At 42.7% G+C, this 144,179-nt stretch overlaps 2 protein-coding genes and 2 long non-coding RNA genes across 5 annotated transcripts; 2 read left to right on the forward strand and 2 right to left on the reverse strand.

Annotated features, from left to right (window-relative positions):
- Positions 1–1,644: 1,644 nt before the first annotated feature.
- LOC144340154 (uncharacterized) lies at positions 1,645–6,630 on the reverse strand. The gene is made up of 2 exons (XR_013415906.1): positions 5,177–6,630; positions 1,645–4,826 (listed from the first exon to the last, which is right to left on the reverse strand). It is a non-coding gene; the product is annotated as an uncharacterized LOC144340154 (long non-coding RNA).
- Positions 6,631–8,005: 1,375 nt separating this feature from the next.
- LOC100430023 (uncharacterized) lies at positions 8,006–20,007 on the reverse strand. The gene is made up of 4 exons (XR_013415905.1): positions 19,259–20,007; positions 14,715–14,820; positions 12,329–12,487; positions 8,006–8,759 (listed from the first exon to the last, which is right to left on the reverse strand). It is a non-coding gene; the product is annotated as an uncharacterized LOC100430023 (long non-coding RNA).
- A 141-nt stretch (positions 20,008–20,148) lies between these two features.
- SPMIP4 (sperm microtubule inner protein 4) lies at positions 20,149–66,387 on the forward strand. Its single transcript, XM_015133839.3, has 10 exons — positions 20,149–20,533; positions 21,164–21,321; positions 32,253–32,429; positions 39,826–39,897; positions 42,881–42,910; positions 46,530–46,711; positions 50,052–50,140; positions 59,777–59,951; positions 60,258–60,349; positions 64,276–66,387. Exons 2-10 carry the CDS (start codon positions 21,188–21,190, stop codon positions 65,095–65,097), a joined length of 1,773 nt encoding a protein of 590 aa, XP_014989325.3. The 5' UTR covers positions 20,149–20,533; positions 21,164–21,187; the 3' UTR covers positions 65,098–66,387.
- A 20,058-nt stretch (positions 66,388–86,445) lies between these two features.
- On the forward strand, positions 86,446–88,877 carry CYCS (cytochrome c, somatic). 2 transcript variants are annotated; one of them, XM_028845949.2, is made up of 3 exons: positions 86,446–86,708; positions 87,579–87,755; positions 87,861–88,877. In XM_028845949.2, the coding sequence occupies exons 2-3, from the start codon at positions 87,587–87,589 to the stop codon at positions 88,007–88,009; spliced, it is 318 nt and encodes a 105-aa protein (XP_028701782.1). In that variant the 5' UTR covers positions 86,446–86,708; positions 87,579–87,586; the 3' UTR covers positions 88,010–88,877. The 2 variants fall into 2 exon arrangements, with proteins under 2 accessions (XP_028701782.1, XP_028701781.1); XM_028845948.2 differs by having other exon boundaries at positions 86,446–86,506.
- The last annotated feature ends 55,302 nt before the right edge of the window (positions 88,878–144,179 follow it).

Here is a 144,179-nt window from a genome sequence, read left to right on the forward strand (position 1 = left end):
GACAAGAGAATCAGTGATCCTGGCCCAGAGAGGATATGGGCAGAGGGCATGGGAAGATCCCCCGGCCCGGAGCCAGAAACAAGAGTTCAGCCAGGTGTGGGACGGGTCCAGCCCCGGCATGGAGCGGACAGCCTGGAGGGCAGAGGGGGCCCCGTGCCCAGGGCCTTCTCACCCACTGTGGAGACAGGCCCCCATGTGAGGTGGCAAGCGGGCTGGGTGACAGTGAAGGCCTCTTCCATCTGAGATATGAATCAGGGCTGCCGAACCAGGAGTGACCTGAGGCTCCCCCACTCCAAAAAGCTCCCCAACCCCAGACTGCACACAGCACTCCCTCTGGGATCAGCAGCCTGCAGGGGTGTCCTCAGTCACAGACCAGGGGGCCACACAGGGACCCCGAGGACGCCAGAGGCCCAGGCCTGTGGGGCTCATCCCTAAGGGGCCCCGGTGGGCTCGGTGAAGATGCTGACCATGTCTGTTTCTTTTATTCTCAGCCAAATTGGAGCGAGGGTCCTCAAGGGCATCCCCTGGCATTGGGCCATCTGTGAGGGAGACAGACCGGCCCTCCCCGGCCCAGCAGCTCAGCTCCAGAAGCCCATGTCATCAGCCCTCCTGGGACAGAAGCCTTGTCCTGTCCGGCCTGTATTGTACCAAATGTCTCAGTCACAAAGTTTTCCTATTTCTGTCCTGGAGAAATGGAGCTTTACTGGTTTGAAGGTCTTAGGGCCCATGTAGAGTGAAGCCTCCCAGAGGGCACACAAAAAATGGTTGCATTTAACATGGAGACCGCATTAAGTCTGGAACCTGGGACATTCTCTGGTGCCCCTTAGTGTTTCCATGTAAAGGAAGTCAAATAACTTGCCATAGAGGTTTGCAACAGAGGCACCTGAACATGGAGGGGGAGGGCTATTTAACTCTCAGAGGCTGACTGAAGATGAGGCCAAGCAGGAGAGTCCTGACTCACTGAGGGCAGGGGAAATGTGTGGGGGCAGGTAGGAGAGCACTTCATAGACATACACCATGGCCTTGTGACCTGTCACAGAACCGTGCACTTAACTAGCTGTGCACATTTTCTCTCCACTCCATTTGCTACTCTCCAATCATGCAGGGAGCTTGCTACAAAATGCACATTGCTATACCACAGCCCAGGTCTTGCAATCCAAGTCTGGCAAGGATTCCTGCACATCAATGGCCCCAGTGACTTTCATGCACACCCAAGTCTGAAGGTCCATGGCTGTCCTGACTCCTGGATGTCATCACGTGACCATGAAAAAAGGAACAAGGGTCAGCAGCAGCAGGCCAGTCACAGAAAGGGAAGAAATGTGAGTGCATGGCCTTCTCGACACCCAAACCAGTCTTTGGGCACAAATTGAGACTGCAGCTCTGGCCACTGACTCAGACCAGGGACATCCCCATCCAGGTCAGTCTGCACTGGCTCTTCTTCCTCCTGCCACCCTCTCTTTGACTGCTTGTGTCAATAAAAGGAGAAGCAGCCAGTTTTCAGAATAAAGTGTAGCTTAATTATGACATAGGAAAGACTGCAAGCCACTAGGGGAGGAGGAGGAGGAGTTAAAAGGCTCCTGAAAATGAGAGGGGAAAGAAGGGGCAAACATCTTGGTAAATAAAGTCTCCAACCACAGCACAGTCACTGGAATTTTTTTCTTAATTTTTATTTTCAAACTTACAGTAAACAAAGCAGTCAAACTGTCAAAAGAACAGCAATTTTACACAATGAAAAGCATACACAACAAGCCAAAATACAACAGCTCTCGGGTCTATATGTTGCAGTGGTGCTGGCACCAGAGGGAACATCCAGGAAGGTTCCAGTGCCTGCCAGGGAGCCCAGCCCCACGGAGGGCCCCGGGGCTGGAGGGAAGCCACTCACACTCCCAACACATCACCCACCTCAAAGCATTCCCTTCAGGCATCTGAAGCAGGAAAGCCCATTTGACTTCCTGTGAAGCACTGAAAGGACAGCCAGCATCTCAGACATGCAGGTGATTTTTAATACACTGGTGGGAATGTGTTGGGGGGTCACCCAGGGGGTCCCTAAGTGGTCAGATACACTTTGTCACAATTTACACCTACATGAGGTGATTACTGGGCAACAGGAGAACAGGTTTCCTGAATTTCATAGCCAGATCGGGAGCTAAAAGGAGAGATTTCCTGAACCTAGAAACGGCAATGTCACAGTGAATAGGGGATTAACTTGGATACAAAAGTTTAGAATAATGCCCACCAGGAATGCATGTAGCTCCATCTCTCTTCCCAGTTCCAGTGTTCTCAGAGCAACAGCCACCCTTGAATCCATAAGGAGACAGGAAGGGGCCCAGGGGGACGTGGGGAGGCAAGGTTTGGCCAAACCACAGCAGCTACCAGAAAGGCCCAAGGCCCTCACACCTGCCTTCCACACTCTTCAGAGGACACCCCTGTAAACCGGGGTGACCCGAGGTGGCAAGCCTTCAAGAAAGGCACTACCCGGCTTCCAATCCTGCAGGCCAACTTCAGTCAACTCTCTTTTTCATTAGATTTGTTCCTGATTAAAAGACAGCTCTTGCCCCCAAAAGAGATCTTTATAGCACTGTCACACAAACAGCAGAACTTGGTCATGTAGAGCCTCTTCTGAAAATCTGGGCCCATCCTATTTCTCTGATAATTCTTGTTTTAAAGCATGCTTCCTCTTGAATTCTTTAAATGCAGAAAAACAACAGAAAATGAACTGATGTCATGAGTACCCTAAGGCTTCTACCGCACGTGATGGTTCTGCCGGGTATGGTCGTCGTGTCCTGTGTTCTGGTGTTCTCTCCACTGAGCAGTGAGTTCTGTCACTGCCCCCTCCCCAGCCTAACCAGCTAAAGAGCTGGACGTGGTCCCCACCAGCTTCCCTGTGCCTGTGAGCTAAGAATAATTTTCACATTGTTAAATAGTTTTTAAAAATCGAAGTTTCTTGACACTGAACATTATATGCAATTCAGATTTCTGTGTCTAAGAGTTGTACCAGATACAGCCATACTTCTGTAGTTTATGGCAGAGACCATACAGCCCACAGAGCTGACAGTGTTCGCTACCTGGCTGTCTATGAAAACATCTGCCCACCCCCGAAACAGGGGATCCCATTCTCTGCAGGACTGAAGAGCCCTCAGTTCAGATGCAGACAGGGCTCCCAGACAAGCACAGCTTGAGACACGGTTGTTTCATAAATTATATTAAGTATTTTTCCTCCTCCTTGTCCCTAGTTTGCAATTTCACAGTGGACAAATGGACAAACCACCATGTTTGAATTTGAATACATAGATACACGCAAGATATCTTACAAAGAACAACGCACATCCTTCTGCTTCCTCTTTCGGCTCTGCTGACAAGTTTGGTCATGATGTCATTGTACCCCCACTATGCCTGAAAGTACACCAAATGTAAAGCAGAGGCAGACACCACAAGACGCAGGCTCCACCCGAGGCCACTCCAGCTCTGCAACCAACACACTGGCCACCAGGCAGCGGCAGCCAGGCAGTGGGACAGAAAGCCGAGAAGGAAAATACGAGAGGAGGATCGCTCAGACACCAGCAATGCTGCATTTTCTCCAGACTGAGATGACAGAGACACGTTGTGAGTTGCAGCCCGACTCCTTCACTGCACCCACTGCCAGCCACCAGCAGACACCAACGTGGCCAGAGGGGAGCCAGGTGCACAGGGCAGAGGAAACATAAGCAGCACCGATTTAAAAGCAAGACTCGCTCTCAGGACTAAAGGAGAAGCTATCTAAATTTCACTATCAACAGTAATTCACTCACTTCGCTAGTGTTACATGTATGAAGTTCACCTCTGTGGAAAAAGAGAGGAAAGGGGCAGTGATGAGAAAATGCCTTTTTAGGCCGGGAGCGATGGCTCACACTTGTAATCCCAGCACTTTGGGAGGCCGAGGTGCACCTGAGGTCAGGAGCTCGAGACCAGCCTGGCCAACGTGGTGAAACACCGTCTCTACTAAAAATACAAAAATTGGCCAGGTACCTGTGATCCCAGCTACTCAGGAGGCTGAGGCAGGAGAGAATCACTTGAACCCAGGAGGCGGAGGTTACACTGAGCCAAGATCGTGCCACTGCACTCCACCCTGGGCAACAAGAATGAAACTCCATCTCAAAAAACAAAAAAAGAAAGAAAGAAAATGCCTGTTTCTAGAAATCTGTGAGAAGCTTCCACCTGCAGCTTGACGCTAAGTTATCTGCAGAGCAGACACACTTGGAAACCCAATGTAGTGTCCTCAGTTGCAGAGCTCTGGGGGCTGCTTCACAGTCGCTGAGAAAACCGAGGCGAAGAGTTCCATACTCTCCGTATTTAACACTAAAAGTCATGAACAAGGTCTTCTGTCCCGCACACTGCATCTCTGTCTTCAACTTACTTCTTAAAGAACCCATAATCTTACAGCAGACAGGGGCCTTTCCATACCCAGTGCTAGGGAATGCCAGGCAGAGGTCACTCCATGCTGTGAGGCTCCCATCGCCCACCCCCGCTCCTCCGCCATATTATGAAGAGCACAGAAGATGTCCTGGTGATGGGTGCACATTGCTCCTCCCACCCAGAGCACAACCCTCACCTGATCCATCTTCAATGCAGTTCCTGGAGCCTCCCCATCCGTGCGGTCTATCCTGACCCCACGGGTCCCAGGTGCAGAGGGGCCACATCTGCATGGGAGACAGCGTCACCAGGCCGGGAGGTGGGGGGTGGATGGGGGTATCACTTGGTGAGGCTTGCCAATGCATTGCCTTCATTTTTTCTGACCAGCTGCAGATAAGTCTACTCTATTCCAGGAACTGTGATCGAACAGCAAGTACCTACAGAGGCAGAGAGAGGGAGGATGTTCGCATCTAATTCCTAAGACGGGAAAGCCAGAACAACCTGCCCTACACAAGAGCACGCATGCTCTGCACTCTGCACAGGTCTGCCAGGCCTGATTTCATGGCCAGAAGGTTTTGGCTTTTCAGTCCCCAAGGAGGAACAAGTGTGTAGCTGGCTGGTGGCACTGGCCCTTCCCATCACCACAGCTTGACCACCACCCCCACCTGCCACAACGTCACCCATTGCCTCACCCGACCTCACACAGCCTCTCCCCTACCCGTGACAGCCCTGCCCTTGTGTGGGGCCTGCTGTTGTCAAGGATCACGGGGGTCCAGTCCACATCCACCTTGTTGCCCTGAAGGCTGTCCAGTATACCACAGAGCCTTCCAGATGAAACCTCTCAAGAGGGCATCCATGTTGCTCTGAAGGTGAAGTGCAAAGGCCTCAGGGAGTTCCTGACGGCTGGGGTCCCCTTGATCCCTGGAGGGTCAACGGGTTTCTGTGCCATGAAAGAATGAAACTGGGAAAGAAGAGAGGAGCTGATAAAAAAAACTGATGTGTCCAGGTCATGCGGTTAAAAACACAACTGCCCAGGTGTTCTCTGCATTAAGGGAACCCCTCCAGAGAGGGCCTTCAGTCAGGCACCTTCTCTCCCTCCTGCGAGCTCGTCAGGGCTGGCATCCTATCCAGAGCAGGCCCTCATACTTCAGCAAATGAAGGTCAACACCTTCGAGCAGTTCTACGCTCACATGTGGGTTGGTCTCAGCTATACCAGAGGGGAAGCAGCACTGCCACCACGGGGCCTCCCCTGCCCCAGGGCCTTCCTCCCGCCCCACAGGACACATCCTTCGCTGTCCTGCAAGTCCTTGATGCTGGCCTTGGTGATAATGGCATCGTCACACTTGAACCACTGGTCTTTGTGCTGCGGGATAAAGCTGGTGTGGTGGCCGCTCTCCAAGGTCCTTTGATGGTTAATGTCAGCAAATAAGGAAAACGTAGTGCAGGAGAAAGGAGAGGGAGTGCAGCGGACTCAATGCTGTCACTCACCACCGCCAGAAACCAGGCAGCCTGGGAGAGGGAGCGCAGCGCACTCAATGCTGTCACTCATCACTGTCAGCAACCAGGCAGCCTGGGCAGGGAGGGGAGGCCTGTCAATCCCCAGGGACTCAGGCTGATGCACAGGAGGCTACAGGGACAAGGAGAGCCTGGTCACCCCACTTGGCTCTCACCCAGGTCCAGCTGCTTCCTGGAACCGCATCTAGCGGGAGTGGTGACTGCAGTCAGCAGCGGGGATCCTGGAACATCCCAGCCTTTCATTCTTTCTACAACCCCAAGGCAAGAAGAATGGACACTGAGCTTTCCAGATGGAACCTCCCTTCTCCCATAGGCCAGGAGTTGAGATGGGCTCCTCCAATAGGAGGCAGCATCTGTGGCCCCGCATGGAGCAGCCTCTCCTAGCACAGCCACGGGCAGCCAGGCGAGAAGCTGGTCAGTGGCAGGAGCTCTGCTGGGCGCCCTGCAGGGCAGACAGGAGCCCATCGCTGGCTCTCCGCCAGAGGCCCCCGACACCCACATCGCTGAGCACCTCTTACTTGTTGTTATTGAGACTGTCCGTGGGCTGCTGGGACTGTCCATTCATCCTGCTCTCTTTGCTATAACAAACGACAGCAGAATTCAGCATCATTCAAAATCATCAGACACAGAGACACAAGGCTCTCGTGATACCAACACTTATCCAGGCCCGACCACGCAGACACTGTACTGGGGTGCACTTTATGTTTCAGGTAGAAATCACCCCACATTTTGTGAGGATACCAAGGCAGAGCACACCTGGGTCCCCGAGTCACCTGGCCCTCCAAAGGTGGGTCCTGAATGGGCTTGGTGATGGGAGTTGGATCTGGGACAAACGTGAGTTTGGTTTGTGACACAGAGATGGTGAGGGCACTCTTCCTCACACATGTAAAGGGTTTGTTTGAAAAGCGTAAGTCAAATCCATTCCACAACCTAGACAGCTGCTTCCTCAAAAGGGGCAAAGATTGCTGCTCATTATTTCATGACCAGCACCTCTCCTGGTGAGATGGTGGAGACACGGGTACTGGGAACAGGAAGTCCCAGGCGTTATTTACTGTGTTTTCCCATGGTTGTGGTTGGCTGAAAACACAAGATCTTTGTGACCCTGACCTTAGCAACAGTACTATCACCTCCCTCGGTACATGACATCGTGGTCAGGCTAACAACACGGAGCTCTGACTCTGGTGATCTTGTTTTATTCAAGAGGTCATCTGTGTGCCACAAGACAGGTGGGACAGCCATGAGAAAGGACACCAGGAAGAGGCCGATAACTAACCAAAGGCAACATGCTTTCCACAGTGCTGGCACTGGGACGGTGGCCCTCTGAAAAACAACATCCTCCAAATCATAACATCCACGTCTCAACCCTCAGAACCTGAGACTGGGACCTCATTTGTGAAAAGTCTTTGCAGCTGGAATCAAGGTAAGGATGTCGAGATGAGATACTCCTGGAATGATCTGCCTGGGCCCCAAATCCAATGACCACTGTTTCTGACAGCAGAGGGAGATTGGACACACACTCAGAGGAGCCGGCCGTGTGACCAGGAAGTCAGGGAAGGGACATGGCCACAGAAGTTACATATGGAACCACCGGCAGCTGGAGGCTGTCTAGGGTCAGACAAAGGGTCTAGGGAGGAATGGAATCCCCCTAGACCCTTTGTAGGAAGTGGGGCCCTGCCAACCCCTTGATTTCAGATTTCCGACCTCTAGAACTGTGAGAAAATTAATTTCTGTGGTTCTAAGCTTCCAAGTTTTTGGTCGTTTGTCACAGATCTGTAGGAAACTCATATGTGTCTCACACATTAGTGAGCAGCATGATATTCTGGAGGCTTAAATTCCAAGGGCCCCACGATATTACAGATCTGAAAAGGAAAATACAATCTACAACTGCAAAAGCAACGATGTCTATCTGTACTTCAACACCTGTTCCACCAATTAAAGTGCTGACTTCTCGCTGTGATCCCACCTGACTTTGCCAGTTTGAAAGTGGATCAAAAATTGTTAGAGAAACATTCAAAGCAAAATCAGTATATCTGGCAAAAACAACTCATTAAAGTGTGTCTTATCTTAAGATCAGGATAAATAGGTTTTTGGAAGGTGGGGTTTATATTAATATCAACAGTTATCTTATCACAGGAGCTCCGAGCGGGGTTCCTGTCCTGACCACAGCCCCTCCAGACACAGAACAGGCCAACACCCCCACCTAGACCTGGAGGCCATGAAAGGGGCCATGTCCAGCTCCAGGGGAAAGAACATGTATGTGGCGATCTTCCGTCACAGCTTGGCTGAGTGTTCAAATCACTGCAGAAACAGGAAAAAGGCAGAGAAGAGGAAAGAAGAACAGAAATGTCACTGGAGACTTCAGGGGCTTCCTTCAATAACATGTGTCTGTGTATCTCATTGTATTTTATGGAATTGCCTTTTAGCTACATCTAGAATTACAGATTCCATAACAATGATAACCCACACAAGTCCTCTTTTACAGGGTTCCAGTCAAGGCTTCAAATGATGGAATTGTTCCGTGATAACACCAAGGGTACAAAAAGTAATTTCACAGCAAACCCAGCAAAGCATAGACAAGCAAAGATCCACGACCCGTAGCAGAATAAATAAACAATTTGTTTCTTTCACCAGACAGAAGACAGTCTTTTGCCTAGATCAGGAGTCACGCATTCCAGGCAGTGAGCTAGGAATGGGTGCTTTCCACATTTAAAGAGTTGTAAAATGAAACAAAGAACATGCAACAGAGATTGTGTGATCGCATGTGGCCCGTGGAGCCTGGTATCTTCACAGTCTGGGCCTTTAGACAAAGAGCTTGCCAACTCCTGGACTGGATCTGAATGCTGAGGGCCTTCGTTCTAAAATAAAAGAACAACGTAAAATCTGAGGTGGGAGTAGCTGGAGGAATTTGGGTAGAAGTAATAAAAACGTCACAACCACTCCCTCACAACCACTCCCCTCCCCTAGAAGAGTAGCTCACATCCTACTTTCACTGTAAGACCACTGCTTTTGTTTACCACAGCACAGAGAGAAGGACAATTCACTCACACCCTCTTGTTTCCTCTGTGTTCTTGCTGACTTGCTGCAATTATAAAAAATGTTGGCCAGGCGTGGTGGCTCACGCCTGTAATCCCAGCACTTTGGGAGGCCGAGGCGGGCAGATCACCGGAAGTCAGGAGTTCAAGACCAGCCTGGCCAACATGGCGAAACCCCATCTCTAATAAAACAAAAATTAGCCAGGCATGGTGGTGCACGTCTGCAATTCCAGCTACTCAGGAGGCTGAGGCAGAAAAATCGCTTGAACCCAGGAGGCAAAGGTTGCAGTGAGCCGGATCGCGCCACTGTACTCCAGCATGGGTGAAAGAGTGAGACTGTGTCTCAAAAAACAACAACAACAAACAAACAAAAAAACTCTGCACATCAAACCAAACCAAGAGGCTGCAAGTTGTACTATGGGCTAAAAATCGAGTCTGCCACTAGAGTTGGCTTTCTGGAAAACCAACTATTTTGAGATAGGAACAGGCTACGATGGGCAGTTTCTTCATGTTGAGCTGATCCGTGGACTCCTGGTAGTTATGGCAATCACTGTGCTTGATCTTGGCACTGCTGCCCTAGTACTCTGGTCTGGTGAATCTACAAGGTGTTTTAAAAAGATAGGAGTGGTAAGGGAGATGTGAGAGACAGGAAAAAGTGAGGAAAGGGGTATTTTATCTCTTTCAATAGGTTGATTTTTCCTACCAAAAACACCCACATATAACTATGAATGGTTACAATTTCACAATGAAAAAAAGAGAAATGTTTCCACCTTTGCTGCCTATCTCTTTAGAGAATATTGATCATAAATGTTTTGTTTCAGGGAAAGAGCTGGGGAAATGATAATAATGTTCTAAGTACCACATGACCCAGCAGTCAAATTTGAGCCAGAAAAATGAAAACTAATGTTCACACAAAAACTGTCCACAAATGTGTACCACGGTGTTACTCATAATCATCACAGAACTGGAAACAACCTCATTTCTTCCCATGGATGAATAAAGAAACTGTGGAACATCTGTACCATGGAACACAAGTCAGCAGCGAAAAGGAAGAAACTACTGACCGCAGCCGCACCCTGGATGCATCCTCAGAGAGTTATCATGAGCAAGAAAAGCCAACCCAAAGGGCTCCCTGTTGTATGATTCAGTTGACATGACATTCTGGAAATGTCAGGTTTATGGAAATGGAGAAGGAGTCCCCGATGGCTGGGGTTACAGAGTGAGTGGTGAGGAAGGAGGTGATGAAGATGCTGGGTACTTTCTGCATGAATGTCTCTGTATCCCGGCTAGGGCGCCACACCACAGCACCGCAGGATGTCACCATCAGGGAACCAGGACAAGGGGCAGCAGATTGCTTCTTACAACTGTATGTGAATCTATAATGATCTCAACATGAGCAGTTTAATGTAGAGAGACGAGAGGTCTGGGAAAGGTAATTTCCTGACGGTGCAGAGGCAAGAAGTAGGAGGGCTATGTTAGATCTGGCACAGGTGGCAGCTGCCACCAACAAAACCCACGGAACAGATGATTCAACAAAGCACACATCAAATTTTAAAGCTGAAACACTAGCAAAAATCTCAATCTTTTCACAGCCAGGTATGGAAAGCCTTTGTTTATGGTTTGGAAATTCTGCCATCTCACCTAGGGCAAGATGAAAAGACCCCCGGGCAAAGTGGCACCTGTTTCCTTGCTAGCTTTGGGATCTGTTCTCCACAAGACTCAAAAGGAGCCTTTGCTTGTAATACAAAGTGAGGAAGGGCGCGCTCTCCCTCTCCTCCACCTTCCCAGGAGCCAGCACCATGCCAGGTCTCTCCTAACAACACAGGCTTCCTACACATTGTAGTTTATGAAGTGCGGTTTCTCCTTCATGGCCTACCGTTTTAGGAATGCTTTTTTTTTTTTTTTTTTGAGACGGAGTCTCACTCTGTTGCCCAGGCTGGCATGCAGTGGCACAGTCTCGGCTCACTGCAACCCCCGCCTCCCAGGTTCAAGTGATTCTCCTGCCTCAGCCTCCCGAGTAGCTGGGATTACAGGTGCCTGCCACCACACCTGGCTAACTTTTTGTATTTTTAGTAGAAGCAGGGTTTCGCCATGTTGCAGGCTTGTCTCGAACTCCTGACCTCGTGATCCACCTGCCTCGGCCTCCAAAAGCACTGGGATTACAGGAGTGAGCCACCGTGCCTGGCCAACACTTTCACTTTATTGGAATTTATGACGAAGTTTAATTTAGTTGCAAAGGCCTTCTTTAAGAAGGTTTTGGTTTCCATCGTTTATTTACTAGTTTTCTGAATTTAGAACGTGATACCCCATTTTATTATGTGGACTTAGTGTTACAAAGTTGATGCTTTCAAAATTCTAAACATGCAAACTTTTGGCAGGGCACAGTGGCTCATGCCTGTAATACTTTGGGGAGGCTATGTTGAAAGGATCACTTGAGCTCAGAAGTTCAAGGCCAGCCTGAGCAATGTGGCAAGACTCTATCTCGACCAAAAACAAAGAAAAACTTTTTTAATCACAAAATTATCTGGGCATGGTGGCACACACCTGTGGTCCCAACTACTGGGGAGGCTGAGGCAAGAGGATGGTGTGAGCCCAAGAGATTGAGGCTGCAGTGAGCTATGATCATGCCACTGCACTCCAGCCTGTGCAACAGAGCAAGACCCTATCTCAAAAAATAAAATAAACATGCAACTTTGGTCCTGTTGACTATGCAGCCAGACAGAAACCAAAAGCTTATACCTCTTCTAAGAAATACTTCCACTCAACAAGGACTCTTCTGTATTACCTTTAATTAATGCAAATAAAACAAGGACTATAAAACACTAGACAAAGTTTAGGAAGGTTTTCTGCTCCTTTTACAATTGTATGCTACAGCTACTTAAATACATTTAAAAAAAAAAAAAAACGCTTCCTAAATCTTATTACTTATCCCAAATAAAGCAGTAAATGAACAATTTCAAAAATGGCCCTAAGCACAGAACATCACAACTAAGTTTTAATCACGTGTAGGGAAGGCTGTGGACCACAGGGAGAGAGCTGGACGTTTCTCAGCTCACACTCCAGGGTCGGTGTCTACTACAAAGGCTAAAGGAACATCCAGTTTGGCCCTCAACTCATTTACATGAGGAGGTTGGAATATCAGCTGCTGACAGCAACATCCGGCACTGTGCAAAACTGGGGAACAGAAATATCAGCTGCTGACAGCAACATCCGGCACTGTGCAAAACTGGCCAAAACAGAAGACAAACTAGCCAACCCAGGCTAGTGCTGCATCTTTGCTCAGGCTCTGTCCTGGGCATGTAAAAGAAAAGCCCTCTTTTGGTTCTGATCAAGTACAGCCTTCCCGCCAGGAAGACGAGCCCCTTCCATGTGGGTGCAGGCAGGCTTCTCACCTTCGAGGCAGTCCATGATTGTGGTGATTCCCAGACACGTGGCTTTCCTTGTTCGCCATGCTGCCCTTGCTCCCTGGGCTCAGGGGCCAGAATGGGGTGGAACAGCTGGGCAGATCCAAGCTGATGTCCCAGAAGGGGTCTATGGTAGTGGAGACACTGCTGGAAGCAAAGAGAGGGAACAATGCCCGTGAGGACTGATGCCCTCCCAGCTCCAGAGGCATCCTGGGGAGGAGGCTGCGCCCACACCCCTTCCCCATAGTGCCCTTTGTCTCAGGGACACTTGGGACTTGGGATCAAGAGCAGCAGTGCTCATACCCGACCTGTCTTGGCTCCCAAGGTGGCCCTGGGGAGGGATGTGTGTGAACCCTGAAGCCAAGGGCTGCTCCTCAAGCAAGGGCTTCCCAGCCTGGAGACCATCATAGTCACTAAAGGGCTTTGGAAGAGGATAAACTCATGGGCCCCATCAGAGGCTCTGAATCCACCGGTCTATTTTACAGCTGCATCTGGAACCTGGGGCCTGCGATCTAGGTGACACTGGAGACTTCCTTGCACACTTCACAGAGAGTGTGCTCCAGCCAGGCTGGACTTTTTTTCTTTCTTTCTTTTTTTTTTTTTTTTTGATAGAGTCTCACTCCATCACCCAGGCTGGAGTGCAGTGGTGCCATCTTGACTCACTGCAGCCTCCACCTCGGTGGGTACAAGTGATTCTTCTGCCTCAGCCTCCCGAGTAGCTGGGATTACAGGTGCCCGCCACCACGCCCGGCTAATTTTTTGTATTTTTAGTAGAGACGGGGTTTCACCATGTTGGCCAAGCTAGTCTTGAACTCCTGACCTCAAGTGATAGGCCTGCCTCGGCCTCCCAAAGTGCTGGGATTACAGGCGTGAGCCACTGCGTCCAGCCCCCAGCTGGACATTTTTTTTTTTATACTTTAAGTTCTAGGGTACATGTGCACAATATGCAGGTTTGTTACATATGTGTACATGTGCCTTGTTGGTGTGCTGCACCCATTAACTCACCATTCACATTAGGTATATCTCCTAATGCTATCCCTTCCCCAACCCCCTCCCCACAATAGGACCCGGTGTGTGATGCTCCCCTTCCTGTGTCCAAGTGATCTCATTGTTCAATTCCCACCTATGAGTGAGAACATGCGGTATTCGGTTTTCTGTTCTTGTGATAGTTTGCTGAGAATGATGGTTTCCAGCTGCATCCATGTCCCTACAAAGGACACAAACTCATCCTTTTTTATGGCTGCATAGTATTCCATGGTGTATATGTGCCACGTTTTCCAGCTGGACATTTAATGCTGCATTTCACAAGGCCAGTTCCTTGCTAGAGATTTATTTGACAACACTAAAAACAAAAACTCACAGACTGGGAAATTTGCTCTCGATATTTATACAAGATTTAAATCTGAGACAATTTCCTGCTGACGGAATTCAGTAGTTCAGGGTCAGCAAGGAGGTCTAAACTGCTCAGAGCAAACTCGGTTCCTAATGCTTAGAGCCAAGGCCTCTAACGGTCTATGCTCCTTACAGAAAATTGTATCCGTGACACAGCCAGCAGTGGCCTTTCCCGTTTTTCACTGGTCTTATGCAGATTGCAGGTGGCAATCCATTATGGGTTCTGAAATCGTTTTAGTGGATCATGTCCAGGGTTTTTAAAACTTCAACTGCAGTAAAGAACAGAGCCAGGCACCGTGACGCACACCTGTAGTCCCAGCTACTTGGGAGGCTGAGGTGAGAGGATTGCTTGAGCCCAGGGGTTCAAGGCCAGCCTGGGCAACGTAAGACCCCATGCCTAAAAATAAAACAAAACCCAGCAGCGTGCACTAAGGTTGGTTGAGAGGGTTCCTCTAATCTAACAAAACAGTAGATTGTTCCTGCACTCAATGCTTGGAGTTGTAAGCAAAGACCACACCTCAAAAGAATTAGGGCCGCTACATAGAGAAAATGGAAGAGGAAACCATAAAATAATGAGAACTAACACACTTCAAAGCACATATGTAAATAATCTGCCATACGTGATCCACCCCTTCTTGAAGGGGGTTATTTTCTGTTTGTTTGTTTCCTGGTCAAGGACTAAAAGAAGAGAAATGTTGGGGGAAGCTTCCAAGAACATACTACCGGCTGTGGACAACACCAAGACCTCCACACAGAGGTCTCACATCCCACCGGGACACCCGCCCCAGGATCTCCCCAACAGGAGGCACCTCTACCCCATGACCTTCGCTCTCAGGGTGTCTGTTAACCATTTCTCTTGTAGCCTCCTTAAAGACCTCTCAGAGCACACACAGTTCTGGAGACTGGCAGCTCTAGAGACTGGGAGATGTCAGCACAGCCCCGGAAGGTTTCAACGCCACGAAGCACACGGCCTGTCACTTACTGGCAGACTTGGCAGGTGACGTCCAACTGCAGCCCACCAGTGAAGATCCGATCTATGACGCAGCTGCAGTGTTTGGGGTTGTTGGCCTTCTTCCTGTTGTCGTCACCTGGGGACAGAGCACGGCTCTGGGATTAACGTCTGTGTGCTCCAAAGATGGGGAGTCTCCAAGGGAAGAGCACGTTCACCCAGCAGAGACCCGAGGAACCCTGGGCCGATGCTTTAAAGGGCCACATGAGGCCGGGCGTGGTGGCTCTCGCCTGTAATCCCAGCACTTTGGGAGGCCAAGGCGGGCGGATCATGAGGTCAAGAGATCGCGACCATCCTGGCCAACATGGTGAAACCCTGTCTCTACTAAAAATACAAAAATTAGCTGGGCGTGGTGGCACGTGCCTGTGGTCCCACCTACTCAGGAGGTTGAGGCAGGAGAATCGCTTGAACCTGGGAGGCAGAGGCTGCAGTGAGCCAAGATCGCACCACTGCACTCCAGCCTGGTGACAGAGCGAGACTCTGTCTCAAAACAAAACAAAAAAGCCACATGAGGACACTCCTCATTTCAGCAGAGGGTCTCCTCATTATTTTAACGTGATGAGAAATCACAGCACTTGGATTTGTAATGTTTCTTTTTCTCATTCCCTAAGAAGAGACACACAGCTTCAATCTTGCCAAGAAAGCCCTCATAATACCCAAATGACTGAGTATAGGGTAACTGAGCACCTTTTTCATATAGAGAATGATTGAGTCAATATTTTTCTGGTAAGACAGCTAAACATATGGTGGGCCAGGTACACCCAAGGAAGCCCCTACAACCTCCCTCCCTGACTAGGTGTCACGGTGCCCTGAGTGCAGAATGCGACACCGCAGGATGCTCTGGAACTGTCCTCATCAGCTGGAGCCCCCGGGGGACAGCATGTCTTCCTGTTAGTTGCATCTGGAAGTGCCATGCCCACCCTCTCTATCCAATACACGTTTAATTCATATCTGTGTGTGTGGGTAAGTGAAGAAGAAACTTAAGTAGTGGAACTTAATACCTAATGTGGAATACATATTCTACATAACTTCACTCAACTAGACAGTAGGGATAGTGCATGGGGCCGTCTGTTTATAGGTCACAGTTCAAAGATGTTGAATCATGACAGAGGAAGAGAGACTGATCACTGAGTCTTCTGAGCAGAGGTTTAAGATTAGAAAGAAAAATGCTACCCAGAAGGAACTCAAATTCATGGGACAAAATGTTAGAATATCCATGTAGGAAGATGCAAAGAAAGATAAATGGAAAGATGCCATGGAGGTCACAAGGACAAACAACTGCATGTAACCAAGGGCACATGGCCAGGTCACCTTGCTAAAGGGTTTCGACGATCATGTTTCTAAATGGAAGAATCTTACATTTCTTTTCAGACATTTCCAAGGGGATGAAATCAGAAGCACAAGAATCTTGGTTAGGAGACTGTGGACCGCTACAGCAAGAGTGCTGGCCCCAGTCAAGCACTTACCTCACTGATTACAACTGTCCACGGCTCCATGTCCCCATAGACTGTAGGTGCTAGGACAACCCCTGATGCATTCTAGGTAACTGGTAACTGTTTACTAAATAGCACATTTTATAAATGTGTGCATCAACGTCACTTCAGTGTTCACTACTAAATGACCACCTCGTTCCTTAGCTACTCAAGCCAAAAATAATAATAATATTATTATTGTTTTTCACATAGTAAATTTTTTATTGGAGGGGGAGAACATCTAAAATTTACATTCTTAGAAAAATTTTAGTATGCAACACAATATTTTGAATTATAATCCTTGTGCTGCACATTATATTTCTAGGCCTATTTAATCGATCATAGTTGGCACGACTACAACCATAAAGACTGTTGAGATTACAATGCTCTTTACAAATAACTCTATTCAAGAAAAAAATTGAAATCACACCCACAAAAAAAGCTGATTGCATTTTTATAATAAACAACAATGAAAGAAAGATAATATGTTTTGAGAAGAATTTAAAGTACTGAACTTAGGTTAAATTATTTAATACAAAAAAGTATTAAAGTGTCACCCTCATTTGTAATTTAAAGCCAGCAGAATATACATACTTCTAATTGTCATCCTACTAAGAAGATACATATACTGAAATCAACAAAGTTTTAAGTTCTTCAGTTTTTAAAGATGCATAGTTTAACATTACTGAGACACTTTCCAACACATCTTCTAAGCAAGGCACCAGACTCCAAATTTTTTTTTTCACTTAAAAAATATTCACTGGGCTGGGTGCATGACTCACGCCTGTAATGCCAGCATTTTGGGAGGCCGAGGCGGATGGATCACCTAAGATCAGGAGTCAGACCAGCCTAGCCAACGTGGCAAAAACCCATCCGTGGCAAAAACCCATCTCTACTAAAAATACAGAAAATTAGCCAGGCGTGGTGGCGAGTGCCCGCAATCCCAACTACTTGGGAGGCTGAGGCAGGAGAAGTGCTTGAACCAGGGAGGCAGAGGTGGCAGTGAGCCGAGATCATACCACTGCACTCCAGCCTGGGCGACGGAGACTCTGTTTCAAAAAAAAAAAAAATCATTTTACTAGTCTCTTCATTCATTTTACTGGTCTCTATAACAGATTTGAAGGAAAGTTTATAGACTGTAAGTCATGCTTTCTGTTATTATCTACCTCCTACTTATTCTTTACCTGAAGGTGAAATGTCTAACTGTGACTTCGAACTGTCGTCGACCCACAGTATTCTAAGCATATATTATTTTCATTACCAAATTTCATCTTCCCAGCCTGAAGGACTACTAGCAAACTGAGGTGGTGACAAGATTGACATGTGAGAAGTCAAAAGAAGGCAATCTGAGGTTACTGACCCCCTGGCCATGTTATACCTAAGAAGTCAGTCACTTGAGCATCCCTGGGTAGGAGGCTACTGTGTGTTGTTGAGGTCACATCCACATCACCTGCTGGCTGAGATGGAGTGAGTTAAATCACAAAAGTTAAGAGTAAAGAGTGTTGGTCAAACGAATAGACCTAATCCTGATATCCCTGAGAATTTCAGATGGAGAAGCATTTTCAAAGAAAACAATTGTTTCACAATGATCTGGACAATGAATTTTTCTTGCCTGTAAATTTTATTTGAAAAATGATAAGGATAAAAATAATTACATTTTTCTTCCTTTTACACTTATTTGACCTAAAATAAAATTTCAAAACCCCTAGAACCTGGAGGCTATCACCACATATCCTGATCATTTAATCTGGAGTTGACATACCTTCTCTGGTGTCACCACCATCCATGTACATACATGGCTAATGATGCATCTTCATCATATGCCTCTGATTAAATCTATCATGCTCAGTTACTCCTCCCAGGAAGAATCAAGCCACAGGAAAATAGGACTAAGGCTGAGGATGAGAAAAGGGTGAAGTATGGAAAGTACTGGAAGACTGGGGACATGAAGTGGGCTGGGGAGACAAGGAATTTAATGGGAGATCCTGAACACACAGGAGCAGAAAAGGGGCAAAAGCTTACAATGAACTACCAGAAATTGGAGGGGAAATAAAGATGTCAAAGATAAAAGCCAATTTCACCTAATGCACAACTGTCTCCAGCAAGATCTACTCCTCCAGGCTTAGTGGGCAGTAACTATTGGAAGGTTGGCAGAGATGCGGGAACTAAGAAATAAACCAAGACTACAAAATTACCACTGTGCCTACTTCAATACACCTTTCTTCCCCCACTCCAGGTAACACTCACATAGAAAGCACAGCACAAAAGGAATGCTCACTGGTTGGTTAGTAAAAATTTGGAAAGTAGGCAGATAATGGGAAAGGCACCATCGTACTGTTACCAAGCAAAGGAGGCTGGCTGCCCGAGGCACTGGAAGTCAATACTGTAACACTGGGTTTTTGATAAAATGAAAACTGTTATTGCATGTCAACCAACAAAGAAACAGGAAGTCCAGCTCAAATCTGTCTCCCTGTGCTGGCGTTAGGGCAATTATTAGAAATGGTTTTGAGTGTGGATTCCGGGATTAGCAGGTGCGTGGTGGAAGGAAAGAGGAAGTCTGGGAAGTCCTTGGGCATGTGCTCCTGTCTCTTCATGCTACCTAAGGGTTCCACCTGCAAATTCAGTGAGGAGTTAGTATGAAACATGCCATAGAAATTCAGCTGTAAGGTCAGCAAGCTGGGTCTGTGCAGACTCTAGATGGCCTTATAGGTTCCAATGGATTTCAGCCAGTTTTATTAACCTACAAGCCCAGGCATTTCAGCATTTCAGCAATTTGTTTATTTTATCTGCCATCCTGTAAACTCAAGAATTTCTATGACTGTTTTCTTTAACTCTTTGGCACACAGTTTCAACACCCTTCTTCTCAGAGGTTGTCATTCTCACCCTCACCTTCTGGTTCTTGCAGGCTCAGTTCTAGCCTCCCACATTGTATTAGTTTTTTCTCACAATGCTATAAAGAACTGCCCAAGACTGGGTAATTTATAAAGGAAAGAGGTTTAGTTGACTCACAATCTCACGTGACTGGGGAGGCCTCAGGAAACTTACAATCATGGCAGAAGGCCAAGGAGAAGCAGTCACCTTCTTCACAAGGCGGCAGAAAGGAGAAGTGCTAAGAGAAGGGGAAAGAGCACCTTATAAAACCATCAGATCTCGTGAGAATTCACTCACTATTGCGAGAACAACATGGGGGAAGCTGCCCCCATGATCCAATTACTTCCACCTGGTCTCTCCTTTGACATGCGGGGATTATGGGGATTACAATTCAAGATGAGATTTGGGTAGGGACACAAAGCCTTACCATATCACACATATCATACATAGAGCCTAACCTCCCCACATCCCATTCCTTGATGGGGTGTGGGGGGCAAGTGGGGAGGGGGGTGACATCCCTGTTCTCAGCCATCACAGGAAGTCATGACCCTGTAGGTGCAGAGACGTGGCTCACATTTGTATCTTTTGGGGAAAACTGAGATAATCAAGGTGGGGCTAGGGTCTGGGGACGAGGCAAGTAAAGGACTTTGCCACGTCCGCACCCACCAGGCAAGGAGCAGAGGCTCTGTTAGGGCGCCATGCCAGGGGCTGCAGTTTCAAAATCCTGCAGACTCCACCCTCGATCTGGCCGCACTGTCCTCAATCCTGCGAGGTGACCTGGGGAGGGAGGACAGGTCGCATGCTCCGACCTCACCGGGGACTCCACTGGACCGGAGTTCTTCCTCCGCCCAGTCCACATGAGAACACTCCGTGGCCGCCGGGAGACAGCTTCAGACCTGGAAGCCCTGGAAAAATAAACTGATATCGCCATCGCCGCTGCCGCTAGAGGGCGCCTGGGGGCGAGGCGCGGGTGGGGCCAGGCGGTGTCCTACAGGAGGCAGGGCGGCGAGCCGAGAGGGGCGGGGCAAGGGACCGGGAGGCGGGGCCAGCGGCCGCAAGGCGGAAGAGACCCTCTCACCTCCGACACCGCGCCTCTCGCTGTCTTCACTGTCAGTACCTCTTCGCGTTCTTGCCAGTGCCGCATCGCTGGGCTGGCTGCCTCCGAGGTCTCTAAGAGCCGCCTACCGCGCCCCGCCCGCCACCCGGCAGCCCCCAGCCCCTCAAGGACGCATCACTTAGTGCCGCGGTCACGGCTACCGTCACAAGCGCCCCCCAGCCCCACCCTACCCCGGCCTGCCCGCCGTCCTTCTCCCGCCCCCGCCCCTGCCTGCCAGCTCCACCGGGCCGCAGGTGCGGACGACCTCAAAATTCCTCGGCCCGCGAAGGCCGCCAGCTGCAGGGAGCAGAGGGGAGGCGCGGTCCCGCAGCGCCCCCAGACTCATGTCCCAGGTGTGTCCAGACCCCCGAGGCACCGCTCGCAGGGCGATGACAGCCCGCGAGGCTCGGCCTCGGCCCCCGGCACCCTTGGTCCCAGCTACGCCGCCTCCTGGCCTTCCCCCAAGTCCGAGGGAGAGGTGGGATTCTCCCCGACGCAGTGGAAACCTGGAATCCCTTTTAGGGTCCCGTTCGTGCTGCACCCTTGACTCCACCATCTGCAAACGGATTCTTGTCCGGAATCCCCGAAGCCTTTAGGACAGCTCTTATTCTCTTGAATGAAGAGTCTCTAATTTTCGGAAAGACCACAGGCTAAAAGTCAACTGAGTTTTCTTGAATAGTTATAGTTAAATTTGAGGCAGGAATTGAATTTCAGTTGATAGCCACAAAGCGGACTGGTACGAACCTACTGGATGGTCATTGTGGTGACTACTTGGAGGCACCTTCCACTTTGTGGATTTGTTTCAGTTGAAATTCATTTCCATAGAACTTATTTAGGTCTTTATTACTGATTTGACCGCTTTCAGTGCAGAGGGAAGCCTGTGATTTCTGTGCAGCGTCAGGTTGAACAATTTAACAGTGTAAAATGTGTTTTCTGCCTGCCTTGAGTGGACAAGCCAAATGTCCCCTCCTTTACTTTTCCAGGTTGTGCCTTTTTAGCCAAGAAGCATGGAGGTCATTCACGGCAGGCCCTACTGTTGCAGGGAGCTTGAAGGAGCTGACATACTGTCCAACACCTTTTACTCTAATGAATTGCACACCCCCCTCCAAACGACTACTCGCCCAACTGCCTCAGAGGACAGGTAAAACAAAAACTAGAAAAAGCAAAAAAGAAAAAGCAGTTTTAATGTATTAGTGTATTTTATTATGTGATGAAAAACATGTATTGTTCTGGGGCTCTTCTGTTTTTTGTTTGTTTGATTTTGAGACGGAGTCTCACTCTTGTCACTCAGGCTGGAGTGCAGTGGTGTGATCTCGACTCACCCGGACCTCCGCCTCCCAGGTTGAAGTGATTCTCCTGCCTCACCTTCCAGCGTATCTGGGATTACAGGCATGCTCCACCATGCCCAGCTAATTTTTTTGCATTTCTAGTAGAGACAGGGTTTCACTATGTTGGCCAGGCTGGTCTCAAACTCCTGACCTCAAATGATCCACCCACCTCGGCCGCCCAAAGTGCTGGGATTACAGGCGTGACCACTGCACCGGGCTGGGGCTCTTCTGCTTATCATATCACAGGGAAGGCAAAACGTGGCAATTAACTGAACCGTCAAGTGTCTGTAAGGAACTCGAGAAGTAAGTGGCTGTGTACTATAAAAGCCAGACATCATATTCATCCACTACATTCTAAAATCGTAGAATGGCCCGTTCCTTCATTGGGAAATTAATATGTGGTAATCAAAGACTATTATAAAGAGTACTGTATTGGTTCCCTAACATGCCCTTCTACTGTCTAGAATTTGCTGCTTATAGTTGTGTAAATTTTTGCTTCACCAAATTCCCTGTAGCACATTAATTACACATTATGATTTAATTTATGAAAAGCAGTTTGGTGATTTCTCCAAGAACTCAAAACAGAGTTACCATTTGACCCAGCAATCCCATTATTGGATTCTAAGTTGTTCTTATACGTTGTTCTATCAAAGGAATATAAGTTGTTCTAACATAAAGACACAGGTATGTTCATCACAGCACTATTCACAATAGCAAAGATATGGAATCAGCCTAAATGCCCATCAATGGTTGACTGGATAAAGAAAATGTGGTACATATACACCATGGAATACTATGCAGCCATAAAAAATGAGATCATGTCCTTTGCAGCAACATGGATGGAGCTGGAGGCCGTTATTCTAAAGCAAACTAACACAGTAACAGAAAACCAAATGTCACCTATTCTCACTTATAAGTGGGAGCTAAACATTGAGTACACATGGAGACAAAGAAGGGAACCACAGACACCAAGGCCTACTTGAGGGTAGAGAGAGGGAGGAAGGCGAGGACCAGAAAACTACCTCTTGGGTACTGTGCTTATCACCTGGGTGACAAAATAATTTGTACACCCAACCACTGCAACGTGCAATTTACCCGTATAACAAACCTGCATATGTACCCCTGAACCTAGAAAAAAAGTTTTAAAAAAAAATTACAATGAAAAATATTGCACCTAACATATCTAATGATTACTATGTGTCAGCACTCTACCAAATGCTTTGTATGTAGTAATTCGTTTAATCCTCATGACAACCCTATGAGATAAGTACTACTGTTATCTGCATTTTACATATGAAATAACAGATACACACAAGGAGTTTGCCAAGATCTTAGTGTCAGCATTTCCTCTATTGTATTTACTTGAATCATTTTAAGGAAAGGAAAAGAAAAAAACACCTCAAAACACCTGGACAATGAAAAAATGACTGGTTGTCTGCTTGTTTTGTGGAGTTCTTTTCTTTCTTTTTTTTTTTTTTTTTTAGACGGAGTCTCGCTGTCACCAGGCTGGAGTGCAGTGGCACAATCTCGGCTCACTGCAACCTCCGCCTCCTGGGTTCAAGCAATTCTCCTGCCTCAGCCTCCCGAGTAGCTGGGACTACAGGCGCACACCACCACGCCCAGCTAATTTTTTTGTATTTTTAGTAGAAACGGGATTTCACCATGTTGGCCAGGATGGTCTCGATCTGCTGACCTCGTGATCCATCCACCTCAGCCTCCCAATCATTTAAGAATTCTTTAGGAAACCAGACAGGCAGTCACCCAACCTCAGTTTAAACACTTCCAAAAAGGACAGCACTTCCACACCAGGCAGTCCATTCCACTTTTGAATGCTCCTGATTGTTAGATCATTTTCTTTCTAATGAGAACAATTTTTTCCCTTGTAATTTCTGCCTGCTGATTCTGATTCTTCCCTCTGAAGCTATGCAAATAGTAATTCATCGTCCCATGCTAGCAGCCCTTCAAAATCTGAAGATTCTCTTGGCCCCTCTGAGAGTTCTGTTTGCCAGACTAAACACTGATTCTCACAGATTCAGCTCCTTTTTCTTCTTGCACTTAGCCTTTCACCATCTCGATCAGACTTCCACAGGTCTTCTCCAGTTTACAAACATGCTGTTTATATTAATAAAGAAAAAGAATGATTTTTCCATAATTATAAAACTAACACACATTCCTCATAATGTAGAAATCATAGAAATCTGTAAGGAAAACAAATTCTTTCTGTTTCCAACAGAAAAATTATGAAAATGAGGCACAGGAAAGAAACCCTCTGTACTTCCTTTATCCAGAGATAATAACTACTGTGTTAACATCTTAATATGTGTCCTCTCCAATTTTTTTAAATGTAAAGATCATATTCAACATTTTTTAAATCAATTGCTATTTTCACTTAATGAAAAGAAATATTCTTATATTGGGGGAAGAGGAGCTCTTGTCACTTCTGGGTCAGTCCTGGCTGCCCCTACTCCCTCTACCGTTGACCTGATTCACAAGAGTGGTTTTCAGCCCTTAATTCCCGTTCAGCTCCAAGGGCTATCACATTAGGCAGAGCTTCACTTGAGTCAAATGAAATTCTTAGTGGATTGTGTGTGATCTGGGAATGGGCAGTTGTCCCTGGCTCAAAAACAGCAATGTGAGGTTTTATATTTGGCCTAAAGGAATCCAAGAATTTAGGGCTGCCATGTCTGAATGCACCACCAAAAAGCACTGTCAAAGGCTTCTCACTGAAATGTTGATCCCCTCTACCTAAAAGGTCCTGTAGTTGGTTAGTGATCGACTCCAAAACCCTTTAACTGGCATGAAATTTAAGAGAAGCACATTTTTTGTTAACTGACTATAAAATTCAACACGATATATGGTCAACTATAAACTACAAAAAGGTATTATTTGAAGCTCTATCTAGGTACAACCATGTGTCTGGCTACTAATAACTACAATTTGCTTTCCCTTTTATTTCACGTGAATTATTTCCTTTCACAATCCCCAGACTGAGAAAACCAGGATGATCATGTGTTCTCAGAACCCCTCCTCTTAACCCCCTCTTAAAAAGCCACCAGACAGCTTACAAAAGAGTCTCTTCTCTCAGTGTTAGTGATGGAGCGGCTCTGGGCGGTGTTCGCAGGATACCAGTGGCCCGTCTGTTCTATCATTGCTGAGGCTCACTTCTCCAGACCAGGTGCAGGGTCTGTGGCTCCCAATTTGAATCACAAGGTATCTCAACAGCAAAATAAAACAATACAAAACAGAAAGCCCCTGGTTTTTCAGGATTACCTTCATAATGGTAAGGATGAATGTGAGCCCTAGCATACGTCTGCACTCAGCAGCTTAATTTTCTAAACATGGATATACTTAAAGGGACACTCTTTGTAAATACCGTGATGTATCCAGGTACAACTTAGATCATGTAGGCTGTACCTACAGCTTAGATGCAGCCATCATGGCCCTCACTTGGCAGTTTTAGCAGTGACGCAAAACAATTTCCTCACATCAGCCTACTTTTTTTTTCTTTTCACGATAGGTGAGGTGAATACAAAAATTAGCCAGGTGTGGGGGCTCACACCTGTGGTCCCAGCTACTTGGGAGGCTGAGGTGGGAGGATCACTTGAGCTTAGAGGCAGAGGTTGTAGTATGCCAAGATCACACCACAGCACTCCCGACTGGGCAATAGAGCGAGACCCTGTCTCAAAAATCAAAACAAAATAAAACAAGACAAAAATAGGTGACGCAGTCTAGCTGCCCTGTTACCCAGGACTGGTCTGCAGACAGGGTACTTCAAAATCACCTGAGGAACTTCCTAGAAAGACAGATTCCCAGGCTTCCTCTGTGGACATGCTGACTCCCCAGGTCTGAGGTGGGGCAAGGGAATCTGCATTTTTAAGTTTTTCAGCTTACATTGAGAACTACTGCGCTAGCAGCACTGAAAATGTAAGAAAACCAGGACTACGGTTCTGGCTTACCTGATGACCAAGAGTAAGTTAGTTGTTACACTTTAATGACTTTATTCAAGTGGATTTTTTAGAACAATTATGCTAGCCACTATTTTATATAAACTTGCTTATCTCCATTAAAAATATTAAGTATATAAACAGGTGGTTTTTTGTTCTCATTTCTTCTGTTGAAAATTTAAGTGTGGCAGGAACAGCTACTCAAAATCATCAAGATTCCTATCCCCTTTTTCATTCAGCTGACTTCTCCTTACTTCTAGCAAGTTCTCTTAGCTCACAGGGCAAACATATCCATTAAGGAAGTGCCTTGAGAACTGCTTAGGATTTCATTATATAATAGAATTTCATTATAGAATTTGATTATCAGTTCCCATTTTGTTTCTGGATTCACTTTGCTGTTTTCTGACTCTTAAAACATTTTTTTAAATAATAGTTATCTGCCAACTAAAAATGAGGGTTATGTTTATTTCAAGCTTTTCTTTAATCATGCCTCCCAGTAATTACTGGCTAAATTACTGAATTTGGGACTTGATGCACAAAATCTTGTACAGTGACTTTAAAATGAAATATTGGTTCATCTATAGGGAATGTACCTTTTCAAAAACAAGTAAACAATTTTCTATTGCTAGAGATGGTAGCACCAATAATTTGATAATTATTCTCTTTGTTATAGAGATGTATTTTATTTACATTGAGAACTACTGGGCTAGCAGAAAGGGAGAGAGAGGGAGAGATAGAGGGAGAAAGAGGTGAGAGAGACAGTGAGAGAGAGGGGGAGGAAAAGAGGTAGAGAAAAAGGGAAGCGGAGACAGAGAGGAAAAAAGAAAGGTTTAAAATTTCATTAAAATTATTAAAACATAACCCTCATTTTTAGTTGGCAGATAACTATCATTTTTTAAAAATGTTTAAGAATCAGAAAGCAACGAAGTGAATCCAGAAACAAATGGGAGCCTATAATGAAATCCTAAAATTATTACATCCTAAAATGTCAATTTTTATTTTAATTTGGTTCCTTCTCTACAATTCTGTGAGTATTAAGGCTAAGGGGAGGGAGACGTGATACCTTAAAGTAAGAGGGAAATATGACTTATTTATGCATTGTCTTTTATTTTAAATGATTTCCTGCAACTTTCCAGCTTTAGGTGGATGCCAGTCCAAATGATTGATTAGCATTTTCTACCAGCTCATCTTCCGGGGACAATGTAATATACAGGGGTCAGATGTTGAGAAATTGACTCATTTAGGTTTTGAATGTAACTTTTACAAACTTAGATATTAAAGCTTAGGTTGTCATTAATCAAATGCATTTAAATATTTTTAACTTGTCACGTCCCCGAAACCGTGTCTCTTGATCGTTGTCAGACAGCTAGAGAGGACGTAGAGGTCTGAGAGCTGAATGCCAGCATCCCTTCTACAGCACCCCAAATCAGTGGGCCCAGGACTCTCCTTGCCTAGCTAGTGCGGGGTTAGCAAACTTTTTCTGTAAAGAGCCAGATGCTAGGCTTTACCGTCTCTGTCCAACTATTCAACTCTGCCATTGTGAGGCAAAAGCAGCCATAGACTGTAGATAGTTCATAAATGAATGGTCATGGCTGTATTCCAATAGACTTTTATTTACAAAAACAGGCAGGGAGTTGGATTTGGCTCATGGGCCATGCTTTGCCAACCCTCAATCTAGTGACTTCACAGGATAATACATTCCACTTACAAGACAGTCCTGAGTGTTGCTTCTTCATTCTATTCAACAATTATTCCAGGTGGAGGAGAGGGGGGTTATGTTAAGCCAAGCACTGTACTGGTAAAGAGAAAAAAGTTGCTCCACAGGTCATACCTCTTTCTCCTTCCCTCTCTCTCTCTCCCTGGCTCTCCCCTTCTCTCTCCCTATCTACCTATCTCCCCTTCTCTTTCTCACTCTCTCTCCCTTTCTCTCCCTCCCTTTTTCTCCCTCTTTCTTCCCCCTTCCTCCTCTCACCCTCATCCCCAACCCTTCACCCCACCCCCCTTCCTCTCCTCCATGTTTCTGAGTGGCTGCCACTGTTCTCACGGTATAATCCAGAGGATTTTGAAGGATAGGATACTGTCCTTGTTTTCCTCTCATGCTCCACCTCTCACCATGGCCCTTCTCTACATGCCCCAAGTTCTGGAATTCTATATCAACTCTTCTAATATAGTTCAAAATTCAACTATATTTTCTCAACCCCTAAGATCTGGGTAAGTTCTACTCAAATCTTTACTCATGCCTTGTAGAATACCTCCAGATTTATCCAAGTTCCCAGGATAAGGATAGGGATAGCATTTGAAAGTCTCATGGTCACTTCTGACTTTGGGTTCCTGGTTGCACTTAAAAGAACACACTGGCCCAGATGTGAAACTCAATCATCCCTCATTTTTCTCTGGCCCAGATGTGAAATTCAATCATCCCTCATTTTTCTCTAAAGACCTTGTCCATGCAGAGCATTTGTGAGCCTGGTAAACTTCACTGAATTGTTGGGGATCAGGAGGGAGAGTCACACCATGCCATGCTACATGTAACCAAAACACCTTAGAGCCATAACTTCCACATTCTTAAAAGGTCTTTAACCAGCTGTCACCAAGGGTTTCTCCCTGGGTTTCCAACCAGTGCAGTCCCCAGTAGCCTCACCATCCTGGTGGCTCCTCTCATCTCCCTCTTCCCTTACTCCCCTTTCCTCTCCTCTCCCTCTTTCAAGAGCAAACAAACACGTTTCTCCCACTGCAGAGCAGTTTAATCAGTCTGAGCTTGCTTGAGCTCCTACCAATACCCATACTTTCAGAGTCTGTGTCTACACCAAGTGGCTTAGCAGAATATTTTACCAAACAAAAGTAATTCTTCCCTAAGAGAGATTCTAGACTAAAGCCAACACTGTCAAGAATTTTCCAGTCTATTAAACTCTAGGCCTTGCTACCTGCTATTCCCTTGCACGCCCCAGTATTTCCTCTCTTTCCTCTAGATAACTCCTACTCATCCTTTAGAACACATCTTGTGATTCCCCCAAGAATCCTTCCTCCTGAAAGGATTCCTGTTTGTCCTGCAAAGTGCCTTATAGGTATATACCATAATACCAATCCAGGACCACTTAAATCCAAGCTTAAGTTTAGGGTAGATGCAAACTGGGGCCACAGGGAAACTGGTTAACTTCTGACTCACCTTGAACACGAGAGGGTAAGCATTTTAAGGTCCCAGCTTTTTGTGTAGATGGTCTCCTTTAGTTTCCTCACTTGGCTGATTTCCATATCCCTCACCTTAAAACAAAAATGTAAATTTGCCAGGATTGGCCCTGCCCTAAGGGCAGAAGTGACTTCCCTGCTTGCTTACTTCACTGGGTTCCTATTTACCCTCTATGTAGCACTCATCCCTTTCTGTCTTGTCAAAAAGTGAGTTGCTTTTAAGATTTTTTTTTCTCCTCCCAGTACTTTTAGTTGTTTTCAGTGGGAAGTTTGGTCCAAATAACCTAGGCCGCCATTACTGGAAACTGAAAGTCGTTAAATCCTTCCTAATTAGGAAGCAGAACTTTTGCCAGATACTTTGCAGGTGATTTTGTGAGGCTGTGTTCCTAACCAGATTTCATTCCTCTCTCACAGAAAGCAGTACAGGAACAATCTTTGGCCTTACTTATTTATTCAGTAGTATTCATTGGGTACTTCCTGTGTGCCAGGCACTGGGGTAAAGCCTGGTTACAACAGTGAGCCAATAGAATACCTGCCCTTCACTCCTTTGTTAACAAAAAGCAAGCCGGGCATGGTGGCTCAAGCCTGTAATCCCAGCACTTTGGGAGGCCGAGATGGGCGGATCATGAGGTCAGGAGATCGAGACCATCCTGGCTAACACGGTGAAACCCCGTCTCTACTAAAAAGTACAAAAAAACTAGCCGGGCGCGGTGGTGGGCGCCTGTAGTCCCAGCTACTCCGGAGGCTGAGGCAGGAGAATGGCATAAACCCGGGAGGCGGAGCTTGCAGTAAGCTGAGATCCGGCCACTGCACTCCCGCCTGGATGACAGAGCGAGACTCCGTCTCAAAAAAAAAAAAAAAAAAGAAAAAGCAGAGAGAACCATCTGAGCTACCAGTTTCAAGATTAGATAAGCCCTACCAACCAATTTAGGAAACCCCCATATCTCCAGTCCACTGCATAGTACTGTTGTAATGGGTGGCACTTGGAGACATGATTACCATACAAGGTAACTGTTGAATAGAATAGTGCTTCTAAAACTTTAGCAAGCACAAGAATCACCTGGAGGGCTTCTTAAAACATTACTTCACTCCATCCCCAGAGATTCTGATTCTTAGGTTCTGAGATGGAGCCTGAGAATTTGCATTTCTAAGAAGCTCTTAGGAGATGCTTATGCTACTAGTCTAGGGACCACTGTTTGAGAACCATTGTTGTAGTAGCCCTAGATAAAACTTATGAGCAAGTAGCTCCTTTAGAAGATTAGAAATATTCCTTTACAATACTCTCCGTTTTTGAAAATCCAAAAATAATCTGTAGCCAAGACCATTTAATGAGGAAGAAGGATTTTCAACAAATAGAGCTAGGACAACTGGATATTCACATGCAAAAGAATAGATGCATGAGATCCCTTATCTCGTATTGTATCCAAAATTAACTCATCCTGAATCAAAGACCTAAGCGTAAGGGCTAAACTGTAAAATACTTAGAAGAAAACATAGCAATAAATCTTCATGGCCTTGGATTTGCAACTGTGTTCTCAGATACGACATCAAAAGCATAAGCAATAAAAGGAAAAACAGATCAAGTGAACTTCATCAAAATTAAAAAACTTTTATGCTTCAAAGGACACTATCAAGTAAGTAAAAAGAAAATGCACAGAATAGGAGAAAATATTTGCCTATTATACCTGACAAGGAACTTGTAAGTAGGATATATAAAGAACTCTTAAAACTCAAAAATAAGACAAATAACAAAAAATGCAAAGGATCTGAATAGATATTTCTCCAATAAAGATATTGCCAATAGGAACATGGAAAAAAATGCTCGATATCATTAGTCATTGGGGAAATGCAAATCAAAACTACAATTAGATACCACTTCACATCCACTAGAATGGCAATAATTCTTTTAAATTTTAACAGAAAATAACAAGTGTTGGCAAAGATGTGGAGATATTGGAATCCTCATACAATGTTGGTAGGAATGTAAAATGGAGCAGCTACTGTAGAAAACAGTTTGGCAGTTCCTCAACAAATTAAACAGAATTACCATATGATCTACTTCTAATTTAGTTCCCCAAAGAATTAAAAACAGATATTCAAACCAAAATTTGAACATGAATATTCATAGCAGTATTATTCACAAGAGTAAAAGGTGAAAATAACCCAAATGTCCATCAACTGATAAATGGTGAAACAAAACATGATATATCTATATGGTAAAATATTACATAGCCATTAAAAGGAATGAAGGGCTGGGTGCTGTGGCTCACGCCTGTAATCCTAACACTTTGGGAGGCCAAGGCGGGGGGGATCACCTGAGGTCAGGAGTTCAAGACCAATCTGGCCAACATGGTGAAACCATGTCTCTACTAAAAATATAAAAAATTAGCCAGGCGTGGTGGCGGGCAGCTATAATCCCAGGCACTCGGGAAGCTGAGGCAGGAAAATCACTTGAACCCGTGAGGTGGAGGCTGCAGTGAGCCAAGATCACGCCATTGCACTCCAGCCTGGGCAACAAGAGTGAAACTCCATCTTAAAAAATAAATAAATAAATAAATGGAATGAAGTATGGACACATACTACAAAATGGATGAACCTTGAAAATATCATTATCCCAAGTCAAAGAAGCCCATCACAAAAGGCCATGTGTTATATTATTCTATTTACAGGAAATGAGGGATAGACTGAGGGTGGGGAGTATAAGGAATAATGGCTTAGGAATACAGGGTATTCTTGAGATGATGAAAATGTTGTAAAGTTGACTGTGGGGATGCTCGCACCTATCTGTGAATAAACTTTAAGGCCATTGAATTATACACTTTATTTTTAAATTAATTATAAATTTATAAAATAGTGACAGGGTCTTGCTATGTTGTCCAGAGTGGTCTTGAACTCCTGAGCTCGAGCAGTCCTCCTGCCTCAGCCTCCCAAGTGCTGGGATTATAGGTATGAGCCACTGCACCTGGCCTGAATTGTACACTTTAAATGGATGAATTGTGTGGCAAGTTAATTCAACCTCAATAAAGCTGTTTTTAAAAATAAACACATGGGCAGACGCAGTGGCTCACACCTATAATCTCAAGCACTTTGGGAGGCCGAGGCAGGTGGATCACCTGAGGAGTTCGAGACCAACCTGGCCAATGTGATGAGACCCCGTCTCCACTAAAAATGCAAAAATTACCTGGGTATGGTAGTACACCCCTGTAATCCCAGCTACTCGGGAGGCTGAGGTGGGAGAATTGCTTGAACCCAGGAGGCAGAGGCTGCAGTGAGCCAAGATCATGCCACTGCACTCCATCCTGGGCAACAGAGTGAGACCCTATCTCAAAAATAAATAAATAAATAAAATTTAAAAAATAAAAGATAAGCACACTACAACTGATGACCAAAAAAAGGATAATCTGTAAGTCCTCCGAAATTTAACCTCGTTCTTTGAGCAGTCCCATGATGCCTAAATAACCAGTATCATAATCTACCTGACACTGAGAATTCTGTGTTCTGAAGATTTAATCTAAAAATTCTTATGAAGTGGTAGGAATTTTATGCAATCCGTTATGCAGTTTTGTGCATCTGTTTTGTTGCTGAGGCTGTTTAAAGTCTGTCTTTTTCCACAGGTATCAGGAATTAAGGGAGTCACTTCAACAATGTAGACTTCCTTGGGGCGCTGAAAGAGAGTATGGTGGGATAATACCGATTTCACTCCCCGAGGACCACAGGCCAAAGTGTGAGCCTCCTCGTGTCATGGGCAAAGGACATCAGCATTACGGATTTGGTGGAGAAACCTGGCCAAGGTAAATAAACTTTCTGCCATTCACAGAAAGTGTCTTTATTATCCATTTTTCTTTTTTTCTATTTTGAGTCCTTTGTTTGCTTAAATCTGTCTTCCAAGTTATTTCTTTTACTATTTATGAAAAGACACAGAATGAAAGACTAATTTCTAATTGTGAAATAATAATAAATGAATGGTTTTTGCTGTCCTTAGTGATGTTAAAATATTGTGATCAGAAATTTTGATTCATTTAATTCCTTCACTTATCATATCTTACCTAAAACTAAATGGGAATGTTCCTGAGATAGAAAGAGAGAAAAACAATTAAATGTTAAATATTTTTGAGCAAAGACCTGGCCTAATTTGTATAGATGCTCTTGGTTTTTGGAACTTTTGATTTGTAATTTGTCATTCTTTTTGATAATCACTAGAATCTGCTGGACGTTGTTTTCAAGTGTTAAAACCTTTCAATAATAGTCTATAAATCTTAAAGTCACTCAGCAACTCTATTCAAAACATATTAAAATTCAAGAGAAAGCAAAAAAAAAAATCTGAATAGCAAATGTCATATTAAATATTTCCTAAGGATTAAGACATTTACTCAGAGCAGAGTCTATCCTACACTTGGCACAGAGCCTGCTTCCCCCTGCTTTATCTAACAATCCTGATTATCTGGCTCATGAACACTTTAGTTAACTAATTCTTTGTTCTAAAGCAGGTAAAAGAAATAAATTAAGGAAGACAAACCACAGCAAGAGAGAGAAACATTAACAACAGGGACATGTGCCGCCGGTGACCTTGTCAAAGCCTTAGAAAAGCAATAAAAAGCAGACAAATAAAAAGTCACAGGCCAATTAGAAAGATTCAGACATCAACACACATAGATAGTGAGGCCCTCACGTTCATTCATTCACTCAGCAAACGTGTTGAAGCCCATGCTCTCATGGAACTGCAATCTCTTTGTGAAGCAGATGCTGCCATCCTTGTTTTACAGTGAATAAACAGACCCGAGAGATTCAGCACCTTTCCTTGGGTCAGACAATTATAAAGTTGTTAAATAGGGATTTGAGTCCAGATTTATTGACTCCAACACCCCAACTTCTTTTCATCTGTTCATTTTATTTATGCAATCTGTTTATTCATTTATCTGCTCTGTAATTTAAGTATAGGAAGCATTGTTCTGGAGACTGGGGAGATAGCTCTGTATGGAATTTACAGCTACTGCCCTCCCAAAATTTAAATATTAAAAAATGCACAATGCTTTGTAAGAATTAGAAGTATTCATACAGAATTCCTGTGTGTAAAAAGAAAGCCAAAGACTTGTTTCTTAAGGGCAATCTACTTCGAAATGAGATTGGTGCATGATCTCTTACTGAATGTGCAGGGAGAGAGAGAATACTTGTTCCACTCAGAACACCAGTTATACCTGGCATATCTCTTAATTTTTTATTTATTTATTTATTTATTTATTTATTTTTTTGAGATGGAGTTTCACTCTTGTTGCCCAGGCTGGAGTGCAGTGGCGTGATCTCAGCTCACTGCAACCTCCCCCTTCTGGGTTCAAGTAATTCTCCTGCCTCAGCCTCCCAGCCTAGCTGGGATTACAGGTGTGCGCCACCATACCCGGCTAATTTTGTATTTTTAGTAGAGACAGGTTTTCTCCATGTTGATCAGACTGCTCTCGAACTCCTGACCTCAAGTGATCCACCTGCCTCGGCCTCCCAAAGTGCTGAGATTACAGATGTGAGCCACTGCGCCTGGCCAATCCTGTTCTTCTTAAACTAACCATTGCTCTCCAGTCTGGGCAACAAGAGTGAAACTCTGTCTCAGGAAAAAAATAAAAGAAAAGAACAAGATTATGGGAGGATATTATATTAGCTCACAAAACTGTGGGATGCCTAGAGAAATAGACTCATTGTTTGGCATCCAGGAATAGTGACCAACTCACTCCCAGGACTGGCCTCATCAGGGAGGAAGTGCCTCTTTAACTGGACACCTCTGCTGCCACCTTATTGGCAGTTTGGATGCCCCTCATGAAGCTCATGTTCTCAGGCTACTCACAGTCAAATCAAAGTCTAGTATAGATGGGGATGATTGGCAGAACTTAGGGCACATTTGCACCCTGGCTGCTAGGAAGGCTGGGAAATGGGGTGTTCCAAATGTGGGAAACTAGCAAAATGTAGAGAGGGTATTGTAAGGATGATAGTCTTGAGTGCCAGTGGACTGTCACTCTAAACAACAGCTGCAACAATAACATGCTTTTCTATTCGATACATGGTACCTGGGCCAGCAGCATCAGCATCACCTAGGAAATGGTGAATACCACATCTCAGCCTCCACCCAGATTTACTGAAACAGAATCTTCATTTTAACAAGATACCTCAGATAATTCCAACATGCAGCAAAGTTGGAGAACTGTTGCTTCATTGTAAGAAAATGCAGCTGGGCGCGGTGGCTCACTCTTGTAATCGTAGCACTTTGGGAGGCCAAGGTGGGTGGATCACGAGGTCAGGAGGCTGAGACAGGAGAATCACTTGAACCCAGGAGGCGGAGGTTGTAGTGAGCCAAGATTGTGCCACTGCACTGCAGCCTGGGTGACAGAGTGAGACTCTGTCTTAAAAAAAAAAAAAAAAAAAAAAAAAAAGCAACAATTTTCATACAAATGAAAATACACTCACCTCCCCAAAAGCAGAGGCCAAAGGAAAGCGGTTTCCAACTTTGCTATATCCAACTCCAAGTGCTCACTCCTGTCTAGTTCAGTTGTAATCTTGTCCCAATATTCTATACCCATGCCCTCTAATAAAGCTAACCATCACCAATGCATCCTATATGAAATAATAAGGAAAATGAAGAGGAAAAAAGAAGATACATAAGGCAGAATACACAGCAAGGCAGCAAATAGGAGAAGCGACCATAGTCCTCATTCCTGCACCTGGTCATGAGGCTATCATTGGTGGTATAATTTCCTTCCTCCAGAAAAGAAGTCATTATATGAAAAAGACACTTGCACATACATGTTTATAGCAGCACAATTCGCAATTGCAAAAATATGGAACCAGCCCAAGTGCCCATTAACCAAGTGGATGGAGAAAATGTGGCATGGATATACCATGGAATAGTACTCAGCCATAAAAAGAAATGAAATAACGGTATTCACAGCAACCTGGAGGGAGTTGGAGACCATTATTCTAAGTGAAGTGACTCAGGATTGGAAAATCAGACATTGTATGTTCTCACCTATAAGTTGGAGCTAAGCTATGAGGATACAAAAGCATAAGAATGATACAGTGGACTCTGGGGACTCGGGAGGAAGGTTGGGAAAGGGGTGAGGGATGAAAGACTACACATTGGGTACAGTGTACACTACTTCGGTGATGATTAGACCAAAATCTCAGAAATTACCAGTGAAGAGTTTATTCATGTAACCAAACACCACCCATTCCCCAAAAACTATTGAAATTTAAAATGCTTTTATAAATAATAATAATTTCCTTCCTTCACTACCTATTCCAAGTTCCCTTGCCCTCAGCCAATACCTGAGCTGGTAGGAGTATGTTACTTGATAGAACAACCCAAAAGTATGTTCTGAGAGATCTTAGCTCTTAGTGGTTCTGCCTGTGTAAGGCTGCTATAGTGTTTCATTAACTCCATGCTACTGAAGACAATACTAGGTGTTCAAAAGGTTCCCTAGGTTCCAGAAATACTCCTTTCCCCCATCATTGTATAATATCCTCTGGCCCTTGATATTCAGGATCAGTCATCCTGCCCAAAATTACCACATCATCATCAATTCAGCTTCCAATGCAATTGGGACCACTGTTGTATCCCCGGATGGAAGCGTTTCTCCCTTGACCTCTAAACCACCAAAGCTCAAGGTGGCTGGGGAGGGAGTCAAATTTTCTCAAGTGTAACCATAAGTATAACAGTAAGAGGCACCACTCCCACTTCCACCCTTTGGTTTTCAGACCATGCATTCTGGCCAAGGGGGAATCTATTTATTGGTCACTGGTTCAGAGCGTGTCCTGCACTCTTTAGGACAACACTCAGCCGTAATTGAATATTCAGTAAGCCATTCTAACGTTCTGTAAGTATGGCAAAATATGACATTCTGTATATATGGCGAATCATTTGAATGCAACCAACTGTTGCCCAATGTCTTTTGTGGTAAATTGAGTTCCTTAATCAAAAATAATATTGTTTAAGACGGCATGGCAACAAATGAGACATTTAGTAAGTTTACTGATGATGTTACTTGCAGAGGCATGGTGAGAAGGGAAGGGAAATCCCTATTTTGAAGAAGTGTCTAATCTTATGAGTATAAGTTATCTCTTTGATGATGGAAGGGGTTCAGTGTAATTATCCTACCACCAGATGGCTGACTAGTACATCCAGGGATAGGTCACCCTATCAAGCACTTAGGATTGGTCACTTCTGCTGGCAAACTCAAATGCGCCAACAGCCAGGTGAGTCTTAGTGAGGGAAGTTCATGTCGCTGAGTCCATATGTGATAATTTCTGTGTGCCGCCATGATCACTTCGTTACGAAGCCACTGAGCAAGCACCGGAGTGACGAGAAAACCTGACACGCACAAAGCTGGTCGTTGTATCTGCCTAATTATTGAGAACATCCTCAGTGGTGGGGTTCTCTAGGTGAACATTCTTGTGGGATACAAATAACCCTCACACTCCAGGGCCATTCGGAGGCTGGAAAAAGCAAGTTTCTTGGAATCTGCATTGGGTAGATGACATTCACAGTACACGCACTACAAAAATGTAGGCTGGGGCCAGGCGCGGTGGCTCACACCTGTAATCTCAACACTTTGGGAGGCCGAGGTGGGTGGATCACCTGAGGTCAGGAGTTTGAGACCAACCTGGCCAACATGGTGAAACCCCGTCTCTACCAAAAATGCAAAAAAAATTAGACAGGCATGGTGGCAGGTGCTTGTAATCCCAACTACTCAGGAGGCTGAAGCGGGAGGATTGCTTGAACCTGGGAGGCAGAGGTTGCAGTGAGCCGAGATTGCACCACTGCACTCAAGCCTGGGCAACAGAGTGAGACTCCATCACAAAAAAAAAAAAAAAAAAAAGTAAGCTGCATGTTCAAAAGATAATTGGGCAGCCACAAGTTGCAGGTGAGCATAGTATACATGAAAACATGAAAAGGTTACAGATGAGGTCCATTGTCTTTTGACCACTACCCCGCAGTCTCACTCTCCTTCCTAGAGGAGAACCACTGTTACCATTTTGGTGTCTCCTTCCATGCCTTTTGTTATGCACTTACGCTATTATACATGTACCCATTGAAAATGTACAGTGTTATTTCATATATATGTGGAATCACTTGATAACATAGTATTAGGCAATTTGGGGTTTTTTTCTCTGTACAATCTAGAAATGGTCACATGTCTGTAAATGCAGATAAACATAGATCTACATCATTCTTTTTAATTTCTCACAGTATTCTACAATATGGATGCATCATAGTTTAGCCATCATGTATTGTTTCTCTTCTCTCTGTTTCTTTTTACATTAACCATATTTAAAAAGCATCCTTGTACAAGGCTTCTTGAGCTCATGCTCAAAGGTTTCTAAAAGGCAAATCCAGCTGGGCGCAGTAGCTCACACCTGTAATCCCAGCACTTTGGGAGGCTGAGGTGGGTGGATCACCTGAGGTCAGGAGTTCGAGACCAGCCTGGCCAACATGGTGAAACCATCTCTACAAAAATTAGCCAGGTATGATGGTGGGTGCCTGTAATCCCAGCTACTCGGGAGGCTGAGGCAGGAGAATCACTTGAACCCAGGAGATGGGAGTTGCAGTGAGCCGAGATCACGCCATTGCACTCCAGCCTGGGTAACAGAGCAAGACTCCATCTCAAAAAAAAAGTTAAATAAATAAATAAATGCCAGATCCTAAGTGGGTCACAGTATAGGGATTTTTTTAAATTTTAGTGCATGTAACCCAAATATTATATAAAATATTATATTGTCATGGTAGTGTCTAAAAGTATTCATTTCCTCACACTCTCAGCCATCTATATTATCAAAATGTATAGCTTTTACCCATCTAATGAGTATAAAGGGTATCATGGTTATGAGAATGTATTTCTCTGCTTACTAGTTGGCCTTATCTTTTAGGTATGGCCATTCACATTTCCTTTTCTATGTTTATTCTTCGCCCATTTTTATTGTTTGTATTTTACTTATAGATTCTTGTTGGTTCTTTTTGTTCTGGAAACAATCCTTTACGTGTTATCCTTGTTAATATTTGCAAGTAATTCTTCTAATTTTTATTTTATTTAAACTTTTATGGGTTTTGTCTGAAAATTAAATTTGGGTTTTTTAGTTTTTTATTTTTTATTTTTTTAAATTTTTATTTATTCTTTTTTGTTTGAGACAGAGTTTCACTCTGTTGCCCAGGCTGGAGTGCAGTGGCATGGTCTCAGTTCACTGCAACCTCTGCCTCCCAGGTTTAAGCAATTCTCATGCCTCAGCCTCCCGAGTAGCTGGGAGTACAGGCATGCACCAACATGCCCAACAAATTTTTTTCTATTTTTAGTAGAGATGGGGTTTCACTTTGTTGGCCAGGCTGGTCTCAAACTCCTGGCCTCAAGTCATCTGCCCATCTCGGCCTCCCACAGTGCTAAGATTACAGGTGTGAGCTCCCGGCCTTATGATTAAATCTGATGATCAAATTTTCTTTCAAGTTTTTGACTTTTAAAATAAAGTTATTGTTTTAAAGGTCCTTCCTACCACCAAAGAAAAAGCACATTCCTATACATTTTATTTTTGTATAGGTTTTTCTCTAAGTTCTTTAGATTTTTAAATCCATCTGAAATTATCTTTCTGAATAGTGTAAATAGAAATGGATTATTTTTCAAATGAATACTGAATTTTTTTCTATATTAAAAAATATATCCTGGCTGTACGTGGTGGCTCATGCCTGTAATCCCAGCACTTTGGGAGGCTGAGGCAGGAGAATCATTTGAAGCCAGGAGTTTGAGACTAGCCTGGGCAACATAGCAAGACTGTGTTTCTAAAACAAAACAAAACAAAACAAAACAATAAAATACATAAAAAGTTTTAAAATTTTAAAAAAGAAAACTGCATCTTTTTTCCCCTGGTTTAAAATGACACCTTTGGTCAGGCACAGTAGCTCATGCCTATAATCTCAGCATTTTGAGAGACCAAGGCAGCAAGATCTCTTAAGCCCAGGAGTTCAAGATAAGCCTGAGCAACATAGCAAGACCTCATCTCCATTTATTATAAAATAATAATAAATAAAATAAAATGACACCTTTTCATATATTGAATTTCTACATATACGTGAATGTATTATTAATCTATTTGTCTTTTACTATCTCACCATTATATTGTGTTAATTTTAAATCATGTTTAATTTAATCTTTTCTTTCTTTTCAGAAAGCTTCCTATTGAACAATTTTATTATTTGACCCAGAACAAAAAAAGTGATCTCTATGGAAATGATTCTTTGTAAGTTTGGGTTTTTTTCCTTATATAAAATCAAATAACATTTTTAAGTGGAAATGAGTTATATGAGACATTATTAAAGCCCCAAATGGGGACTTTTAGAGAAAAAAATTATTCCTTTTTAAAAATAGAGACAATTAATGCCAGAAACCAAGACCAAACAAACAAAAGCAAATAAATAACAAACCAATAGTTTTAGTGTTTAAAAAAATCAAGAAAAAGATAGGAGCTGATGAATACTAATGTTCAAAGGAATTCCTAAAGGTTATCTTGGTCCATTTCCCTGCCTTTGACCTACTTATATAACCTAGTAAGAATCTGTTACATTTATTGAAATATCAATAGAAAACGCCTTAGTGGCCCTCAACAAATTTGCAACCAGAATTTTACGAGGATAGAGTTTTTTTATCATCTGCAAATAACTCCTAATAACACTTCCTAAGTATCTTTTTTAACGTAAGCCATACTTGTTAATTTACCCATCATTTAAAGGTATTCTTTTCAAGTGTATTATTTTATTATGCTTTTAAATAGTTTGTCATGTACATTACAAAAGCATACATTTTTATTTTTAGATAAAAATAAAACACAGCTGGGCGCAGTGGCTCACGCCTGTAATCCCAACACCTTGGGAGGCTGAGGCGGGTGGATCACCTGAGGTCAGGAGTTCAAGACCAGCCTGGCCAACATGGTGAAACCCTGTCTCTACTAAAAATACAAAAATTAGCCGGGCATGATGGCAGGCGCCTGTAATCCCAACTACTCGGGAGGCTGAGGCAGAAGAATCACTTGAACCCAGGAGGCGAAGGTTGCAGTGAGCCAAGATCGTGCCATTGCACTCCAGTCTGGGCGACACGAGCAAAACTCCGTCTCAAACAAACAAACAAACAAACAAATATTAAACACCACAGCATTGAAGTAATAATGAAACTATCATTTATTAAGAAGTACTAGTTGTTGATAGGTAAAAATTTAATATAGAAGTTAGCCACTAGATGGCGCCAAAAAGACAAAATTTGTGGTTGTCTTGCTTTATCCCTTTGGGATAAGTGAATTTTGCAAAGCAGATGTGAAGGATGGCAGTAAACTTAATGGACTGATTTAGGTCAAGGAAGAGGTGTCTCAGCATTTGTTACTTTCATTTTATCTTTTCAAATCTTGAAGTTTTAAAAAAGATTTTATATTTTAAATTTAAGTTGTTTTTTTTTTTCATTTCAAATCAAATCAATTTTAGGCATATGCTTATCAATATTGTAGTGGAATTTGTCACATGAGAATAATTTTAGATGCTAGCTTAATTATATATTATATATATTATATTATATATAGTTGCCAATCTATTAATAACAACTCTAGATTCCTTGGATTCATATATTCATCACTTCCCTGCCCTTTGTGCCCCCACCATCTCTCCAACTCAGTGATGTCGGTGGAAGACAGAGCATGCTTTTCTAGTTTCATGCCCACGGATTTAGAGTTGAAATTTAAAAAGATATAAACTCTTATAGTTCATGGGAATCTCGTGTTTATAATACATTACAGGATAATAAATTTATATGGCTTACATGCCACTTTCTAGGGAATATCTGCTAGCATGGAGGAACATCTAAAAAATTAAAGTGTATTCAATTTTACTGACTTTTACTATCAAATTGATAACATTCTGTTCATTTTTCACACCTGAAGTCTTTCACAATTTTATCTGCATAGGCTGAAACGAATTGTTGAAATCCAATGTAGATGGATGATTACCCGTCTTTAGTCGACCTTTTTCCAGGTCTACAGGATTATTTCTTGGCATGCAAGGTTCGGAGTAATTAGTAAATGCACAGCCTTGGAATGAACTGCTTCAGAAAAGGCATGCTTCCAGGAACTTGGTCCGTTTTGTTCTATCCTCTCTCTGCTGACCGGGCAACATTTACTATCATGAGATATCAGCAACCCTGAGTAAAGGTAGAAAGCACACATGGTACTTAAATATCCTCTCCAGCCGGGCCACACTCGGGTCACTTTAGGCCGTGAAATTGCACCACATGTATAATGTCCGGCTTCCTCAGAGCACTTTGGCTACTGCCTGATTATGAGAGTAAAGGTCAGAAAGAACCAAAGTTGTCTTATCATTAGAAGTAGTCATCCCAGCCGGGCGCGGTGGCCCAGCACTTCGGGAGGCCGAGGTAGGCAGATCATGAGGTCAGGAGATCGAGACCATCCTGGCGAACACGGTGAAACCCTGTCTCTACTAAAAATACAAAAAAATTAGCCGGGCGAGGTGGCAGGCGCCTGTAGTCCCAGCTACTCGGGAGGCCGAGGCAGGAGAATGGCATGAGCCTGGGAGGCAGAGCTTGCAGTGGGCCGAGATCACGCCACGGCACTCCAGCCTGGGCGACAGAGCGAGACTCCATCTCAAAAAAAAAAAAAAAAAAAAAAAAAGTAGTCATCCCATGTATCTTCACTGCAAATGGAAAATGCAGAAACAGTGGTGAGCAGGACTGAGGTTAGAATAAATGGATGGAAAAATTAATCAACAGACAACTGAGATAAGGAAACAACATCTCTGTCTTGTCAATATTCAGGGATCCAGAAAGTTAATCAAGAACATTATCTTAATGGCATTACGGTTTGAAAATGGGGTTCATCATTATTATTCTTTTTTTTTTTTTTAAGGCAGACTTTTGCTCTGTCACCCAGCAACTTCTACCTCCTGGGTAATCCTGAGTAGCTGGGATTACAGGCATGCACCACCATGCCTAGCTAATTTTTGTTTTGTATTTTTGGTATTTTTAGTATTTTTCTATTTTGTATTTTGCCCAGGCTGGTCTTGAACTCCTGAGCTCAAGCAATCGCCTACCTTGGCCTCCCAAAGGGCTGGGATTACAGGCGTGAGCCACCATGCCCAGCCTATATCGTTAATCAAGTTTCTAATAGGAATATAAACCTTTAAAAGCCCTTAATATAAGTTAGAACTTATTTCCTGTTTTTATTCTAGGATACCCAAACCGCCGAATTCAACAGTAGGGTAAGTAAATAACTTATATTTTCCTTCTCTGTTATAATCAAAGAAAAAAAATGGACATTTCTTATGTCTCAGAAGTGTGAAAACAAGTGAGACTTTCCATGAAAACTTTTCTTTTGTTTGTTTTTTTGTTTTGTTTTGTTTTTGTTTTTGAGACGGAGTCTTACTTTGTCGCCCAGGCTGGAGTACAGTGGTGCCATCACAGCTCACTGCAGCCTTGACCTCCCCGGGATCAGGCGATCCTTCCACCTCCCAAGTAGCTGGGACTACAGGTGTGCACCACTATGCCTGACTAATTTTTGTAGAGATGGATTCTTGCCATGTCGCCCAGACTGGTCTTGAACCCCTGGGCTCAAGTGATCCGCCCACCTCGGCCTCCCAAAGTACTGGATTACAGGTGTGAGCCACAGTGCCTGGCCTGAAAACTATGTTTTAATAGTTGGAAGGAAAGGCTGGTGCAAGTCCAGGATAACATTACTTTTATTTCTCTCCTATTATATCCCCTGCAAATCTTTTTTAGTACATGTTTTATTTTCATATAATTTTAGATTTATAGAATTATTGTGAAGATAGTGTGGAGAGTTCCCATATACATCACACGCAGTTTCCCCTATTGTTAACATCTCACATTAATATGGCACATTTGTCACAATTAATGAACTATTGCTGATGCATTACAATGACCCATGCTTTATCCATGCTTTATCCAGATTTCCTCAGTTTTTCCCTCATGTCCTTCTTCTGTCCCCGGATCCCATCCAGAGTACCGCATTACATTTAGTCATCATCTCTCCTTAGGTTCCTCTTGGCTGTGACAGTTTCTCAGACTTCCCTTGTTTTAATGACCTTGACAGTGATTAGGATTATTAGTTAGATATTTTGTAGAATGCCCCCAAATTGGGCTTTGACTGATACTTTTCTTATGGTTAGAGCTGGATGATGTATTTGCGGAAGGAAGACCACGGAGCTAAAGTGCTGTTTTCATGACATCGTAGCAAGGGTACATGCCAGCAGCATGATCTATCCCTGGTAATGCTAACCCTGACCGCCCCGCACAGGTGTCCTCAGCAGGTTTCCCCGCTGCACACACACTCCTTCTTCCCTCCTTTCCCCACTGCACTCTAGAAGAAGCTGTGTGTCTGCGTGCAGCCCACACTTAAGGCATCTGGATTTATACTCCACCTTCTTGAAAGCAGAGTACCTGCATAAATTATTTGGCATTCTACTCCATTTACTTATTTATTCAATCACTTCTTTCTCTCAGTATAGACTCATGGACATTTATTTTGTACTTTAGTACTTAGGTAGCAATCCAATACCACTTTCTTTTGTTACTAAGATTGGCAATGAGGAGCTCTTTGAGTTCGCTCCTATATTCCTTTGACATTTCCCCATCATTGTGGGGTTTTGACTTTTTTTTTTTTTCCTTTTAGCATTTCCTTTCTTTCTGTCACTCTAAGATAATCCAGGCTCATCTTATATAATAGCTCCCAGAGTGGCCGGGCACAGTGGCTCACACCTGTAATCCTAGCACTTTGGGAGGCTGAGGCGGGCAGATCACAAGCTCAGGAGTTCAAGACCAGCCTGGCCAACATGGTGAAACCCTGTCTCTACTAAAGATACAAAAAATTAGTCTGGCATGGCAAGTGCCTGTAATCCCAGCTACTCGGGAGGCTGAGGCAGGAGAATCGCTTGAACCCAGGAAGCAGAGGTTGCAGTGAGCCGAGATCGCGCCATTACACTCCAGCCTGGGTAACAGAGCAAGACTCCGTCTCAAAAATAATAATAATAATAATAACTCCCAGAAACCCTAGCTCCTTTGATTGAAGATAGGTGTTAGAAGCCGAGATCTGAGCACCCAGTGTCCTCCGTGCCACTGGAGTCCTCTATCAAGCTTAACAGAAATTATTAAGCTGCCATTTAAAAAGTTGTGTTTCAGCTAAAGACCTATTCAAAAGGCTATTAAAATTAATGTCTAGGTTTTTTTGGTTTTTCTATTTTTAAAAAAACGACGAAGTGAAGAACCCTTGTCTTGGGCTTTTCAAATTCTCTTCATAAACAGTTTGAAAAGTAAAGTCCTTTTTGTTAGGTCACATTTCTTGGATTCACCTTTCTGCTTGCAGCCTGGCAAGTTCCAAGGTGGGGGGCCGGAAGTCTGAGATCAAGGCGTCAGCCGGGTTGGTTCCTTCTGAGGACTGTGATAGAGACTCTGTCCCATGCCTCTCCCCTGGCTTTTGGGCTTTGCTGGTGATCTTTGGTGCTCCTTGGCTTGTAGATGCATCATCCCAATCTCTGCCTCATCTTCACATGGCATTCTTCTCGGGTGTTTGTCTGTGTCCAACTTTCCGTTTCTTAAAAGGATACCAGGCGTATTGGGTTAGGGGCCCACCCTGCTCCAGTATGGAGTAACTTGGTCTTAACTAAGTATATCTATAATGACCCTATTTCCATACAAGGTTACAGTATGTGGCCCTGGAGATTATGGATGGGGGTGGAGGGGAGGAATTCAACACATAACACTTGGTCTTGCTTTTTTCTACTTAATTTTCTTGTTATGAATAACATTTCTCTATCCCATGGACTTCCTAATTTTGCTTTTCTTCTGGTTTAGACAGCTCCCACATGGTTTGTTTGTTTTTTGTTTTTTGTTTTTTGTTTTTTTTTACCTCTGCCAATTCTCCAAATGATAGGAAAATTATACCCCTATGCTCTCTTTAACATGTTTATTTTTTCCTTCAGTGTGCTAGCTGTTTTTGGCTTTTTGATTTTGAAGCAGTACTGTGTACATAAACAGGAAGTATATTTTGTTGATTGATTGCTTAAAGAAACAGATGCCCTGGGTTGAAAGTTCATTCCAAGATGGTTAGAGATCACTTTGCTGAAGCAGAATGCCCAAAACAATTCATGGGAGCCTCTTAAAATAAGACACAGTAATTAAAAGCAACTAGAAATTCTTCCTGTATACCATTCTAAAAACACGGGCCAGGCGCGGTGGCTCAAGCCTGTAATCTCAGCACTTTGGGAGGCCGAGACGGGCGGATCACGAGGTCAGGAGATCGAGACCATCCTGGCTAACACGGTGAAACCCCGTCTCTACTAAAAAATACAAAAAACTAGCCGGGCGAGGTGGCAGCGCCTGTAGTCCCAGCTACTCAGGAGGCTGAGGCAGGAGAATGGCGTGAACCCGGGAGGCGGAGCTTGCAGTGAGCTGAGATCGCGCCACTGCACTCCAGCCTGGGCGACAGAGTGAGACTCCGTCTCAAAAAAAAAAAAAAAAAAAAAACACAAAACAAAAAAACACAAAACTCGTTTATTTTCTGCTTTATATTTTTTATACCAGTTATGAAACTTATTCACTGATAAAGAATTAAGCATGATTTATTTTAAAATTAAATTTAGTTTTATCTAGCAAAATTAAGAAAATGTCCTGTTTTATGGTATACATTCCAAGAGAATGCCAACTCCATGAGCACAGGGACATCGACTCACTGTCCTGTCCCCCAGCATTAGAACAGTTTCTGCCGTTAAAAAAGGGGTCCCAATAAATATTTGGTGATTAATTTTTTCAATCATACTTCTTTCTGTTCTTTTCATTTTGTTTTTTTCCCTCAATAAATCATAGAGAGATCTGCTTGCCATATCCAATTGAACACCCCTACCACACACACACCTGTCGTGGCGCCATGTTCCCCACCTTCACGTCACCTGACGACCTCTACACAGGCATTAAAGCCCGCGCCCAGCAGCCCTTTCCTCCCACGGTGCCAACCAAGACTTATGATTCAACAGTTTTGAAGACAAGAGGTAAAATGTGATCTAGAATCAGAACTGTATTAATTCTTATTATTGGGGTTTCTTCAATAATAAAATTAAAGCAAGGAGCACAAAGGACTCAAGTCACAAATGTGTGACTCAGTAGATCAGGAAACTTGTTCTCAGCTGCAACTTTACAATCAGCTGGAGCACCACCACCGACCCATCAAATCGGACTCTTTGCAAGTGCTCCCAAACTTTCCCCTAGACAAAACGTTGTAGAATTGGTGGTTTTTATTCCGCTTCTGTTTTTATTTATGTCCTGCTCTCATGGTTTAGTTTTTAAAAATTTCATCCTAGCCCAGGTGATCAGCACAAGGGACAGTGTTTGGATCAATCATAGAGTCTGGATGTGGGTGCAGCAGCAGTGATAGAATTGAAAGATCCCCATTGAAATAAGATGCAGAAAGCAATGGGAGTAGTTTGTTCAGTCCTTCTTCACACCCTGGAGCACGTTCTCCCAGCTGCAAACCTTAGAGTCTTTGTGAATGTGTTTTATCAGAGAGGACAGGAATCCCGTACACTAGTCATCGAATCTCTCCCACACTAGACACCTTGGTCTTTGCTGAGGAGACCTACGCATGTGCGTAAACAGAGAGGCCACCTCTGGAGAAAGAGTGAAAACACTCAAGAGAGAGGGATGAAAATGATACATGGTAGGTAAAGGCAAATATTTGTTGAGTGCACTTAGGTGAGGTAGAAAAGACTCAAGAATTGTCCTATCCTGCAGGACAAGACTCAAGAATTGTCCTGTCCTATCCTACACATGAATATTTGGACCAAAATGCAAGGACAGAATATTGCCATCATCGGCCTCAACCTCAGTGTCTTATTAGCAGACAGTAACGTTTTGAAAGCTAGCATAGTGGAGTATGTAAGAGCATGGATTCTGGAGTCAGATGCATGAGTAGAATTCTGGATCTGCCACTTACTTACCTGTGGTCCATGGGAGAGTTTCTGAACTTCTCTGTTCTGCTTCCCAGTTTGCAAAATGGGAATATTATTAATAGTACCCACTTATCAAATAACAGAGATAAATGTTAGTGGTTATTCTCTTACCCTGCTAGCATGTAATCACTGCGGTATGTGTGTACCATGCTGAACTTTCCCATTGCCTCTCAGACCAGGCAGCATTGGAAAAAGGCAGTGAAAGCTGTATCAAGTGTACTGGCTGTTAGTGTTGGGCACCATGCTTAGCTACACAGCAGAAGTGGTGAGAGATGGTGCTGTGCAAAAGAGCTATAAATGTTCTAAAGGAAATGATAGGTATGATGCCTCAACAAGTAAAATTTGTATGACTTTGTTATATAAATTGTCAAAGTAAATTTCTTTTTCTCAATCCTGAATTCAGTAATTTCTGAAATCATATGAAGTACATATAGTTAGCAAGAAATCACAGAAATATGTGTTTAATTCATATCAACACTTTTTTTTTTTTTTTGAAATGGAGTCTTGCTCTGTTGCCCAGGCCTAGAGTGCAGTGGCACTTTCTGGAACCTCTGCTTCCTAGGTCCAAGTGATTCTCCTGCCTTAGCCTCCCAAGTAGCAGGGACTACAGGCATGTGCCACCACACCCACCTAGTTTTTGTATTTTTAGTAGAGACAGGGTTTCACCATGTTGGCCAGGCTGGTCTCGAACTCCTGACCTCAAGTGATCTGCCCACCACAGCCTCACAAAGTGCTGGGATTACAGGCATGAGCCACCATGGCCAGCCCATAAAAACACTTTTCAATGCAGTAGTACATAAGGAACTGAAAACACAAGTTATCCTCTTAATTTCCTGCTCTTCCAACCCTCTACCTCTCTCCAACCATTCAGTCACTCAGGGAATTTTTAAAAGATGAGCATACTCTAACAACCCTTATCAAAAAATCTTTCCAGGAACTAGTATGGCATTAGGTTTCTACTCTTTCACTTGTTTTAATTATTCTTTATTAGTAATAAGAAGCATGGGCCAAGTGTGGTGATTCATGCCTGTAATCCTAGCACTTTGGGAGGCCAAACTGGGCAAATCACTTGAGTCCAGGAGTTCAAGACCAGCCTGGCTAATATGGCAAAACTCTACTAAAAATACAAAAACTAGCCGGGCATGGAGGTGCATGCCTGTAGTCCTAGCTAATTGGGCAGCTGAGGCATGAGAGTCTCTTGAACCCAGGAGGCAGAGGTTACAGTGAGCTGAGATCATGCCACTGCACTCTAGCCTGGGTGACAGAGAGACTCTGTCTCAAAAAAAAAAAGAGAGAGAAAAGGAAGGGAGGGAGGGAGGAGGGAGGAAGGAAGGGAAAGGAAGAGAGAGAGAAAGAGTAAGGGAGGGAGGGAAGAAGGAAGGGAGGGAGGGAGGGAGGGAGAAGGAAGGAAGGAAGTTAAGAGTTCAGGCTCTAGACTCAGATTGCCTGAGTCTGAAGTCTACCTGTGAGATGGGGACAAATCACTTATTCTCTCTCTGCTTCAATTTCCTCATTTACTAAAGTTGGAATAACTATACCTTTCTTATAGTAATGTTAAAAATTGCATGTGATGATATATATAAAACAGTACTGTGACTGGCACATGGTAAGTGTTCAATAAACGCCTGCACTTGTTCTTATTACATATGAAGATGGGTGTTCAGAACATTCTTTAACTTGAAACTTATCACGAGAGCAAAGCAAGCCATGCTGTTTGGTAAAGCTTATCAAATTATAAAACAAAATCTAAGAAGCCGTATTGTTTAAGATGTTCCCTTTCAATACCTTTTTGGTAAGCAGGTACTAACTCAGTTTCAGAAAACTTGATATTTAGGCAGAGAAAAGCCAAGACAGGTAATATGGAAATGTATTTGTTGAGCCCCCAGAGACCAGAAAAAAAGATCAGAAAGAGGATCCAGGAACACTTATTATTTACCTAAGATCTCTCTCATTAAGAAGAAAGGTGAAGTACTAGTGACTCCTATTACTACTGAGAGCACTAGGGTTAAAGACTCATTCTCACGCTGTGTGGCCCACATGCTGCTCCTGTACATGCTCAAGAATTCAAGAGCAACAAGCCCAGTGTGGTGGCCTGGCCTGCCCTGCCCTTGTAGTCTTAGTTATTCAGGATGCTGAGGTAGGAAGATCATTTGAGCCCAGGGGTTCAAGTCCAGCTTAAGAAACATAGCAAGATGCTATCTTAAAAAATATATAAAAATAAAAGAGAATTCAGGAGCAAGCTGAATCTCTCTAAAGCTGTAACTACATAGGTAAAATATACACCAACATCCATCTCTACCTTATATTATCTCATTTCTATTTATTGGACCTATTAATCCCTTAAAAGACTGTTCTTATTTATTGCTTTTCCTGAAATTTTCAGGTAATCCTTATAGATATGAACTGATTGATATTCCCATGGATTCAAAGAAGAAAGCACTGACTTGGCCAGGTCAGGGTGTATATTATGATGTAAGTATCTTTTTAAATGTGTGTTTAAGAGAAAGTAACAAATATTTTTAGTCAATACATTTATAAAAATCTAGGCTGGGCATGGTGGCACATGCCTGTAATCCCAACACTTTTTGAAGCCAAGGTGCACAGATTGCTTGAGGTCAGGAGTTTGAGACCAGCCTGACCAACATGGTGAAACCCTGTCTCTACTAGAAAATACAAAAATTAGCCGATTATGGTGGTGCATTTCTGTAGTCCCAGCTACTTGGGAGGCTGAGGCACGAGAATCACTTGAACCTGGGAGGTGAAGGTTGCAGTGAGCCAAGATCATGCCACTGCACTCCAGCCTGAGCAACAGAGTGAGACTCTGTCTCAAAAAAAAAAAAAAAAATCTAAAAGATTGTTTTCATTTTCCATCTGAATGTAAAATTTGAGATTTTGACTGTGACTTACATTTTTCAGTTTTCTTAGCTGATTTCATGTACTGTTGGTAGTTATGGAACATTCCACAGTTACCAAAAAAAAAAAAAAAAGATTGCCCCCAGGAAGATGGTGGGGGAGGGCTGCATTTCTCACACTGTGTTCCTCCAACCCTGTTCTTACAACTTATAATATATCCAGTCACTCTAAATATGCATAGAGTAAATGGAAGATTTCCAGAAAGATTTACAAGCTATTATTGTTCCAGCCATATTATCATATTGGTGTCAAGTCTAAAATGAAATAAAACAATAGGCACCATTTATTGAGAAATTGCTACACACCTAACCACTCTAAATACATCATTTAACCCTTTCAATAACCTCCTAAGGTTAGCATCATCATTTTCATTTTATAGATAAGGAAACTGGTGACTAAGAATTTGTGACTATGTCATGATCACAGAAATCAGGTTTGTGAAGTTCTAGTCTCTGACCTTAACCTCTGCCCCGTAACTCCACATGGATAAAAAGAGAAAATTATAAGTCAAGAGGGAAAATATCTAGACATTTGAAAATAATAATGGCTAACATGGTTGGTGAGAAGCAGTGCCAAGTGTTCTCCATATATTATCTCGTGGCATCCAGCAATCCATGAGATAGGCAAGTGAGAGGTTGGAAACATTTGAATTTTACTTGGCAAATCATTATGACAGGCCCAGCATGTGGTCACTGCCATGTCACAGAGTCATCTATAAAGTAAGTCATTTCCTGTTTGTTTTTTAAAGTTAAACATCAAAAAGAATTCCTAACGAAGTGTCTGTTTTACTGGATCTCTTTCAGTTTTTAAGCAAAATCTATATCTAAGCAACCCAGAAATATGAGAAGTTATTCTAGAACTCATCCTATCATTACATGTTCTTATAGCCAAAGGCTCCAGATCTGTAGCTAAGTTTCTTCCTAGTCATTAAAATCCTGTTTTCCTCATGTCACATTCCTTTAGCAGCCATCCTGAATAGCTCTCCTCTGCCTGAGTGTAAATCCCGATACTTTAACTGAGGTGCAGGGACCCCTCAGGATCTGCCCTTACCTCCAGCCTGCAGCCTGGCCCCACCCTCTAGTTCCCAAACAGGTTCATGCCATTTCGCTTCCTGGAAGCCCTCCTCCAGGGCCTCTCTGCCCAATACTTGTTAATTCAAGGCCCAGCTCAACCCTCCTCGTTTCTGTTGTGTAGCAAAGAGAACCAGGTCAGGAGGCCTGTGTGCTTGCTGGTCACTCCTCTGTTGCCATTTGCTGCATAAGTTATATGAGGCAGATTATTTCCCTTTTCTGAGCTTTAATTCATAAAACATATCTGGGTAATTTCACTAAAATCTGTCCTGTAAATTTCACAAGATATGCAGATCATATGAAAGATTGAAAACCTAGAAAATACTATAATTTGTAAGGCATTATTATTACTCCAGCAGAAATGATAGCTCCCTCTTCTAAATTCTACAACACATACTGTAACCAGTAACTTTTCACATGTATTTCATATTTCACCAACTAAATTACGAGTTATTTCAGAACAGAATATGTTATGTGTATATCCCCACAGTGCATTATACATAAATATTTTTGGCTGATTATTTATTTCTTTTTTTTTTTTTGAGACGGAGTCTCGCTCTGTCTCCCAGGCTGGAGTGCAGTGGCCGGATCTCAGCTCGCTGCAAGCTCCGCCTCCCGGGTCCACGCCATTCTCCTGCCTCAGCCTCCCGAGTAGCTGGGACTACAGGCGCCCGCCACCTCGCCCGGCTAGTTTTTTTTGTATTTTTTAGTAGAGACGGGGTTTCACCGTGTTAGCCAGGATGGTCTCGATCTCCTGACCTCATGATCCACCCGTCTCGGCCTCCCAAAGTGCTGGGATTACAGGCTTGAACCACGCCCGGCCAATTATTTATTTCTTATTTCTGATGATTAATCCCACTTTCTTAATCTTTATTAACTGCTCTTAATTTTCGACCTTTCAGATTTTCTTCTGGCTCATCCCTAACTCTAACCAAGTGTTGCATTTCCCTGGACAAAGAAGTAAAAATAAAATAGATACTGAGCTTCATGGGAGTAACTCATGACTCACCTTTTTTTTTCTCTAATCTCTAGGATAATACCCTATACTTGTCCTTCCTATTTTTCCTGCCTTTCATCATTTAATTGGGGGAGGTAATCTACAGCGTTCTGTATCTAGAATGCTCTATTCCCATTAAAGGATTTTTTTTTTAAGAGACGAGGTCTCATTATGTTGCCCCATAACCAGAAAGGAGGAATTGTTGAGTATAGCCTACAGCTGCCTCCTCATGTCTTTTAAGTTTGGCCTAAAGATTTTTCCATACAGAATGAACTGTAACCTAACTGGATGCATAAACAGACTGTAACCTACTATTGTGCCGATCACCTAGTTTTAGCTGTTTCTGTGTCTCACTTCCGTTTTCTATAGGTCACTTTCCTTTTTCTGTCCATAAACCTTCTTCCACCACCTGGCAGTGGCAGAGTCTCTGAACCTATTTTGGTTTGGCAACTGCCCAGTTTATGAGTTGGTTTTTGTTTAATTAAATGCTTTAAATTCTAAAATATATAAATAAAAATGAGAAACAAAAGAAAAAGAGATAGCCAGACGCAGTGGCTCATGTCTGTAATCCCTTTGGGAGGCATTTTGGGAGGCCAAGGCGGGTGGATCACTTGAGGTCAGGGGTTCGAGACCAGCCTGACCAACATGGCGAAACCCCGTCTCTACTAAAAATACAAAAATTAGCTGGGCATGGTGGGGCATGCCTGTAATCTCAGCTACTCAGGAGGCCGAGGCAGGAGAATCGCATGAACTGCTGCCATGAACCAAGATGGCACTACTGCGTTCCAGCCTGGGTGAGAGTAAGACTCTGTCTCAAAAAAAAAAAAAAAAAAAAAAAAGAGAGAGAGAGAGAAAGAGAGACAGATTCTGTCTCATGCTGCCTTTCTCAGGTCTATTAATTATTTAACACCAGGCTGGAGTGCAGTGGCTGTTCACAGGTGCGATCATGGCACACCATATTCTCAAACTTCTGGCCTCATGCATTCTCCTGCTTCAGCCTCCTAAGTATCTAGGACTGCAGCTGTGCACCACCACACCAGGCTCAGGAGGATATTTTTTTATAGTATTTACCTTTCCTATTGCCAGAGCAGTGGTCCTCAACCTTGGCTGCACATTAGAATCGCCAGGGGTGCAGGCTGCATCCCACACCAATTAAATCCTTCTCTGAGAATGGAACTCATAGCAAGAATGCCTTGTTTTTGAAGGACTTGTAACTTGCATTTCTGGGATAATAGTCTTCCCTCTCCTTCTACTGTACCCAGGGAAGGAGAAGGGACACTACCAACCTGATACACAGGTCCAAAAATGTGTCACCCAGCTGCAAAACAGAAAACTCCAGGAACCATATGTTAGTACTTTCCATCCAAGCCAATAAGAAAATATGTATAACATACTGCTCCAACACTTATGAGTTCTGTGACCTGGGTAACATACTTAATCCTTCAATACCTGGTTTCCTCATAGATAAAGCAGGAATAATAATAAAATCTACCTGATAGTGCCGTCCTGAGAATGAAATACACAGAAAAGCACCCAGCACAATATTTGTACATCGTAAGCTCATAATAAATATTAGCTGCTATTATTATTATTATTTCAATGGTTATAGTATTTTGTTGACCTAGCAACATAAAGAAATGGGTAACCTTGGAAAGGAGAATATTCCACATAAGAACGTTAACCTTTTAAAAATTAATTCCCGGGGCTTCATGTTAACAGAGTGTGTTAAATGTCGTTTTTCCCTCCTCCTTTCACGTTGCATGTGGATGCAGCAGCTCTGCCTTCAGCAGCTACTGAGATCAGGCGCCCCTTTCCCACCCAGACCCCAGAGCTGCCCTAGCTTTGCCTCTTTGGACTGGCCCAGTTTTCCAGAGTCATTAGTGGTCATTGCACTTATCACTCTATTCAGGGCCTCTTCTGCTACCCTTCTCTTCCTGCTGAGATCTCTTCTCACTGACCATTTCCGTCCATTACCGAACCAGTCAACATTCCTTTTCCTTTTCCAATTGGCAAACATAAATAGGTTTTATTTTTGTTTTGAGATGGAGTCTCGCTCCGTCACCCACGCTGAAGTGCAGTGGCATGATCTCAGCTCACTGCAGCCTCCACCTTCTGGGTTCAAGCGATTCTCCTGCCTCAGTCTCCGGAGTTGCTGAGCCCACAGGTGTGCCCCACTATGCCCAGCTAATTTTTCTATTTTTAGTAGAGATAGGGGTTCACCGTGTTGTCCAGTTTGGTCTCAAACTCCTGACCTCAAGTGATCCTCCCTCCACGGCCTCCCAAAGTCCTGGGATTACAGGTGTGAGCCACTGTGCGCGGCCCATACATAGGTTTTAATACTTGACTCTTCTGGACTGTTTGTGTCATTGCTTACTCAAGTGGCTGAAGACTTTTGTCCGATTTCTCAAGAGCTTAAATGTCTAGCCTTAGCTTTTAGGATATGAGAATAGTCTCTAGGATGAAATCTACCTTGTAATAATTTTTTTGATAAGATGAGATATAATCACAAAGGTCAAGTGCCATACGCCTCCTTACCTTGGACTTTTTGAAATGTTTTTAAGAAAACCATTTTCAAAGCCTCGCTGAGAATAACACAATGTTCATTACAACCCAGTTTTCTGCAAACCTAAATATTTGGACAGACCCTTGGCTTCCCTTTGAGAGAGAGCTCACCAATATCACCCCTTCAAAGGGGAGCAGTTTTTCTTCTTGATCCACCTGCCACCTTTCCAATCTAAACTGCCCATCCCCATCCTAGAGATACTTTCCTCATTCCAGGGACAGTTCTCTCTCCAACACACCACCCATACTCCACACTCATCCTTAAGTGGCCAGAATGAATTTGGTGATCATGCGGGGACCTCCTTTAGAAAGGAGTCATCTTATCAAATAACTGGACGCCCACAGTGCACCTCTCCGTGGCCACCAGCACCCTGTGCCCCCTCCCACCTGTTCAGGCCCATTGACATACAAGGGGCCCAGAATGGGAAACAAACGGTCTGTCTCTCTCCTCATCTACCGTCTCACACCGCCAGTGTTCCCCGCCATTCCATCTCAGGCAGCACTGTTATCCATCCAGGTGTCCTCTTCTCCCTTCAGCCCTCTGTCTTTCCTAAGCCCTGACTAGATGCCAAAAATAATTCTCTCTGCCAGTCTCTTATTTGCTCCCTCTCTCCGTCTCTCTCTCTCTCTCTTTTCATTCCAGATGTAAATGAACAAAGTGCCTTATCATAACCTGTTAGTGTAAAAATGGTGCTAATACAATAGAATTAATTAAAATATCTAATAAAGAACCAGTATTCTCAAATGCTAAGGCCTCTGCAAATGGCAATGTGGTCTCCACAGTAAACCTTTTAACCTCCCCTATTTAACCTGGTTAAGTCCCATCATTCAAGACTAAAATAAAACAGACAAAAAAACTATATTTGCTTTTTTTGTTTCATTTAATATATTACAACCATGTTATTTTAGTGATAATTTATGGAGTTTTGGTGCCTAGCACAGAACTCTCAAAACCTTGTACATGGTTTTGCATGCAATAGGTATTCAGTAAGTGTTTAATAAATAGGTTATGAGTTACATATATTATATGAGCTATGCTGGGAATGTAACCACAATTTATATAGTACTATCCCTCTGAGAATATATTCCAAATTCAAAACAACTAATGTCACTTCTTTGTAGACTGGAGTGTCTGCCTAGAAACTAACATCTCAGGAACTGTAATTCCTTTCTGCTGTGGGCTTATCTTCCATATCAGATACAAACTCTACCCTGAGTTTAGTATATTGAGCCAATGAATACCTTTGGAGTGAATGGTTTCCACCACCCCTCTCTCATTATCCTCTCAGAGTAACATCCCCTTAACATACTGAAAACTGATCAGTTCCCCTCTCAAATGTTTCCTGCCTCTTTAGTCCCTTCTCAAGACATCACAGGCTACAGTAAAATTTCACATTGCTTATTTCCTTTCCCACACCCTTGAATGTGTTTCAGTAGGTCTCTGTTGTTAGTTCAACCAGTGTAAGACACGAGATTAATCCAGCCCCGCAGCAAAATATTTTTTTTAAAGTCCTTCTTGGCTGGGCATAGTGGCTCACGCCTGTCATCCCAGCATTTTGGGAGGCCGAGACAGGCAAATCACCTGAGATCAGGAGTTCAAGACCAGCCTGGCCAACCATGGTGAAACCCCATCTCTACTAAAAGTACAAAAATTAGCCAGGTATGGTGGTGGGCAGCTATAATCCTGGCTACTTGAGAGGCTGAGGCAGGAGAATCACATGAACGCGGGAGGCAGAGGTTGTAGTGAGCCAAGATCGCACCACTGCACTCCAGCCTGGGGGACAAGAGCAAGACTCCATCTCAAAAAAAAACAAAAACAAAAAACAGTCCTTCTTATTTCTAAGTAAGCTGGCTCTGCAAATAATGAAAAAGATAAGGAGATCAAAGGGGGCTTTCTTTATCCCTGAATAAGTAAGACACATATTTGTTAAAGGTTTACAGGGGTAGCAGTGCCTTTTCCCATGAGTACTCTATATGTAAAATGGAATCACTTCAATCTCAAAGGGTTGCTATGACCAGCATAACCCTTAGGCCCAGGAACTTTAGAAGGCCCCACACTTTAGAGGGCCAGTTCTGGCCTTCCACTGGCTGTGGCCCTTTCTGTGGAGCAAGCAGGTATGTTCATCTGGAGCCCATGCTCCCCTGTCTCCCTCCCCTGACCATGATCTTGAACCACAGAATTCCCTGACCAAATGGCTTTGAACCCAATCCTAGGCCCTTCTTGGGGTCTATTCCTCAACTCCATCCACCCACGGGTTAGCAGTGCTGCCAAGCTGGCATATACCTCATGGCCAAAGGAGTGACCAAAATATGACTGCATGCCTGTTTGCTAGAAGTGGGGTGGGGGATAAATGGAGCGGGTAAAGAAGAAAGCAGTCAGGGTGCTGAGGCCAGGGACCAGCGGCTGGCTTTTCCTGAACCACCCTGTCCCAGTGCAGAACTCGAAGTAGTCCAAGAAGTCCAATTTTAAACCTGGAAAGGAACATATTTTATGTAACATTTATTTACTTGATTTATAAATTAAACTATTTAGACAAATGGAATACAGGCTTCCATTTTCTTTTTTTTTTTGAGATGGAGTCTTGCTCTGTCACCCAGGCTGGAGTGCAGTGGCGCGATCTCGGCTCACTGCAAGCTCCGCCTCCCGGGTTCATGCCATTCTCCTGCCTCAGCCTCCCGAGTAGCTGGAACTACAGGCGCCCGCCACCGCGCCCGGCTAATTTTTTTTTTTTTTTTTTTTTTTTTTTTTTTGTATTTTTAGTAGAAACGGGGTTTCACTGTGTTCACCAGTATGGTCTCGATCTCCTGACTCGTGATCTGCCTGCTTCGGCCTCCCAAAGTGCTGGGATTACAGGCGTGAGCCACTGGGCCTGGCCCATTTGTACTTTCATCCCAGGCCCTCAGGTGTTAAGGGTGGGCCTGGCTCTAAGGGCACCCAGCAGCCTAATGTTCAGGAAATGCTAGTTCCACACTTGCCACCACTATCCATACCTCTGCTCCTGCTGTTCCTTTGGCCTCCACATCTCTGTGCGTCATTCAAGGCCCAGTTTCTGCGTATAACATGACATGGCCTCTCATCTCCACCCTCCCTCCCTGTTTCCCAGCTCCACTTCCCCATTCAGGTGGAATCAATCTCTGCCTTCTTTGAACTTTCAAATAATTGTGTCTCATGGTCGAGCATGGTCTATAATCCTAATGCTTGATAGGCTGAAGTAAGAGGATCACTTGAGGTCAGGAGTCTGAGACCAGGCTGGGCAACATGATGAGACCCTGTCTCTACAAAAAGTATTTTTTAAAGAAAAAGCCGGGAGTGGTCGTACAGGCCTGTATTCCAGGCTGTTCAGGAGGCTGAAGCCAGAGGATCACTTGAGCCCAAGGGTTGGAGGTTTCAGTGAACTATAATTGTACCACTGCACTCCAGCCTGGGTGGCAGAGTGAGACCCTGTCTCTGAAAAAAAAAAAAAAAAAAAAAGTACTATATAAATTTCTTTCTTTTTTTTTTTTTTTTTTTTTGAGACGGAGTCTCGCTCTGTTGCCCAGGCTGGAGTGCAGTGGTGCGATCTCTGCTCACTGCAAGCTCTGCCGCCTCCCGAGTTCACACCATTCTCCTGCCTCAGCCTCCCTAGAAGCTGGGAATACAGGCACCCGCCACCACGCCGGGTAATTTTTTTGTATTTTTAGTAGAGACAGAGTTTCACCATGTTCGCCAGGATGGTCTTGATCTCCTGACCTCATGATCTGCCCACCTCGGCCTCCCAAAGTGCTGGGATTACAGGCATGAGCCACCGCGCCCGGTCCATAAATTTATTTATTTTACAACAAAGAATTACTTTTTAAAATCTTTTTGTCATTTGTGTTTCATGCTTTATCTCCGCTACTAGCGTTCCTGGATGGCAAGATTTGTTTCGGATCCATGCTTGTTTCTAACCCCTACTGTGCACATATAGGTGCTCAGTAAATATTAAGTATCATAAGAGAGATACGGAGAAAAGGTGAATTTCTAAGTAACCAAAAAGACTGCAGTGAAACTCACTTATTAACTCATGTTTACATGCATAGCTTTTTTGAAAATATAAAATAAAACTCTATAGTTAATGTCTGAAGAATGAAAATTTCATTTGAATTTGAGTGATGTAAACTTCATTGGAAATTCATAAAAGAAACATCAAATGGTTTCATTTCAGGCAGGGAAGGAAAAGTAGAAGGCATACAATGTTAGCTAAACTTGACCAAACGAGCACCTCAGAGCCCTTTGTATTGCTAATAAAATTTCATTGGAGGTAGAGTATTCAGGGACATTTCTCCAATACACATTATCAAAGTCCCTGCTAAGGCAAAAGACTTTTAGAAAAGACCTTACCATTTATTTGATAGAATATTGTGTTTAACTCTATATATGGTTCCAATTATAGCAATTAGTAATTAACTAGTAATTAATGACAAAAAAAAAAACAGTATCTGACTTCAGCCTGGAATTTCCTTTGCCTCTTTCCTGCTGAGATGATGAATCAGCTCTTATTCTACTAGATGACATTAACAGCAGTAATCTTTATGTTCATATTTTAGTTTCCTAGAGGTATTGAGAAAAATAAGCCAGTATTCTACCCAAAACCTCCTAAAACATTCGCTCCTAACACTTCTTTAAATTCATTGGACCCTATTTGCTCTGCCAAAGAAGCCAACATACAAAGAAATCTTGAGAGGTCCCACTGGCTCACTTCGTACACTCATGATTTTACAGGTATGAGTTCACTTTCATAACAAGTAAAAATTAGAACAAAATTGGAGTATTTAACAAATGCTATGACAAGCTTTCAACTTCTCATATTTTTGCATTTTTCTCAATCTAAGTATTTAAATCCTAAGTAATAGGAATTAAGGTGGGTGGTAAATTTCTCTTCATGGGTAGCTGGGAGGTAGGGTTGGTTTTCATTTTATTGGTTCTAATTATATTACAAAGGGAATGGGTAAGTTTTCCTATAAAGGGTGATATAACTGCCGTTCTTCGTTTACCCTAACAAAATAATAAGACGATGTTTCCATTAAGGTCTGGGGCCCATGGACCCCCTTGAACTGGATGATTACCATGAAAAGGTGGTAGCAGAGTTAACAGGACAGATAGGATTTGACCCAGAGCCTGTAAGTAATTACAGTCAACTCTCAGTTATTTGGGGGGAGAGTGCTGGGCTCTTTCTTGGTTTGCCACTTTTTGTGTCACCGGTTTTAGCAACCAAGTTAGCAAATGGAAATTTTTATTCATTTTAGAAGTGAATTCTGAGCTGATTGGAACTGGTTTGAATACTGTGTCTGCTGTTTGGGAAAACAAGCAAGATTTATTTTCTTGGGCTAGGCACGGTGCCTCACACCTGTAATCCCAGCACTTTAGGAGGCTGAGGCGGACAGATCACGAGGTCAGGAGTTCGAGACCAGCCTGGCCAATATGGTGAAACCCTGTCTCTACTAAAAATACAAAAATTAACCAGGCATGGTGGTGCTCACCTCTACTCTCAGCTACTCAGGAGGCTGAGGCAGAAGAATTGCTTGAACCCGGGAGGCAGAGATTGCAGTGAGCCGAGATCGCGCCACTGCACTCCACCCTAGACGACAGAGTGAGACTTCATCTCAAAAAAAAAAAAAAAGATTTCTTTTCTTCTTCAGAGTGTTTTTGTTTTTTTAAAAAAACAGATTTTCTACTGTGCTACTGTTGCTGAAATAACTTACAAAAGAAGCAGTTTACAAAAGAATTTAATAATTTAATGAGATTCCTAGTAAATTCCGTAGATCTTTGCTTTTTTTTTTTTTTCTTTTTTGAGACAGAGTCTCACTCTGTCACCAGGCTGGAGTACAGTGGCACGATATCAGCTCACTGCAACCTCCGTCTCCTGAGTTCAAGCAATTCTCGTGCCTCAGCCTCCAGAGTAGCTGGGATTACAGGCACGCAGCACCACACCCAGCTAATTTTTGTATTTGTGGTAGAGACGGAGTTTCACCATGTTGACCAGGATGGTCTCGATCTCCTGACCTCGTGATTCGCCCACCTCAGCCTCACAAAGTGCTGGGATTACAGGTGTGAGCTACTGCGCCCAGCCCCTTGCATATTTATATATCTTGTACATTACCATGCTTTTGAAGAAATAAAGGCTTCCTCTTGCTATTCATAATAATTGAGAGCTGGCTGAATTACAATTAAAAGCCAATACATTCTCTGCAGATATCATAGAGACTTTTAAATTGATTATGCAAAATGGCCTGGAAGAAATAATCAAGCCCTTTAATGAGCAAAGGTGTCATCTATTGGTTTAATTACGTAAATGAGATGAAATGACTTAATAGTTTGCATATGTGTTGTTTTATTTGAGACCTAAATTTTCTTCTCGACTACAAATTTTGAAAACAAAATTAACATTTTAAAGATATATAAATTGTGAAAAACATATGGAAAAACAACTGTAAGATTATTTCAATTTGAACACTTTAAAAACTGAGCTGGGTCAGGCTTGGTGGCTCATGCCTGTAATCCTAGCACTTTGGGAGGCCGAGGTGGGTGGATCACCTGAGGTCAGGAGTTCGAGACCAGCCTAGCCAACATGGTGAGACCCCCATCTCTACTAAAAATACAAAAATTAGCCAGGCGTGGTGGCAGGCACCTGTAATCCCAGCTACTCCGGAGGCTGAGGCAGGAGAATCGCTTGAACCAGGGGAGGGGGCGGAGGTTGCAGCGAGCCAAGATCATGATGGGCGGGGGAAAAAGAAAACAAAAAAACTGAGCTGAGGGCTGGGTGCCGTGGCTCACGCCTATAATCCCAGTGCTTTGGGAGACCCAGGCAGGTGGATCACCTGAGGTCAGGAGTTCAAGACCAGCCTGGCCAACATGGTAGAACTCTGTCTCTAGTAAAAATACAAAAATTTGTCGGGTGTGGTGGCGCATGCCTGTGGTCCCAGCTACTCAGGAGGCTAAGGCGGGAGAATCGCTTGAATCTGGGAGGCAGAGGTTGCTGTGAGCCAAGGTTGTGCCACCGCACTCCAGCCTGGGCAACAGAGTGAGACTCTGTCTCAAAATAAATTAATAAAAATAAAAACTGAACTGAACATACTTATTTTACATTACCTTCAGCATTTCCTAAGTTGATATAAAATCATAACACCAGGAGCAAGTTTATAGACTGTGCTGTATCATTCACTGAAGGGTTTTTTAATGATTTTTATGTGGAATTTGCAATGAGCATTCTTTAAGGATAGAAAATATTATATGAGCACATATTGTCAGGTATGTTCAACAACTGTCCAGATTTCCAGAGATTCGACCCTGTATGGTATGTACAAAATACATATTCCATTATATACAGAATGTTTGCCAAATATATTATACGCAAAATCATTGTGCAAGCAAATCAACTCTTAAATATTTATGAATAACAAGATAAAATATACCTAAGATAATTGGAAGTTTAAAAGAAAGTTTTAGTGAATCTTGCTGGTTTCTGATTAAATCATAAAGAATAGACCGGGAAAACATGTTTTAGTGGTAATAAAAATGTGTATGAAATGTTTTATTGTAGTAGTATAAAGTAAAAACACTAAAAACTGCTTCTTGCATACAGGAATATATATGGTCAAAGTACAATATGGTAAGTCCTGTCCTTTTTCATGACAAATTTAACAAAGCACGTCAAAGAGTTGAAGTTTTTTCTTTTCATCGCAGTATTTACTCAAACTTGATTAGCTATGGGCTGTAACAAACTTGTTACATCAATATGGAAATTTCTCTATGAACAGACTAGCTTTCAAATGGATGTTCCTAAGTCCGTTTTTTGAAGTCCAAGCTACCGTGATTATTTTCTCACTAGTCTCATTTGTATTATCTCTGCTGTCAATTCCATCATCATTATACATACATTCTTTGGTAGTTTTTTTACTTTAACATATTATTATAAAATGTTTGAACATACAGAAAAGTTAAAATAATTTTATAATTAACACCCATATATTCACCACCTAGATTCTACCACTAACATTTTTACTATGCTTGTTTTATCACATAATCTATCCATCTTTCCATCCCTCTAACCATCCATCATCCAGAAATAATTAAAATATTTTATGCATTTTAGATTAAATTGCAGACATTAGTATACTTCACTCCTAAACATTCAGCATGTATATTATCAACCAGAATTCAATATTTGTTTGCAGTTGTTTTTTCTTTTAAGGTGAAATAAAGTTCAATTGCACAAATCTTAAGTGTACATTCACTGAGTTTTAACAAATACACCTTTGTAACCCAAACCCCATCAAGATACAGAATACTATCATTCCAGAAAGTTTCCTCCTCATACCCCTTCCCAGTCAGCTGCATCCTCTTCCCACCACCCAGCATGTATCCATTAATAGCCCTTTAAATACACTCACTACTTTCGCAGTTACCAGACATAATTGAGTTCATAATATTTATAAAACAACTTAAAAAGAAGCACAGACATGACACCTCAGACCAGTGTTTCTCAAAACATAGCACATCTCCAGCCTCACCGTCACCTGAAATGCTTGTTGAAAATTCAGCTTCCTGTGACCCACTACAGACCTTCTCACCCACAATCTTGGAGGGTCTTAGGAGCTTAGGAATTTCATTTCATGCCAGCTCTGAAGATGATTCTGATTCAGCCAAGGTTTAAGGGCACTTGCTAAGGCCTAATAAAGGAGACTTTAGCTAAGATTAAATAACTGCACATACTGCTAATGCCATCTGTTAGTGATGGACAGAAGTTTTATTCCAGTGATTCCTTTATATCTTTGAAGTTTAAAAGCAGAATACCCACACAGAAAGAGTTCTGTATATCCAAATAAAACACATGCCCCTTTCATATTCACTAAAACCATTAAAGGAGGAAAATGTATTTGGACCCAAATTTCAATGTCTTTAAATTAATATCAAAGAGCGTTGCAATGTACACTCCTACACCCATCTCATGTGTACTCAGACAGTGAAAATGGGTATGACTTTTGACCTACTATTTATGGCAATATCCCTGATTAATTTTTTTCTCCTTTTTATCCCACAACTACAGCAAGAAAAATTCCATCCTGTCTTCAAACCTCCCAGACCATTGGAAGGACGAATTGCCCGATTAATTCAGAACCGTCGTTCTCTGGAGGCTATAGTCCAGCAAAGGCCACGTTCCTGTCCAGACTGTACTCCTAGAGTTTTGTGTAATTTTCATACCTTTGTACCCAGTTCTAAAGAAATGATGGCACTTAGTGATAACACACCAGCAGGTGTGACCCATAAAAACCAGGATATCGAAGAGAAGATTATAGAAGAACAGAGCTTGCTGTCTACGTATGAACTCCCATCTTGTTACCCAACAAAAGATCTGACTAGCATTTATGACATAAAGCCATTTCCAAAAATCACAGATACTAAAAAGACAGAAGATTTATACTGGAGACAGCAGTCACTGAAAACCCAACCCACACCTTACTGTAAACCAAACCACTGGATTCACTACGAAAATCTTAAATCTCCCCTGCGTGATCAGTATAATATGTATCCAAACCCTGTTAGCCTTAGTAAACCTAGTGTTTTACAAAATAAACAAGACACGGAAGCTTTCACTTTAGAACATTTTTTAAGTAAGCCAGAAGACGAGTTGGTTTTGAACATGGAAAACAATGAAGAAACAAGACCTATTCTTGGTTGGATTCCTAGAGCTGGAGTGACCAAGCCTCAGACCAACCTGCTGGAGCTTAAGAACTCTTTTTCAAAAACTGGTGCACAAAAGCGTTTCCATAAATCAATTCTAGAAGACCATAAAGACCTCAGGGATAATGAGCATTCAGGGATGAAGCACCAATTCTATGGCCATAATTCCTATTATTTCTATAACTGAGATACTCATTCTTCCCTTCAAAACCCAGCCTCTTGCAAGAAGCTAAAAAATAGAACAGAATTTCCTTCATATTGCTGGATTTTGTTTTCTAGATGAAGCCACAAGGACCTTGTTAATGAGGTTTATGCTTTCAGGAATTTAAGTTAGTATCTGGTTGGAGGAACCCAGAAAAGGTGATGTTCTGACTTCTTGAAAAGTTTAACAATTTGGCAGTAAAATATTAGAACTAGAAAAATGTATAGTCTTTAACCTCTCATCTTCAGATTCTACTCTAAGGAAATTTTCCAAAATCGCAAAAAGCAATGTGTACAACAAAGTTTACATCGTTTCACCAAAAAAAAAACTGAAAAGCTGGAAATAACTCAAATGATCAATAATTAATTAATGACTATACAAATTATAATATCTTAATAAAATAAATATGAGAACACTGTCCCTTTATGTAAATTTTTGTACATAGTAGCGTTAGATAGAAAAGACAAAACTCAAACACCCAGTTAATTGAGGGATGGACAGCTCTACAAACTACATTGTCTTAAAAGTATGTGGACTCTGTTCCTTTATGTAAACATGTAAAGAAAATAAGTCAGCGAAAAAAATGAAACCCAAAACTCTCCGCATGTACGCATTACAAATTGAATTGTTTCCTTACTCTTAACCTTCTGACTAAGAAACATAACTATTTCTTTTATGCAGATAAAATTATTTTACTGAAGATCTAGCAATGGCTTTAATTAGCAGCTGGTGAGTTGTAATTATAGCAAGAAAGGAAGGCTTGATATCAGTTATTACAGAGCACCAAATCTTCATTTCTGGAGTGTGTTCTCTAAGAGTTTGGCTAACGCCCATATGCAAGTCAATTCATTTAATGTGCCAAGAGATAGATTTTAAACATAGTCTATCATGGAAGTTCAAGAGGAATTTCTTTAAGTATTTTGTGAATATTTATTTTAATTTTACAATCAACATGTCATTTGGTTATAATCTCCTTAAAACTATTCTAAAGTTGGAGAATTTTGTTCCAACTGCATTCTGTACAGCACTAGTTACATTAAGTGCCACAGGAAGTAAAGGTTTATGTGGTGAAATAACACTGGGGAAATCTTATCAACAATGTCAGTTGCATGACTTGGTCACTGGGTTCTCTACAGCCTTTAATATGTAATGCAATTGGGAGTGTCTGATGTGAGGGAGATAAAGATAGTGTACACACTTTTTATCACAGAGTAGATCACTGGACTGGAATTCCAAATAATAAACTTTGGAAGATGTAACTCTCCAGTATAAAAATTTGAGGTTTTGATTGCACTCCTTGAGTTTTGTGTAATGTTCATACCTTTGTACCCAGTTTCCCTGGGTTGCATGGAAATTAGTTAGAAATTACATTCTAAATACGGTGTTCACTCTGCCTACCTCCCTGAAGGGTGGCGCAAGGAGCCTTCTCTTTAGACATTGTCATAGTCATCCTCCTCAACTAAGAGGAGGTCAGCCTTTCCTTTAACTCTGCTGATTGTTAAAGCTAATGAATCTGCCCTTATTTGATGACAGAGAATATCAAACTCCAAGCATGCTCATCAAAAGCTCAATTTTTTTGTTTTTTGTTTTGTGTTCTTTACAAAATGTGTTAGTTTACCTACTCTTTTGGTTTTTGTTTTTGTTTTTTTGTTTTTGTATTTGTTTTTTGTTTTGTTTTGTTTTGAATCGGAGTCTCACACTGTTGTTGCCTAGGCTGGAGTGCAGTGGCACAATCTCAGCTCACTGCAACCTCCACCTCCTGGGTTCAAGCAATTCTCCTGCTTCAGTCTCCCAAGTAGCTGGCATTACAGGCACCTGCCACCACGCCTGGCTAATTTTTTGTATTTTTAGTACAGAAGGGGTTTCACTATGTTCGCCAGGCTGGTCTGGAACTCCTGACCTCGTGATCCACCTGCCTCAACTCCCAAAGTGCTGGGATTACAGTGTTAGCCACCACTCCCAGCCTACTAACTCTTATTTTTGTCCTACATTGGCAACCTCTTTAATATCCAGAGATTAGATATTATAAAATTAAGACTCGCTTGTCCAGTACATGCACAATATATACAGTACAGAAAAGTTAAATCAAATGAACATAATGTATAGAGCAATGGATAAGCTGAAATGTTCTAGTACACATTAGCAAAACACCTTTTGTGATTTCCTCCCTCCTCCCTCAACCCAATGAATGATACAGAGAGTACACTGTTCACAGAGGTGGTATAACAATTCTATTATACTTCCAAACACAGTATTCTCCATTAATTTTTTAAAGCTATTTACAAAAAGTGTTATTCTACTACTTCTGCTTTTAAAACATCAGGCACATCCGAGTATCTTCAAAGACTAGCTATTTCATATCAGAACATGTCTACTATATACACAGCAGTTAAATTACACACGTTACAAAGGTCACAATCTGAGAGATCTTCTAAATATGACCACTTTGGCCTTGAACCATTCCATCCTCACTTCCTTCTCTCTGCCTTCAATCCAGTGGACAAACATAAGCATGTGTAATGCTTAGAGATGGTTGAACAAATTCATATCCAGAAGTCATTTACAGAAGACAAGCTTGCCTATTAATTTCAACACAAAGTGTACAAAATGTGCTAATTCTACTAAGTATTTTGCGTACACTGGCAACCTCTTTAACATCTAGAGACTGGATGTTGCAAAATTAGGACTCATTTGTCTATTATATACACTATATATACAGCAAAACAAAATGCACAAAACATACAGAAAAAAACAGCTCCTGAAAATATCCAAATATGAACACACTAGCATATTACCTTTTGCAATTCCTTTCCTCCTACCTCCTCAAAACCACTGAGCAGGTACAGACAATACTACACTGCTCACAGAAGTGCTGTAACAATTCCATTTCCAAAAGCCAATATTTCCTATGAATTTTAGCAAAAAGTGATATTTTACTACCTCTACATTTAACATACATAAGGAGTTAATTTGTCCACTATGTGTACAGCAGTCTTGAATAAATTGCACACATGTAAGAGTAGTTATAATTTGAAAGAGCCTTTTAAAATATGAACATTCTGGCCTAGAACACTTCCCATCTCCATCAACTCAGTGGTCAATAATGCTCAAATTTTCAGAAGGCAATCCTCTCTGGAAATTTTAAAACAAAATATATAAAACATACTCGTGTACTAACCCTACTTTTGTCATACACAAGTGACCTCTTTAACATCTAGAAACACTAAATGTTGTAAATTAGGTATTGTTTATCCTTTATATACACAGATAAATACAATAAAATGCATAGAAGTAAGGAACAATGGTTAATCTTGCCTCACTGTGGACACCAGCATAGAGCTCTTTGCACTTCCTTTTCCTCTCTCCTGGCCTGAAACAGTGCACAAACACAGTGTGTACTACTCAAGAGGTGGTTTGGCCATTCTCCCCCCAAACATTTCATAGGGAATTTTAACAAAAAGGTATTTACAGAATGTATTATTTTACAGCCTCTACTTTTAACATATGTATTAGGCACTGAATACCTACAAAGCCTAGATATTTCAAAAAAGTACTTAGCATTGTCAGTAACATATACAGTAGTGAGGAATAAAATGCACACGATGACAATGGTTATACTGAGAGACAGAACTAGCTGGATTTCCTAGGCCGACTAAAAATCCCTAAGCTTAGCTGGGAAGGTGACCGCTTCCACCTTTAAACACGGGGCTTGCAACTTAGCTCACACCCGACCAATCAGATAGTAAAGAGAACTCACTAAAATGCTAATTAGGCAAAAACAGGAGGTAAAGAAATAGCCAATCATCTGTTGCATGAGAGCACAGCGGGAGGGACAATGATTGGGATATAAATGATTGGGATATAAAACCAGGCAACGGCTCCCCTCTTTGGGTCCCCTCCCTTTGTATGGCAGCTCTGTTTTCGCTCTATTTCACTCTAGTAACTCTTGCAACTGCACTCTTCTGGTCCGTGTTTGTTACGGCTCGAGCTGAGCTTTCACTCGCCGTCCACCACTGCTGTTTGCTGCCGTCGCAAACCCACCGCTGACTTCCATCCCTCTGGATCCAGCAGGATGGCAGGGTGTCAGCTGTGCTCCTGATCCAGCGAGGCCCCCATTGCCATTCCCGATCGGGCCAAAGGCTTGCCATTGTTCCTGCATGGCTAAGTGCCTGGATTCGTCCTAATCGAGCTGAACACTAGTCACTGGGTTCCACCGTTCTCTTCTGTGACCCACGGCTTCTAATAGAGCTATAACACTCACTACATGGCCCAAGATTCCATTCCTTGGAATCTGTGAGGCCAAGAATCCCAGGTCAGAGAACACAAGGCTTGCCACCATCTTGGAACTGGCCACCGCCATTTTGGAAGCAGCCCACCACCATCTTGGAAGCTCTGGGAGCAAGGACCCCCCCAGTAACAATAATATGAAGTGTTTTCTAAATATGACCAGTGTGGCATAGAACCTTCTTCTCTTCCTTCTCAAGTCTTCCAGCTCCATGTCCTCTAACCCAGCAGTCCACAACCTTTCTGGCACCAGGAACCAGTTTTGTGGAAGGCAATTTTTCCATGGACCGGGACATGGGGGATGATGATTTCAGGATGATTCAAGTGCATTACATTTATTGTGTACTTTATTTCTATTATTATTACATTATAATATATAGTGAAATCATTATACAACTCACCACAATGTAGAATCAGTGGGAGCCCTGAGCTTGTTTGCCTGCATCTAGACGGTCCTATGTGGGAGTGATGGGAGATGGTGACAGATCATCAGGCATTAGATTCTCATAAGGAGTGTGCAACCTAGATCCCTTGCAAGTGCGGTTCACAATAGGGTTCAAGTTCCTATAAGAATCTAATGCCACCATTGATCTGACAGGAGGCAGAGCTCAAGCAGTAATGTGCATAAAGGGGAAAGGCTGTAAATACAGATGAAACTTCATTTGCTCACCCCCACTCACCTGCTTCTTTGTGGCCCTGTTCCTAACAGACCACAGAGCAGGGATTGAGGGCCCCTGCTCTAACCCACTGAACATATATGGATGTGTGTTGCTCCAAGTGTCACCGAAACTGCATTTGCAAAAATGATGAAAGTCAAATAAATCTGACATAGCTATTTCCATCTTGCTTCTAACCTCACAAGCTGTGTGTTCATTCCTGGGCATAGGCCAAGCTAACTATGGGAGGAATTTATAGTTTAACTGTAAGGCAAAGACAATAATAGCTCCTCCCTTCCCAAAACTAACTCCCTGCTGGGCATGGTGGCTCACACCTATAATCCCAGCACTTTGGGAGGCTAAGGTGGGCAGAACATGAGGTCAGGAGTTCAAGACCAGTCTGGCTAACATGCTGAAACCCTGTTTCTACCAAAAATACAAAAAATTAGCCAGGCATGGTGGCAGGCACTTGTAATCCCAGCTACTTGGGAGACTGAGGCAGGAGAATCTCTTGAACCTAGGAGGCAGAGGTTGCAGTGAGCCGAGATCATGCAATTGTACTACAGCTTGGGCAACAAGAGCGAAACTCCATCTCAAAAAAAAGAAAAAGAAGAAGAAGAAGTGATAACCAGCCACTGTCCCCCAGCTTACTTTTCTTTCTTTTTTTTTTTTTTTTAGATGTGGAGTCTTGCTCTGTCGCCCAGGTTGGAGTGCAGTGCAACCTCCACCTCCCAGGTTCAAGTGATTCTCCTGCCTCAGCCTCCCAAGTAGCTGGGATTACAGGCATGCACCACCACACTGGGGTAATTTTTTGTATTTTTAGCAGAGATGGGGTTTCACCATGTTGGCCAGGCTGGTCTCGAACTCCTGACATCAAGTGATGTCAGGCCTTGGCCTCGGCCTCCCAAAGTGTTGGGATTACAGGCATGAGCCACCGCACCCGGCCACCAAACTATCCTTGAAAAACCCTAGCTTCCATTTTCTTAGGGAGGCAGATTTGAAAATTATCTCCCATCCTTCTGCTTGGCTGGCCCTCTGATAACTAAACTCTTTCTCTGCTCCAAAAACTATTGCTCTCAATGCATTGGCTTTTCTAGGCAGCGGGCAAGAAGAACCCATTGGGCTGTTACACCACTTCCAGTGACAGTCTAATAACTCCCCTCCAAAAAGTCATTTTGGTGGAGAGGTGGGCAAGATGGCCAAATGGAAACCTCCAAGAATTGCCCCCGACATAGGAACAACAAATTGAAAAACTATCCACACAAAAAAGAACCTTCATAAGAACCAAAAATCATGTGAGCAATCACAGTACCTGGTTTTCACATCATATTAAGGAAAGAGGCACTGAAGAGGGTAAAAAAGGCAGTTTTGGATTGCCTACACCACCCCTTCCACATCCTCCAGCAGTGGCCACATGGCATAGAGAATCAGTGTGCTTGGGGGAGGGACAGTGCAGTGATTGCGGGGCCTTGCATTGGAACTCAGTGCTGCCCTGTCACAGTGAAAAACAACACTGGGCAGAAATCAGTCAGTGCCGAGGGAGCATTTAGACGAGCTGTAGCCAGAGAGGAGTCTTTCACCCAAGCAGCCAGAACCTGAGTTCTAGCAGGCCCAGCTACCATGGGCTAAAGTGCTCTGGGGGTCCCAAATAAACTTGAAAGGCAGAATAGGCCAAAAGAACTACAATTCCTGGGGAAGTTCTGTTGCTGGGCTTGGTGCCATTGGGCTTAGAATGTACATGACCTAGTGAGATACTAGCCGGGGAGGCCACGGAAGTGTTTGCATCACTCCTCCCCAAGCCACAGGCACTGCTGCTGACAGCACTGGGAGAGACTCCTTCCCACCACTTGAGGAGAAGAGAGGGGAGAGTAAAGAAGACATTGTCTTACAACTTGAATACCAGCTCAACTACAGTAGAATTGTGCACTAGGGGGAGGCCCCCATCTCATGCCCTATCTCCCACATGAAATTTCTAGACACACCCTGGGCCAGAAGGGAACCCATGGTCTTAAAGGGAAGAACCCAGTCCTGGCAAGATTCATCACTTGCTGACTAACGAGCCTTTGGGCTTGAATAATCAGTAGTAGTAGCCAGCCATGCTGGCTTCAGGTGTGGTGGCTTCAGGGGAGAGACTCCTGTTTGAGGAAAGGGAAGAGTAAGGAGACTTTGTCTTGCAACTTGGATACCAGCTCAGCTACTGTGGAGTAGGGCACCAAGCAGGCTCCTGGAGTCCCTGATTCCAGGCCTTGGCTCCCAGACAGCATTTCTGGACATGCCCTGGGCCAAAGAGGACCCCACTCCCCTGAAAGGAGAAACTCAGGACTAGTAGCACTTATCACAAGCTAACTGAAGAGCCCCGGTGCCTTGAGTGAACGTTGGCATAGCCAGGAAGTACTAGCCATGGGCTAGTGCAACGGTGGTCATGGAGAAGGACTTTGATGCTTGAGGAAAAAGGAGGGAAGAGTGAGAATAACTTTATCCTGTGGTTTGGGTGCCAGGTCAGCCACAGCGGAATAGAGTACCAGGTACATTCCTAAGGTTCCCGACCCCAAACCCTGACTTCCAGACAGCATCTCTGGACTTGCTTAAAGATAGAGAGAACTTGTTGCTCTGAAGGGAAGGACACAGGCTGGCTGAATTCACCAGCTTCTGAATGGAGGCCTTGAGGGAACATAGGCTACTGTAGCCAGACAGCGGTCACTGCAAGCCTTGGACCAGACCTAGTGCTGTGTTGGCATCAGGTCTCTCCCAGCACAGTCACAGTGGAGGCTGCCACAAGGGTGCTTGTGTCACCTCTCCCCTAGCTCCAGGCAGCTCAGTACAGAGACTCCATTTGTTTGAATGAAAGTAAGATAAGAGAACGGAGTCTCTGCCTGGTAATCCAGGGAATTCTCCTGGATCTTACCCAAAACCACAAATGTGGTACCTCTATAAGTCTGCAAGAGCCACAGTTTTACTGGGCTTGGGATGGCCCCTAATGCAGATATGGCTGCAGTGACCAAAGACTTAGATCACAACACTTAAGTCCCTTCAAATACTTGGAAAGTCATCCCAAGAAGGGTAGATATAAAAAAATAAAAAGCCCAGACTGTGAAGACAATAATACCTAACTCTTCAATGCCCAGACACCAACAAAAATCTGCAAGCATCAAGACCACCTTGGAAAACACGACCTCACCAAACAAACTAATGAAGGCACCTGTGACCAATTCCAGAAAGAGATATGTGACTTTTCAAACAGAGAATTCAAAATAGCTGTGTTGAGGAAGTTCAACAAAATTCAGGATAACACAGAAGAAATTCAGAATTCTACATGATAAATTTAACAAACAGATTAAAGCAATTAAAAAGAATCTAGCAGAAATTCTGAAGCTGAAAAATGCAATTGACGTACTAAAAAATGCAGTTCCTTACGGGCAGAATTGATCAAGCAGAAGGAAGAATTAGTGAGCTTGAAGATGGGCTATTTGAAAATACACACTCAGAAGAGACAATAGAAAAAAGAATAAAAATGAATGAGGTACACCTATAAGATCTAGAAACTAGCTTCAAAGGGCAAATCTAAGAGTTATTGGCCATAAAGAGGAGCTAGAGAGAGAGATCAGTGTAGAAAGTTTATTCAAAGGGGTAATGACGGAGAACTTCCCAAACCTAGACAAAGATATCAATATTCAAGTACAAGAAGGTTATAGAACACCAAGCAGATTTAACCCAAAGAAGACACCCCAAGACGTTTAATAATCAAACTCCCAAAGATCCAGGATAAAGAAAGAATCCTAAAAGCAAGCAAGAGAAAAGAAACAAATAACATAAAAAGGAGTTCTAATAAGTCTGGCAGCAAACTTGTCAGTGGGACTTCACAGGCCAAGAGGGAGGGGCATTATGTATTTAAAGTGCTGAGGGAAAAAACTTTTATCCTAGAATAGTACATCCAGTGAAAATATCCTTCAGATATGAGGGAGAAATAAAGACTTTCCCAGGCAAACAAAAGCTGAGGGATTTCATCAACACCAGACCTGTCCTACAAGAAAGGCTAAAGGGAGTTCCTCAGTCTGAAAGGAAAGGACATTAGTAAGCAATAAGAAACCACCTGAAGGTCCGAAACTCACTACTAATAGTAAGTACACAGAAAAACACAATATTATAATTCTGTAGTTGTGTGTAAACTGCTCATATCTTGAGTAGAAAGACTTAGAGATTAATCTAACCTATCAAAAATAATAGCTACAACAACTTTTCAAGACATAGTATAATAATACATAAATCGAAACAAGAAAAAGTTTTAAAAGTGGGGAGAGTGAAGTTAAAGTGCAGAGTTTTTCTTAGTTTTCTCTTTGTTTGTTAGATTTTTGTTTATGCAATCAATGTTATGTCGTCATCAGTTTAAAACAGGGGGTTATAAAATATTATTTGTGCTGGATGCTGTGGCTCCCGCCTGTAATCCCAGCACTTTGGGAGGCTGAGTTAGGCGGATCACGAGGTCAGGAGGTCGAGACCAGCCTGGCCAACATGGCAAAACCCTGTCTCTACTAAAAATACAAAAATTAGCCAGGCTTGGTGACAGGTGCCTGTAGTCCCAGCTATTCGGGAGGCTGAGGCAGGAGAATCACCTGAAACTGGAAGGCAGAGGTTGCAGGGAGCCGAGATCGCATGACTGCACTGCAGCCTGGGTGAAAGGGCGAAACTCCATCTCCAAAAAAAAAAAAAATTACTTGCAAGCCTCATGGTAACCTTAAATCAGAAAACCTACAATAGAGGCTGGGCACAGTGGCTCACACCTGTACTCTCAGCACTTTGGGAGGCTGAGGCAGGAGGATCACTTGAGCCCAGGAGTTGAGACCAGTCTGGGCAACTTAGTGAGACCCTATCTCTACAAAAAATAAAAATAAAAAATTAGCTGGGCATGGTGGTGCATTCCTGTAGTCCCAGCTACTCAGGAGGCTAAGGTGGGAGGATTGCTTGAGTCCAGGAGGTCGAGGCTGCAGTAAGCCCTAATCATGCCACTGCTCTCCAGCCTGGATGATGGAGCAGAACCCTGCTCCCCGTCCAAAAAAAGCCCTACAACAGATACACACAAAATAAAAAGCAACAAACTAAAACATATCAGAGAAAACCACCTTCACTGAAAGGAAGACAGGAAGAAAAGAAACAAGAGAAGACCACAAAACAACCAGAAAACAAATAATAAATAAAATGGCAGGTGTAAGTCCCTACTATCAATAATAACATTGAATGTAAATGGGCTAAACTATCCAATTAAAAAATGGAGTGGCTGAGTGGACAAAAAGCAAGTTCTAATTATCTGTTACCTACAAGAAACACACTTCACCTGTAAAGACATACATATGGTAAAAATAAAGGGATGGAAAAATATTTTCCATGCAAATAGAAACTAAAAAATAAAGGCAGGAGTGTGTGTGTGTGTGTGTGTATATATATATATATACACACACAGATATATATATATATATATCAGACAAAATAGATTTCAGACAAAACTATGAAAAGAGATAAAGAAGATCATTATATATTGATAAAAGGGTGAATTCAGCAGGAGGATATAAATTGTAAATATGTATAGACTCAACACTGGAGCACCCAGATATATAAAGGAAATATAAGAGATCAGATCCCAATACAATAATAGCTGGAGACTTCAACACCCCCACTGTCAGCTTTGTACAGATCATCCAGACAGAAAATCAACAAAGAAACATCCGACTTAGTCTGCATTATAGAACAAATGGACCGAATAGTTATTTACAGAACATTTTATCCAACAGTTGAAGAATATATGTTCTTCTCCACAGCACGTGGATTATTCTCAAGGACAGATGATATGTTAAGCCAAAAAACAGGTCTTTAAAAATTTTTTAAAAATAGAAATCCTATGAAATATCTTCTCTGAGTCTAATAGAATAAAACTAGAAATCAATAACAAGGGGAACTTTAGAAACTATGCAAATACATGGAAATAAAACAATATGCTCCTAAATGACCAGTGGGTCAATGAAGAAATTAAGAAGGAAATTGAAAAATTTATTCAAGCAAATGAAAATGGAAACACAGCACAACAAAACCTGTGAGGTACAGCGAAAACAGTACTAAGAGGGAAGTTTATAGCAATAAATGCCTACATCAAAAAGTAGAAAAACTTCAAAATAAACAACCTAATGATATATCTTAAAGAACTAGAAAAGCAAGAAGAAACCAAATCCAAAATTAGCAGAAGAAAAAAATTATTAATAAAGATCAGAGTAGAAATTAATGAAATTTAAAAGTACAAAAGATAAATGAACCAAAAAGTTAGTTTTTGATAAGATAAAATCAACAAACTTTTAGCCAGAATAAGAAAAAAAAACACTCAAAATCAGAGATGAAAAAATATACATTAAAACTGATACTACAGAATTCAAAAAGTCACTAGCGACTACTATGAGCAACTACATACCAATAAATTAGAAAGCCTAGAAGAAATAGATAAATTCCTAGACACATACAATCTACCAAGATTGAGCAATAAAGAAATCCAAAACCTGAACAGACCAATAGCAGGTAATGAGATCAAAGCCATAATAAAAACTCTACCAGCAAAGAAAAGTCCAGGACAAAATGAATGGCTTCACTGCTGAATTTTACCAGACTGAATTGGTATTTTATTTGTTTTTGTTTTGTTTTGTTTTCTTTTGTTTTTGAAACGGAGTCTCTCACTGTCACCCGGGCTGGAGTGCAGTGGCACAATCTTGGCTCACTGCAACCTCCGCCTTCCAGGTACAAGCAATTCTCCTGCTTCAGCCCCCTAAGTAGCTGGGATTACAGGGGCCTGCCACTACACCCGGCTACTTTTTTTTCTATTTTTAGTAGAGACGGGGTTTCACTATGTTGGCCAGACTGGTCTCGAACTCCTAACCTCGTGATCTGCCCGCCTCGGCCTCCCAAACTGCTGGGATTACAGGCATGAGCCACCGCGCCCAGCCTGAATTGGTATCGTAAAGAATACCAATTATGTTCAAACCATTCTGAAAAATAGAGGAGGAGAGAATACTTCCAAATTCATTCTACAAGGCCAATATTACCCTGATGCCAAAACAAAAGAAACATAACAAGAAAGAAAGAAAGAAAGAAAGAAAGAAAGAGAGAGAGAGAGAGAGAGAGAGAGAGAGAGAGAGAAAGAAAGAAAGAAAGAAAGAAAGAAAGAAAGAAAGAAAGAAAGAAAGAAAGAAAGAAAGAAAGAAAACTACAGACCAACACCCCTGATGAACACTAATGCAAAAATTCTTGACAAAATACTAGCAAACCAAATTCAACAATTTAAAAGATCATTCATCATGACCAAGTGGGATTTATCCCAAGAATGCAAGGATGATTCAACATACACAAATCAATCAGTGTGATACATCATCTCAACAGAATGAAAAACAAAAACCATATGATCGGCCGGGCGCGGTGGCTCAAGCCTGTAATCCCAGCACTTTGGGAGGCCGAGACGGGCGGATCACGAGGTCAGGAGATCGAGACCATCCTGGCTAACACGGTGAAACCCCGTCTCTACTAAAAAAATACAAAAAACTAGCCGGGCGAGGTGGCTGGCGCCTGTAGTCCCAGCTACTCGGGAGGCTGAGGCAGGAGAATAGCGTGAACCCGGGAGGCGGAGCTTGCAGTGAGCTGAGATCCGGCCACTGCACTCCAGTCTGGGCGACAGAGCGAGACTCCGTCTCAAAAAAAAAAAAAAAAAAAAAAAAACAACCATATGATCCTTTCAATTGATGTTGAAAATCATTTGATAAAGTTCAATATCCTTCATGGCAAAAAACTGGATATAGAAGGAGCATATCTCAATACAATAAAAGCCATATATAACTGAAAGCCTCTCCTCTAAGATCTGGAACATGACAAGGATGCCTACGTTCACCACTGTTATTCAGTATGGTACTGGAATTCTTAACTAGAGCAATCAGACAAAAGAAAGAAATAAAGGGCATCCACATTGGAAAGAAAGAAGTCAAATTATCCTTTTTTGCAGATGATACTATCTTAAATTTGTAAAAACCTAAAGACTCCACCAAAGAACTATTAGAACTGATAATCAAATTCAGAAAAGTTGCAGGATACAAAATCAACAAACAAAATCAGAAGCATTTCTATATACCAAAAGCAAAACAATCTGAAAAAGACATCAAGAAAGTAATCCCATTTACAATAGCTACAAATAAAATAAAATGCCTAGTAATTATCTTAGCCAAAGATGTAAAAGATCTCTGCAATGAAAACTATAAAATGTTGATGCAGGAAACTGAAGGGAAGACAAAAATACAGAAAGTTATTTCATGTTCCTAGATTGGAAGAATCAATACCGTTAAAATGTTCATACTACCCAAAGCAATCTACAGATTCAATGCAATCCCTATCAAAATATCAATGACACTTTTTACAGGAATAACAAAAATAATCCCAAAATGTATATGGAACTATAAAAGACTCAGAACAGTCAAGGCATCCTGAACAAAAATAATCAAACTGAAGGAATCACATTACCTGACTTTAAATTATATTACAGAGCTATAGTAACAAAAACAGCAGGTACTGGCATAAAAACAGGCACATAATCCAATGGAACAGAATAAAGAATCCAGAAACGAATGTATATGTCTACAGTGAACTCATTTTCAACAAAAGTGCCAAGGACATACATTGGGTAGAGGACAGTTTCTTCAATAAATGGTGCTGGAAAAATTGGATATCCATACGCAAAAGAATGAAACTAGACCTCTATTTCTGGCCATATACAAAAATCAAATCAAAATGGATTAAAGACTTAAATCTAAGACCTCAAATTATTAAATTACTAAAAGAAAACATTAGGAAAACGCTACAGGACATTGGTCTGGGCAAGGATTCCTTGAGTAATACTCCACAAGCAAAGGCAATCAAAGCAAAATGAACAAATGGGATCACATCAAGTTAAAAAGCTTCTGCACAGCAAAGGAAACTATCAACAAAGTAGAGAGACAACCCACAGAATGGGAGAAAATATGTGCAAACTATCCCTCTGACAAGGTATTAATAACAAGAATATATAAGAAACTCAAACAACTCTATAGGAAAAAAAAAATCTAATCCCAATCAAAAAAGATATGAAGAGACTTTTCTCAAAAGAAGGCCTAAAAATGGCAAACAGGTCTATGAAAAGGTACTCAACATCATTGATCAAAGAAATGCAAATCAAAAGTACAATGAGATATCATCTCACCTTAGTTAAAATGGCTTTTATCTCAAAGACAGGCAATAACAAATTCTGGTGAGGATGTGGAGAAAAAGGAATGCTCATACAGTGTTGGTGAGAATGTAAATTAATAGAACTTAATGATGGTTTGGAAGTTCCTCAAAAAACTAAAAATAGAGCTACCATATGATCCAGCCACCACCTCCCAGGTTCAACGGATTCTCCTGCCTCAGCCTCCCGAGTAGCTGGGATTAGAGGCACCCGCCATCACCCCCAGCTAATTTTTGTATTTTTAGTACAGATGGGGTTTCACTATGTTGGTCAGGCTGGTCTTGAACTCCTGACCTCAGCACCATATGATCCATATTTAGGTATATACCCAAAAGAAAGGACATCAGATATCAAAGAGATATCTGCACTCAAATGTTTACTGCAGCACTATTCACAATAGTCAAAATTTGGAAACCTGTTGATGTCCATCAACAGATGAATGGATTTTTTAAAATGTGGTACATGTACAAAATGGGGTACTGTTCTGCTATAAAAATTAATTAGATCATGTCATTTGCGAAAACATGGATGGAACTGGAAGTCATTATGTTAAGTGAAATAAGCCAGACACAGAAAGGCAAACTTCACATGTTCTCACTTGTTTGTGGAGGCTAAAAGTCAAAGCAATTGAACTCATGGAGATAGAGAGTGGAATGATGGTTAAAAAAGTCAAAGCAATTGAATTCATGGAGATAGAGAGTGGAATGATGGTTACCAAAGGCCAGGAAGATTAGTGGTTGGGGGTAGAGGGTATTAAGAATGGCTATTGGATACAAAAATAAAGTTAGAAGAATGGGGCCAGGTGCAGTGGCTCATGCCTGTAATCCCAGCACTTTGGGAAGCTGATGCGGGTGAATTACCTGAGGTCAGGAGTTCAAGACCAGCCTGACCAATATGGTAAAACCCCATCTCTACTAGAAATATAAAAATTAGCTGGGTGTAGTGGTGTGCGCCTGTAGTCCCAGCTACTTGGGAGGCTGACACATGAAATGGCACCACTGAAGAAGAATGAATAAGGTCTAGTATTTGGTAACACAACAGGGTGACTAAACTCAACAGTAATTTATTGTACATTAAACAAACTAAATGTATAATTGGATTGCTTGTAACAGAAAGAAATGATAAATGCTTGAGGTGATAGATAGACCATTTACCCTGATGTGATTATTACACATTGTATGCCTGTATGAAAATATCTCATGTACCTCTTAAGTATATATATGTGTATATATATACCTACTTTGTACTAATAAAAACTTTAAAAGGTACCTATACGTTATCATTGCATCCTCTTAATTTTATTTTTCATTTCCAGAATTTCTAATTAATTCTTTTTCAAATCTTTTCTTTTTAAACATCATAATTTCTAGTTCCCTTTAAAAATTTTCGACTTTGGCTTTTTTCTCTAGAACATCATAAATGTAAATGTATTACAGACTGCCTGATATTCCAAAACAAGGAATCCCTATGATCTTTTTTCTTGCTTCTGCTGATTCTCTCTTTTTTTTTTTTTTTTTTTTTTTTTTTTTTTTAATGAGACGGAGTCTCGCTGTGTCACCCAGGCTGGAGTGCAGTGGCGCGATCTCGGCTCACTGCAAGCTCCGCCTCCTGGGTTTACGCCATTCTCCCGCCTCAGCCTCCGAGTAGCTGGGACTACAGGCGCCCGCCACCACGCCCGGCTAGTTTTTTCTTTTCTTTTTTGTATTTTTAGTAGAGACGGGGTTTCACCATGTTAGCTAGGATGGTCTCGATCTCCTGACCTCGTGATCCACCCGCCTCAGCCTCCCAAAGTGCTGGGATTACAGGCTTGAGCCACCGCGCCCGGCCCTGCTGATTCTCATTCATATTGTGTATGCAATTATTTTTCGTTGTTGGATGAATACTTTATTTGAAAATTTTATTTGTAGAAATAATTTGAAGTCTAGCTGATATTATCTTCTGCCAGAAAGAATTTTCATTTGGTTTTACCAGGTATCTGGAGGCAACAGAACTCCTTATTCCAAGTTCAAAAGTTGAGGCTTTCCTTGACCAGCCAGAAAATATGTCAGGCCGCAGACCTTGTAAGATGTGGTTTTTGGCCAGTTCACCCTCACTACCAGGGTGCAGCCTAAATGCTGGCCTAAAGTAGGGGGTGGTTTGCCAGGTTCCAAACCTCTGTAAGCCCTGAATTGATATAACGGATGGATGGAGAGAGAGAGAGAGAGAGAGAGAGAGAGAGAGAGAGAGAGAGAGAGAGATAATGGGAATCCTCAGTGGCCTGGACTGAGATACTCCTCTAGAGAAGATCTGTGTTTGCTTCTGCCAGCCACAGGGATACACTGCCCATCCACAATGTCATTGTTCATTTTTCAGATAGAGTTTTCTCAGACTATGCGAGTAGAGTACAATCAAACCCTAAGCCTGCATGAAGGCAGACCTGTGGTTATGAATTCTTAGGGAATACTTTTTTCTGCCACTTGATACTAAGGCCAAGACAGGCAAGACTAACCTGGTTCTTCTCTTTGCTGGTGGAAAGACTGTATTTTATTCTTTAGATTTAAGTGTACCAGGATTATGCATGGATCTCTGCCAACTTTTCCCCCAACTTGCCCATTACCATTTCACATGAGCTTTACTTCCATTTTGCTGCACTGCTATTACAGCCTGATGCTCAACACAAGTCCTTAAGATGGCCATGGAGTCAGCTTATGCTTATCACACTATTATCAGTTCTTATGCCCTACCTCACCACCTGTCTCTAACCTGGAGATTTCTCTTACTTGTGTCTCAATTTTGATTGGGTAGGGTGGGGGATTTTACTAGATTTTTTTTCAATCAGAAGAGTTTTTAAAAATACAGTCATCCCCACTTACCCATAGTGGATGACTGAAACTGCAAATAGTACCAAACGCTATATATATATAGTAATGTACAACATAACAATGTTTTGATCAGTGATGATCACAAATACAATGGTGTTTTTGTTTTGTTTTGTTTTGTTTTGTTTTTTGAGATGGAGTTTCACTCCTGTTGCCCAGGCTGGAGTGCAATGGCACGATCTCGGCTCACTGCAACCTCCACCTCCCGGGTTCAAGTGATTCTCCTGCCTCAGCCTCCCAAATAGCTGGGTTTACAGGCACCTGCCACCATGCCCAGCTAATTCTGTATGTTCAGTAGAGATGGGGTTTCACTATTTGGCCAGGCTGGTCTCAAACTCCTGACCTCAGGCGATCCACCCGCGTTGGCCTCCCAAAGTGCTAGGATTACAGGCATGAGCCACCGCACCTGGCCAATGTTGTTGTTTTTTTTCTTCCTGTACCTCTTCTATGTTTAGGTACACAAATACCATTGCATTGCAATTGCCTACAGTATTCTGTACAGTATCATGCTGTACAGGTTTGTAGCCTAGAAGCAGTAGGCTACACCATATAGCCTAAGTGTGTAGTAGGCTTGTATTAGTCTGTTTTCACACTGCTATAAAGAAATACCCAGACTGGGTAATTTATAAAGAAAAGAGGTTTAATCGACTTATACTTCTGCATGGCTGGAGAGGCCTCGGGAAACTTATAATCATGGCAGAAGGGGAAGTAGGCACATCTTACATGGTGGCAGGAGAGAGAGCACAGAGGAAATGCCAGACATTTATCAAACAACCAGATCTAGTGAGAACTCCCTCACTATCACAAGAACAGCATGGAGGAAACCACGCCCATGATCCAATCACCTCCTACCAGCTCCTTACCTTGACATGTGGGGGATTAGAATTCAAGATGAGATTTGTGTGAAGACACAAAGCCAAACCATATCAAGGCTATACCATCTAGGTTTGTGTAAGTACACTCTACAATGTTCACAACGACAAAATTACCTAACATCACATTTGTCAGAACATATCCCTATTGTTACGTGATGTACGGCTGGACTATGGTTTTTGTCTATATAGTACATACATAACTATGATATAATTTAATTTATAAATTAGGCACAGTAAGAGACTAACAATAATCATGAAGTAGAACAGTTATAACAATATACTGTAATAAAAGTTATGTGAGGCCAGGCACGGTGGTTCACACCTGTAACCCCAGCACTTTGGGAGGCCGAGGTGAACACATCACAAGGTCAGGAGTTCGAGACCAGCCTGGCCAACATGGTGAAACCCTATCTCTACTAAAGATTTAAAAAATTAGCTGGGCGTGGTTGCACGTGCCTGTAATCCCAGCTACTCAGGAGGCTGAGGCAGGAGAATTGCTTGAATCCAGGAGGTGAAGGTTGCCGTGAGCCAAGATTGTGCCACTGCACTCCAGCCTGGGTGACAGAGCAAGACTCTGTCTCAAAAATAAAAAAATAAATAATTTTTAAAAAGATGGAGGTGGGGGAGTAGATATAACAGAAATGAATATGAAACAAAGCGGCTTGCAGAATGTTATTGTTCTCTTCAACTAATTCTCTTAGATACCGCAAGTAAATTGTAAGTACCATGAATCTCTTGAATACATATATAACACAAAATTTATGGTATCTGCTTTACTACAGGAAGATGTTAACTGTTCATTTTTTGTGGTTGTTCTTTCTGTCTCTTCATCTTCCCATTACTTTCAATAGCAACTCTTTATCCACAATTTCCTTAGTTAAAAAAAAAAAAAAAAAAAAAAAAAAAAAAAACTGGCCAGGCGCAGTGGTTCACACCTGTAATCCCAGCTCTTCGGGAGGCTGAGGCAGGTGGATCACCAGGTCAGGAGTTCAAGACCAGTCTGGCCAACATAGTGAAACCCCGTCTCTACTAAAAATACAAAAAATTAGCCAGGCGTGGTGGTCTGTGCCTGTAATCCCAGCTACTCAGAAGGCTGAGGCAGGAGAATCACGTGAACCTGGGAAGCAGAGGTTGCAGTGAGCTGAGATCACACCACTGCACTCCAGCCTGGGCAAGGACAGAACGAGACTCCATCTCAAAAAACAAACAAACAAACAAACAAACAAACAAACGCTTCCTGTTTTCTATTCTTCCTGTCATGAGAATAAATTTAAAATGGCTTCAATCCATTCATTTGGCTGACTTATTCCTACATCTATATGATCTGCAGTATCAGCACATGAAACCTCATCAGTATGAACAGAGAGTAGTTACTTCTGATGATAGAACAGTTACCTATTTAAGGACTACATTGTCCTTAGAAGGGTATGAGTGGCAATATCAGGACCTGGCTTCATAAGGATGTGCTGAATTTTCAAGGTGTTGCTAAGCTTGGTCTTTTAAAAATTTCAATAGTTTGCCAAATAAGCCTACTTAAGGAGTTACATCCAAATGCTGACTATCTTTGTCCCCTCCAAAAAGCACAAAAGGTCTTGAATAAGTGTGGTGATTTCTGCTCTGTTTTATAGGAAGACTGTGGCTGTAGTGTGTGAAATTAGAGGGGAACTGGAAGTCAGGACAGTTCAGAAACAAAAAAATACTCGTCATATAGGGAGATGGAGGATCGGAGCAGAAATAATAAGACCAGTGGTTTGGAAGTGATCTAAGATAATCTACGTCAACCTCCTTGTATCTATCACTTAAGTTGCAGGATGGGAAAAAGGATCCCAGAATGTAAGCTCCACCAGAAAGAGTCCTCACTGATTTATAATACTCCAGGTACCTAGAAAAATACCTGGCACATAACATGCATTCGATAAACACTTTTTTTTTTTTTTTTTTTTTTGAGAAAGTCTCACTCTGTCACCCAGGCTGGAGTGCAGTGGCACGATTTCGGCTCACTGCAGCCTCTGCCTCCCAGGTTCAAGCGATTCTCCTGTCTCAGCCTCCTGAGTAGCTGGAATTATAGGCGCGCGCCACAACGCACGGCTAATTTTTGTATTTTTAGTAGACACGGGGTTTCGTCATGTTGGTCAGGCGGGTCTCGAACCCCTGACCTCAGTGATACACCCGCCTCGGCCTCCCAAAGTGCTGGGATTACAGGCGTGAACCACCTCGCCCGGCCAATAAACACCTGACTTAATACGGCAGTGCCAGACAGAATACAAGGAGAGAGAAGAAAAAACAAACAAACAAACAAAAAAAACAAGAAAGATGGAAAAATTAATCAGAACTTGGGACCAGAATTTGAGGGGTAAAGGAGTCAAGAAAACCAGTGACAGAACTAGGCATGTCAGGAAGGGGATCTAGTTTTAAAGGATGGCTATGATAACTAAAAGCTGGGTATTAACGCCTTTATTTCCAATATGATCTTAACTGCATTAAGTTTACTTGAACATGACCTTTACCTAGGTAAGAAGGGATGCAAATCCTCTAGATTTCCAATAATTCTCTAATCATCTAAAAATGTTTCTTCCTAGATGTTGCCAGCACACATTCTGTGTTCTTTCGGCACACGAACGCGAGGGGGAGGAGGGCGTTAGCAGAAAAGACGCTGACAGGTAAGGGGTCAGAGGGATAATCCTGTTCTGCCGCAAATGCAGCACGTTCCTCAGTCTTGGGGCGTCCATCAAGCGGAGAGCTGGAAGATGACTGAAAGTAACGGAGTAGAGGTGGAACTAGAACAAGGTCACGAGCTGCTGCCCAACTCGTGTAACTCCTGGTTCCAGGCTGTCCCTCTAGGATGCTGCTGGCGCCAGCCAAGGGAGCAGGACAGAGTCTGGGTAAAGGTCGCCAGCTGACAAGATGGTAGCTAGGAGACCTCTAGGTGCGCCAAAACTAAGGCGTCTTTTCCTGGACGGGCAGAACGCCCTGCTCAAAGATCATTACATCACCACGCCCAAGAACTGATACTTTAGCAGGGCAACGCGCCAACAAGGCGACTCCGCCCCACCCTCCCCGTTCCTCCAGCACACGCAAGCGCACAGAGGCCCGCGGGTGACATCACCCCTCCCGACACCACCTCGTTGTCGTACGACCAAAGGCCTGTCGTAACGGCCGGGCAAGAAAGGCCTCGAGAGGAAGGGCACGCACGCCGCACACCCTAACATGCTCGCCTGCATGCGCGCGCAGGTCCTTTGCGCAGGCATTGGGACTAGAGCCAATGAGGTGCGGCGACGTTACTGCGTAGCCGCCAGCTCGGCCGCACGTCAGGGCGCGGGAGCGCGGAGCGAGTTTGGTTGCACTTACACCGGTACTTAAGCGCGAACCGGCGTGTCCTTGGACTTAGAGAGTGGGGACGTCCTGCTTTGGAGCGGGAATATTCGTTGCGCCAGCGACTAAAAACAGGTGAGAGCGGGTCGCGGAAGCCGCACCTGGTTAGAGGCAGAGCTGTGGGCGGCGCGCACTCGCGAGCGACCGAGACCCAGGCGTGGAGCCTCCGAGTGGAGCCCGCGCTGCGTGGGAGGGCCGGGAGTGAGGACCCGGGACTGTGGTCAGACCGAACCGGGCGAGTAACCGCTTGAGGTGCGGCGGCCCTAACTAGGGACAGGTATGGTCTCAGTCAGGGACTAGAGGAGGCTTAGATACAGATCCGAGGAAGACGCGGCCCCTTTCGTAGTGGTTGCTGAGGGGCTATGGAAATGATAGGCAAGACTTCCCACCCGGAAAGCCGAAGCTTAGCACTTCACGTTCTCCTTCAGAGGGCAAAAGCTGTTGCTCTTCTAATAAGGGGCCATTTCTTTACGTGGGCACGTTTCTTCCGTCAGTCGTTCTGACATCCTAGAAACAGTTTCATCAGTCACCTTGAAACCGACCTGGATGGGTGACCTCATGTTCGCCCCGGGGGATCACAGGTAGGAGAGTGGGGATGTCCTGCGGGGACCGTGCAGCCTGCCCCTGCGTTCCCATTTACAAGTTCGAGTGTCAGGCTACTTCTGTGACCTGGGCAGGTAGAAACAGCCAGTACCGCTTTTTAAATATTTGTGTGCTTTGCAATATCCTCAGGAAGAGGTAGCTTTACATGGTAGTAAGATTAAATGACTAGGCCTTCTTAAAAATTGAAATTGTGGTGATTTTGGCTTAATGTGATCGCCCTTCAGCGTCAGATCTGTGGCTTAGTGACCATGATTTTCTCTTCTGAAACTGGAGTTTGAATTAGGTTCCCTCTTTGCTTGCTTGGGCTTTAACGTTCCTTCACGTGTACACACGAAAATAGGTTTTTGAGGAGGTGCTCCTAAAAAATGTTTTTGGTATTAAAGAGTATTTGGTATAAAGAGTATTAAAGCAATACAAGATTAATTCTGGTATTTAATGACATAAATTACCAATGGATTGGTAATTAAGTGGCTAGAGTGGTCATTCATTTACACTGTATTTGTTACCTGAGGAAAAATTACTAAGTTGGGGCTTTCGTTTTTAGAATTAAATATGGGTGATGTTGAGAAAGGCAAGAAGATTTTTATTATGAAGTGTTCCCAGTGCCACACCGTTGAAAAGGGAGGCAAGCACAAGACTGGGCCAAATCTCCATGGTCTCTTCGGGCGGAAGACAGGTCAGGCCCCTGGATACTCTTACACAGCCGCCAATAAGAACAAAGGTAAGAGCCACTTGTTAAATAAAACAGTACAAAACGCACGAATATCACCTGTGACACACTATGAGGAGTGTGAAATACTTAACCGATGCATTCTTTCTTGTTTAGGCATCACCTGGGGAGAGGATACACTGATGGAGTATTTGGAGAATCCCAAGAAGTACATCCCTGGAACAAAAATGATCTTTGTCGGCATTAAGAAGAAGGAAGAAAGGGCAGACTTGATAGCTTATCTCAAAAAAGCTACTAATGAGTAATAATTGGCCACTGCCTTATTTATTACAAAACAAATGTCTCATGACTTTTTTATGTGTACCATACTTTAATAGATCTCATACACCAGAATTCAGATCATGAATGACTGACAGAATATTTTGTTGGGCAGTCCTGATTTAAAACTAAGACTGGCTTGTGGTTAAATGAATATGTTCCGTTTTTGAATTTTAATAGTAATTCCAATTCAGTAAATGCTATCACTGTTTACCCCTTCTAAAGATATGATTAGACTTTGTTAGTAATGTTCAACTTTTCGCAAAGATGGTGAGTGCCATCTTAAAACTTACTGGAGATTGGTTTTATATTTAGATTTATATAGCTGGTTATGTGAATATATTTAAATACTGGGGAAATTCCTTCACTGTCTCAGAACTAAGCAAGATTCACCTGTGTTTTGTGTTCATTTGCCTCTTAAAGGCAAGGGTTGAAGATAAATAAGGTAGCAATGTCTAGAGTTTTGGCCTTAACGATGCCAATCTAATTATAATTCCCTGTATTTAAAATGGTTCCTTTTACTTATTGAAGAGCATTTTAGTATGGTTTATGTGTAATATTAAAGATTATTCAACACTTCTCACATCTTACAAATCTATAAGGTCACATGCTTTTAAAATAGTAGCAAGTTAAACTTCACTCTTGAATTCTTTACAATCTAAGTCAAACTAAGTTATAATTTAGGATTGTCTTTAAACAGCCATTCAGAAACATAAAACTGTAGAACTGTGTATTTGTGATTGGGAATGGTGCTTTTGCCAACTTAAAAGGATTAAAGTAGCGGAGATATACACAAATTTTAAAATGTGTGATCGCAAGACTAAAGATAATTAAAAAGAAAACCACAGATCATGATTTTTTGACTGTGCTTGATTTCATGACTGATGCAGAAACTTTAATGATTAAAAAGTGCAGGAGCCCTAAATATCAGTGCAGCAGCATTAACCAGTCATGGTGCTAGATTGTTTACTTGGTTTTCTAGGACTGCCTGAACTAGAATAACACTTCACTAATTGACTCTTAGTTTCTTTGCCCAGATTGAGAACTGCAGCATTTATGCCAGACATGGACAGACAAATGCTTCTGGTCATAGTTTTCTGATGTGTAACAGTGTAATTACATACTGAATTATTTCATGCGTAGTCTGTGCCATACACATTTAGAATAGTCCTTGGAGATTTTATGGAGATGGTGAGCACAAGGTAAGACATAAAGAATGATGAGAAAATAAATCTGTGCTGGCGAGCTGAGAGCTGTATCTTTGTGGGACAGTGAGAAGACTGGGAAGATGTAAATCCATAGTCTCAAAGGTGATAGGGATGATTAGATAGGTGTTTAAGGCCTGAAAGCAATTTATAACATGTGAGTCTTATTTTTATTTGTAGAAGAAATGTGGAAAGCTTGCTGTAATTCATATTTGAAATCCTAGTCTGAGTTATGGTGGGGAATTTAAAGATGCATCCTGGAAATACTTTTAAGATTTCAGCCTTTAAAAGGCCTTGTAGCAGAGGACTTGGTGACTGCATAAAGTTAGTGGTATTCAGGGACAGTGTAGCAATTAACTTACAAGGGGACAATCCTGGACTAATGTGAAAGACCTAAAGTAAAGGCTAGAGAGTTGATTTTCTTTTTTTTTTTTTTTTTTTTTTTTTGGCATTCTGGAAATGATACAGGAAACAAACATATTAAGGTAGATACAGAAATACAGAAATGTGTTCAACCTTTCATCTCGGCTAGTTGTGAGGTTTTGTTTGTTTTTTGAGACATGGTCACACTATCGCCAAGGCTGGGGTACAGTGGCGTGCTCTTGGCTGGCTGCAACCTCCACTTCCCAGACTCAAGAGATTTCTCCCACTTAAGCTTCCCAAGTAGCTGGGACTACAGGTGTTCACCACCATGCCCAGCTAGTTTTTTTGTAGAGATAGAGTTTTGCCATGTGGCCCCAGGGTGGTCTCAAACTCCTGAGCTCAAGCAATCTGTCCACCTGCCTTGGTTTCCCAAAGTGCTGGGATTACAGGCGTGAGCCACCAGGTCCTGCCTGGTTTTCAAATTCAGAAATCTTATTTAACCCAGAAGTAATCAGCCCAATAGTAACTTAGGTTTAGGTTTAATTTTTTTTCAGGTTTAAAATTTCTCTTGTTTCTTTTTTTTTTTTTTTTTTTTTTTGAGACGGAGTCTCGCTCTGTCACCCAGGCTGGAGTGCAGTGGCCGGATCTCAGCTCACTGCAAGCTCTGCCTCCCGGGTTTACGCCATTCTCCCGCCTCAGCCTCCCGAGTAGCTGGGAGTACAGGCGCCCACCACCACGCCTGGCTAGTTTTTTGTATTTTTTTAGTAGAGACGGTGTTTCACCGTGTTCACCAGGATGGTCTCGATCTCCTGACCTCGTGATCCGCCCGTCTCGGCCTCCCAAAGTGCTGGGATTACAGGCTTGAGCCACCGCGCCCAGCCCTCTTTTTTCTTTTCTTTTATTTTTTAGATGGAGTCTCACTCTGTTGCCCAGGCTGGAGTGCAGTGGCGCAATCTCGGCTCACTGCAACCTCCACCTTCCGTTTTCAAGCGATTCTCCTGCCTCAGCCTCCCGAGTAGCTGGGATTGCAGGCACTGGCCACCATGCCTGGCTGATTTTTGCGTTTTTAGTGGAGACAGCATTTCATCATGTTGGCCAGACTGGTCTTGAACTCCTGACCTTGTGATCCACCCACCTTGGCCTCCCAAAATGCTAGGATTACAGGTATGAGCCACCACGTCCAACCAATTTTTCTCATTTCTGTACCTCCTATATTAAGGTCTGTGTTGGCACAGATGAGTAACTGCTGTGTTCTAGGTCAGTTATGCCCAAGTACTTCTGGTGGTTTAAAATGTAAGTGATTCTGTAACTTTTTATTTTATTTTATTTTATTTATTTATTTATTTACTTATTTATTTATTTATTTATTTATTTTTTGAGACAGAGTTTCACTCTTGTTGCCCAGGCTGGAGTGCAATGGCGCAATCTCTGCTCACCGCAACCTCCGCCTCCCAGGTTCAGGTGATTCTCCTGACTCAGCCTCTCGAGTAGCTGGGATTACAGGCATGTGCTACCACGCCCGGCTTATTTTGTATTTTTAGTAGAGATGGGGTTTCTCCATGCTGGACAGGCTGGTCTCGAACTCCCGACCTCAGGTAATCCACCCGCCTTGGCCTCCCAAAGTGTTGGGATTACAGGCGTGAGCCACTGCGCCTGGTCGATTCTGTAATTTTTTAAAAAGAACGTTTCTATCAGGGATATATACTTTCAGAAATAAGGAAACTGGGAAAGAAAGAGCTAACACTAGAACCCACATGTTTTCATTTCTAATGCTTCACTGTAGGTGGCTCGGTTGGTAGAACCAAAAGTAAGAGCCAGATTTATTTAAGGGATATTCAAATGCCACCTACACTCTATTTTGTCTAGAACAGTGCTGTCTAATAGCACTTTCTGTGACGATGGATATTTTCTAGGATTTTGCTTTTACAGTATGGTAGCCACTAACTACATGTGGCTATTAGGCCCTTGAAATACAGCTAGCGTGACTAGAAAGTATTTTATTTTAAATTTACATAGGCACAAGTGGCTAGTGGCTAATGTATTGACAGTCTGAGTCTAGGACTAGAACCAGTGGTCTGTAACAAAAGTACTACCCCTGTGCTCTTATCAAATCTAGAATTAGCTGGGTGTGGTTACTCACGCATGTAATCCCAGCACTTTGGGAGGCCAAGGCAGGCAGATCACTTGAGGTCAGGAGTTTGAGACCAGCCTGGCCAGCATGGCGAAATATAAAAATTAGCCAGGTGTGGTGGCGGGCACCTGTAATCTCAGCTACTTGGGAGGCTGAGGCACAAGAATCACTTGAACCTGGGAGGTGGAGGTTGCAGTGAGCCAAGATTGTGCCACTGTATTCCAGCCTGGGTGACGAGTGAAACTGTCTCCAAAAACAAAAAAATCTAGAATTCTTGCAAGTACGTTATATTGTCCTTCAGAACAGATTCCAGTTCCTGTTGTGGTCACCTTTATAATTTTACCGTATGTTTTACCTGTTCGTAAGTTGGCAGTTCATTTTAGACAGGTAACATTCTGGTGGTAGCTAGGGATGTACCTTTTGTCATCCTTTTCCTGCATTTTTCTCAGATTCTTTTATAGATACACATTTTTGCTTTAACCACTGAAGATTGCTGTAAATTATAAAAGGTGTGATAGAATCCACATGGCTGTCAAGAAGGAGGTCGTACTAAGGACAGTTGGCTGACTAGTCTCAGATTGTTTAATATCGTTTAAACTTGGGCAAGAGTAAACTAAATAACTGGGCGTCGTGGTGCACACCTGTAGTCCCAGCCACTCTGAGGCAGGAGGACTGCTTGTGCCCAGAAGTTTGAGACTGCAGTGTAGCTATGAGTGTGCTACTACACTCCAGCCTGGGCAACAGAGTAAAGCAAACTCCATCTCTTAAAAAGAAAAAAACAATGTGGTCTGCGTGTGGTGGCTCATGCCTGCAATCCCAGCACTTTGGGAGACCGAGGCAGGCAGATCACCTGAAGTCAGGAGTTTGAGACCAGCCTGACCAACATGGTGAAACCCCATCTCCACCAAAAATATAAAAACTAGCTGGATTTGGTGGCAGGCACCTGTAATTGCAGCTATTTGGGAGGCTGAGGCAGGAGAATCGCTTGAACCTGCGTACCATCACACTCCAGCATGGGCAACAATAGTAAAACTCCATCTCAAAAAAAAAAAAAAAAAAAAAAAAGTTTTCTTAGAATGGAAGATATTCATTCATGAGCTTTTGGCAATCCGTCATCTTACCAGAATATTCTGAAAACCAGTAAGATGTTGCCAAGTTGGGGGTGAGAGCTATGTAATCCTAGGCATATGCCTGACCGAGTATACAAATACACCTGACCAGAAACTTTGTCTCCCACATTAGTCTCTTCTAGGCACTGCCGGGGTACATACTGAGCTGCTGCTTTGGCTGTATTTTCTGTGCCTCAGAATAACCATTGTCCTGGTGTTCATATCCTTAGAGTTTAGTACAAAATACTGGATATCCATTTACTAGGTTCCAGGTTATCTTAGTTGGAGTTTGGGGTATTTGAAAACATCATACCCTCAGGCTATCATTTCCCACAGAAAGCTAAGTAAATTTACTGCGTCCATTTCTCAAAGAGTAAATGTGTAGGTTGTATGTGTCTATGAAGATTTAAACATGTTAAATTTAACATTTTAAATGTAAACATTTAAATATGTCTGTAGCTTGAACAGTGTAGTTTTAAGAAAGGACCGCTGGACTAGTGTAATGCAGAAAGCGCTGGGTCTAGGATTAGGAGAAAATTGTGTTTAGTGTGTGTCAATAAACAGCCCGTGGACGCAGTCTGACCAGATGCCTGTTTTTTAAAGAAAACTTTATTGGGCCAGGTGCAGTGGCTCACACCTGTAATCCCAGCACTTTGGGATGCCGGGGCAGGCAGATCACGAGGTCAGGAGTTTGAGACCAGCCTGACCAACATGGTGAAAGCCCGTCTCTACTAAAATACAAAAATTAGCTGGGGGTAGTGGTGGGCACCTGAAATCCAGCTACTTGGGAGACTGAGGCAGGAGAATCGCTGGAACCTGGGAGGCAGAGGTTGCAATGAGCCAAGATCAGGCCACTGCACTCCAGCCTGGGTGACAGCAAGATTCTGTCTCAAAAAAAAAAAAAAAAAAAAAAAAAAAACTTTATTGGATCACAGTCACATTCATTAGTGTATTGTTTAGGGCTGCTTTGGGCTACAACATTAGAGGTTAGTGGTTGTGACAAAGCCTAAAATATTTAGTGTGGCATTTTACAGTTTCTCAGTCCTGTGTTTAGAGCTTTGCTTTGCCAATCTGTGATTAACACAACCCCGTATTTGTGGAGAATGGGAATAAGCACCTCAAAAGATTCATTGAATGATGTGTGAAGAAGGCCTGTAACTGGCAGGCACAGAAAAATTTGTTCATATCTATGTCAAATTCCTTGAAAGTCACAGTGAAAAATCACTACTTCCAAGATTAGCAATAACCTGTAAGTCGATGTTTTCTATTCTCAATTGACTCAATCTGTGTGACATCTGACATGCTTGACTGCTCTTATTTTCTCACTTCCTTCGGTTTAAGTTAGTTTCACATTCACATAGAATGAAACAGACATCATAAAAATCCTTATGTATGTGTAGCTGTAATAATATGTTGATAACCCACATACTTCAGCATGACATTTTGCCTAAATTCTAGTCCCTGAACTTAAATTGCTTTGTGGTTATAAAGTGCATTCACATCTCAATTCATTCTCAGCACCTTGTAAGGCACTGGGGACAGGCTCAGAGGTTGTTACTGCTAAAGGTCACACAGGTACACTACCTTGTTAGCAGTACCAGATGTACTGACACCAGCCCTTCCTCGGTGTCTTCTGAAACTCCACATAAACTGGGTCATCTCTTTTAGCCTCTTGACAGAACATACACACTTTGTTAATAGAAACTGGGCTTTCTCCAGGCCCATGCACTTCTCAGCCCTCACAAATAGACACTGCTTCCACATGGTCCACAAAAGAGATCATGTAGTCTTGGCATCTTTCAAATGACTCTTCTCTCACAGGCGGAACTACTTGTGTGAGTGTTCTGACATCTGCACAGACCTTTGGACCTTTTGCTGTCATCTGTGTACTTCTAGACCATTATATTCACTGAGCACTTCACCTGGCTTATCTCTACCTCAACCCTTTTTTATTTTTAAAAGTTACCCTGGTAATAGCTGTGTACAATCAAAAGACCTATACTTAATGCCACTGTAGCCTCAATTTTTTACTTGATTTTAACTCTTCTGAGGGCTTTCCCATCATTATAATTTAGACTTATCAGTACTCCAGAACTACTCCACCTCTGAAATTAGAAATCTCAAAACACCAATCTTTGATCACAACCTCATACTGTTCCACTTTCTGCTGTATCTCCTTGAACTCATCAAAACCCCCAGGTCCTGATCATACTCTTCAGCCTGCCTTCCTCAGCCAGCCTCTCAGTGTATCTTTTCAATCACTGCATTGCCTGCATCCTCTACCTTTGTCACTTGTGTTTCCTTTTGTGTCATCTATTCTGCAAACAGCCTGAGAACAGCCCAGCCATCTTTCTCTGCTTCCATACCTGATCTGAACACCGTAGGAGAAAGTCACACTGCCGTCCATCAACACCACTGTAAACTTACCATCTCTGATTCAGTTGAACCAGCAGAAACCTTGTGCAGCTGTCCTTTTATGTATCCATTCTTATCCCAGTCTTCATTGTTATTTTAGATGTTCATCGTGCTCCTCATGATTCTTACCTCATCCCCACTGCCTTTCTTATAGCAGATGGCCTTGCCTCCCATTTCAGATACAAATTCTCTACTTCCTGACTACGAGGAAGATTTCTGTTGTTCCCTATCCTTCACTTTGAATGTTGTTCTTCATTCAGATATGTTTCAGAATGGTCAATCACATCAGAACAGTCGCTCTACATACTACACCCCAACACGGTCATTCTAACACCCATTCCCAACCCCCTTGTCCTCTGCCTCCCTCTCCCATAAAAGTTGGAAAGACTACATGTCTACTTTCTTTTTAGCACAGGAACTTCGCATGGGGGGCCACATTTAAACGATATAAGTAAATTCTGGAAATTAATTTTTCTAATTCAGTTTAAGTTTAATGAAATTATAGTTGTCTCTACCTGAATTGGGCATGTGTCGTGCGTCCAGAGATACGAATTCTCTACTTCCTGACTACGAGGAAGATTTCTGTTGTCCCCTGTCCTTCACTTTGAATGTTGTTCTTAATTCAGATATATTTCAGAATAGTCAATCACATGAGAACACTCGCTGTACATACTACACCCCAACACAGTCATTCTAACACCCATTCCCAACCCCCTTGTCCTCTGCCTCCCTCTCCCATAAAAGTTGGAAGGACACATCTTTGCAATTTGGGGATGGCAGGAGAAATCTTTAAGATTTTCTAAGTCATCTACACTGAGTTGGGGCAGTTGTGTTGTCAGTAAGATGAGAACTTCTACACCTTTTTACTGGTGAATGTTAGAGGAAGACAGCCCAAGGATCTGAGACCTCCACTGACACTGCATAATGGAACCTTAGGCACATTAACCTTTCTGTACTTTCGTTTCCTCATCTGTAAACTGGCACTAATTATTTCGGCCCTTAGGGTGGTTTTAAGGATTAAACAAGAGAATGTAATTGGCGTGTTGCCTAGCAGTCAGTAAACACTCAGAGATTAGCTATTCTTGAACTAGATGGGCAACAATTTATCAAATTGTTTAACAATTGGACATATTGCCTGGGGGAGAGAGGATGCCCACTGAGATGATTCTTCCAAGTGAAGTGAACAGGATGGTTTAGTGGGAGAGAAGTGCCTGGAATTAGGGATATGTATTCCTGACTCTGGCCCTTAATTCTAACCATTAACTCATCAAGTGATGTCTCATGCACTTTTAGTGACCTGGACCAAGAATCAATTAAGTTCAACCTCCATTGAAACTTCATTTACCTTGAAAGCTTTTTCTAAGGCGGGGGGCAAGGCTTGTAGTCAAAAGGTATGTATACACTGATATGTGTACACTCTCATCTTTTTCTTTTTTTTTGAGACGGAGTCTTGCGCTGTCTCCCAGGCTGGAGTGCAGTGGCCGGATCTCAGCTCACTGCAAGCTCCGCCTCCCGGGTTTGCGCCATTCTCCTGCCTCAGCCTCCCGAGTAGCTGGGACTACAGGCATCCGCCACCTCACCTGGCTAGTTTTTTGTATTTTTTAGTAGAGACGGGGTTTCACCGTGTTAGCCAGGATGGTCTCGATCTCCTGACCTCGTGATCCGCCCGTCTTGGCCTCCCAAAGTGCTGGGATTACAGGCTTGAGCCACCACGCCCGGCCTACACTCTCATCTTCTAAGTGTGCCTAGTTTCTCTAGTAATCTAAGAAAGGCATAGTTTTTAATATCCCATTTACTGGTATAATGCCAGCGCTAGTCAATTTCTCCTGAATCTTAACAAGAAGAGAAACAAATTGAGATGTGAATATGTGCATTAGAGGCAGCTTAGAGTGGGAAATGTTTAAGTGGTTGGCTGCAAGCCTCCACTGTTCCATCTCCCAGGAGGATTTATTAGGATGTTCGATCCAGGTCATAGCAGGATGCCACCTGGAGGGCCCTTACCTATGAAGAACTAGTTCTGCCTCTCATCCTGTCACAATGCATTGCTAACTTGTGTTGAGCAATGTTCAGTAGTTACGTTGTTAGAGTTTTGATTCTGGAACATTAGCACCTCCTATAATATATATATATATATTTTTTGAGATGGAGTCGTGCTCTGTTGCCCACGCTACGGTGCAGTGGTGCAGTCTCGGCTCGCTGCAACCTCCACCTCCTGGGTTCAAGCGATTCTCTTGTCTCAGCCTCCCGAGTAGCTGGGATTACAGGCACACTACCATGCCTGGCTAATTTTTGTATTTTTAGTAGAGATGGAGTTTCGCATGTTGGCCAGGCTGGTCTTGAACTCCTGACCTCAGGTGATCCACCTGCCTTGGCCTCCCAAAATGCTGGGATTACAAGTGTGAGCCACTGCTCCTGGCCCCTCCTATAATTCTTGAATGGGGCATATGTGATAGTGATAACAGAAAATCACTATGCCAGACAAACACTGTATGTTGAGTGCACAGGTTACAGATGGTACAGGAAGAGACCTATGGGAGAGATTTTTAATTTATGAGTCTCCTGAGTTAGACTAGGTTAAGATATTTAAAGAACCAGTGCTTAGTGGGAAGTGACAGGGCCAGCCCATTTCACCCCCCCCCCCAACCTGGTATCTCTCAAAATAAGAATGAAGGAGCGTTTTTTTGTATTATACCTCAAGGTCAGGGAAAAATTCAGTTAGCCTGAGCATGTTGTCTTATGTCTGTAATCCCAATGCTTTGGGCTGAGAAGGAAGGATTACTTGAGGCAGGAGTTTGAGACAAGCCTGGACAATATGGCAAGACCCCATCTCTACAGAAAATTTCTTATAAAATTAGCCATGCATGGTGGCATGTGCCTGTAGCCCTAGCTACTTGAGAGGCTGAGGCAGGAGCATCATTTGAGCCTAGGAGTTAAGGTTTACAGTAAGCTATGATTGTGCCACTGCACTCCAGCCTCGGCAACAGAGTGAGACCCTGTCTTAATAAAAGATTCAGAGAGTCTTTTACCATTATAAAACAAAATGTGGGCTGTACATGCCAGATTCCTTTTGTAGATATCCTGCCTGAAGATTCTGATAGCTTCCTACTCATTATGCTAAACTTGATCAAGCAGGTTAGCACCAAGGCCTATATTAGATACAAGAGAATACAGGCAAGGTATGTGATTTTCTAAGGGATCCCGTCAGCTGAAGCAGTTCCCCCCTCCACCCAAGTTGGTTCTCCAGCAGAATACCTTGGAAGTGGAGAGCTAATGTCTTTACTCTTGGCCTTCTACACAGCAGGGGCTATCTTAAAATCCAACTACCTTTCGAGTTCGTAGGAAGGCAGGGAACTGCCCTTTAGGAAACAGCCACAACCTCCCCACCATTGGTTCTTCTAGTTTACTGGTCATTCCTTCTCAACTGCATCTGTAGGCCTCTTTTTTGTCCAGTCTTGCAGAGATTGCTGTTGGTCTACTCAATACCCATTCTCTCCTTCATTTTTAGTAACAGAACTTTGGTTCTTTTCAGGGGAAAATGTACCTATAAGAGACTACATTGTCCAGCTTCCATAGATGTGATTAATGGGTCAAGTGGAAGTCAGTTGGGTGGGACTTCTGGGAAATCTTCTGTAAAGAGACCTGACTCAGATAGGAGGACTGCCCTTTTGCCCTTTGCTTTTTCTCTTTTTCCTGCCTGGAACCGGGATGGAGTGGCAGAAGCTCCACTGGCAGCCAACTGGGGTTTGTGGCACCACTGAGGATGGAAGCCACACACTTGAGGATGGCAGAGCATGAGGAGAGAAGGACCTGGCACACTGGGGAAGTGATGAAGTTGCCATGCTAACTCAGACTTCTTTAACAGTTTAAGAATTGCCATTCTTATTTAAACTATTGTCATTTCAATTTCTGTAATATGCAGGTGATACTCTCTTTTTTTTTTTTTTTTTTTCTCTTTGAGATGGCATCTCTGTCGCCCAGGCTGGAGTACAGTGGCATGATCTCGGCTCACTGCAACCTCCACCTCCCAGGTTCAAGCAATTCTCTGCCTCAGCCTTCTGAGTGGCTGGGATTACAGGCGCCCACCACCACACCCGGCTAATTTTTGTATTTTTAGTAGAGACGGGGTTTCACCATGTTGGCCAGGCTGGTCTTGAACTCCCGACCTCATGAGCCACCCACCTCAACTTCCCAAAGTGCTGGGATTACAGGGGTGAACCACCACTCCTGGCCACTAATTCTGATACACTCATTCCTTGTGTAATAGTGACCCCTAAAGTTATGCCTTCAAAATTTTTTCTTTATATTTTTTTTCCCCGGCAACATCTACACGCATGCCTTAAGCACAAATGCCAGTGACTTCATATCCACAATGCAAATCTGTCTTGAGCTCAATAGCCATACACTCAACTGTCTTTTAGACATATTTATCTGAGCTCCCCCACAGACACTGTGGAAGGCTAAATAAGGGCTCAAATGTGTCCATGCCCTAATCCCTGGAACCTGTGAATGGTAACTTGTATGGCAGAAAGGACTTTACAAATGTGACTAAGAAGGATCTTGAGATAGGGAGTATACCCTGCAGTATTTAGATGGGCTCGATATAATTACAAATGTCCTTATAAATGCAGGAAGTAGGGGGGCTGGGCATGGTGGCTCACACCCGTAATCCCAGCACTTTGGGAGGCTGAGGAGGGCGGATCACGAGGTCAGGAGCTTGAGACCATCCTGGCTAACACGGTGAAACTCCGTCTGCACTAAAAAATACAAAACAATTAGCCAGGTGTGGTGGCAGGCACCTGTAGTCCCAGCTACTCGGGAGGTTGAAGCAGGAGAATGGCGTGAACCTGGGAGGTGGAGCTTGCAGTGAGCAGAGATCACGCCAGTGCACTCCAGCCTGGGTGACAGAGTGAGACTCCATCTCAAAAAATAATAAATAAAAATAAATAAATTTAAAAATGGGGGAAGCAGGAGTCAGAGTCAGAAGGCAGCAGTGTGAGAGAGGAAGCAGAGACTGGTGTGAGGTGGCCACAGTTGGGGAGTACTGGCAGTCTCTAGAAGCTGAAAGAGGCAAGGAATATGTATTAGTCCATTTTCATGCTGCTGATAAAGACATACCTGAGACTGGGTAATTTATAAAGGAAAGGGGTTTAATTGACTCACAGTTCCACATGGCTGGGGAGGCCTCACAATCATGGTGGAAGATGATAAAAGAGCAAAGGAGTGTTTTACATGGTGGCCAGCAAAGAGAATGAGAACCAAGCAAAAGGGGTTTCTCCTATCACGTCTTGTGAGACTTATTCACTACCACAAGAATAGTATGGGGGAAACCAAACCCATGATTCAATTATCTCAACACATGGGAATTATGGGAGCTAAAAATTCAATATGAGATTTGGGTGGGGACACAGCCAAACCATATCATTCCACCCCAGGCCCTCCAAATCTTCTGTCCTCACATTTCAAAACCAATCATGCCTTCCCAACAGTCTCCCAAAGTCTTAATTCATTTCAGCATTAACTCAAAAGTCCACAGTCCAAAGTCTCACCTGAGATAAGGCAAGCCCCTTCTGCCTATGAGACTGTAAAATTAAAAGCAAGTTAGTTACTTCCTAGATACAATGGGGGTACAAACATTGGGTAAATATAGCCATTCCAAATGGGAGAATTTGGCCAAAACAAAGGGGCTAAAGGCCCCATGCAAGTCTGAAATTTAGCAGGGCAATCAAATCTTAAAGCTCCAACATGATCTCCTTTGACTCTGTGTCTCACATCCAGGTCATGCTGATGCAAGAGGTGGGTTCCCATGGTCTTGGGCAGCTTCGCCCTGTGGCTTTGCAGGGTACAGCTTTCCTCCTGGCTGCTTTCATGGTCTAGCATTGAGTGTCTGCAGCTTTTCTAGGTGCACAGTGCAAGTTGTCAGTGGATCTATCATTCTGGGGTCTGGAGGATGGTGGCCCTCTTTTCACAGCTCCACTAAGCAGTTCCCAGTGGGGACCTCTGTGGGGGCTTCAACCCCACATTTCCCTTCCACACTGCCCTAGCAGAGGTTCTCCATGAGGGCCCTGTCCCTGTAGCAAACTTCTGCCTGGACATCCAGGCATTTCCACACGTTTTCTGAAATCTAGGTGGAGGTTCCCAGACCTCAGTCTTTTTTTTTTTTTTTTTTTTTTGAGATGGAGTTTCACTCTTGTTGCCCAGGCTGGAGTGCAATGACACAATCTTGGCTCACCACAACCTCTGCCTCCTGGGTGCAAGTGATTGGTCTCCTGCCTTGGCCTTCTGAGTAGCTGGAATTACAGGCATGTGCCACCATGCCCAGCTAATTTTGTATTTTTAGTAGAGACGGGGTTTCTCCATGTTGGTCAGACTGGTCTTTGAACTCCCAACCTCAGGTGATCTGCCCGTCTTGGCCTCCCAAAGTGCTGGGATTATAGGCATGAGCCACTGCATCTGGCCAGTTGACGTCTGTGCACCTGCAGGCTCAACACCATGTGCAAGCTGCCAAGCCTTGGGGCTTGCACCCTCTGAAGTCCAAGCTGTACCTTGGCCCCTTTTAGCCATGGCTGGAGTGACTGGGACACAGGGCACCAAGTACTTAGGCTGTACAGCACAGAGGGGCCCTGGGCCTGCCCCACAAAACCATTTTTCCTTCCTATGCCTGCAGGCCTGTAATGGGAGGGGCTGCCAGAAAGTTCTCTGATATGCCCTGGAGACATCTTCCCCATTGTCTTGGCAGTTACCATTTGGCTCCTTGTTACTTATGCAAATTTCTGCAGCAGCTTCAATTTCTCCTCAGAAAATGAATTTTTTTTTCTATTGCATCATCAGGCTGCAATTTTCCAAACTTTTATGCTCTTGTTTCCCTTTTAAAACTGAATGCTTTTAACAGCACCCAAGTCACCTCTTGAATGCTTTGCTGCTTAGAAATTTCTTCCGCCAGATACCCTAAATTATCTCTCAATTTCAGCATTCCACAAATCTCTACGTCAGGGGAAAAATGCCACCAGTCTCTTTGCTAAAACATAACAAGAGTCACCTTATTCCAGTTTCCAACAAGTTCCTTATCTCCATCTGAGACCACCTTGGCATGGATTTCATTGTCCATGTCACTATCAATCAGCATTTTGGTCAAAACCATTCAACAAGGCTCTAGGAAGTTCTAAACTTTCCCACATTTTCCTATCTTCTGAGCCCTCCAAACTGTTCCAACCTCTGCCTGTTACCCAGTTCCAAAGTTGCTTCCACATTTTTGGGTATCTTTACAGCAGCACCCCACTCTATCTGTACCAATTTACTCTAGTAATCCATTTTCATGCTGCTGATAAAGACATACCTGAGACTGGGTAATTTATAAAGGAAAGAGATTTAATTGACACACTGTCCCACATGCCTGGAGAGGCCTCACAATCATGGTGGAAGATGAAGGAAGAGTAAACGGGCATCTTACATGGCGGCTAGCAAAAAGAGAATGAGAATGTGAACCCCCAAAATTTGAGACAAGTCTCAATTTAGAAAGTTTATTTTGCTAAGGTTGAAAATGCACACCCATAACACAGCCTCAGGAAGTCCTGATGACATGTGCCCAAGGTGGCTGGGGCACAGCTTGGTTTTATACATTTTAGGGAAACATGAGACATCAATCAATATATATATAAAGTACATCGGTTAGGAGGTTTCCAGGTCACAGGTAGGTGAGACAAATGGTTGCATTCTTTTGAGTTTCTGATAAACCTTTCCAAAGGAGGCAATCAGAATATGTATCTATTTCAGTGAACAGAGGGATAACTTTGAATAGAATGGGAGGCAGGTTAGCCCTGAGCAGTTTCCAGCTTGAATTTCCCTTTTCCTCAGCTTGCTGCAGCCAAAATACTTTCCTTTCACAAGAGCCAAGTGAAAGGGGTTTCCCCATATAAAACCATCAGCTCTTGTGAGACTTACTCACTATCACAAGAACAGTATGGAGGAAACCACCCCCATGATTCAATTCTCTCCCACTGGGTCCCTTCCACAACACATGGGAATTATGGGAGCTAAAATTCAAGTTGAGATTTGGGTGGGCACACAGCCAAACCATATCAGAATTGATTCCCTTTTCAAATCCACAGAAGGAACTAGCTTTGCTGTCACCCTGATTTTTAGCCCACTGAGGCTCATTTTGGCCTTCTAACCTCCAAAACTGTAAGAGGATAAAGTGTACAGTAAGTTGTTACAATAGTGGTGGGAAATTAACACAAGCACCTCAAACCTAACATATCCAAAATAAATTCATTAATTTTCTTCCAAAACCTGATCCTCTTATATTGCCTACCTTTACACCATCCAAACCAGAAATTACTCATATATACTAGATCGTCCCATTCCCACTTCTTCACTTACCACTGGATATTTTTGGTTCTATCCATTATCCTTCAAATCAGTTCCTGATTCAAGCTTGCATGTTCCTTCTGTACTATTACTGTAGCCCAGTGGTTCTCAACTGGGGGCAAATTTGTCACCTAGGGAACATTTGGCAATGTCTGGAGACATTCTGGTTGTCACCACTGTGTAGGGGGCTGCTACTCGCTGGCATCTAGTGGTTAGAGGCCAAAGATGCTCCTGAACATCCCACAGTGCACATGACAGCCCCCACAACAAAGAATTATCTGGCCCAAAACATCAATAGCACCAAGAATGAGAAACTGCTATAGTCTCATAACTAGTCTCCCTACCTGCCATATTAAGCCACTCCAGTCATGATCATTATAAATTCCAATTACCTGATGAAATCTATTTTGTTATTAATCATAACTTGAAATCCCTGTTCAATAGCGTCAATATCTGGATCATTTGTTAATCTGTTGGCTTTTATTTCTCTCCGTTTTCAGTCATTTTGTCCTTTTTCTTGAAATGCCAGGTCATTTTTAATTGAATGCTGACGTGGGCTATGAAAATTCATAGTGGCTCTGTAGGTTATCTTACTCCAGAGAAGGTTTACCCTTTCTTTTTTTAGATGGAATGATTATCTTAGTCCGTTTAGAGACTGTGCTGACTCAAGGCTGGGTTGAAAATGTGGAAAGACTTTTACCTCTGGCTCAATTCCACTCTTTTTTTTTTTTTTAAGATGGAGTGTCATTCTGTCCCCCAGGCTGCAGTGGCACGACCAGGGCTCACTGCAGGCTCAGCATTCCAGGCTCAAGCAATCCTCCCACCTCAGCCTCCTGAGTAGCTGGGACTAAAGCTATGCTCAACCATGCTTGGCTTTTTTTTTTATTTTTTGTAGAGACGGGGTCTCGCTATTCAACTCAATGCTATTTTTTTTTCTTTTCTTTTTCTTCTCCTTCTTCTTCTTTTTTTTTTTTTTTTAGATGGAGTTTTGCTCTTGTTGCCCAGGCTGGAGTGCAATGGCGCAATCTCGGCTCACTACAACCTCCGCCTCCCGCGTTCAAGCGATTCTCCTGCCTCAGCCTCCAGAGTAGCTGGGACTATAGGTGCGCGCCACCATGCCGGCTGATTTTTGTAGAGACGGGGTTTCCTCATGTTGGTCAAGATGTTCTCGATCTCTTGACCTTGTGATCTGCCCACCTCAGTCTCCCAAAATGCTGGGATTACAGGCGTGAGCCACCGTCAACTCCACTCTTACAGTGTAGCTTTTGGAGTTCTAACAGAGCCTAGGGAGTTGACTGGGCCTATCCTAAGGCAAGTCTTTAACCTTATCTCTTTGACAACAACTCTGTTCAGCTCTTTAAGGACTTTCCACTGGGCTTCTTGGCCTCCTGCCTTGTTCAGCTTGAAAATGTAGCAAATGTCTTTTCTTTCTTTCTTTCTTTCTTTTTTTTTTTTTTTGATGGAGTTTTCGCTCTTGTTGCCTTGGCTGAAGTGCAGTGGCAGAATCTCTGCTCACCACAACCTCCACCTCCCATGTTCAAGCGATTCTCCTGCCTCAGCCTCCGAGTAGCTGGGATTACAGGCCGGTACCACCATGCCCAGCTAATTTTGTATTTTTAGTAGAGACGGGGTTTCTCCATGTTGATCAGGCTGGTCTTGAACTCCTGACCTCAGGTGATCTGCCCACCTCAGCCTCCCAAAGTGCTGGGATTACAGGTATGAGCCACCATACCCGGCAGCAAATGTCTTAAGGGCAGGCTCGGGCACATATTCTGCCCCTTCCTTCTCACGGAGACATTCTTCCTTCAAGTCTCTGGTTATTGTTTCTTTATCCCCAAGATACTGCCAAAAGCTCTATGGTTTCTCTGCCTTTCAGTAGAGGGTCTCTACCCAAGCCCTGTCCCTGGGTTCTTAGGCTTTTGCTCTACACCCAGAATTGGTAATCACTCAGAGGAAAAATGTAGCTACAGAATGTCACCTCACCTCTCTTTGCAATTCTTTCTCCAAGGTCTTCTCCTTTCAAGTCCTGATTTCTTCTCCATTATCTTCAAAAAGATTTTTTTAAAAACAACAAAACAAAATAAAAGAAAAACCCTGGTTGGGTTTTTTTACAGGTGCGGTGGCTCACCCCTGTAATCCCTGTACTTTGGGAGGCCGAGGCGGGCAGATCATCTAAGGTCAGGAGTTCCAGACCAGCCTGGCCAACGTGGTGAAACCCCATCTCTACTGAAAATAGAAAAAAAAAATTGCTGGGCATGGTAGTGCGCGCCTGTAATCCCAGTTACTCAGCATGCTGAGGCAAGAGAATCACTTGAACCCGGGAGGCAGAGGTTGCAGTGAGCTGAGGTTGTCCCATTGCACTCCAGCCTGGGCAAAAAGAGTGAAAATTTCTCTCAAAAAAAAAAAAGCAACCCTGGTTTCTCTTACCATTCTCAGTAGGAGTGCTCTGCTGCAAGATACTTCATCTTTGGCTCCACACAAGAAAGAGCAGTGGACCTCAGGCCTCATCAACTCCTCCCAGCCCTCCCGCTTTATCTTGGACCTGCAGGCTCACTTACAGATGACCTGCCCTTATAAAGAACTTGCCTAACATCTCAGCCCTGCCTTAATGCCAGAAGAATTGTCTTTCTCACAATCTCCCCACATCTCAGTCCCATTTGTTTCCAGATCCCCAAACTAGCCTCTGTCTACATCCCAGGCCAGGGTAAATAATACTTGGACTTTCTTTACTTTTCTCAAAAGCAGGATTGCCTGCTTTCTAAATCCTGTGATTTTATTTTGTGGTGGCTCCCACTCCTGTCTCCTTGTTAAAATTCTGGAGTAAATGCTGTGTCTGCTCCAAATAAATTATGGAAGAAAACACATTTGGACACTCACAGATATATTGCATTCTGTTTTTCCATTTATTCCTAAGAGAAAAGGTTTGATAGCCCTCTCATAGGTTGAATTCTTCTCTATGGATTGTAAATTAGTCAATTTGTGACTATTTTGCTAAGCAGAGTCAAAGATCCCTATTAAAAACAATAATGCTTGCTATTTTATAACTACGATATTTTGTGCTTCAATTGCATGGACACCAGGGGTTTAATCTATGCCTGGTCTCATTTAGCACTTAACAATCCTGTGCATATTGGGGGCGGGGGCAGTAACTGTTGACTGCACTTTATTTAATCAGGAAACAGAAGCTAAGAGATGTTAGATTGTTCATTAGTAAGTTATAGAACTAAGATTCAAAGTCAAGACTCTCTGACTGCAAAACTCTTGCTCTTCCTAATACAGTTCTACCTCCTAACCCTTAATTCTCAGTATCTAATGTTACATAATTTCAAACCCTGGTCAGTCATTGTAACTACCCATGGGTCCCCAGAGAGAATGTGGATGTCTCAGGATGGTCCATCACCTTGACTGAACAGTTAAAATGCAGTGACAACATAGGACGTGTTTAGAGGCTGATAATAAAATTTAAAAATATTATGCCTTCTATCAACAGATGAATGGATAAGGAAAATGTGGTCTATGTACACAATAGAATACTAGATACCCTTTAAAAAGGAAATTCTGGCTGGGTGCGGTGACACAATGTAATCCCAGCACTTTGGGAGGCCAAGGCAGGCGGACCATCTGAGGTCAGGAGTTTGAGACCAGCCTGGCCAACATGGTGAAACCCCATCACTACTAAAAATACAAAAATTAGGCTGGGCACGGTGGCTTACGCCTGTAATCCCAGCACTTTGGAAGGCTGAGGCCGGCAGATCACAAGGTCAGGAGTTGAAGACCAGCCTGGCTAACATAGTGAAACCCTGTCTCTACTAAAAATACGAAACTTTGCCAGGCATGGTGGTGCACACCTGTAGTCCCAGCTACTTGGGAGGCTGAGGCAGGAGAATCGCTTGAACCTGGGAGGCAGAGGTTGTGTCGTGAGCCAAGATCATGCCATTGTACTTCAGCCTGGGCAACAGAGCAAGACTCCATCTCAAAAAACAAAAAGGCCTGGCGTGGTGATGGACACCTGTAATCCCAGCTACTTGGGAGGCTGAGGCAGAAGAATCGCTTGAACCTGGGAGGCAGAGGTTGCAGTGAGCTGAGACTGCACCATTGCACTCCAGCCTAGGCGACAAGAGTGAAACTCCGTCTCAAGAAAATATAAATAAATATAATCCCAGCACTTTGGGAGGCCAAGGCAGGTGGATCATGAGGTCAGGAGTTCAAGACCAGCCTGGCCAACACAGCAAAACCCCATCTCTACTAAAAATACAAAAATTGGCCGTGCATGGTGGCAGTTGCCTGTAATCCCAGCTACTCAGAAGGCTGAGGCAGAGAATCGCTTGAACTCGGGAGGCAGAGATTGCAGTGAGCCGAGATCATACCACTGCACTCCAGCCTGGGTGACAGAATGAGACTCTGTCTCAAAAATAATAAATAAATAAACAAACAAACAAATAAAATTAAAAATAAAAAGGAAATTCTGCCATTTGTGACAACATGGATGAACTTGAAGGGCGTTATGCTAAATGAAATAAACCAGGCTCAGAAAGACAAACACTGCATCATGTCACTTGCATGAAGAATCTGAAAAACTCGAACTCATGGAAGCAGAGAGTAGAATGGTGGTCACCAGAGGGTGGCCGGTGGGTGGGAAGAGAGTGAAAAAAGGGGAAATGGTCAATGCATACAAAGTTTTAGTGATTTATTGCACAGCAGGGTGACCATAGTTAGTAACGTATATTTCAAAATTGCTATAAGAGTAGATGTTTAAATGTTTTTACCACAAAAATGATAAGCCGTTGATGGATGTGTTAATTAGCTTGAATTAATCTTTCTACAGTGTATGCACATATCAAAACAACACATTGAACCCCATAAATGTATACAAATATTATGCCTAAGTACTAGTTAGTGACTGAGAACACACAAAGAAGATTGGAAGCTTTAAGTGCATTATTATCTCTCAAAAGAAAAATAAAGAGATTATTGGTACAATCATTGGTGACTTGCTGATGAGGCAAAGGGCACTACTGACCTCCTCTGGGTTATGCAAAGATGAGGAGCAAAAGATGTAGACAAAGAAGTGGAATCGTGGCCTATGCAAATACCCAGCTAGTCCCTCACTGGGGTGACTCCCCAGACTCTTCCAGGTAGATCTACATGGGCTGTTAGTTCCCACACCCAGTTAACATTTGTGTCACTCCTATAGCTGGAACTGACTTTTTCTCCAGCACGATTTGTTTTAAATATGTTCTAGTCAGGGCTCCTAGCAAAGAAAAGAGATTTCATGAAGATATCTCAGATAAAGGAAAGTTTTGGAGGTTCAAGTTTTTAAAGAATAAGATATACTATCAATAATGAAAAGTCTGAAGGCCAGGTGTAGTGGCTTACACCCATAATGTCAGCACTTTGGGAGACCGAGGCAGGAGGATCGCTTGAGCCAGGAGTTCAAGAATGCAGTCAGCTATGATTGCACCACTGCACTCCAGCCTGGGTGACAGAGTGACACGCTGTCTCAAAAATATAATAATAATAATAATGAAGATTCTGAGGTTTTACTCTACTTGGAAGCTAACAAGTTAGCCTGCCACCATTTTGTGGATGCTGGCAAAAGACACAAGACTCTTGGTTAGAGACAAAGGAAAATTTATTAATTGCTAGAATAGCAAAAGCCAGAGTATCATCATTTCTGTGTCAGTTCCTTAACTACAAGTCCCATAGGGTGACACAAATGGCCAGATATTACCTATACTTGCAGTGGGTTACGTTACACAAGGATCCCAGAGCACAGGGAACCTGAATCTTTTATAACGAGCCTAAACCTGAATGACTTTGCCCCCTTGGGAGAAATTATCTTTATTTTCCTAGTCAGTAAACAAAACTCACCTTTTGCTCTAGAGGAACACACTATCTTTATCTTCCAAGGCTGTTCATTATACAAACATCCTGGAAAAAAATCATCCAGAACTAAGTCTGTATTCTCCAGAACAGTACCTGTGTTCACAAGATGAGTGGACGCATGACAGACTCATGGAGAACTGTCTCCCAACACACCCAACCCATGGAACGTGTGGAAATTCAAGGACGAGGCTGGGCCTCACTGAGTCAGGAGCTAGAGGATGGCGGGGTTTGGGGATCTTAATTCTAGAGCACTAACATTCCAGCCACAATCCACAGGTCTTACTGCACTGCTACCAACTGGAAAATCCTTTTTCAAATTTCAGTGCAAAATACAGTTGACCCAGATCCTTTTTTATCCCAGACCTTAAGTCATATATTGCTGATTAATCTGTGTTCTGGCTTTGGTTCACTTTCATCAATGGCTTAGACAATAGTGGTTGGAAGAGTTTATATGGTCTTAAAAACCTCCATGTGGGTGTTGATGCCTCTAGGAGGGTTCAAATAATGATCTCTCTTCCCCACACAAGTCCTGAATAAAATGAAAAATAAAACAAAAAACAAGGTAGATGGCAAACTAAATACCACCTCATCTACTGGTAAAGATGAAGCTGGGAAGCTTAGGGCAAGACCAAGCAAGCCTACTGGCTGGACCCCAGAGTTAGACAGACTTCAGCACCCACTTGCAGGCCATGCTGGACAGAGGAGTGAGAATGTCTGCTTCCCCAAACTGTTAGCTCCCAAAAGGAAACAGAGATTCAAACCATACAGACCTATTTCAATTCTCCCTAAATTTACAGAGTAAGACGTAAGGGAGTGAGGTAATACCATGAGTTCTATTAACTGAGCTTCCTCCACGTAGATGGACACACTGGGTAGTATTTTTTTTTTTCTAGTAGTAGGAAGCAGTAACCACTGATATTAGAAGCATCTTCGATCTCTTACCCACTCCCCTCATCCCCATTGCATGCTGGGCATCCCCTTCACATCGTATATTTCCCATCACAGTCTCTGAGGCCCTGGAGGACAGGGTCAATGTTCTATTTATCTTTGTAAATAGAACAGATTTTTTGTATCCCTAACGATATACTATTTGGTAGTAGGAAACTAGTAAATATTCCTTGAATTAATATGCATGATCTCCCCAACAATAATTTAAGCTCTGGGATGGCAGAGGCTACCTCATTTAATTTCTATTTCTCACACTGCTGTTAATTAATCTTATTTGATTGCATGAACCAGAGATCTCAGACTCCCTCAGGAAATGGGGGTTTACTGGAAAAAAACTTACTGTAATGTTGGAAACTGGACTGGCATAGGCCTGTAAAAGTAACTCTATTCACAGTCTGAGGCAGCTTTAGGGACCAGATTAACAGGTCTGCCCCTTCAGCAGTTGTTGGATCTTTCTTTTCTTTCCTTTTCTTTTTTTTTTTAAGACGGAGTTTCGCTCTTGTCACTCAGGCTGCAGTGCAATGGTGCGATCTCGGCTTAATGCAACCTCCGTCTCCCGGATTCAAGCAGCTCTCCTGTCTCAGCCTCCCAAGTAGCTGGGATTACAGGCGCCTGCCACCACGCCTGGCTAATTTTTGAATTTTTTAGTAGAGATGGGGTTTTACCATGTAGGCCAGGCTGGTCCTGAACTCCTGACCTCAGGTAATCCACCTGCCTTGGCCTCCCAAAGTGCTTGAATTATAGGCATGAGCCACTGCGTCCAGCCATCGTTGGATCTTTCATCTAATTTGCTACCATTAATATGGCTCCTCTTTTTAGTCTTTGCTTCTCTTTGATGTCTTCTCTATGCCTGTTATTGACTAGCTGACCCTGCCCCCATTCAACCACCTAAGTGAGAAAATTCAGCTGACTTGATTAACTCTCCTTGGTAGGTAGAGCTTTTTAAACCAAGCCACTTCACAGGTTGCTTGGTGCCCATCTTTGTCCTGATAGCCTTCTCTTACTCCAAAAACCACCTAGGGCCTGTATTAATTAATTCAGGGCTCTTAGGAAGGTACTTTTCCTAGGAAGCAGTTGGTGGGCCTCACAGACCTCGTGACTGGAATTTCTAATAAGGGTCTTACACAGGGCTTAAGTTAAATGTTTATTTATGTTATCTGAAGAGTGAGTCTGAAGAATTTCATGACTGTGTATAATTTATTTAATCCTGTTTAGTAAATTCTAGATATTTGTTTGAGCCTTAACACTGAACTAGGGTATAAATATTCTATTCTGTGACTAGTATCTGTCAGTTATTTTGAGATTCTGGAAGAGTTCGTGAATCTCTCTCTTCACAGTCAGTTCCCTGACTTTGACTGAAAAGCCAACTTGTTTTTGAAGTTAAACATTTTCCCCAGTGCATTGGAGAGCTATGGCACTTTGTTTTCAAATGATCATTCACCAGAACGATATGTTCCTTCCTCTCTCAGAATCATTCAGGACAGCGCTTTTACAAAAATAAGCAATTTCAGGTTAGTCTGATTTGGCCTTTTAGTAGTGCCTTATGTCTTTCTTAAAAATTTGACATGAATTTATTTATTTGTCTATTTTTTTTTCTAAAAGGTTTTTGAGATGGAGTCTTGCTCGGTTGCCCAGGCTGGAGTGCAGTGGTGCAATCTCTGCTCACTGCAGCCTCTGCCTCCCTGGTTCAAGCAATCCCCCTGCCTCAGCCTCCCAAGTATCTGGGACTACAGGCGTGCACCACCACGCCCAGCTAATTTTTTTTTTCTTTTTTTTAGTGGAGATAGGGTTTTGCCGTGTTGGCCAGGCTAGTCTCGAACTCCTGAACACAAGTGATCCACTTGCCTTGGCCTCCCCAAGTGCTGGGATTACAGGCATAAGCCACCGTGCCCCACTAACGTGAATTTTTAACATACATTTTGGCTGGGCAAGGTGATTTACACCTGTAATCCCAGCTACTTAGGAGGCTGAGGTGGCAGGATCACTTGAGGCCAGGAGTTTGAGACCCCCATCTCTAAAGATGAATAAATAAAAATACACATTTTGTATATTCTATGAATATTTTACATACATTATCTCAGTCTTCCTTACAGCCCTATGACGTAAGTGTTTTTAGTGTTTTACAGATTCGAAAATTAGAGCTCAGGGGCCAGATGTGGTGGCTCATGCCTGTAATCCCAGAACTTTGGGAGGCTGAGATGGGTGGATCACTTGAGGCCAAGAGTTTGAGACCAGCGTGGCTAACATGGTGAAACCTCGTCTCTACTAAAAATACAAAAATTAGCTGGGCTCAGTGGCACGCACATATAATCCCAGCTACTCGGGAGGCTGAGGCATGAGAATCACTTGAACCTGGGAGGCGGGGGTTGCATGAATGGAGATGGCACCACTGTACTCCAGCCTGGGCAACAGAGTGAGACTCCATATCAAAAATAAATAAATAAGTGAAAAAGAAAATTAGAGCTCAGAAAGGTTAAGTAATTTGTCCAAGTGTGCACAACTGATGAGTGAAGGAATGGAAGTTTCAAACCCAGGGCTGTCAGAGGCTATGGTCTTCACACTCACCTATGTTGAGTCATTTTCTAGGCTCTTTCAGAACACAGAGTATTATGTGGTGGATCACAGAAAAGTGAAACTGCCTCGCAGCTCTCTTCTTTCTTGCTCACCACCTCTCCCTCCCATGGTTGCATTACCCGATGCAACTAATTGGATTCTCTTTGTTCCATCCATCCACCAATATCTGCTACATATTTTGATGCTTAATATATAAAAATACCTATTGGAAGCCAGAAAATTACATAAATATAAATTTAGATGATTTAATAACACATTATGAAGTCAGATATGATCTAGGAGCTCTGAAGGGAATAAATGAGGAAATAAAAAGCATAACAAAAAATAAGAAAAAAATTAGTGTTCTTGAGAGTAGGGTGAAAGAAAAAATCAGGGATCTAAAGAACTTCACATTCTTCTCAGTTTTTCCTGGAGCTGGTTCTATATGCACGTGATTCTGAGGGTGACAGCAGCTTTTAAAAACTGGTAGCCAAAATTCTAACACTTCCCATAAAATAAAAGATGCATTGAAAAATACCCCTTGGCAAATCAGGGCGACCTGGCAATGCTTGGCCTTGTAGTGAACACAAGAGGGCGCTAAACTCCCAGTGATGTACAGGCCACTAAGGCCCACAAGTAGTGTCGCAGCACGTATACAAATGAGCAGCATGTATACAAATAGTTGTTTTCAAGCAATATTTCTTAAAAGTTATACCAACTGTTAAAAAGACTTACAGCTTCTCTCCTACTTATATCTACCTCTAGTTCAGTGGATATCCATCTCAGTTAATTTTATGATTTTATGCGCCTGGAAAATTTGCCAGAGACCAGATTGAAGGTCTTAATTTTTTTGTTTGTTTTTTTTGTTTGAGACAGAGTCTCACTCTGTCACCTAGGCTGGAGTGTGCAGTGGTGCAATCTTGACTCACTTCAACCTCCGCCTCCTGGGCCTCAGCCTCCCGAGTACCTGGGATTATAGGCGTATGCCACTATGCCTGGCTAATTTTTTTTTTGTATTTTTAGTAGAGATGGGGTTTCACCATGTTGACCAGGCTGGTCTCGAACTTCTGACCTCAAGTGGTCCACCCACCTCGGCCTCACAAAGTGCTGGAATTACAGGCACGAGCCACCATGCCCAGCTGGTCTTAACATTTCTAAAGAAATAAAAAACAGGTTGGTCAGGCATGGGAGCATAGAAAGAAAGGTTGCAGAAGCGTCAGTAGGGACCATGCAAGCTTTCTCAATGAAGGAGGAGCCTTAGCAATGACCTCAAATATTGCAATCCCATAAGAAGACCTGCACCGTCTTAGCGGGAGACCACTAACTTCCCTCAAACCATTAACTCTTCATATCAGCCAACCCCCATGCTCTGGTTCCATACTCACAAAGCAACCTCTGACAATTATTTGGCTTCTCGTGGGGGTCTGTGTCCAGGGATGGAGTGCTCAAGAACAAAACAAACATTAAAAATTCTCATTTCCCATGGCAGAACACAACAAAAATGGGAATATTAAGTACTGGCTGGGTGCAGTGGCTCACATCTGTAATCCCAGCACTTTGGGAGGCTGAGGCAGGCAGATCACCGGAGGTCAGGAGTTTGAGACCAGGCTGGACAACATGGTGAAACCCCATCTCTACTAAAAATACAAAAATTAGCCGGGCGTGGTGGCAGGTGCCTGTAATCCCAGCTACTGGGGAGGCTGAGGCAGAAGAATCGCTTGAACCCAGGAGGTAGAGGTTGCAGTGGGTTGAGATTGCATCATTGCGCTCCAGCCTGGGGTACAAGAGCGAGATTTCATCTCAAAAAAAACAAACAAACAAATAAATAAATAATACTATGTTTGGTAGCAGTTATATTTCTTATTTTTGGGAGAGTCAAAGGACAAGGAAGATTTTTTTTTTTTTTTTTTTTGAGACAGTCTTGCCTTGTCGACCGGGCTGGAGTGCAGTGGCGCAATCTCTGCTCACTGCAAGCTCTGGCTCCTGGGTTCACGCCATTCTCCTGCCTCAGCCTCCCAAGTAGCTGGGACTACAGGCACCTGTCACCACGGCCAGCTAATTTTGTGTATTTTTTAGTAGAGATGGGATTTCACTGTGTTAGCCAGGATGATCTCGATCTCCTGACCTCGTGATCCGCAGGACAAGGAAGATTTTTAAATGACACCTAAATTATAAATCTGTGTGTCAGAGAAAACCACTAACAGAAATAAGAAAGAGTTGGGGGACAATGAGAATTAAGGTTTTGCCATGAATATGAGGTGCAGGTTGTTTGTGCAGGTGGCAACTATCAATGAGCTGTCGGAAATGAGGTGTTGGTAGTTAGGAGAGATGGGGAAAGATACCTGTTTAGGTCTCATTGGCATGGAAAGATTATTGCATGGATGGGATTACTGGGGAGGAGCATGGAGAAAGAAGAAATGAGGCCTAAGGGGCCAGGCACAGTGGCTCACACCTGTCATCCCAGCATTTTGGGAGGCTGAAGTGGGCAGATCACTTGAGGCCAGGAGTTCATGACCAGCCTGGCCAACATGGCGAAACCCTATCTCTACTAAAAATACAAAAAAATTAGTTGGCCATGGTGGCATGCACCTGTAATCCCAGCTACTCAGGAGGCTGAGGCAGGAGTATCTCTTGAACCCAGGAGGCGGAGATTGCAGTGAGCTGAGATTGCACCACTGCACTCCAGCCTGGGTGACAGAGCAAGACTCTGTCTTTTAAAAAAAAAAAAAAAAAAAAAAAAACAGGCACAGTGGTCATGCCTGTAATCCCAGCACTTTGGGAGGCTGAGGGGGGTAGATTACCTGAGGTCAGGAATTCAAGACCAGCCTGACCAACATGGTGAAACCCCATCTCTACTAAAAATACAACAATTAGCTGGGCATGGTGGCGGGTGCCTGTAATCCCAGCCACTCAGGAGGCTAAGGCAGGAGAATTGCTTGAACCCAGGTGGCAGAGGTTGCAGTGAGCCAAAATTGCACCATTGCACTCAAGCCTGGATGACAAGAGTGAAACTCCATCTCAGAAAAAAAAAGAAAGAAAGAAAAGAAAAAAGAAATGAGGCCCAAGGACAGTTTTAGGGGGCTAGGAAGTAAAACCCAAGAAAGACAATGACAGGATAGGGAGGATAGATGTCATTTGGAAAAGGAAAGAGTAAGAGAGTAGTATCAAATGCTGCAGAAAAAAACAAAAAGAACAAGGACTGGATTTTTCCATTTAAAAATCACCAATGACATTCGAGAGGACAAGTTTCAACAGATACATTGGGTTAGAAGTTAAATACTAACCAATTAACCAGTAGATGGTCCTGGAACATCTTGTCATATCAGCAGCAAGAAAACCCTTGTCTTGGAAGTCGACTTGAAAAGGGTAACACTGGCCAAAGATGGGTTAATATGAGTGTCAATAAGGATAGTAACAGTATTAGTTCTCTATTGCTGCTGTAACAAATTGCCACAATTTAATGGCTTAAAACAACACAAAGTGGCACTTCTATAGGTTAGAAATCCAACCCAAGTCTCACTGAGCTCAAATCAAAATGTCAATAGAGCTCTGTTCCTTCCTGCAATTCTAGGGAAAAATCTGTTTCCTTGCCATTTCCAGCTCCTAGAGGTTGTTGCCTGCATTCCTTGGCTCGTGGCCACCTTCCTCCATCTTCAAAGCCAGCAATGGTAGAGTCTTCAGATTACATCACTCTGCCCTCCCCTTTGCCTGCCTTGTCTATTTTTAAGGATCTTTGTGATTACATTTGGCCCACTGGGATAATCCAGGCTAATCTCCCTATTTTAAGGTTAGCTGGTAAATAACCTTAATTCCATCTGGAATCTTAATTCGTCTTTGCCACATAACATAGCATACAAGTTCCTGGGATTAGGACACAGATCTCTTTGGGGGAAGCATTATTCTGTCTACCACAGCACCACAACAGATTGACACACATCAAATATGTTTAAATGCATGAGTTCAAGATAATATTAAGACAAACAACAAAACTCACTGCCAGGAAGCTGACACAGTGCTTTTGAAAACTGGTAAATATAAACGATCAAGTATTTGTCCTGCCTTTCCTGTAAGAACTCTTACCTTGGTAACCAAAAAGTTGATAAAAGTTTTCTTTATAAAAGTTACTACCTGGAAAGCTAACACATGAGCAGCAGATGCCACCATTTCCCAATGCTCAGTGAATTAATGAATCTGAGCAGTGATTATCAGTGACGGCTAACACCACAAAAACAAAAGAGATATCTGGATATTCTGTCTTCTGACAGGAATACAGAATACCACCTGCAACTCCTTCTTGCCAACATAACTGATCCCAAAACTAGTGGAGCCTCCAGCTTCAACCACCAGTTTACAGGAAATACAGGGGACAAAGGAACACACGAAATGACCACATAGGTGCAGTGAACAAAACCCAGACTGTGGGAAAGTCCATGGGACAAATGACCTATTTCTTCAATAAATTGTAAGAACAACAACAACGAAGATAGAGGGCAACTTATTGTTGGAAGACTTAGAAATGAAACATATCAACAATGACAATGCATGGATTTTGTTTGGATCCAAATTCAAGCCAACTAACTTAATAATTTAGAAGGCAATTAGGAAAATGTAAATAATGACTGCATGAATAATTGATGATATTAAGAAAGTGTTTGATTTTCTCAGGTGTTCCAATGAAATATTTACAGATTAAATGACATAATGTCTGGGATTTGCATCAAAACAACCTAGAGGCAAGGCCAGGAGTAGGTTGGGGAACAGATGAGACAAGATTGGTCAAGATGAGACGATTACCATAAACTGATAACTACTGAAGCCAGGTAATGGGTTCAGGGAGTTTCGTTATACTGCTGTCTTTCTCTTTTTACAAATACTTGCAGTTGTCTACAGTTAAGGAAAAATACCATTTAAAAAGGTGGCTGAGCCGGAGCGCAGTGGTTCACGCTTGCATTCGTGTTTCTACTGCCTCAGCTGCAGGCTGAGGGGAGAAGCTCTGCCTGATCTAAGTACTGCATTATATTTTGTGTCCACTGGGCGGCAATATCAACATTTGATCCTGCCTGCCACTTACTCTCAGGAGGCAGCAGTGCAGATTACATTTGTGTCTGCGAAGCTCCACCTTTCCCGCTTCTGATCATTTTCTTCCCCGATTCTCCACGCTGTCAAACGTGGAGCTGCCAGAGCCATGGTGACTGGGAAAGAGGAGCAGACGGTACAGGCTAGGAAACAGAGAGGAGGCTGATCTTCCCACCTTTTCTCAAGTTGGGGTAGAGGAAAGGCTTTCATCTTAAAGATTTGCATTTTTACTAATGCATGAGATAAAATTTTAACTAGTGGCTTGGCCATAGACAAGACCAGAGGATTTTTTTTTATTACCTAAGAGTAGAGCTGATACTGAGCCAGTCCACATCATTCGAGAGGACAATGGCTAGACCCATTGTCAAAATACTCCAATCTTCCTGTACTAGTTGGTAAACAGCCCCAACCTGCACTCCCTGGTGTTCACTCACCCACCGCCCTGGCTGCCATGACCCTGATGCTGGAACCCTCCATGAGCCCTGCCATGCAGAAACTAAAGAGGTCACACCCGGCCCAGCAGGGGGCCCCCAAGAGCTGCTCTCTTTTGGCCCGTGTGCGTTCCAGTTGGGGTTGCAGCTGAAACAATTATTAAGACTGGCCAGAGAAATCACGGGACAGGGAAGGAGAGGAACGAGTCCCACTAAGCCCGTGGGGGGAAGGAATAAAGTTATTTTGATCGTACTTGCTTTAGGTTAAAGTACCGATTACACAATTATTGACATAGGAAAGTCAACAACCACAATGACAAAATGAAGGAAATGAAAAAGTCAGAGTTGCAGGATATAGGAGAAACCTATACAAATAAACTGCATTTCTACGACAAGTTAAATTTAACATGATTACAAATTCCATTCATAACAGCAAAAAGGCAGTAGTAATTCAAGACAGGAGATTTTGTCAAGGAAGTAATTTATTTATTTATTTATTTATTTTTTGAGACGGAGTCTCGCTCTGTCGCCCAGGCTGGAGAGCTGTGGTGCGATTTGGCTCACTGCAAGCTCCACCTCCCAGGTGAAAGCGATTCTCCTGTCTCAGCCTCCTGAGTAGCTGGGATTACAGGCGCACGCCACTGTGCCGGCTAATTTTTGTGTTTTTAGTAGAGACGGGGTTTCACATGTTGGTCAGGCTGATCTCTAACTCCTGATCTCGTGATCCGCCCGCCTCGGCCTACCAAAGTGCTGGGATTACAAGCGTAAGCCACCGCGCCCAGCCGCAAGTAATTTCTAAATCCCGGGAGAAGATAGAAAAAAAAAAAAAAAGCAAGCCACATGAGTATGAATGGAAGAAGACTAAACATGAGAAGATGGTAACAGGCTCTAGGTCAGTGGTTTTCAAAGCATGTTCCTTGGATCAGCTACTCTACTAAGAACTTGAATATGGTATCGCTCTCACCCTTCACAGCAACCCCATTGGCTGGCCATCATCACCCACATTTACCAATGAGGACTGGAGGTTAGAGGGGTAAAGTGCTCAGTGCCTGAGGTCCCTCCCAGAGTTTCTGAGTGACAGCACCAGGGTTCAAATACAGCTCTACTTGACTCCAAAGCTATGTTTTTCCTACCAAACAAGACTGACTCCCAATTAATAGGATGTGGTAAAAAATAATTTCGTAGATGGTAAAGAGCTATAGAATCGAATCCTGATTAAATACAGCATGCTCTACTCCCCTGCTCCTGAGTGTCAAGAAGCCCTAGGCACTTCCACACGTCTTATGTGTGTCACTTTCTTTGGGTTTCTATTAGCACAAGTTTAGATCACAACCTTTTCAGAGCTGAGAAATCAACTGATTTGCTTGCATTTGAGCAGGAAACGTAGGCTGAGTACCTTATGGCCAATCGGCTGTCACTGCAAAAGGGCAAACCAAATTGCATCACTGGCTACACTGGAACCAGAGGAGGAAGATGATTCCAGTGAAGAACTCAGACCCTGGTCTGAGTGGGCTCACATGCTGGCTCCATTCAAACAAACCTGTTGTAGCACAGCTCAAATTGGCCCCTCTCTGTCCTTAGCAAAGCATAGGAGACAGGATGTATTTCACCTTGGGAGAAACACCAGGTGACAGATTTTAATCCCCTCGGGAAAATGCTCAAGATTAATGTGGCCAGTTGGGTGACAGTGCTGAATTACCTCATGCTCAGATTTCTCTCACAGATCAGATGCTAATGAACATGATATAGACCAGTGACATATTGTAGCTATAGTAACTTCCAGAAAGAAGTACATTCCTATGTATATACATATATATGTACATTCCTACATGTATATACAAGTACATATATATAATTTTCTTTTTAAAAATTTGCCCTTTTAACATTTGTTTTAAAAATTATCTTAAGCAGAATCATATGGGTTTACTAATACTATATTCTGTATTTCAGCTTTTAAAAATCCTGTGTCTTCCCTTTAACAAAATTTAACAAGATTTGCCACTCTTGCCTTTGTTCACAACCAATATTCCCAAAGTCCCTGGTTTCACTAACACTAATTACAAACGGGCTTTTGATGGTTCAACTGTTCCTTATGGCAAGAAGATGAAAAGGCTTCCAGAGAGAAAGCAAATCTCAGATTTTTTGTCCTTTTATCCTTTTTCTTCTCTCAGAAGCGCTTTTGCCTGACATCTCAAGAGTTAGAAATTCACAGCCTAGTAGAAAAAGTAACACCCACTACCAGATTAACAGTTAATTCAGCACCGCCCACTGAGTGAATCATGGAATTTCCCGTAGTGCGCGGAACACTCAATGGGACTTCACTGTTGGCTGTAGCTAATAGCTGTGGAGAAGTCCAGGAACAGAATTAGGAAAAGGAAGGAAGTTTGTCCTGTGAGGACAGTCAAACAGGTTTAATGCATCTTTAAAATTACACATTTTAAATGATTAGTATTTAAAGAGAAAATGTATATGATTCTCTCTTTCATAATTCTAAGATTTTCAGTCTTCATTTTTTTATCCTTCTCCTTTTCGATCTGTAAAATACCACATATTATCCAGAGAAGCCTGGGAGATGGGTCAAAAGTTTGTGACCTGCCTCAGAAATTTCCAGCATCAGCCCACAGTCACATACGTCAGCAGCTGCTGCACCTCCCACTTGAGTTAGGGGTTGTCTTCTAAATCGGGACTCCCCTAGGGCACATGAAAGCCAAGGGCAAGAGGAGCTCATTTTTCAGGCATCTTTCTGATCGTATTAGAAATGTTTAAAATGAGGACAGGCTCTGATATCATTAGATTTAAGGCCTGAATGTCATTTCAGTCTCAAGGGGACTCTTAAAAATAGGCCATTATGTGGAGAGCACTTGCAAGGCTCCAGGGGAAAAGGTGCTCAGAGTAAAAAGGATTATGATATTTAATAGGCACATTTTGCACATTCTAAGAAGTTGGGGGCGAGGGAGAAAGCATTACCAAGTCCATCAGTGTGCATATATTACAGCATATAAAGTTTGCCATTGTACTTGAGTTTGAGTTTCCGTCTGTCAAGGTTGCGTTGACACACGGACATTTGCTATCAGGAATGTCTGGACTCCCTTGACAAGGAGAAAACAAAACACTTCTGTGCTTATGGTTGTTGGTAACAATAATGGGGGTGAAATCTGTCAAAGCTGGGGGTGGATGGTGAGGAGGGCCCTTGCACTAAGTCAGATATAGTTAAGCTGTGAGTTGCACACTTGGGAGGGTGTGTTATCCTATGCCACAAAAGAGGAGGACTGACTTGTGTACCTAGCATTCAGCAGCTTTGGGGTCTTTTCCTATCACTGCAATTTTCTATATGTGATCTTTAGAATTAGATGACCTGTTTGAATCAAGATTTCACTATTATAGCTTTTCTACCTCTAATAATGGAGCAATCTAGCTTCTTCACATTTGCGCTGATAGTATGTTATATGTACTTGTTCTGGCCTGATCCAGCAAATGAAGTTTGCTAGCTGTCCTCTAGTAAACACACTGAAATGCAACATTCACTCAAGACCTTTGCTAAAGATTTTTTTTTCCTTGAGACAGAGTCTCGCTCTGTCCCCCAGGCTAGAGTGCAGTGGTGTGATCTCCGCTCACTGCAGCCTCTGCCTCCCAGGTTCATGCTATTCTCCTGCCTCAGCCTCTCAAGTAGCTGGGATTACAGGCATGCACCACCATACCTGGCTATAATTTTCGTATTTTTTAGTAGAGACGGAGTTTCACCATATTGGCCTGGCTGGTCTTGAACTCCTGACCTCAAGTGATCCACCCACCTCAGCCTCCCAAAGTGCTGGGATTATAGGACAGGTATAAGCCACTGCTCCTGGCCTAAAGATTCGATAAAAAGACAGAAAGCTCTGTGACTTTGGTGAACCTTCGAGCCTCCGTTTCCTTATGAGAATAATATTCATCATATCCGCTTCCTATGGTTGTGAGAACATCATAGGACTGTAGTTTGGATTATTTGGGTCTTTTTTAAAACTGGAAAAAAGGCCGGGCGCGGTGGCTCAAGCCTGTAATCCCAGTACTTTGGGAGGCCGAGGCGGGTGGATCACGAAGTCAGGAGATCGAGACCATCCTGGCTAACATGGTGAAACCCCGTCTCTACTAAAAATACAAAAAAACTAGCCGGGCGTGGTGGTGGGCGCCTGTAGTCCCAGCTACTCGGAGGCTGAGGCAGGAGAATGGCGTAAACCCGGGAGGCGGAGCTTGCAGTGAGCCGAGATCGCGCCACTGCACTCCAGCCTGGGTGACACAGCGAGACTCCATCTCAAAAAAAAAAAAAAAACTGGAAAAAAAAGTCTGGCCGGGCACAGTGGCTCATGGCTGTAATCCCAGCACTTTGAGAGGCCAAGGCGGGCGGATTGCCTGAGGTTAGGAGTTCGAGACCAACCTGGCCAACATGGTGAAACCCCGTCTCTACTAAAAATACAAAAATTAGCCCAGCAAGGTAGCAGATGCCTGTATCCCAGCTACATGGGAGGCTGAGGCAAGAGAATTTCTTGACCCCGGGAGGTGGAGGTTGCAGTGAGCCAAGATTGCACCACTGCACTCCAGCCTGAGCGACAGAGCGAGACTCCGTCTTAAAAAAAGAAGAAGAAAAAAAAAGTCCTCTGAAAGGTCCTGGCAGTCTTCTGTCTCTAGCAGTAGAGGAGCTATCAATCCACCTTTGGAGGAGTCTTCCTTTATTTTGAAAAGAGAAAAAACACCAGAAGGGACGATTTTAGTTTAAAAAAGGCAAATCTCCAGTATAAGTGCTTTTGTACATACAGTCATGTGCCACTTAATGCTGGGAATATGTTCTGAGAAATGTGTAGTTAGGTGATTTCATCATTGTATGGACATCATACAGTGTACTTACACAAACCTAGGTAGTGTAGGTTTAGTAAAGGCTACGGCACACCCAGACTAGATGCTGTAGCCTATTGCTCCTAGGCTACAAACCTGTATGGCATGGTACTCTACTAAATTCTGTAGGCAATTGTAACACAACAGCAAGTATGTGTGTATCTGAACATATCTAAACGTAGAAAAGGTACAGTAAAAATATGGTATTACAATCTTATGGAACCATAGTTTTATAGGTTGTTCGCCATTGGCCAAAACATCATGCAGCACATGACTGTACTAATGCATTTAATCTTTCCAGCATTTAGAATTGTTATATTTATTTGATTTAACAAGTATTTAGTTGCACTTACATGCCAGTTATTGGTCTAAGTGCTTTGCAAATTTTAACCCATTCAATCTTCATAGCACTCATATTATAGGTATGAAGTAAGATCACTTTCTCAAGGCTGCATAGCTAATAGGGAACAGGCCAGGATTCACACTCAGGTAGGCTAGCAGCAGAGTCCATGCACTTAGCCACTCTGCCACACCCTAGATGCTCTGAATGTAGTGTCTGCCCTGTTTACCACCATATCCTAGCCCCTAGGAAAGTAAGGGGACTCTAGCAGGCACTCCAATATTGATTGAGTCTGGCTGCCTGGCACCATTCTAAAACACTTTATACGTAACAACTAGCCTAATCATTTTAACAACCCTGTAATACATCGCTACTGTTATTAGACTGAGCATGTCATTTATCACCCAAACCAGGATATTATTAATAATCATAGTGGAAGAACAAGGGTAAGCCAGGACTGTCCCAAGCAACCGGGACATATACCAACCTGTATTATTATTACTGTGCCTATATAGATGATGAAACGGAAGCAAAGGGAGGTTAGTTAACTTGCCAAGATCACATATTAGTAAGTGATGGCGTCAGGATTGGAAACCAGATAGTTGGACACCAGAGGCTTCAGCGGTGACTCTTCAATGGGGAAATGAAACTTAGAGAGGTGGAGCGTCTTCTTTAATGTTACATCTTTTTTAATGTCCTGTGCTATTTCTGTTATACATACTTCCCCTTCTAAGGCATTTATATCAAAGAGATCATTCATGAACCTCTTTGTCTTCCAAATCGCCTTTGAAGAAAGAAGTGCTCTGAAAGAAATAAGCGCTCTCCATGCATGGGAATGAGTTTTGCTAAAAGCCTTGGGGAAAATATTCAGGCAATATTTTTATATATTAACTCACAAATGTTTGGGATTTCCAGATATCTTTCTGTTATTGATTACTAGTTTAATTCTCTCACGGTCAGAGAACATACTTTGTGTGATTTCAATTCTTTTCAATGTGTTGATTGTTTTATGGTTCAGAAAATGGTTTATCTTGGTGAACGTTTCATGGGCACTGGAAAAAGAGTGTGTGTCCTGCTAAGGTTGGGTAGAGAGTTCTAGAAATGGCAATTAGATCCAGTTACTTGACAGTGTTGTTCAGGTGTTCTATTTCTTTGATCAGTTTCTGTCTACTTATTCTAACAATTACTGAGAGGAGTGTTAAAGACAATTATAATTGTTAATTTGTCTCTTTTTCCTTGCTGTTTCATTGGTTTTTGCTTCTGCAGTTTGAAACTCTGCTATTAGGTGTATACACAGTTATGATTGTTATGTGGTCTTGGAGAATTCTCCCTTTAATCATAATGTAAGCTCACTATTAACTTTTTACATTTTAACTTAATTTTATATTTTAGGGACAGGCTCTCATCCTGTTGCCCAGGATAGAATTCAGTGGTGCAATCATAGCTCACTGCAGCCTCGAGTTGGGCTCATATGTTTCTCCCACCACAGCCTCTCAAAATGTTGGGAATATAGGCATGAGCCACTGTGCCCAGTTTATAATCAGTTCTTGTTTTTCATGTAGTCTGACAATATCTTTTAATTGGTATATTCAGGTCATTTATATGTAATGTAATTATTGATGTGGTAGGATTTTTGTCCACAATTATTATTTTGTTATTTGTTTGTTGTCTCTGTTTTTTGTTTCTCTGTTCTCCCTGTGCTGCCTTCTTCTGCATTCTTGGAATACTTCTTGGTATTTCTTTTTAATGTATCTTTTGAATTTTTGTCTATATCTCTTTGTATTTTTTTCTTTTAGTGATTACTCTAGGGAGTATAAATACATTTCTAAGCTTTCAGTTTATTTAGCCTTAATATTTACCAGGCCAAGTAAAATGTAGAAGCCTTGCAATTGTATATAGACTTCTTTGAACCATCTCCCCCTAGAATTTTATGTTAAAGTTGTCACATACATTACATGCATTACTTTGAAAATCCCACCAGATAAATTTTATAATTTTTTGTTTTCAGTAGTCATAAATATTTTTAAAGGCTTAAGAGGAAAAAATAATTATATATATACACACACATATACATATATACATACATATACATATACAGATTCATACATATATACATATATATATGATAAAACAGATAACTCTCATTCCTGCTACTTTGTCTTCACTCTTAAAGATACACATTTCCCTCTGGTATTATTTCCCTTTCCCCTGAAGGGCTTCCTCTAGCATTTTTTTTAGAGGAGGTTGCTGGAGACACATTTTAGTTTTCCTCCTCTCAGAATGGCTTTATTTCACCTTCATTCTGAAAAGTTATTTTTTCAGGATATAAAGTCCTAAGTTGACAATTCTTTTCTCTCATCACTTAAAAAATATGTTGTGGTACCCCACCAAAAAGTGGGCAAAGGATATGAACAGACATTTCTCAAAAGAGGACATTCATACAGCCAACGGACACATGAAAAAATGCTCATCATCACTGGCCATCAGAGAAATGCAAATCAAAACCACAATGAGATATCATCTCACACCAGTTAGAATGGCAATCATTAAAAAGTCAGGAAACAACAGGTGCTGGAGAGGATGTGGAGAAATAGGAACACTTTTACACTGTTGGTGGGACTGTAAACTAGTTCAACCATTATGGAAAACAGTATGGCGATTCCTCAAAGATCTAGAACTAGAAGTACCATATGACCCAGCCATCCCATTACTAGGTATATACCCAAAGGATTATAAATCATGCTGCTATAAAGACACATGCACACGTATGTTTATTGAGGCACTATTCACAATAGCAAAGACTTGGAATCAACCCAAATGTCCATCAGTGACAGACTGGATTAAGAAAATGTGGCACATATACACCATGGAATACTATGCAGCCATAAAAAAGGATGAGTTCGTGTCCTTTGTAGGGACATGGATGCAGCTGGAAACCATTATTCTCAGCAAACTATCACAAGAACAGAAAACCAAACACCGCATGTTCTCACTCATAGGTGGGAACTGAACAATGAGATCACTTGGACTCGGGAAGGGGATCACACACCGGGGCCTATCACAGGGAGGGGGGAGGGGGGAGGGATTGCACTGGGAGTTATACCTGATGTAAATGACGAGTTGATGGGTGCTGACGAGTTGATGGGTGCAGCACACCAACATGGCACAAGTATACATATGTAACAAACCTGCACGTTATGCACATGTACACTAGAACTTAAAGCATAAAAAAAAAAAAATGTTGTGGTTCCTTAGTTTCTGATGAGAATTCCATGATGATTCCCCTGTGTGTGACATGTCATTTTTCTATAGCTGCTTTTCAGATTTTTTTTTTTTTTTTTTTGAGACAGAGTTTTGCTCTTGTTGCCCAGGCTGGAGTGCACCATCTCACCTCACTGCAACCTCCACCTCCTGGGTTCAAGCGATTCTCCTGCCTCAGCCTCCCGAATAGCTGGAACTATAGGCGTGCACCACTACCCCTGGCTAATTTTTTTTTTCTTTTTCTTTTTTTTTTTTTTTTTTGAGACAGTCTTGCTCTGTCGCCAGGCTGGAGTGCAGTGGCGCGATCTCAGCTCACTGCAACCTCCGCCTCCCAGGTTCAGGTGATCCTCCTGCCTCAGCCTCCCGAGTACCTGGGACTATAGGCATGTGCCACCATGCCCAGCTAATTTTTGTATTTTTAGTAGAGACGGGGTTTCACCATGTTGGCCAGGATGGTCTTGATCTCTTGACCTCGTGATCTGCCTGCCTCAGCCTCCCAAAGTGCTGGGATTACAGGTGTGAGCCACTGTGCCCAGCCCAGATTTTTTTTTTTTTATTTTCGTCTTTCAGAAATTTGATTATGGTGTGTTTCGACATGGTTTCCTTTCCATTTATTCTGTTTGGGGATGGCTGAGATATTTGAATCTGTAAGTGTATGTTTTCCACTAGATTTGAGAAGTTTTCAGCCATTTTCTTTTTAATATTTTTTTCTCCCCCCAGTTTTTTTGTTTGTTTGTTTGTTTGTTTGAGACGGAGTCTCGCTCTGTCGCCCAGGCTGGAGTGCAGTGGTCGGATCTCAGCTCACTGCAAGCTCTGCCTCCTGGGTTCACGCCATTCTCCTGCCTCAGCCTCCCGAGTAGCTGGGACTACAGGCGCCCGCCACCTCGCCCGGCTAGTTTTTTGTATTTTTTAGTAGAGACGGGGTTTCACCACGTTAGCCAGGACGGTCTTGATCTCCTGACCTCGTGATCCGCCCATCTTGGCCTCCCAAAGTGCTGGGATTACAGGCTTGAGCCACCGCGCCCGGCCTCTCCCCAGTTTTTTAACCTCTTCTGGGATCCTGATAAGTATTTGACCTTTTAATAGTGCCTGTATTAGTCAGTGTTCTTCAAAGAAACAGAACCAATAGAATCTATCTATCTATCTATCTATCTATCTATCTATCTATCTATCTATCTATCTATCTATCTATCTATCCATCCATCCAGAGATTTAGTACAAGAATTGGCTTACATGGTTATGAAGGCCAGGAAGTCTCATGATCTGTTGTCTGCAAGCTACAGAAGCAGGAAGGCTGGTGCATCTGAGTACAAAGGCCTGAGAACCAAGGGAGCCAATGGGATAAGTCTCAGTCCAAGTCCAAAGGCCCAAGAATCAGCAGCAATGTCTGAGGACCAGAGAAGATGGATATCCCAGTTCAAACAGGAGTGAATTAGCCTTTCGTCAGCATTTTTGTTCTATTCATGCCCTCAGTGGATTGGATGACGTTCACCCACATCGATGAGGGTAATCTTCTTTACTCACTCTACTAATTCAAATGTTAATCTCTTCCAGAATCATACCTTCACAAACACACCCAGAAATAATGTTTTAGTAACGATCTGGGCATCCGTTAACTCAGTCAAGTTGACACATTGAAATTAATCATCACAGTGCGCACGTATCCCAGAGTCTCTGTTTATTTTTTTCAGTCTTTTTACTTTCTGCTCTTTGTATTAGAAAATTTCCATTGATCTATCTTTAAGTTCACTGATTCTTTTCTCCATCTTGTTATTGAGCATATTCAGTGCATTTTTTATTTCATAAATTGTAGTTTTCAGTTATAAAATAATTGGCTCTTTTCTATAGCTTCTGCTTCTCCCCTGAGGAGTTCTAGCTCTCCAAATAGAACTGTTTCAGGTGTGTTTACTTTTACTTCAGATGCATGCTCCTGTGGCAGAGTCACATCGCTGCTTTAAAGTTGTCTTTGGGCCGGGCGCGGTGGCTCACGCCTGTAATCCCAGCACTTTGGGAGGCCGAGGTGGGCGGATCACGAGGTCAAGAGATCGAGACCATCCTGGCCAACATGGTGAAACCCCATCTCTACTAAAAATATGAAACTTAGCTGGGCATGGTGGCACATGCCTGTAGTCCCAGCTACTCGGGAGGCTGAGGCAAGAGAATGGTGTGAACCTGGGAGGCGGAGCTTGCAGTGAGCTGAGACCACCCCACTGTGCTCCAGTCTGGGCGACGGAGGGACACTCCATCTCAAGGGGAAAAAAAATCGTCTTCAGGCCAGGTGCAGTGGCTCACGCCTGTAATCCTAGCACATTGGGAGGCCATGGCGGGTGGATCACCTGAGGTCAGGAGTTTGAGACCAGCCTGGCCAACATGACGAAACCCCGTCTCTACTAAAAATACAAAAATTAGGTGGGCATGATGGCAGGCGCCTGTAATCCCAGTTACTTGGGAGGCTGAGGCAGGAAGAATCGCTTGAACCTGGGAGGCAGAGGTCACAGTGAACTGAGATCATGCCATTGCACTCCAGCCTGAGCAACAGAGCAAGACTGTGTCAAAAAATAAAAATAAAAATAAAAAAATTAAGTCGTCTTTGGCAATCTTGGTGTTTGGCAAATGTTGTCTTTTCTCTTGAGAACTGGTCAGATTTACCTGGTTCTGTGTCTGCCAAGTAATTTTGTTGCTATATATTGTTAATGTTGTATTGGGTACTGGATCCCCAGGCAGAAATAAAAAAAAAAAATAGAAAAAAATCATTTGGAAATTATTGACTTTTTTTCCCATTTGTTTTAGCAGACAACCTAATTGGTTGCTTTGAGACTGTAAGTTCTGCAGACAATGGCTTCAATGTCAGTTCAGTTTTCTAAACCTTTGTTGTACTTCCGTGGATATATCTGATTCATGTACAATTCAGGGAGAGCCTGAGGTTTGCGCAGGTTGATGCACAGATTTGGAGAATCCATATCTCCAATTCTCTTCTCTCTGGTTCCCTCCCACTCTCTCCATAGCCCACAGAGACCCCTCCCGCTCCTTTGGTCAGAAAGATGAGCTTCCTATGGGAATTTAAACCATCCACGCTGCTGCTCTACCATGCAGCTTTATGATTGGAATCTCCTCTCTGGGCAAAACTATGAAAGAAAAGAGAAAAAAATGGGAGACTCATTCCCTTGCAGGTTGTTTCTTCAAGTTTTGACTCCTTTTCATAATCTGCTACTGTTGTTTACTTTTCAGAACTTTTGGGTAGTTGCTTTTTATGTTTTGGACAGTGTCTTTACTTGTAATCAGCAGAAGAAAGAGATTGTACAGGGCTTATGTAGTGGACCAAACCAGGAGCAGAACACTCTATATATTAAAATACGTTTGTACTTTGACCCACTAATCCCATTTCAGGAACTCTGTCACTAAGAGAAAATCGACTGTACATAGGATATGTATATATTAATAGTTACTGCAGTATTTTTTTGCAATGGCAAAATTAAATTAGAAGCAAACTGAATGATCATTAACAGGAATGGCTGAGTATTCCTGCACTGTGGAATATTTTGTAGCTATTGAATGAGTAGAATCTATATCCACATGGCAGATGATTGCTAGTTGGCCCTCAATATTCAATTCCCCTGTTCTTACATAATATTAGATTTTTTTTCCCCAGTGAAAGAGTACATTTTCCAGCCTTCCAGATAAGGTTTGGATTTGTGTCCCTGCCCAAATCTCATGTCAAATTGTAATCCCCAGTGTTGGAGGAGGGGCCTGATGGGAGGTGATTGAATCATGGGGCTGATTTCCCCTTTGCTGTTCTTATGTTAGAGTTCTCCTGAGATCTGCTTGTTTAAAAGTGTGTAGCACCTCCCCCATCTCTCTTCCTCCTGCCTCCTTCCTCTTCACCTTCTGCCATGATTGTAAGTTTCCTGAGGCCTTCCCAGCCATGCTGTATAGCTGGTGGAACATAAGCAAATTAAACCTCTATTCTTTAGAAATTACCCAGTCTCAGGTAATTCCTTTTAACAATGTGAGAACAGACGAATACACTTCCTTACAGTTAGGTGGTGTTATGTGACTAAGTTCCAGCCAATAGGATGTGAGTGGAAGGAATATATGCAAATTTTTGTCTTGCTTTTTTTGTTGTTGTTGCTAAGACAGATGGTCTGGCTCTGTCTCCCAGGCTGGAGTGCAGTGGCATAATCATGGCTCACTGCAGCCTCAAACTCCTGGACTCAAGTGATCCTCCTGCCTTGGTCTCCCAAAGTTCTGGGATTACAGGCATGAGCCACAGTGCCCAACCTGCCTTGCTCTTAAAGGGAAGGAGCTTGTCCTCCTTTCCATCTTTCTTCCAACTGACTGAAATGAGACATGATAGAAGGAGTTGGAGTAACTGTCTTGAATCATGAGATGGAGGCTTTTTGTTGAGCCACAACATGAAAGGATATAGGTCGCCAGCATAATCAAACTATATACCAGTACTGAATCACTGATCCATATTTTCAACTGGGAGATATATAAACTTATATCTCATATAGGTTTCTGTATTTTGTTATCTCTTTAATGTAGCAACCAAATTTATATCCTAAAAAATGTATCTATTGGCCTGAAAAGACATATATGAAATATTATTGAGAAAAGCAAATTGCGAGTAATGTGTACATTATGATTCTATATTTGTAAATATCAAATGTAACCTATAAATATTTGTGTATATGTATATACATATACACACACATATATACATATACGCACACACATATTATATATGCACAGATTTGGAGAATCCATATCTCCAATTCTCATATATATTATATATGTGTGTGTGTATATGTGTATATATACATATGAGGTTATACATCAACTATTAGCTTTGGTTACCACAAGTGTGGAGAATAGAGAGATGTTGGAGAATATTTAATATTTGCAATTAATATATATATTTGGATCATATCATTTATGAGCAAATATTACTTTTTCACAGCAATTGCAGTCTTTTATTGTTCTTTAAATTAATTATTTTACTAAAACTATAGAATAAACAAATGAAGTAAGATTTATTTAGGATTCATCTGGTGCCGTCTCTCCGCACTTAAAAGAGTTGTGTCCAGTTAAGAAAATTTATATCCCGGCCAGGCACGGTGGCTGATGCCTGTAATCTCAGCACTTTGGGGGGCTGAGGCAGGTGGATCACCAGAGGTTAGGAATTCAAGGCCATCCTGGGCAACACGGTGAAATCCCATCTCTACTAAAAATATAAAAATCGACTGGGAGCAGTGGCATGCGCTTGTAATCCCAGCTACTTGGGAGGCTGAGGCAGGAGAATCACTTGACCCCAGGAGGCAGAGGTTGTAGTGAGCTGAGACCAAGCCACTGCACTCCAGCCTGGGTGACAGAGTGAGACTCTGTCTAAAAAAAAAAAAAAAAAAAGAAAGAAAAGAAAATTTATATCCCTTCTTTAGATAAAACGGTGGGCGGGTGGGGCGGAAGAGCCACTCCTCTGTTTGCTGCTTCTTCATTGCTTTTAGCTGAAAATATTTGTGTCAAAGAGGCGTAATCTGGAATGTCCCTTCCTGACTCCTTTCATGGCTAGTTTTGTTTAAGAAGCAATTCAAGCATAATTGCTAAAAACAAGTAAACTAGGTGAATGTAAATGGCTTCTAAGTTTATAATCAAGTTTTCAATGACAATTGTTTTATAAACTATGTCTACTTAAAATTAGGCCCAAAAATTTTGGGGGGGAAACTTGAAGTCTTAAAATGAAATTAAATAATAGATATTCATAAAACAATTATTTTAGTTGACAAAAATTACATATACTTATTGTGTACAACATGATGTCTTAAAATATGTATACATTGTGGAATGGCTACATCAAGTTAATTAACATATGTATTATCTCACATACTTATTTTTTTGTGATGAGAACACTTAAAATCCTCTCTCAGCAATTTTCAAGAATACAATATAGTATTATTAACTATAGTAAATATGTTGTAGAATAGAGTTCTTGAACTTATTTCTCCTATCCAACTATAATTTTTTATACTTTGGCCAACACATTCTCAACTCCTATACCCCCAAACCCACATAACTACCACTGTATGTTTTGCTTCTGTGATTAATATTTGTTTTTATGTAGTAATATATATGTGTGTATATATATATTTGGTTTGTTTCACTTATAAGCAAATATTACATTTTATAACTAAATTAAACTTTAAAATTATATTCTCAATTTGAAATTAGTAACTATTATTAACTACCACTTAGTGACTAAATTAATTAAAATATATTTGTTAAAATGTTTTAAGTCTTGACATGTACTACAAGTGAGGCTCTCAGTGAAGAAGGTCATGAATCATGAAGAGATAGTGGGTAGATTCTCTAACGATCCTGGTATCATGAGAAAGGCCGTAGTGCTTCTTGGAGCCACTGTTCGGGTCTCGGGGCCCTGAACCTAAAAAGTCAGCAGGAAATGATGCTTCTCTGTCAATGTTTCCCCATTGCCAGGTCCTCGGTAGGTAATGAATCCACCACAGCGATAGGGGGCAGCATCCTCAGGAGAGAGCAATCCGCCTGGATAATGGATGGCCACGTGCTAGTATTTTGTGTGGAAGAAGACAGGAGAGCCGGAGCAGCTGCGGTGAAACAGAATCACTTCCGAGCTTGGAAGCAAAAGGCCGAGCATCCAAGCCCAGCCCAGCTGCCACTTATTCGCTGTATAACCTTGGACAATTGCTTAACCTAGCTGAACCTCAGCTTTCTTATCTGTTACATAGGAATAATTATACCACCCTATAAAATTGTGAAAATTGAGATAAGACATATGAGAGCTCACACATTTTGAATCACTTGTCAAGAGGTTGCTGTTTGTTCATGAAAATCTTGCTGCTGAAATTAGTGGTTATTAATAAGATTGTTTCATTTATTGTTTGTTAATAATCCAAATGACTTCATGGACACAGGTTTTTTTTTTTTTTTTTTTTGAGACGGAGTCTTGCTCTGCCGCCCAGGCTGGAGTGCAGTGGCCGGATCTCAGCTCACTGCAAGCTCCGCCTCCTGGGTTCACGCCATTCTCCTGCCTCAGCCTCCTTAGTAGCTGGGACTACAGGCGCCCGCCGCCGCACCCGGCTAGTTTTTTTTGTATTTTTTTAGTAGAGACGGGGTTTCACCGTGTTAGCAAGGATGGTCTCGATCTCCCGACCTCGTGATCCGCCCGTCTCGGCCTCCCAAAGTGCTGGGATTACAGGCTTGAGCCACCGCGCCCGGCCGGACACAGGTTTAATCAGAATGAATTCGTGGACATAGTTTTAATTTGACGTGAAGTTTCGTGGACATTTAAAAACATTATTTACTCGGGCTGGGCACGGTGGCTCACGCCTATAATCCCAACTGGGAGGCCGAGGCTCGCGGATCACCTGAGGTCAGGAGTTCAAGACTAGCCTGATCAACATGGAGAAACCCCGTCTCTACTAAAAATACAAAATTAGCCGGGCATGATGGTGCATGCCTGTAATCCCCAGCTACTCGGGAGGCTGAGGCAGGAGAATTGCTTGAACCCAGGAGGCAGAGGTTGTGGTGAGCTGAGATCGCACCATTGTACTCCAGCCTGGGCAACAAGAGCAAAACTCCATCTCAAAAAAATACAAAAAATATTATTTACTCTTCGTGCATTAGTTACACAGAGACAGTTTAAGTAAACTTGGACAAACCGTTGACCCTCAGTTTCTTCTTTTGTGTATTGGGACTAATATTTTCTGCCCTTTCACACAGGATTGCTGCATTTCTAGCTATGAAATACAGTTTGTGAAAGATATTTATAGAATGAAAGATGCTGAACAATGGTAAGATGCCTTTTTTTTTTTTTTTTTTTTTTGAGACGTAGCCTCGGTTGTCCAGGCTGGAATGCAGTGCTGCAATCTCGGCTCACTGCAACTCTGCCTCCTGGGTTCAAGCAATTCTTCTGCTTCAGTCTCCCGAGTAGCCGGGGCTATAGGCTCATGCCACCATACCCGGCTATTTTTTTTTTCTTTTTCTTCTTTTTTTGTATTTTTAGTAAAGACGGGGTTTTGCCATGTTGGCCAGGCTGGTCTCTAACTCCTGACCTCAGGTGATCCACCAACCTCGGTCTCCCGAAGTGCTGGAATTACAGATGTGAGCCACCATGCCCGACCAAGATACCATTTTAAAAAACGTTTTATTTTTAATCACAAAACAGAAATAAAGAAGGAAAAAGCATTTAAATTTCTAGCAAATACAACTCCCATTAATATTTAAATGTATCTCCTTATGTAATTTTTCAATATAGAGTATGTTTTAAAACTAATTTAAATCATACTATATGTATAATTTTATATCCTATTTTTCACTTGTTTATAATAAGTGCTTTTATGTCATTGTATATAATAGTAAAAATTCTTGATGACTAAATAATATTCCCTTGAATAGGCAAATTCTACGTTTTACTTAGGCTACACGAATTTTTCTTTCATCCATCAGTGATACAATTTGGCTGTGTTCCCACCCAAATCACATCTTGAATTGTAGTTCCTATAATCCCCAGGTGTGGAGGGAGGGTCCTGGTGGGAGGTAATTGAATCATGGGGGCAGTTCCTCCATGCTATTCTCGTGATAGTGAGTCAGTTCTCATGAGATCTGATAGCTTTACAAGGGGCTTCCCCGTTTGCTCGCCTCTCATTCTTCTCCTTGCTGCCACAATGCCAAGGAGGTTGCGTTTGCTTCCACCACCACCATGATTGTGTAAGTTTCCTGAGGGCTCCCCAGCCGTGATGAACTGTGAGTCAACTAAACCTATTTCCTTTGTAAATTACCCAGCCTCGGGTATGTCTTTATTAGCAGCAGGAGAACAGACTAATACAATCAATATGCATAGAACATCTTAATATAAGTGTTTCCATTTTAAAAATTACTTTGGAGTGGAATTCCCATCCTACAGTAATAAAACTGAATCACTAAAAAATGTCATATTAGGATTGGCCAAATTGACTCTAAAATTTTAGAGTGGGCAGGAAAAATTTATAAGATTTCTACATTCTGATTGTTTTAAAGGCATCCTGGCTTCTACTTCAAAAGGAAAACTAGAAATCAGAAATGAGGCATTATGAAAGTGACTTATGTGGCCAGGCACGGCGGCTCATGCCTGTAATCCCAGCATTTTGGGAGGCCGAGGCGGGAAGATCACGAGGTCAAGAGATCGAGACCATCCTGGCCAACATGGTGAAAACCCATCTTTACTAAAAATACAAAAAAAATTAGCTGGGCACGGTGGCATGCGCCTGTAGTCCCAGCTACTCAGGAGGCTGAGGCAGGAGAATCACTTGAACCCGCGAGGCAGAGGTTGCAGTGAGCCGAGATCATGCCACTGCACTCCAGCCTGAACGTCAGAGCCAGACTCCTTCTCAAAAAAAAAAAAAAAAGAGAGACTTATACAAGAAAGATGGCAGTGCACGAGTCAACACATGACAGTGAAGGTGAAGCTTTGTTTGGCTCTGCCTCAGATGATTGGCAAAATAAATGTGCATTTATATGTTACATGATAAGATACTGAAGATATGTACATATCTATTTTAATGATCCTCTTTAACTGAAATTTTTGATCAACTGATCAACTATAGGTCTTGATATATTAATAGAATATTAGTTATATTACTATAACTTAAATAGAAAATACGTTGGATATCAATCATGTATAACTATAAATATAATTAAATATATTAATATGAAATATTACATAATATATATGTAATATATATTATAGTTCAGACAACAAGTTTCTTCAGTATGATGTCATTTTCTCAAGGGAAGCATTGCCAATGTCTGTGTGAACCTTCCCAGAACACAGATTATAAGATTGTTGTTACACAGAAGAGTGCTTGTGATATTTGCAATTTTCCTGTGAAAAATTTCTCTACAAATATTATGCTGCTCATTTTAAAAATACTTCTATTAGGCCAGGTGCGGTGGCTCACGCCTGTGATCCCAGCACTCTGAGAGGCCAAGGTGGGTGGATCACGAGGTCAGGAGATTGAGACTATCCTGGCCAACATGTTGAAACCCTGTCTCTACTAAAAATACAAAAATTAGCTGGACATGGTGGCACGAGCCTGTGATCCCAGCTACTCGGGAGGCTGAGGCAGGAGAATCGCTTAAACCCGGGAGGCGGAGGTTGCAGGGAGCTGAGATCATGCCATTGCACTCCAGCCCGGGTGACAGTGCAAGACTCCAACTCAAAAAACAAACAAACACTTCTGCTAAAGAAAATAATCATGCCCGTCATTGTCTGCAAGAGGAATGACTGGATATCTCATTTAGCTCACATTTTCTGCCCTGAGGAAGCAATAAAAAGAATCAAAATACTCTTCCTTTTTTGGAACAGTCACCTGCTCACAATGGCAAAGTCTCAGTGGCCTAGAGTGGGGACAGCCCCACCCCCTCACCACCATCCCATGTGCCCAGGTTCTGGTGCTTTGGGCTTTTTGGGAAATGAAGACTGGCTCCTTCAGGCAGAGGGCAGGAGCAGGGCCTGTAACATCCAGGTAATGCTTGACTCTGCATTTGGTTGGAAAGAAAGGGATTGGAGCCTCCTTTCAGCCAGTCTCCGTCTCAGGGTGTCCTAACACTTCAGTCCCATTTCAACAACAATAATAACAATGATGACAATAATGATAAGAGGTTCGAACTGGAGAGAGAAAGCTTCTCCCAATTTTCACAGATTGTAAAATAGAGCCTTGGGGTCATATGGCAGTTTCAGTTTTCCACTTTGTTAATTTTATTTGTTACAGCTGTGCTTGCCTCTAAGGAAAGATTATGATTTGGGAAAAAAGTTGTAACAGCAGCAAAAATGTTATTACGGTTGGCTCTTGACAAGTAAGATTTTATTTTATTAGTAATTTTTGCACTGAGAGAAATTTTGGTTGACAGTTTCATTTTGTAAGATCTCCCTCTCTTAGATACCCATAGATTTCTTCTCCTTGATCTGAAAATCTTTAATCCAATAAACATAAAAGACACTCTGCATTATGGTCCCTTGCAAAATGTTTTGTTTTCACAAACATCATATTTCACATAAAATATTGTGAAAGATTTAGCAGAGGGAGTTCAAGGTTGCCTTAAAAAATGGCACTTCCTAAAGCTGCTCCCACAAATCTAATTTTTCTTCCCCTGTTGAAATCTCTGTGGTCTTGGCATTGTGAACATCCTTCTTTAAACATCTTCCCTTGCTTCTTTTTTTTCCGCACCTGCTTCTCTAATCATTGCAAGGTTTTTTTCACTGCCCTCTTTCTTATCCCAACCCCTAGCCATGGAAAAATCCCTAAAATTCCTTTTCTTGCCTCTTAGTAATCCCCAAACATTTCCCATCTGTCCACTCAACTCTGCTGTCTAACTGATGGTTCACACATAGTAAATGCTCACCAAGTTTTGAATGAATGAATGACCTCTAAATCTCATAACCGATTATTTCCTCTCACTCAATCCCAAGCTCCAGTCCCTCTGCTACTTCACACTCAGCACATCTGACCTACACCATAGGTCCTGCTCCTCCCTACCTAGCCAGTTGGCTTTTTATCTCCCAGTTCCTGTGAAAGACAGCAATGTTCTTTGTTTTTCCTTTGTTTCGGCTTGCTGAAAGCCACACAACTCATTAGTACCTGGCCCGGGATCTTCTGACTCCAGGTCTGGTGGGGCTCTTGGCTTCTACTTTCAATCATCCAAACTCAGAACTTTAAAGCCAGTGTTGGTTCATCTCCATTCTTCCTCCCTCAGAACCATCTGGTCACCAAGGCATGGTGCTTCTATTCCTAAAATGTGTGTGTGCGGTTTTTTTTTTTTTTTTTTTTTTTTGAAGCGGAGTCTCACTCTGTCACCAGGCTGGAGTGCAGTAGTACGATCTTAGCTCACTGCAACCTCTGCCTCCTGCGTTCAAGTGATTCTCCTGACTCAGGCTCCCGAGTAGCTGGGACTACAGGGGCACGCCACCACGTCTAGCTAATTTTTGTATTTTTAGTAGAGACGGAGTTTCACCATGTTGGCCAGGATGGTCTCAATTTCTTGACCTCGTGATCTGCCTGCCTCAGCCTTCCAAAGTGCTGGGATTACAGGCATGAGCCACCGCGCCCGGCCAAAATGTCTCTTATATATCTCTTCTTTCTTCTCCATCTTTCTGGCCACCACCTCCATCCAGTCCTAACCCCATTCCCTGATGTCTGGCCTCCTATGACAGTTTTCATCAGCAGTCTGTAACTCTGGCTGTCCTTAATCCATCCTGCACACTGCCACCCTCCCTTTGCCACCTCCTTCCTCTTCAACAAATCGAGTTTTAGGCCCAAGAGAGTCTTTATAAATTAGAGAGCTCAACCCATTAATATAGAAATGAGAAAGTGAAGGTCCGGGAATTAAAACAACTTGTTCAGGGAGTCACACAGCTAATCATTCATTCCCTATACAAGAGCTTTCCGTGGCTCCCTAGTCTCTGCTTCGTGGATGTTCAGCTCTATATTCCATTCCTCTTTTTTTTTTTGAGACAGAGTCTCACTCTGTCACCCAGACTGGAGTACAGTGGCGTGATCTTGGTTCACTGCAACCTCCAACTCCTGGGTTCAAGCGATTCTCCTGCGTCAGCCTCCTGAATAGCTGGGATTACAGGCATACACCACCATGCCCGGGTAATTTTTTTGTAGTTTTAGTAGAGACAGGCTTTTGCCATATTAGCCAGGCTGGTTTCAAACTCCTGACCTCAAGCGATCCACCTGCCTTGGCCTCCCAAAGTGCTGGAATTACAAGCGTGAGCCACCGCGCCCGGCCTGTATTCCATTCCTTTTCCCTCTTCTGCCTCATTTGTTTCCCCAGAACAAGCCCACAATGGGGCAGATATAAAATTCAAAAAATCTGCCAATCAGTACTAGAAAAAGATTCATTTTTTGAAGAGAAAGTTGCAGGGCAAGATACTTACTTCCAGGAGACCAGATTAAAATGGCTTGGGGAAGGAAAGAGAGAATAACTCAGAAGCCCAGGGGAGAAATGAGAAATATTTAACACAAAGGTGGAAGGTAGAAGAGACGCTGCTATCACAGGGCAGAAAAGAGGCTGGGAACAAACCCTGGAGCTGCTTGTGTCCTGTTCCCCATATCACACACCTCTGTGCCTCGCTTCACACAAAAAATAAGCCATCTTCCTGCAAGCTTTTGTCTTGGGCTCTGCTTCTTGGAAATTCAGACTAAGACAACCTCTCAGCACAGACCACTCATTACCTGTGAAAATCTGCAATTTAACAGTCTGAACACATATAAATTCCCCAGACAGAGGACTGGGCGGCCTAATGACTAAGGTGGACAAACAGAGGCAGAGGAAGGATTTTCCTAGGAGTGGGACAGCAGTGGGCCCTACCTGCTAAGAGTGTTTAAAAATATCTGGGCGTGGTGGCACGTGCCTGTGGTCTCAGCTATTCTGGAGGCTGAGGTGGGAGAATTACTTGAGCTCAGGAGGTATAGGTTGCAGTGAGCTGAGATCGTGCCACGGTACTCTAGCCTGGGTAACAGAGAGAGACCCTGTCTCAAATTAGAAATATTTTTTGAAAACGGGTGTTTTTGTTTACCTGGGAGACTTGAGTCACATCAGAGAGTCTAACAATGTGATTTATGGCAGGGGCTTTGGGCCATCTGGTATCTGTTCTACCTCCAGAGGGGCTGGAAAATAAAGGGCACCCTTTAGTCTGTGACACACTGTCTGTGTGATCAAGCCCCAATAAGAACTCTGGACATGAAGACACAGGTGAGCTTCCCTGGTTGGCAATACTCCGTGTATAGTTGAAACCTCATTGCCAGGAAAGGTGGTGATGTCCATGACTCCACTGAGAGTAGACAACTGGGAGCTCTATGTCTGAAACTTTCTGGGTGATATGGTTTGGCTGTGACCCCACCCAAATCTCATCTTGAATCATAGCTCCCGTAATCCCCACGTGTCCTGGGAAAGACCGAGTAGGAGGTAATTGAATTATGAGGGTGGGTTTTTTCCATGCTGTTCTCGTGATAGTGAATAAGTCTCATGAGATCTGATGGTTTTATAAAGGGCAGTTCCCCTACGCACTCTTTCCTGCCTCCATGTAAGGCGTGTCTTTGCTCCTCCTTCACCTTCCTCCATGATTGTGAGGCCTTCCCAGCCATGTGGAACCGTGAGTCCATTGAACCTCTTTTTCTTTATAAATTACCCAGTCTCAGGTTTGTCTTTATTAGCAGCGTGAAAACAGACTGATACACCTGGACTCTGCCCCGTGTGTCTCTTCTTTTCACTGATTCTAATCTGTATCTTTTCACCAGAGTAAACCAAAATAGTGGCATAACAGCTTTAGGTGCATTCTGTGAGTCCTTCCAGTGAATTGTCAAACCTGAGGATAGTCTTGGGGACCCCCTGAACTTACAAGTGCTGTCAGAAGGAAAAATGATCCTCTACACTGCCAAACAGGACAGACTAGGGGAGCCAACCTGTTGTAGGAAAAAGGGGAAGATGAGTAAGCTATATTCTTCTGTCAGATCTAGTTGTACATTTCTTTCTGTGTTTGTTCCAGCTAGGTACCACCAGGCTTGTCACAGAATTCAGGGATTCATTGTACCTATGATGGGGCCAAAGCATTAGAGATAGATCAGGGAGGTCTCTGTCCTCAATGTGTCTTCACCCCAATGTGTGGTGAAGCTAGGAATCTCTCTTAGGAAAAGGTTGGGAGGTAAGTGAGTGAAGTGGACACTTGGAAGTTTTGACAACTTTCCTCTATGTGAAAATTGTTCCTCATTAATCAAACTTGAAAAATCTGAGTGAGCTAACAGGTTTCTTTATTAAACTCATTTAGGCTGAGGACTCTGTCTTAATATTTCTGCATTCATAGCACCAAGTACAATATACAGCATATGGCAAGTTCATGGTCATTCTAATTTTTAAATTAATCGTTTGGTATATAATTTCATACAAGGTAAAAAAGAGGAACTTTTTTTTTTTTCCGAACTTAATCTGAAAAGACGTCTCAATGTATTCTTACAAGCTCACCTTTGATGCTAAGTTTAATTTTTCTGATTTGATTGGAAAAAAATATTTTGAAGAAAAAAGTACCCATAATATTATCCTCTTATCATGAACATTTTCTATATTATTATGTAGCCTCCATATTTCTGAAATCCCTGCTGAATATTCTATATCGTTCATAAATATTCTATATAGTTTGTAATCAAAGTATGCCTAAAGAAGATAACGCTGGTGCTGTGCAGAAGACATTTTAGACAGTTGCACTGTTGATCAGGACCCAGTAATAGAGCCAGCAGACGGAAGGACCTGAGTCCTTTAGTCATCCACGGAAGAGAGCCCCACCATCCTGGAATATTCTCCTGGACTGATATAAGCGTCAGAAACTCGAATTTTTTTTTTTTTTTAGCTGTTACATCTTGGTTCTGTTTATTATAGTAGCTGAGTCTACTCTAATAATGCAAAAAATGATACCATGTTAGCCAGATGTGGTGCCATGAAGAAGGGTACTGCCATAAGAAAGACCAAAAATATGTGACATCAGCCAGGTACAGTGGCTCACGCCTGTAATCCCAACACTTCAGGAGGCCGAGGCAGACGGATCACGAGGTCAAGAGATTGAGACCATTGTGGCCAACATGGTGAAGCACTGTCTCTACTAAAAATACAAAAATTAACCAGGCATGGTGGTAGGTGCCTGTAATCTCAGCTACTCGTGAGGTCGAGGCAGGAGAATCACTTGAACCTGGGAGGCGGAGGTTGCAGTGAGCCAAGATCACGCCACTGCACTCCAGCCTGGTGACAGAGCGAGACTCCATCTCAAAAAAAAAAAAAAAAAAAAGTGGCATTGGCTTCACAGTTGAGCAGCAGGAAGGGAAAAAATAGTATGCTATAAATCAGAACACTCTAAAGTCTGTGCTCTCAACCACACTGCACAGCCGAAATAGGGCTTCCTCACTCACTTGCTGTGAATGGTTACAAGTGTGCTGATAAATCGATGCCCTCTGCCATCCAGGGAACTCAGAGTTCGAGGTGGCCAAGCTCCCCAGACTGGTTACCTGCAGCCAAGAGCAGCCTTGTGTTTACCACTGGTGGGCCATTTAAATACTAAATAAATAGAAAGAAAGCAACTTTTTCATTCCTTTTGACTGAAAAAGTAAGCAACCTCTGTAAACTCTCTTATAAAACCACTCAGACTTTTTTCTGTCTTGAGTTATATAAATGATTAAAAACCCTAGCCAATTTCAAACTGGTTTCTTCTCCTCCTTTTTCCCCAACTTCCTAAATCAAAGACTGTCAAAGTCAGCATATATCACGAGTCTCGTGTGTTAAGTAGAATGACTTTGTTTTTCTTCCCTGCTTAACTGTAATCACAGGTAGCATGAGAATTACAAGGAATTTCATTACTGAATTTCCTTTTCAAAAATTTACTTCAATCAAGAATTTGTGGTCACCAAGAGTGACAGTAGGAAGTGGGGTAATCCATGCTGTCTACACAAGTAGGGCATATTATTAATGCGCTTTGCTCCAAATCGTGAAAACGGGCTAGCTGGTGAAGACCCAACAACAAACGAAGGCCCAGGTGGGTCAAATTCCACACTTCGTACATGGCTAAGACATCGAGTTTTCTCGGGTCAGTTGTATATTCTCAAGGAGCTTCATATTATACCTTTCTAAAAAGTGTATGCCTTAAAAAGGATTAAAATGGCAAACTTTGTTATGTATATTTTACCACAATTTTCAAAAAAGTATGAGACAAGAAGCCTTACTTTTGACCTACCTATTCCCAGATGCATAGAATATTATAGAATATCAATGTGAGAACCTTAGAGATTGCCTAGACATTTTGATTATTAAGCGCTGGATATTTACTCATTTATACTTCAGCTTATTTCAGGAAGTTCAAGGCAACTTAAAAGCTATGTAAAATATAGTGAGACAGGCCGGGCATGGTGGCTCACGCCTGTAATCCCAGCACTTTGGGAGGGCTGAGGCAGGGGGAATCACTTGAGGCCAGGAGTCCGAGACCAGCTTGGCCAACATGGTGAAATCGTCTCTACTAAAAGTACAAAAATTAGCCAGGCATGGTGGCACATGCTTGTAATCCCAGCTACCTGGGAAGTTGAGGCAGGAGAATCACTTGAACCTGGGAGGGAGAGGTTGCAGTGAGCTGATATCGTGCCACTGCACTCCAGCCTGGGTG

This window comes from Macaca mulatta, chromosome 3 (assembly GCF_049350105.2).
Source record: "Macaca mulatta isolate MMU2019108-1 chromosome 3, T2T-MMU8v2.0, whole genome shotgun sequence".
Lineage (NCBI taxonomy): Eukaryota > Metazoa > Chordata > Mammalia > Primates > Cercopithecidae > Macaca > Macaca mulatta.

Coding starts and splice junctions, on each gene's coding strand:
- SPMIP4 (XM_015133839.3), top strand. CDS start 21,188: ATGGAGGTCATTCACGGCAGGCCCTACTGTTGCAGGGAGCTTGAAGGA. Junction 21,322..32,252: donor CCAACTGCCTCAGAGGACAG/GTAAAACAAAAA, acceptor CTTTTTCCACAG/GTATCAGGAATTAAGGGAGT. Junction 42,911..46,529: donor CCGCCGAATTCAACAGTAGG/GTAAGTAAATAA, acceptor AATAAATCATAG/AGAGATCTGCTTGCCATATC.
- CYCS (XM_028845949.2), top strand. CDS start 87,587: ATGGGTGATGTTGAGAAAGGCAAGAAGATTTTTATTATGAAGTGTTCC. Junction 87,756..87,860: donor AGCCGCCAATAAGAACAAAG/GTAAGAGCCACT, acceptor TTTCTTGTTTAG/GCATCACCTGGGGAGAGGAT.